Source organism: Rhineura floridana, chromosome 9 (genome assembly GCF_030035675.1).
Source record: "Rhineura floridana isolate rRhiFlo1 chromosome 9, rRhiFlo1.hap2, whole genome shotgun sequence".
In the NCBI taxonomy this organism is placed as follows: Eukaryota; Metazoa; Chordata; class Lepidosauria; order Squamata; family Rhineuridae; genus Rhineura; species Rhineura floridana.
Window position 1 is genome coordinate 90,935,831 of NC_084488.1, and position 144,179 is coordinate 91,080,009.

At 41.7% G+C, this 144,179-nt stretch overlaps 4 protein-coding genes across 15 annotated transcripts in view; 3 read left to right on the top strand and 1 right to left on the bottom strand.

The window, feature by feature from the left end:
* Positions 1 to 3,733: 3,733 nt before the first annotated feature.
* LOC133364544 (complement factor I-like) lies at positions 3,734 to 41,332 on the top strand. Of its 3 annotated transcripts, XM_061585400.1 has the most exons (15): positions 3,734 to 4,083; positions 4,231 to 4,483; positions 6,833 to 6,983; positions 10,256 to 10,425; positions 11,788 to 11,898; positions 15,019 to 15,129; positions 16,470 to 16,499; positions 29,808 to 29,837; positions 31,081 to 31,110; positions 33,575 to 33,610; positions 34,101 to 34,204; positions 34,963 to 35,069; positions 36,380 to 36,663; positions 38,751 to 38,852; positions 40,747 to 41,332. In XM_061585400.1, exons 1-15 carry the CDS (start codon positions 4,021 to 4,023, stop codon positions 40,962 to 40,964), a joined length of 1,800 nt encoding a protein of 599 aa, XP_061441384.1. In that variant the 5' UTR covers positions 3,734 to 4,020; the 3' UTR covers positions 40,965 to 41,332. The 3 variants fall into 3 exon arrangements, with proteins under 3 accessions (XP_061441384.1, XP_061441385.1, XP_061441386.1); XM_061585401.1 differs by lacking the exon at positions 15,019 to 15,129; XM_061585402.1 differs by lacking the exons at positions 15,019 to 15,129; positions 16,470 to 16,499.
* Positions 41,333 to 51,672: 10,340 nt separating this feature from the next.
* LOC133364546 (group XIIA secretory phospholipase A2) lies at positions 51,673 to 82,701 on the top strand. 5 transcript variants are annotated; one of them, XR_009757976.1, is made up of 12 exons: positions 51,673 to 51,918; positions 52,105 to 52,360; positions 54,234 to 54,384; positions 55,727 to 55,896; positions 57,221 to 57,331; positions 59,331 to 59,441; positions 62,960 to 62,989; positions 63,722 to 63,757; positions 64,688 to 64,725; positions 70,284 to 70,338; positions 71,557 to 71,707; positions 75,229 to 75,305. XR_009757976.1 is itself a non-coding variant. In XM_061585403.1 (10 exons), the coding sequence occupies exons 1-10, from the start codon at positions 51,856 to 51,858 to the stop codon at positions 65,086 to 65,088; spliced, it is 1,233 nt and encodes a 410-aa protein (XP_061441387.1). In that variant the 5' UTR covers positions 51,673 to 51,855; the 3' UTR covers positions 65,089 to 65,389. The 5 variants fall into 5 exon arrangements, 4 of the variants coding, with proteins under 4 accessions (XP_061441387.1, XP_061441388.1, XP_061441390.1 ...); XM_061585403.1 differs by lacking the exons at positions 70,284 to 70,338; positions 71,557 to 71,707; positions 75,229 to 75,305 and adding an exon at positions 64,822 to 65,389; XM_061585404.1 differs by lacking the exons at positions 70,284 to 70,338; positions 71,557 to 71,707; positions 75,229 to 75,305 and adding an exon at positions 64,822 to 65,389 and having other exon boundaries at positions 52,109 to 52,360.
* A 6,980-nt stretch (positions 82,702 to 89,681) lies between these two features.
* Positions 89,682 to 107,106, top strand: CASP6 (caspase 6). 3 transcript variants are annotated; one of them, XM_061585412.1, is made up of 8 exons: positions 89,682 to 90,115; positions 92,249 to 92,290; positions 93,434 to 93,476; positions 95,707 to 95,859; positions 97,738 to 97,814; positions 99,506 to 99,681; positions 100,589 to 100,739; positions 106,320 to 107,106. In XM_061585412.1, exons 1-8 carry the CDS (start codon positions 90,073 to 90,075, stop codon positions 106,556 to 106,558), a joined length of 924 nt encoding a protein of 307 aa, XP_061441396.1. In that variant the 5' UTR covers positions 89,682 to 90,072; the 3' UTR covers positions 106,559 to 107,106. The 3 variants fall into 3 exon arrangements, with proteins under 3 accessions (XP_061441396.1, XP_061441397.1, XP_061441398.1); XM_061585413.1 differs by having other exon boundaries at positions 90,060 to 90,115; positions 93,434 to 93,537; XM_061585414.1 differs by lacking the exon at positions 89,682 to 90,115 and adding an exon at positions 90,297 to 90,328 and having other exon boundaries at positions 93,434 to 93,537.
* A 718-nt stretch (positions 107,107 to 107,824) lies between these two features.
* The window catches only part of MCUB (mitochondrial calcium uniporter dominant negative subunit beta), an 88,692-nt gene continuing 52,337 nt past the window's right edge, over positions 107,825 to 144,179 (bottom strand). For all 4 annotated transcript variants that reach the window (XM_061585408.1, XM_061585411.1, XM_061585409.1 and 1 more), the window contains exons 2-8: positions 119,463 to 119,538; positions 118,714 to 118,884; positions 114,027 to 114,131; positions 113,339 to 113,499; positions 112,728 to 112,931; positions 111,564 to 111,680; positions 107,825 to 108,045 (exon numbers count right to left, since the gene is read on the bottom strand). In XM_061585408.1, the coding sequence (XP_061441392.1) occupies positions 107,968 to 108,045; positions 111,564 to 111,680; positions 112,728 to 112,931; positions 113,339 to 113,499; positions 114,027 to 114,131; positions 118,714 to 118,884; positions 119,463 to 119,538 (912 nt within the window). In that variant the 3' untranslated portion in view covers positions 107,825 to 107,967. The remainder of the gene's footprint in view (positions 108,046 to 111,563; positions 111,681 to 112,727; positions 112,932 to 113,338; positions 113,500 to 114,026; positions 114,132 to 118,713; positions 118,885 to 119,462; positions 119,539 to 144,179) is intronic.

Below are 144,179 nucleotides of genomic sequence, written 5' to 3' on the forward strand. Positions count from 1 at the left end.
TCTGCATGTTTACTGAGAAGTACTATTTGTCTGTTTCTAGAGGGATATCCATATTAGTCTGTTACAGCAGCAAACACCCAACAGAAGCCTTATTGTGGTGTTAAGAACATAAGAAGAGCTCTGCTGGATCACAGTGGACAACATGATGCCTCTGGGAAGGCCACAAACAGAACAAGAGCACAATAGTCCTGTCCTGTTCGTGATCAGAGGTATTCAGAAGTATGCCATGTTTACCTTGAACATGAGGGAGAGCAGGGGTGTGCTGCCAACACCCCCACACCCATTATATTATTTTTTAACTACCCTCCACAACTTGGAAAGCAAACATCTGCAGCAGGGATCCCTCTGAACTTATGGAGGCACCCAACACTTTCAAGAAACCTCTATAATTAGGGTTCCAAAACTTGTGGGGATCTTCCACAAGCACCTGCTGCAGACCTTTGCCTTTCAACATTTGGAAAGTGGGGTGGGGCACAGAATGTTACTTGCTGGAGGAGGTGGGCTTTGGCAGTGCATGCTTGCTCTCCGCCATGCGGTTTTCACTGCATGTACAAACTGAATGCTCATATAGGATTTAAGAGTTTTGTGGCATCTGAAAAGATTAACAAATGTATTATGACATTTTCGTGGACTAGTGTCCACTTCAAGAGGTGGATTTAATGGTAACTTCAGATGGCAGGCATATGCACATGGATGTAAAAAATCTAAACAATAGGGTCAAATGGGAAAGAAATGCAACAGCCGCAATTTTTTTATTGCATTGCCATTTTACCCAAGTGTTGATGCCATACTCTAGTGCAACCTTTGCCATCTTGGGCCCCTCCAGATGCTTTGGGCAATAACTCCCCTCAGCCCCAATCAGAGCTGGCTGGGACTAATGAGAGCTATACTGCAAAACATCTGGAAGAGCCCAGGTTGGTGCAGGCCGCTGTAGTGCTTGTAAACTGTTTAACAATTGCTTCTCCATACCAGGTGTGGGAAACATTTGGTCCCCCAGATGTTGCTGAACTACAACTCCCATCAGCCCTAGTATAGCCAGTGGCCAGGAATGATAAGAGTTGTACTTCAGCAATAACTGGAGGGTCATAGGTTCCGTACACCTGCCATAGTGGAAGGAACTGGTGAAGTGGTCAAATCTTTACTATGTTAATGGCTCTAGTAAAACCTGTTAAGCATCTTTATAAATGACTAAAGTGTTGGTCAAGTACAGGTGTGCTACCATAGAAACAACTAGCTAGCAATGCTTCTAGAAGGAGAGGGCAGGCTTTTCCCCCTCACCTGGCTGGAGGTCCTAGAGGTCGATAAAAATAGACCAGGAGCCAGTCTGGTCGGGTTTCCTCTGGAGTTCAGAGATAAGAAGACACAGAGGTTTGACTTGCTCCCTGTGCTGAAGCCAAAGTGGGGTGAGGGAAGCTAGAAACCAAATGAGGGAGCAAGATCTGCTGGAGTGCTCATTCCGTGAACACTTCTATCTTATGCTCACCTATATATATAGTTATATTAACCATGTACCATAAAGACACTACAGTCTCTGGTGACCTTCATTCCAGGGAATCCACACCTGAAGTCCCTCACCACTTGGAGATTGGAGTGCATGTAACAATACATTAACTTCGAAATAAGAGCCACAGAGATCAATGGGCCCTGGTATAGAGAGGATATGCTCAGAATCGGGTTAAAGGAAATTGTTCATTGAATTACATGCTTATGCAGTGTCAGTGAAAGAGAGGAAATGGCCTACATTCATCCAGTGTTTCCTTCAGTATCATACAATAAGTCAAATTATTTTAACAACAGTTCGAAGAATAAGAATGACTGGTGGAGCTGCATTCTTCCTTCTGAAAATAGTTACACATACCTACTTTATTTATTTTGAACTTAACACTCACAAGTTTCAAGACCAGGGTATACGCTGAAATTATCAAGATGGTGTCGAAACATCAATTGACTCTGGATTTGATTCTTGGGAACGTGTTGGACAAAAACAATATAAGAGTTTTTATGAGTCCCCTGCATCATAAACACAAGCAAAATGGGTGGGAGAAAGGAATGATACTAGTAGGGCTAATTTGCTACTTATTTCCTTTCCCAATCATTATTGATAAGAATTACTGAGAAATCAGTTGCTGTGTTCACAAAAAAAGAGAGAACAGTGGGGTGGGGGGGTTATCACACAAAGGCCACAATCCTCTGCACACTGTTTTTAGAGTAAGCCCCATTAAACTCAGCAGTGCTTACTTCTAAGTGGACATGACTAGAATTGAGCTGTTCCTCCCAAATAACTGTATAATGAAATACAGTGTGGTTACATGATGCATGGGTGGGGAGCCTAAGGGCTTCTTAACACAATAATAATAATAAATTTATTTTTGTTGTCTGCCTCTCACCCAGAATGCGGGTCCCAAGGCGGATTAGAGATTTAAAAATACAGAGCATACATAAAACAATAGAGGTTTAAAATACAAAAAACATATATAAATGAATCCATAAAATCCTTTAAAACATCAGTGCAGATCAGGCATTTTCCTGCACAGCTTAATCTGTAGTTTACCCCTCACAGAGCTACTATTCCCAGCACCCTTAACAAGCTACAATTCCGAGGACTCTTGGGGGGAAATAATGTGCTTTAAATGCATGATGTGTATGCATACATGTGACCCTGAAGCAGAGGATAGAAAAAGGAGGTAGAGGAAACCTTCCTAATGCAACACTCAGGAACGTGGGAACCTTTCTCGAATCACCCCGATTTGCCTTGTAATTCAGAGGACACACAGAGCTGATGCACACACACAGAACATTTTTAAAAATTTAGTCAGAACAAGCAAAACCTGTTAGGATTTGAAAGTCACTCCTCACATGCGGTAGAACTAGATTGGGTGAGGAACAGGAAATCAGCTAAATTTCAAAAACATCTGCAAGGCCCCTTTCACATAGTACAGAAACTCAGGTACTGTATGAGGTCAAGCAAAGAGGAAGACCTTACATTGGACAAGAGTTCCCCTGCCCTCTGTTAGGTGCTAGGAGACAGTAACCAGAAGTCAAAGAGGAGGAGGGGCCCCCAAATGATAAAAGTAGGGTGGAAACAACAGAAGGCAACAGCACTCTGGCGGATTCCTTGTCAGAGAAGGAATCAGAGATAGAAACTGTGTCTTAGGAAGCTGGGCATAGTCCTTTAGACAAGGAGGGCATGTGCTATCAAACATTCTGCTACAGAACACTCTGCTATCTGTAAGAGATGTGAAGCCACCAATCTGGAACAAATTTTGCATGTTTATGATTGCTGTTTCAGTTATTTAAACAGTGTAACACAAAGTCAGAGGTAGACCCCAGTAGGAATGGTTGGATGGGTGAGACTGTCCCTAGAGGTTGTAGACAATATTGAGTAATAGACCAAGTGCCTGACTCAGTATAAGGAAGCTACCTGTGTTCCTAAGGAGAAAAAACACACAACCTTTCTTCCATTTTTATTGTTAAATAAAGAGACTTTAGAACTGCACAGTCCCATTATTTGTTGCTTTTTTTAAAAAGTGCTAGATTTACTTGTGTTAATAACCTATTCCTGGAAACTGGCACTCCCAGAGCTAAGCACACAATACCTTTTTATCCATTTGCCAAGGAATTGAGCAACTGACCAAACACAACCTTGAAATCTAAGCCTCCTGTCAGTTAAGTATGCAAATCATTATTTATCCTCTATGACTGTTTTAGAGAAGTGGAGAGAGAAGCTACATAAATCCCTTGAAAGTGTTAAGACGGATATCTGAGAGTTAAGCACACAGAAAGGTACATTCTTTCAGGGCCAGTCTTTCACATGTTTACTTTTTTTCCCCAGTTAAGAGTGAATTCAGGTTGAAGCAGGATCTTGTCAAAGAATTTAGAATAATCGATGCACACAGATGTTCTTGTAGTTATTTCAGAACCATCTTTTTAAATATTTGTTAGTGGTTAAAAATTAAACACAAGCAGAAGGTTGGGGCATGAAAGAAAATCTTCTGAATACACAGAGAAAAACCCTTCACCATGAAATCATTATCAGTGTTAGCATTTATTTCAAGCCTATCACTTTGTGTTTTTCAACAAAAGGTAAGGATTTTTATTTTATTTTTAAATGGTTGGTGGTATAAACACATTTTACCGGTATTTTAAGGTTTGTGTTTGTTTTTTAAATGTATCATGAATCTGAAGTGTTTAAAACAATCTGACTTTTACTGAATACCATTTCATTTCTAGCAAGAGACAAATCTGATAGAAGAATGTGTAAGAAAGAGCTATACCCTGAATTCTTGTGAGAAAGTGTTTTGCCAGCCATGGGAGAGGTGTATGGATGGCTCCTGTTCCTGTAAGCTACCCTACCAGTGCCCCAAAAATGGCACATCCGTTTGTTCTACTGATAAGAGGACTTTAAATTACTGCCAGCTAAAGAGCTTGGAATGTCAACGTAAAAACAGCAGGTTTATGAACAGAGGACGTTGTAACCCTCAAGGTAACAAAATCTTTATGTTTCCTGCTTCTGAGTCAAACGCTGATAGTGAGAAAGGCCAAACTTTAAGGATGGAAAGTAGCTGTGTGCTGACATGGATAGCTGGGTTGTATCCTGTGGTGGCTTGGCCTTAACGTAAAGTGCTTCCACTTGCACAAGTTGGGGCACCTGATTTTCACTGAAGCCCCCTACCAAATTAAGCCCTCCCACCTGCCCAAAAAGCTGCTGCTGAGTGTTGGAGGACCCTTCAGGACACAGAGGGCTACTGTGGGTGAGGGGGGGAGGGATCAGAGAAAATTAAGTGTCCTACTCCCGACTTGCACAAGTAGGACTTTCCAAAGTTTCCACAAAGGCAACGCTACTATTGAATACAGTTGCATGTGAACAATCATCTTAGAAAGCCAATCTTGAGACGTAAGCAAGGAACATCTTCTTTACTAGGTAGTACACGTGAAGGTGGCAAGGGAAAAAGGCTGGATTAAGGCACAGGCTAACTGCACTGCAGCCCTGAGCCCACCATTGCAAAGGGCCCGTGAGCATTCTAGGCCTGCCTTCAAAATGCTGCCCATGTGTCATTCCTACAGCATAGTATTTCATTTCTGCCATGCCTTCTCTGCATTTACTGCTCAACTCGTACACAGAAAAGAGGATAGTGTCTCACTTTCATCACAGAGCCCACTGCTCAGAGATTGGCTGGGTGGCATTCTAGACTTTTTAAAATAAACAGTCACTTGTAAATTTAAAAAAGTCTGTCCTTTTTGTTTATATATATAACAGGCCATTTTCTCATATGCATTTGAAGGGACCCTCCCAACTTTGTGTGTAGTGCCATAGAAATTAATATCTGGAATCCTAGAGAGGAACCAAGACAAAGAATATACCATTTGATGATGTGATAAACCCCCTGTTATGGGTTAATTTATTCATTCATTTAATGACTTTGTACTCTGGCCTTCAGACACACACAAAAGGCTGGAAGAGCAGCTTACAGATACAAACAACAAGACAGTCCCTGCCTCTAGCCTTACAATAAAAAAAGATGCAACACAAAAGGAAATGGGATTGGGAGGGAAAAGGAAATATGTAAAGTCAAGACCTGTTCATAGCTACAAGTTGTCCTAACAACCAGTTGTGTGATACACTTGAGAAACAGGGAGAACCAAAAATTGCTAGTCTCTCAGCTGTGCTATGGAGAGGCCCCATATCCATTCTCTCACTGCTACCACCTGGTGGATCACATGAAGGGGTCTCCCCAAGTATAAGAGGACACAGTACAACAGTGCTGGCCTCACTCCTGATGTTGTGCAACTTCCCTGTTTCCAGCATCCACACAGTCAGTAGGCAGGATATCCTATACAGACATCTATGCTCAATGTGAAAATTGGGAGCAGGTTCTGAGCCAGCAGTGTAGCCCTTTGTACTCAGCCCTTTCTAGTTAACATAGTTTTCTTTGGCAGTGTGTGTGCATGTATGCATGAAAATGTCTTGTTTGTAAGTTGAGTTGGAAATGGATCAGGAGCCCCATGGCAGCCCCCTTGGTCAGGGCTTTGATCTAGGATACACTGCTGCTATGTGACTGCCATAGACAGTGAGTGTTCAACCAAGGGAGGGGAGGGGGTATGCAACATGGAAAAATGCACAGACAATATAAATATGATACATGCCCACAGTGTGCCTAGGAACATCATTACAACCCACCACTCAGGGACCATGATGTCCACATGTGACGCAGATACAGAGGGAGTCAATCCATCCATGCAGGCCCATCTGGAGAAGTGTCTATTGCATTTCCATTCTCCCAACACACACACGACACAGAGACCTAGGCAGCAGCCACAGGCACAGCAACGAGCCTGGTGGCCCCTCAGGTGGTACAGGATCGCATCTTTAATCAGAAAAGTGCATTTTCAGTGATCAAAGCAAGTTTGTAAATCTTTTCAATTGCCCAGTTTGCAATAGCTGCAGGAAAAGTTGTAGGTTACTTTGTTAAATCAATACAAGACCTTACAGTGACTGCTTTCAGGGTTCAATTAAATTGGTTCCACATGCTCTTTGAATAATACCCATTGCTCTAATATGGGTAAACGAACTGTTACCCATAGTTAGTACTGTTAGTATTTTGATACATTTATGGAAACATGGATTGTGTCTGTTAAGCAAGATGATACATTGAAATTAAGGTTAAACTAACTTGGCTAATGATGCAAGAAAATGCTCCAATATTTGTTTCCAGTCTCATTACTCCAGTGGTTTTAGCTCAGTAGGAATATTATACACCAGTAAGTTCAGCCATTGCTGTCTTTTATAAATCCTACAGACATAAATGTTAGCAGATTTTGCTTTGTTTCCTAGACAGTTTTCAAATTTATTTGAAGCATGAAAATGCAACATCAAAAGGAATTATTCAAGTTGAAGTGAATCACTCCCCGAAGACATTTGTATGTGGATCTGTATGGAGTATGAATGAAGCAAACGTGGCCTGCAGACACCTTGGTTTTCCAGAGTAAGTTTCTGGGGTGGAATGGAGAGCCTTTCATATTGATAAAATTACATTTAAAGATAGGTGCCACTAATTCACAAAATTCCAGCATTTTCTAAGATTTCTTTATGATGGATTAGAGCTGGGTGGTGGAATCTAGGCCAATTCCTATCATCCCTGTGTTTTGTCTCAGAAAATGCTCCCAGCTGGGAAGCAGCATTCTTGCCCAAGGAAGGCTTGTGCTGGGCATAGAGCCCAGAACACCAGGTCATGTACTGCTAGCATCAGTTCTAAATCCAGAAAACAAAGTCAAGTTCCTCAATACAAGGTTAGATAATGCCAGTAAGTCCAGATAAGCAAGGTCCAGCCAAACAGGTGTCAAAAAGCAAACAGACAGGGTGGGTAACACATTCTGGATAGTTCTAAGTGGCATATAGGCTACATGTCAGGCAAGACAGGCTTCAATGTTATTTCAATGATCAGCAAACCCAGAGTGAGCCTTAAACTGGACTGCAGCTTCCTTCGAGCAGCTAGTTCCACCCCTGATGAGCAGAGTCTCTACTCTTAAAGTGTCCTGGCTCGTTTTAGGAGCCATTGACTTCCATTGTGGGGGGAGGAGAGGCTATGGTCCTGAGCTGGAGCGCTTGAAGTCTGGAAAAGGTAATGTCACCTCTGGCATCAGTCTTCCTCTGGTGTTGGAACTGCCAATGAAGTAGGGATGTCAAAGATTTCAGAGGGCACATTCTTCTCCCAGCCAAGATAAGCTCCGAATCCATTGCACCTTCCCATGAGGGTGGTGAGTCAAAGCCTCACCATAGGCTGACCATTGGGCATAGTGGTTTGGAGCTGATGGGTGGTGGAGTCCAGCAACATATGGGGGGTCCACAGATTCCTATCTGTGGATTAAAGGGCCAGGACCTCTGCTCAGTCATAGATCACATATTTTGCATGCAAAGTGTCCCAGGTTCAGCCCCTGCAATTTCCAGTCAAAGGATTTGAGGTAGTAGTGCTTGGAAAGATCTTTCCTGAGGCCATGAAGAACTGCTGAACATGAATTTGAGAAGGTCAGTTTATTCACCCATCTAGCTTGCTATCGTCTTTTTTGATTGACTGTGGTTCACCAGCAGTCTCATGCAGAGATTCTTTATCACATAGGAGAGGAAAGTTTGCCTACGCACTATTCTGAAGGCATTTTGGTATCTGAGAAACTGACTGTACAATCCTATGTTATTAAAATATCGGAGTGCCCTGTTAAGAGTGAGATTCCAAGTTGGCAGAGCAGAATAGTTGGTGAGATCTGTTGCATGTACCTTTTACAGCACAGATAGGGAACCTGTTGTTCCTCCAGGTTTTCTTGGACTCCTACTTGGACTCCCTCAGGGATGAGGGATGATGGAAGTTAGAGTCCAACAACATTTGGAGGGCCACAGGTTCCCCAACCCATGTTTTACAAACACATGTTTTACAGGCAGTTGTACATAGACAGTTATGGACCAAACTATACATGATGCTGGCAGAACTGTATCCTTGCATGTAGGTCTCTCATGTGAGAAAGAGGGAATGTGTAGTATGATGGAAAGGGGCAAAATAGCATGTGGGAATGGGTGTTGAACTTTTACCCACCCATCTCTCTCTTTCCCCACTTGGGTATTTCCAAGGGCTTTTTCCAAACCAGACTTACTTTTGTTATTGATGCCCAGAGAGTAAAGCACATAGATTAAAGGGAGCAACCAGTAAAGGAAGTTCCATCCCTCAGTATTGTGCCCCTTTGAATTGCACTCCATACCCCATTTGACACACGAATGGAACAGGCCAGCATTAGACACAGGTACAGAGGCCACTAACACAACACCAAAAAAAGAGGAAGGACATCATCAAAACAAAAGAGGACATATACTTGCATAAAATGTGCATATATAAATATATATAGATACATATTTAGAAATAGCTATGGTAATGTAAAAGAGAAATACATTTTATCATAATGGGGAAAACTGATCAGGCATGCAAGTCCCTGCATCACAGTCTGCTGTCAGGCACTAACTGTTGATTAACTGTTGATGGGCAGCTTCAAGGCCCTTCCTGTTCTCCCTTCTTAGGGTTCTGGACTTGGACCGGACTGCCTTTCAGACAGAGGACGCTTCCAAATAGATGCCTGTCCTTTGTAAAGCAGGACACATGGACACCCTAGGCATAGACTATCCTAGGCACAGGCATGGACTGCCATCATATGTAGCTTACACCATCATGTGTGGGCTTTGGTCCATCGTAATATCATCACACCTATTAATATCTTTTAATCCATATGTTTCACTGTCAGTTGCTGGCTGTAGTTGGGGCTTGTCAGAGGCTTGACTTGGCTGAACCTTATCTCCATCTGTGTGGGAGGCACTTTCCCTCCTCAGCATACCATAAAGATGGAGATAGCCATCTCGTAACTCCTGTCCTTTGCTGGGATCTCATAATTATGTATGTGACAACTCTATTTTATAATATCATGTTTTAATATAACATAACATAATTCTGTTCTACAATGTTTATGTTTTTAACAACCTTATTTGATTTTATTCTATACCATTTTACTGTATTCTACCTTTGTGTATATTGGGATAATTTTTTTTCCCTCCAATAATTTTATGTTCTATGCGTTTTCCTTCCCTTTTCCCTTATGCTGGTCACCAACCATAACAATAAATATATATATATAGATGGAGAGATGTTGGGGAAGGAAGCAGCAGCCACAGAAGCAGCATAGATTGGGAAGGAAAAGATGCTCAGAAAGAGAAGCATTGTCTCAGCTTGGGAGATGCAACAGGAAGCAACATGGCACCCTTTCTGGGTTAAAACCCAGTGGAGAGCCAGAAAAGTAGACTCCTTCCAGGAACAAATATCGAGGGGAGAGGGTAGGGAGATACCACAGTATCCCCAGGGGGAGTTCAAGGATGAGAAGCGTCTCCCAACCCTCCTCTACTAGGAGACAGGGACTCAGGAAGGACTCTGAAAGATGAGGTTTGGGGGCTCTGAGAGTGCTCGCAGGCTGGCTACTCTCATCTGAGGGAGATTGCAGCACAAGGACGCCGCTATACACACCTTTCAAAGCCAATAATGATACAATTTGCATTAACCCTGCACATTCAAGACCTCAAGGAGTGAACTCTAGGATCATAGATAAGGAGCTAAATATTGTTTGGAAGTAAGAGGCAAACAATTGTGAAGTCAGTCGTATATGAAAAACACACCTAGCCCTGGGTCAGTGATAATTTATCTTGTGCTTTTCCCCCCCTTGCACTATACAGAGGGGCTGATCGGACAGAGGTTGTTGACCCAGAAGATGCCTCCCATTTCCTGGAATGCCTTAGGGCAAAATGCAGAGGAATAGAGACTAGCCTAGCTGAATGTACTTTAGAAAGAATGAATAGGAGTAATGAGAAGGTGGCTAAGGTGGTGTGCCACACTGCACATAAAGGTTAGTAAAATGAGTTTTATGCCAAACCTATGTGTAGGGTTAACCCTTTCTGACTTGAGTTAGAGGACAAGTGCGATCTGCAACAAAATGTTGCAGTATGGAATGTTCCTTTCAGAGTGCCAGCCAGCCATGGATCCAGGATACTCCATTTGATCCTTTTTCTCACCACCACTACCCCAATGTTAACTCCCTGCAAAATAGATACCCAGCATTCTGTGGCTTCTGAGCATGCTAAGTTCTCATTGAGTTTTCCCTCTTAGGTTTTTAGCATGGCAATATCTCTCTCTTGCTTACCCATTTTGGTTACATAGCCATCATAACTCTGCACCTGAGTTCATTATTAGTGCATGAACAACAGTCTGATAAAACTGCAGAGGCAGCCCCTCCCCCACCTTCCCTGGGATTGCTTAAGATTTGTGTGCCCTGCAGGAAGGCAGCGTCACACTCCTGTGGTTCCCCCCAGGGGCTAACGTCCAAGTCCCAGAAATATCACCTTCTCACCAAAATACCACTTATTGTAGTGAAGGCTAGTCCATTAGTTTCTGGTGCAGCATAGTCCAAAGAAACCAAGGTCGAACACAGGGAATCCATACAGGTCAAAACATCATCCAGAAGCAAGGTCAAGAAACAGTCCTAAGTCAATATTACGGGGTATTCCACAAGGTACAACACAAGAAGAAGACATAACTAGAGCCGAGCACAAGGCTACACATAACAATTATATTTTATACATCTGTTCTATATTTTATACCACTTATTTGTTTCAGTATATTTAAAATGTAAACCACCTTGGACACCATGGCAGAAGGACATTATATGAATGCAGTCAATCAATATGATACATGGGTTGCCTGTTAATTGCTACAGCATGGGTACTCAATCTACACTGTAGATTCCTTGAGACAATATAGTCAATCTCCACAGTAGATTTCTTTTCTTTGGAGTCTCTTTGACATCATGGTGATGGCAAGTGACTGGCAGCTGAGCAGTCCCAACCACTTGACAAAGAGACCCCCTGGGGGGAGAAGTTGGGGAACTCAGAATTCAGCCCATCAGCCAGATCCTGTTCCCCATTCCCGATCTACAGTTTTAAATCTCTTGCTGCTATTTTTGTGCTTTTTATACTTGTGAATGCTAATTTTATGATGTATCCATTGGTTTGTTTTATTCTGTTTTGGATTTGCTACTGATGGGAAGGAAAAGCAGAAATGCTTTTAATAATTATATCAGACAATTACGCAGAACCCCAAAGCCCCATGCCTTCCTTGTGCACTCATTCCAGAAAATAATCCTATGAATTTAGAGGTAACTTTTTCCACAGTAATATTTCAACAAAATATTGTTTTTCATCCAACCTGACAGAATGTTCCTTGGAACAATTCCGTTGTGTCAATAGAAAATGTATCCCCTCCGATCAAACATGCAATGGAATCAATGAATGTGGAGACTTAAGTGATGAAGTATGTTGCAACGGTATGCTATCTGTAATCTTTCTTTTTTTTACATAGTAACAGTTTTATATAAATGAATGGTTTTTAAAGATGTTTTAAAGTTATACAGAGATCAAGCTAATTTTGTGCTTAAAAACATACTTGGTCTAAACTTTGCTTAAGACACAAAACTTTAGAAGATACAAGTCATCTTTCTTTAAATATATCCGGTATTAGATTTATATACCACCTTTAAATCAAAATTTTCCGAAGCAGTTTACAATAACTAATATAAACTTCACAAATTTGTAAACCGTCCAGAGAGCTTCAGCTATGGGGCAGTATACAAATGCAATAAATAAATAAATAAATAAATAAATAAATAAATAAAAGCTATGGAACAGAAGTAGAAACAGTACAATAAACAGCATCATTAAAATTTACTAATCAGTTAAAATCGTCTTATTGAACTAAAGAGCAATTAGAATTTTATAGCAGTTTTAGTTACCCTAAAGTAGCCCAAAAACTTAACCAATACCCCTGCAACACACACATATTTACTTTGGTGTGACTTTTCACAACATGTGTTCAGTTCTCCTATCATGCTAGAGTTTCTAGTTCAGTTCTCCTACCATGCTAGAGTTTCTTGCACTTCTGTTTGACCAGAGACTATGGCTGTGGGTACATTAGTTGTTTCAAAAGCAGCAAGAATGGTGTTTCTGGCTGCATTTTGAAGCAACTCTGCCCTCTGCTGGACACACCTACCTTCCCCACTGCTGACTTCAGAGCTTTCAGGACTGCCCACAGCAAAGTGTTGGGCCAATCACTGTCTCTTCCTGAGCCTTCTCTGCTATCTTTTTGGCACCTTTTGAAGATTTTCCTCTTTCAACAAGCCTTTTAAGCTGCAACATATCCCAATCTGCATCTGTGTTAGAATTGCTTGTTAATACGTGGTTTGTTAAATAATATATTAACCCTTTTTTAAAGATGTTTTTAAAGCTTTTTTAAAAAACATTTCTCACATTGTTTTGTTTTAATGTATTTTAAGGTCTGTTTTTATGATGTTTTAAAGTTTTTTTTTAGCGTTTCTGTTTGCTGCCCTGGGCTCCTGCAGGGAGGAAGGGCAGGATATAAATCAAATAATAAATAAATAAAATAAAAAAGCCTACAGCAAAGCATTTCCATTGGCTACACCTCAAAGACAAACAGGTTGATCTACCAATCAGTTGTGAAATCTGTCTGAAGCTGAATTAAAGAAAAATCCACTCAAGCCAATCTGACCAGGTTTTAGAGTAAAAGGGGGCAGAGTTCAACTAGTGTTGTGTGCCCCCATTTTCAGAAAAGAGAGATGGAGACACAGTGAAACCAGCACAACAGTAAGTGTGTCTCTACCCTATAATGGGACAGAAACATGAATGCCTACATTATGGACAATGGTGGTGCCTCTATATGGCGGTGGTCTCTGGAAAACTATGGTCTGTACTCAACTTTGGAAAGAGGTATCATTGTATCTATTTTTTTCTGTCCTACCAAGATATCTGATCAAACCAGCCTTGCAGGTATTCAGTGCTAAAAAAAATAAAGTAATCTCAGCAGCATAATCAGAAGTGCTCAGAAAGATATATACATTTTAGTGTGACAATTTGCAAGCACCTATTGGATAGTGCCAAGTAGGAATGCAGGTGCAATTTGATTCAGTTTGCAAATGAAGCCGGATCTATCAAATCTGCACCTTCCGAAACAATATGAGAACCAAAACACTCCTTCAAAATTTGCACTTACCTGAATTTTATGATACAGTTCCCCAACCATACAATGTTTACAAAAATGCATATATTGGGGAAATGTGCATAAAAATGAATATATTAGTGAAAATAACATAATATGCATTATATTAGGATAAATAATTGCAAAAACTGTACATTAGTTAAAACTGCATACAAAAATGTGTTTATTAGGAGAAATTCACACTAAAATGCTGGAGAATTTTCATGTGGATAATTTTTTTTAAAAAAAATGCAAATTGCTGCAGAAATGTGGAGAACTGAATTTCAGATTGGAAAAATAAGAGAGAACCAAAACTGACTGATCTTTCCATCCCTAGTGCCAAATAACATGTTTGGCCTCTCTACCCCCAAAACAGTGTTTTTAAAAAGTACATAAAAGGTAGCAGTAGTCAAAATGGAAAAAGTACAAAATTGCTTCTGTCTCTCTTTCAGTAATGCCCAATTTTTTAAAAACAACACTTCTTTTGTTTTCAAGATTATGGTTGCCACTCCCATCAATGCAGATGCCACTTATTCATGTGCAGATCTTACATGGCTGGGGGCTATATTTAAATGTTCCAATTATATGTCAAGGGCTAACTGCAATGGTATTCCATAGAACTGGCACCTCCCAAGGTTATGGCTATTCCTTGGTAAAAACTCTTGTGTGAACAGGTTATTTAAACATAGGCTGCATATACACCATTCTTCTAAAGCACATCTCCCCCCCTCCCAAAGTATAATGGGAAGTGTTGTTTAATCCTCACAGAGCTACAATTCCCAGCATCCTTACCAAAGTACAGTTCCCGGGATTCTGGGGTGTGTGTGTAAAAATGTGTGTAGTCCCAGTCCCTAACCACATGGGACCCACTCTGTAGTGACTCTATACAGCTGGGAAAAAGCCTGAAGACTCTCTCCAAGGTGTAAAATGCATTAACCCCCAAAGCTGCTTGCAAACCAGTGATGTCAATTTCATCGCTAGGCTGCTAAGTATAGAACTACAGGTAGCAGTATTAATAAATAAAACTCTATGAACAGGGCTTTTTCTCCTGCTACCAGGCTCCTGTACCTCATCCTCTCTTATGTCAAGCTACCAGTACTGGATCAAGTTGCTTAAATCAGAGTTAGTGCCACAGAAATATAAGGGGAAAGTTGTTTTCATTGCTTCCCCTCTCTCCAAAACAAATTGCATGCAACTTTACACAGGGAGAGAGAGGAGCAGAAAAGTTGGCATTTCCAAAAATAATTGAGAATATCTCAAAGTTCCTGGCTACCCTGCATATTTTCAAATAACTGAATTAGAAGTATGATGGGTGTGGCCTAATCTTAGGCCTTATACAACTGTGCTATTGATGAATCTTTTTGCCTTTTTATATTGAATGATCTCTTTCCAACAGCATGCAAGGGGGTAAGCTTCCACTGTAATTCAGATGTGTGTATTCCAAACAGTTACCTCTGTAACAATGAAATGGACTGCCTAACAGGAGAAGACGAGAGTCATCAGATGTGTAAGAGTAGACCTTTTAATTATTTACAGCTAGATTCAGACAACCATTACCCCACTCCGCCTCATGTAATGGGCTTGGACAAGCTTCAAACATTCTAGCTTGTTAAAACTGTAGTGAAGGCTAGTCCGTTAGGACAAATAGGGCCCTGCCCACCAACCTCAGCCTGCCCTCACCCAGGCCCCACCTGTTTGCCTTCTTACAACCCATCCAGGGAGTGGCACTGGCTGTCAGTTTCCTCCTCCTTTGTCTTAGTGTTGCTCAGCACAGAGGAGGAGCACAAAATTAGAATGAGTTGGCTCCATCTGTTGTTGGTTGTGGTTCCACCTACTGTTGGGCTCCTGCCCTCTGCCCTACCACTCCCAATGGAGCACCAGCCACCACTGCAAAATTGTACTGACTCCATCACACAGTGGAGCTCTTTATACAACCTAGATGGCTTCTCATCACAGATCAAGTGAGTGTTCTGGGCATCAAGGGCATCTTGGTCCAGCCAGTTGCCCGTTAATGACGAATTGTCCCCATCCACGGACAAGCAATATTGAAACCTAACCAGAGTGCCTCTGCATAGCTACCGCCAGTGGTGGCTAGTGTCCATTGGGACTGGTGGGGTGGAAGGTCGGGAGACCAGCAGTAGGTGGAGCCACAGCTAATGACAGGAAGAGCTGCCACCTGTGTGGCTGTAAGTAAAATGGCAGAAAGTGGGGGCTGGCTCAGGGCAGACTGAGGTTAGTGGGCAGTGCCCCATTTGCCCTAATAGACTAGTCTCCATTGGCTACAGTACCAAATGGTAGTCTGTAAAGGGATGCTTATTGCAACCTAGTAGTTTACTTGATTTGAAGTTTGGGCTCCAGTTATAGATATAAACTTTGCAGCTGTCATTTTATTCATCTTAGATGTACAGCCTGCCCCACCCAAAGGGTCATCATAGTTAAAAATACTTAGAACAGGTCAGCACAACAAAACCAGCATTCATTTCAATGAATCTTGTGCATGTGATGTATCCCTGGTGGATTTCCAACATTTCAAACCAAAACCTTTCCATTCTCATTATGAAAGCAAAATCAGTTTGCAGTGGAGGCCCTCGTCCCCATTCAATATGATAAGAAATTAACAGCATTTTATTTATCTGTTATCAATATGTAGTTAGAGCTCCCAGCCAAATGTTTCAAGGTTTGTATCTTCTTAGAAAGAATGTACGTTAGAAAACCTTCTCTGGAATAAAAGCATACACGTAAAGTAAGCCAGCCTAGTTCATGCCACAGTGAGTATCAATGTGCTTGTGTATGAACTGTACTTTTTTTCTGAATATTTCATTTTTGAAAGAATGTTTGTTTCAATAGGTGATAAGAGAACAGAGGAAAGTGAAAAAGGTAAAACTGTGTGTTTTGATATTACTTTTATTGCTCTGTTCATTTGGAACTACAGTGCTAGGTCAAGAACCGTTTTCAGCTGAAGGGCTGTGTTCCCTCCTTGGGAGCCTTCTGGGGGCCACATGACAGTTGTGAGTGGGGCCAGAGGCAAAAGTGGACAGATCAATAGATGTGGATCTTACCTTTGTACAGAAGGCTACATTTTCAGCCATAGCCAGAGGTTTCTTCACATACCAGTCTTTCCATCCAGCTGAGCAAAAGACATTTTCACAGCTTCAGCCAGGCAAAATTAATAAAAGAGGGCACAGGACCAGCCTGATGAAGAGTGTGACCCGGAGGAACAGGATGTGGCCTAAGGAGACTCCCAAGGGCCAAAAAGAGAGGCCTGGAGGACCCCATTCAGCCCCCAGGCTTGAGGTTCCCCACCCTTCCCCTCCCCTTAAATATTAGATCACTGATGTCTCGGTTGTCTTTTCAGCACCTACTGAAGACCTTCCTCTTTCAACAAGCCTTTTGAGCAGGCACCTTTATGCCAGTCTGCATCTGTATTGGATTGATTTAGAGATGTTTTTAAGATTTTACTGTTTTATCACTTGTTTGCCAGTTTAAAATAATAATGTAGTCATAGTCCGTTTATATACCACATTTTCCATGAATGCATTTGTGCTCAAAGCAGTTCACAGAAAATACACAGTCTACAATGATAGTACATCAGTGCAATTATTAAAATCATAATCTAATCATAATTTAAAAAATTGTCAACCTCCTTGAGTCCTGCTGCAGGAAGACATCTATGCATGTGTATATCAATATAAAACATAATAGAAGTTATATTATCCCTGCAGCATAGCACTAGCAATTCAACAATTAACAAACTCATTAAAAATGCATCAGAAAGTGAGCATGTATTTGTAGTAGTAGTAGTAGTAGTCTTTATTACGGTCACAAGACCAACCTTAAATAAACACATTTTAATTACATAGAAGAGGATATAAATAAGTAAATTTAAAATTACAGACATCATAATATGAGTCCTATGATCAAACAGCATAAATCTTAAATGTTAAAAACTACATAGGTGTCAATTATATGAGTCGGTTAGAAACAAATTAATCTGATAATTAAAATTAAAATTAATAGTGAAGTTTTAGTTCACTTCAAAAGTCAGATGGAGTTTAAAAGAAATCGGTTCAGTTATTTTTCTTAAAATTTATAACTATCAGACTAAACTTAGCGACTGCTAAAGTTATCTCTGGGTAGTGGTCTGATAATAAATAGTCTATCCAAAAGGATTCCGTTTGATGGATATATGGGTCCAAAATTGGGAGAATTAAATGAGATCTATAAGAATGATAATATCGGCATCGTAATAAGACGTGAGCATTGGTCTCTATCTCCCCCAATCCACATTGACATATACGATCTTTATATGGAACTTTATTGTATCTTCCTTCAAGTACCACTGAGGGTAGAACATTTAGCCTCATCTTAGTGAATGCCTTGCGATATTTAGGAATGATTAGATTAGATATGTACGGCAATGGTCTTAAAAAGCTTAAGTTACAGCGATGGTTTTTTATAAGCATTTGTTGATGTTGCACATCAACATCTCTTAGACGTTGATTAATATTGCACCGGGCAGCATCAAAACCCATGGCTAAAAGTGATGGTAAAGAGAAACCTATTTTTTGGACTTTATTTTGGATCGTGTTAGCCCAGATTGATTTATGATTATCGTATAGGATAGAAGGAGTTAGGCCAGTCGGGTCCAATATTAATTTTAGCCATGTGGTAATTCTATAGAACCAAACTTTGGATTCTATAGACTGAGCACCCAGCTCCAGCCTTAAAACACAATTAGGAACACAGGGGGAAACTGCCATAATCGATCTTAAGAAACCATTCTGGACCGTTTCCAGTTCAGATAGGTTATCATTTTTACCCAACTGCGACCCAAAGGTTAGCTGCGGGATAACTTTAGCATTAAAGATTTTTAACACCGGGAGAATGGACTGTCCACCTTTAGCATAAAAAAAGGTTGTCAATGCTTTCATGGTCTTTTTTGCATTGAGCGCCGCCAATTTAGTGTGTTGTCGATAGCTACCAGATGTTTGGAAAATTATTCCTAGATATTTGAAGGAATTCACTTGTTCTATCTCTTGGCCTTGAATTACCCAGCGATGTTTGGATCTTGATTTATTAAAGATCATTACTTTTGTCTTTTGATAGTTGATATTCAATAGTTCGGAGGAGCAATACAAGGCTAATTTAGAAAGTAACCATTTCAGACCTATCGGGGTTTTTGAAATTAATATTATGTCATCTGCATATAAGAGAATGTTTCTAGATTTACCTGCTAAAATAGGAGAGTGAGAGGATGTAGTAGCCATAGTTGTAACAACATCATTAATATAAATATTAAACAACAGGGGTGCAAGAATGCAGCCCTGTTTTACACCCTTAAATGTCGGAATAGGGTTAGTCAAATGTCCCTTGTTGTTACATCTAACTTGTAAAGAGGTATTTTGATGTAATCCTTGTATTAATATGAGCAGGCGCTTGTCAATCCCTAGATTAATTAGTTTAGACCATAATCTGGCTCTATCAACCGAATCAAAGGCCGCTTTCAGATCTATAAACGCCGTGTATAAAGCACCACCTTTTTTGTTTGCGTATTTTTCGACTAGATGTTGTAATATAAGTGCTTGATCTAGTATGGAACGTTTAGAGCGAAAGCCCGCCTGTTCTGGCGCAAGAATATCGTTTTGTTCCGACCATGAGACCAATTTAGAGTAAAGATGGGCTGTGTATAGTTTACTTATAATATTAAGTAAGCTTATTGGCCTATAGTCAGCCGGATTGGTTTGAGAGCCTTTCTTAAAGAGTGGGATAACAATTGCCTTACCCCAATCTGATGGAATTTTCATTGAGGAGTCAATATAGGTGAAAAGCGCCGCAAGGATGGGGGTCCACCATTTAGCATTAGCTTTGAAGATTTCAGATGGCAAATTATCAGGACCTGGTGCTTTGTTGGATTTTAATCGGGAAATAAGCTCTGAGATTTCTTCAAGTGTTACAGGTGGCCAAGAAGGGACGTCACTTGTCAAAAATTGAATATCGTGAGAAATATTACTATTTGCTTGGTAAATTTTTGAAAAGTAATTTTCCCAGTGAGTTGAGGGAATCACACAATTTATTTTAAAGTTAGACCTAGGCCAGTGACGAGAAATTAGAGACCAAAAAAGATCAGAATTCTGCAATTTGGCAGCATTTAGCAATTGTTGCCAGGTCTCAGTGATTTCTTGGGCTTTTTTCCTCCTTATCAAGTTTTTATATTTCTTTTTGATCTCACAATAAGTTTGCAAATGGGAGATAGATTTGTTCTTAGCATAACTATGGTAGGAGTCCAGTAATTCCTTATGGAGCACTCTACACTCGTGGTCAAACCAGGGTTTTGATTTATGGTAATCCTTATGTGGTTTAACTTTTGTATTTTTATAGATAGCAGTTTGCAGAACGAGTATTAATTTTTGAAGTTGGAAGAACGGATTGTTTTGATAGGTGGGAAAGAGTGGTTGATCTTTAATAGACTGAATTTTGGGAGAGTTTAGGCTATCTATAATTGCCTTTTCTATTCTAGGGACCCATTTAATCCTAGCTTGGTGTATATTTATTTCCTCATTGGCAGAGGTATATTTATCTAAATGTATAAACTCCTTACCACAATTAAGTTGCAGTGATACAGGCGAATGATCGCTTTCCGGGCGATTTGCTATATGATAATTTTCAATCGATTGATATAATTCCTCAGATATGAAGATTAGATCAATCGTTGACGAACCCTGAGCAGCAAAGTAAGTAAGTTCACCTTCTATGTCACCTCTGGTACGACCATTTAACAGGATAAGATTGAGTTTAATAATCAGGTTCATTAAACAGAAACCCGCAAAATTTATTTGTTTATCCTTTGATTGTCTGAGGGGTATATTATGGTCGTTTACTAGTGAAGGGGAAACTAGATGAAATTTAGCAAAGAGGGATGAATCAGATTGTCCTAGTCTGGCGTTAAAGTCGCCAGCTAGGATCACCAGCATTTCTGGGTAGCTTGAAATCAAGTTGGTTATTTGAGATTCTAATGAGTCTATTTGTTTTTTAACTGTTTTTTTATCTCGACATGGAGGGAGATAAACATTGATCATTATTAGCGAAAAGTTTGGCAATTTTAAGATGATAGCTAATGCCAAGTTACATAACTTATGAAGTTTAATAAATTTAAATTTCATTGAAGTCGCAATATAAATGCTGAGTCCTCCTTTTGGGCGACTGCCTTTGTCACTTGCGGTAGCTGGCATATGGTATGCTGAATAGCCTTGCATATAGATCTCTTCCGTAGACCACGTTTCTTGGAGTAAGGTGAAGTCGTAGGTGCATAAAAAGTCTTTTATATATTCGTCGTTCACTTTATTCTTCCACCCAGAAATATTCCACGAAACCATTTTTAATTTGTCTGTTAATGGCTTGTCATTGAGTCAGTTATCAATAGAAGAAAGTTGATTGGGATTCAAGGATATGTCACGTCGTGGAATTGTTTCATGTTCCAGTGAGTCTGGCTTGTTTTGAGACATTATATCAACTGTAGGACTTGAAATTGTATTTTGTTTGGTAGAGGATGTTCTCATTTCTAATACTTGAAATAAGTTTTTTAATCTTGTAAGAATCCCAAGTTGAGCATCTAAGTCCAGTTCATTGTATGAATTTAGAAGTAGCATCTCTTCTGGTAAGAAATTTGATTGCTCATTTGCCTTGTTTACTGATGACAAGTTTGCTTCTGCTGGTAGATGGTAGTGAATAGCATCATTTTCCAGTAGGTTTTGAGAACTCACGAGAACTGGTTCTCTAGATGATCTATGATCCGGCACTTTATTTTCTTCATTAGAGGAGCAAAGAGTTAAAGAAGATTTTAATCCCATTAGTAAGTTTAACGGGGAAGCATGGTTCTCAAAAAGTCTGGTGATCCATATTTCACTATCTCATAGATTGATTCGATTCTTAAGGAGAGTTTGCACTAAATTAGAATCATGAAAGGTTATTATAGTTCTGGCGTTTGTATAATTATAGAATAGATATTCAATATTAACAATTTCATTAGGTAGAATAGTTTTGTACAACTTTTTTTAATCAATTCGCAAAAATGATGTTTACGTTCTTGCAGATTAAGAGCTCCTTTGGGCTTTGGATAATTTATGAAAACCAGTTTATTTCTGTTTAAGATTAAATTTGTGGTATGGCAAAATGAATTCATACTTGTGTGAATGTTTCCCTTTAGTGCAGGTTCTTTATAAGTATCCTGTTGTACAGCTGTTTGATCTAATTAGGAAAGGTATTGAAAATAAAACAGCCGATATCATAATGCCGTTGTATAAATCTATGGTGCGGCCGCATTTGGAATACTGTGTACAGTTCTGGTCGCCTCATCTCAAAAAGGATATTATAGAGTTGGAAAAGGTTCAGAAGAGGGCAACCAGAATGATCAAGGGGATGGAGAGACTCCCTTACGAGGAAAGGTTGCAGCATTTGGGGCTTTTTAGTTTAGAGAAAAGGTGGGTCAGAGGAGACATGATAGAAGTGTATAAAATTATGCATGGCATTGAGAAAGTGGATAGAGAAAAGTTCTTCTCCCTCTCTCATAATACTAGAACTCGTGGACATTCAAAGAAGCTGAATGTTGGAAGATTCAGGACAGACAAAAGGAAGTACTTCTTTACTCAGCGCATAGTTAAACTATGGAATTTGCTCCCACAAGATGCAGTAATGGCCACCAGCTTGGATGGCTTTAAAAGATTAGACAAATTCATGGAGGACAGGGCTATCAATGGCTACTAGCCATGATGGCTGTGCTGTGCCACCCTAGTCAGAGGCAGCATGCTTCTGAAAACCAGTTGCCGGAAGCCTCAGGAGGGGAGAGTGTTCTTGCACCCGGGTCCTGCTTGCGGGCTTCCGCAGGCACCTGGTTGGCCACTGTGAGAACAGGATGCTGGACTAGATGGGCCACTGGCCTGATCCAGCAGGCTCTTCTTATGTTCTTATGTTCTTACTTCTGCAGCAGGAATGTCTAGTTTTGATAAGGAATCTTTAGACAACAGGATGGTATTTCCATTTATGGATAGATTTAACACCTCGGAGGCTTTTGATTTCTTATTTTTCCTTCTTCTCTTTCTCTTTTTCTTCGTTGTTTTCTTGGAATTCTGAGATGGAGGATCAATTAGCTTAAAAAGCTTACCATAGTTCATACGCGATTTGGTTTTGTTTCGAGCATTTTTTATTTTTTTGTTATGAGGATTTTTGCAGAGATCTGGAACCTGGGATCTATCCCTGGATCTTTTGTAATATTTTGTCTACTGCCTGTAGACGTCGTTTGACATGATTGAGATAACATAGCGGGTTTTTCAGAATTCCTTCGGTCTTTATTGTCAAGTTTCATTAAACAGTCTATTAGGATAGTGAGTAATGAAATAGATTCTGTAACAAAATTGGATATCTGAGATAAAGATTGAGTTACAGCCGAAGCGCAGGTTTCATTTAGTGCTGTTGGATTGTGAGGAGGGACCTTTATATATTCCTCACTCTTCAGAGTTCGCAGTCTGGCTGAGGTGTTGGGGCTAGATTGACTTTCATGCTGTAAGTGCTCCGTAGACAAATTAGATTTAATTAACAATTCATCTGAAAGATTGAGATCAGACATCACTTCTTCCTGTGCCCATTTTTCAAGTTGGTCCTTTAAATGAGATGAGTCAGTAGATATCTCGTTATGGGAGGATTCAAGCAAAGGCATAGAGCCATATGAAATCTCATTCAGCAAGTTTACTCAGAGACCCAGGGCCTGCAGGAGGAAGAGACCATCGCCCAAGGGAAGGAGAGGCTGCTGCTCTTGCTGCTGCTGTGCTGCTGCTGCTGCTGCTGCTGCCGTGGGACCACCACCTCCACCACCCTTCCCAGAGGGACTTCTGCCTGGCAGGACCAGGCCCCAGGTACCCAGCCAGCCAGGACTGATTCTTACCACCTGTCCCTCTTTGGAGGGATACATAAGCCGGCTGGCTGAGGTGGCCTGGGAGACCCAGGGCCTGCAGGAGGAAGAGACCATCGCCCAAGGGAAGGAGAGGCTGCTGCTCTTGCTGCTGCTGCTGCTGCTGCTGCTGCTGCTGCTGCTGCTGCTGCTGCTGCTGCCGTGGGACCACCACCTCCACCACCCTTCCCAGAGGGACTTCTGCCTGGCAGGACCAGGCCCCTGGCCTGATCCTGATCGGGGCGTGGACGTTTCTGTTGCTGCCGTTGGGCTGTCCTGGAATGCGAGACTGAAGTGCTGCTGCTGCCTCTTCTGAGGTGTATGCCACCGTTGCTGCTGTCATTATCACCAGGTTGGGGGTCATTGCTGTCCATCGTTCTTGGGCCCCATTACATCAGCTACTACGGATTATCGGCTGCTGAAGCTCCTCGGATGCTGCTGTGTTGTCTGAATGTATGAGTGGGTTGTATGAGTGAGTGTGTGATTGTGTGTATATGCCATGAGTTTTATTATTTATTTTATTTTTATTATGTGCCTGGGCGAGAGGACAGTGTTGTGGGAGGGAGGACCAAAGGCGGCCCCTATTAGTGTAGTGACGGGTAATGGGAGGTATGGCGCTGTGAGTAGGACATGCCAGTTAAGGGGAACTCGCCCCAGACAACTGGTGGCTGTGACGTGTTCCGGTCCTCCTCACACCCACAGGATTGCTGGTAGTTCTATCAGCCAACCCTCGGATCTCCAGTTGCTGCTTTTTAATGCCAGATCGGTAAATAATAAAACCTCCCTCATCCATGACCTAATTGTGGATGAGGTGGCCGATCTGGCATGTATTACCGAGACCTGGGTGAGCGATCTGGGAGGTATTAATCTCTCCCAGTTGTGCCCACCTGGGTATTCGGTTCAGCATCTGGGTAGATCCGAGGGTCGGGGAGGGGGAATCGCTGTGGTCTATAGAAGTTCCATCCCTCTTGTTAGGCACCCTATCCAGATGGCTAATGGTCTAGAGTGTCTGCACATAACGTTGGGTCAGCGAGACAGACTGGGAATTCTGTTGGTGTACTGTCCACCCTGCTGCCCAACAGCCTCCCTAACTGAGCTGACAGAGGTGGTCTCGGATCTATTGTTGCGTTCCCCCAAACTTTTGGTATTGGGGGATCTCAACATTCATGCTGAGGCCGCTTTATCTGGAGCAGCTCAGGACTTCATGACCTCCATGACAGCCATGGGGCTGTCTCAATTTGTTACTGGCCCTACGCATGTGTTGGGGCACACTCTGGACTTGATTTTTGCCACTGGATTAGGGGATGGTGATCTGAGAGTGAGGGATTTTTCATCTATTCCTTTGTCATGGTCAGATCACCGCCTATTAAGGTTTAGACTCACACTGTTTTCTCCCCTCTGCAAGGGTGGAGGACCAATTAAGATGGTCCGTCCCCGGAGACTAATGAATCCTGAGGGTTTTCTGATGGCTCTAGGGAATTTTCCGGCTGATAGAATTGACGGTCCTGTCGAAACCCTGGCCATGCTGTGGAATACGGAAATGGCCCGGGCAGTTGACACGATCGCCCCGGTGCGCCCTCTCCGTTGCAGAGCTCAATTGGCTCCCTGGTTTACTCCGGAGCTAAGAGTGATGAAGCAAGAAAGGAGACGGCTTGAGTGCAAATGGAGGCGAACTCCCGACGGCTGTAATCATGCACTTGTGAAGCTCTCTACCAAACTCTATGTGAAGGCAGTGAGAGCAGCAAAGAAGCAATACTTTGCTGTCTCTATTCAGTCATCCCTTAACCGCCCAGCGGAACTTTATAAAGTTGTCCGGGGACTTTTACACTCTGGTCCCCAGGACGCAATAACACCATCAATTGCCCGCTGTAATGAGTTTGCGCGACACTTTCGTGATAAGATCATGAACATCCGCCGGGACCTTGACTCCATTATTGTAGCAGTTGATCCTAATGAGGTGTCCAGAGCACAGTCTTGTCCTGTTTTATTGGATGAGTTTCAGTTGGTACAGCTCGAGGATGTGGACAAGGTGCTTGGACAGGTGCGGGCGACCACTTCTGCTCTGGATCCTTGCCCCTCATGGCTAATAAAAGCTAGCAGGAATGGAACAGCTGGCTGGGCCAAGGAGGTGATTAATGCCTCTTTACGAGAGGGAGTGGTCCCACCCTGCCTGAAACAGGCGGTGGTGAGACCGCTCCTAAAAAAATCCTCCTTGGACCCTGATAATTTGGACAACTATAGGCCAGTAGCAAATGTCCCATTCCTGGGCAAGGTTCTAGAGCGTGTGGTCGCTCGCCAACTCCAGGCTGTCTTGGATGAAACTGATTATCTAGACCCATTTCAATCGGGCTTTCGGCCGGGGTTTGGTACAGAAACGGCCTTGGTCGCCCTGTATGATGACCTCTGTCGGGAGAAAGACAGAGGGAGTGTAACTCTGTTGGTTCTCCTTGATCTCTCAGCGGCGTTTGATACCATCGACCATGGTATCCTTCTGGAGCGACTTACGGATTTAGGAGTGGGAGGCACTGCTTGGCGGTGGCTCTGCTCCTATCTCGGGAATCGTCTCCAGAAGGTGATGCTGGGGGAACATTACTCGAGTCCCTGGGTACTCCAATATGGGGTCCCGCAGGGTTCAGTTCTGTCCCCCATGCTTTTTAATATCTATATGAAGCCGCTGGGTGAGGTCATCAGGAGTTTTGGAGTGCGTTTCCAGCAATATGCTGATGATACGCAGCTCTACTACTCCTTTTCATCTTTGTCAGGTGAGGCTGTTGATGTACTAGACCGCTGCCTGGCCGCGATAATGGGCTGGATGAGAGCTAATAAACTGAAACTCAATCCTAACAAGACTGAGATGCTGTTGGTGGGAGGACCCTCTGCCCAGATGGTTGACGTTCGACCTGTCCTAGATGGGGTTACACTCCCCCTAAAGGAACAGGTACGTAGTTTGGGGGTCTTATTAGATCCGCTCCTGTCACTTGAGGCTCAGGTAGCCTCGGTGGCATGGAATGCATTCTACCAGCTCCGGCTGGTAGCCCAACTACGACCCTATCTGAGCAAGGAGCATCTTGCCTCAGTTATCCATGCTATGGTAACCTCTAGATTGGACTACTGTAATGCACTCTACGTGGGGCTACCTATGAAGACGGTTCGGAAACTTCAGCTAGTGCAAAATGCTGCGGCCAGAGTTCTCACTGGGACAAAGAAATTTGACCATATAACACCTGTCCTGGCGCAGCTGCACTGGCTACCAATATGTTTCCGGGCCAGATTCAAAGTGTTGGTTCTTACCTATAAAGCCCTAAACGGCATTGGACCGCAATACCTGATGGAGCGCCTCTCTCGCTATGTACCTACCCGTTCACTACGCTCGACGTCGAAGGGCCTTCTCCGGGTCCCAACCCATAAAGGGGCCCGGAGATCAACAACTAGATCTAGGGCCTTCTCGGTGGTGGCCCCCGAACTATGGAATGCCCTCCCAGACGAGATACGCCTGGCGCCTTCTCTGTTATCTTTTCGGCGCCAGGTAAAAACTTACCTTTTCGCCCAGGCTTTTTAAATTTTGTAAATTTTTAAATATTTTAATTTAACATTCTAAACTTAATATGATCTTAATTTATAAATCTCAATGGCAATTTTATTAATGTTTTATAATTGTACTATATATATATATATATTTCCACACTTGCTCATATTTTAATTGTGATTTTATTTGTTGTACACCGCCCTGAGAGCTTTCTGCTATAGGGCGGTCTAGAAATGTAATTAAATAAATAAATAAATAAAATACTCCCAGGGTTTTCTCATCCAGCTGAATAGAGTTATTTAACTCTTCGGCGAGTAAAATTTCCTGAGCCAAGTTTGAGTTTAGTACTTTACCTTCATTGTTTTCCATCAGGTACACATTACTCAGTGTCCAGTCATTTACAGTATTTTCAGAATCAGAAGGATATTTGTGTTCTGACCCCCGCTTTGTTTTCTCTTTTAAGCTGTAAAATTGCATTATTTTTGGTTGTAGTAGTTTTAAGTTTTTAGGAGGAGGTGTGAGAGGCATTTCATGAAAAGAAATACCCAAAGCTTTATAGGTCATCCTCGTTAGAACCATGTTTCAGCTCAGTCTTTTTCAGATCAACCTCTTTAATTAGGCAACTGTATTGACACGTATGTACTGACAACAAAGTTCTAATTATTTTGCAGATTAATTTAATGAGGTTTGAGGGATAATTCTTCTCACTTTGTTCGTTCCGTTCAAGGAGTTTGTTAGTAGGCTTTAATCTTTTAAAGGAGGTTGGTATTCCCTTTATTAAAAGCCAGCAGTACTACGAAAGAGTTTATTTCCAAGGTCTTGTGTTATCAGTCTTTTTCAAGAAGAAGGCCAAGGATTCTAATTTTAAAAGTTTAAACGCTCAAAAAATTTACTTACTCAAGATAAGATGGATACCGGCCAAGCTGAATCTGGCGAGAATTATAATTAGGCAGTAGAGTATGGGTAAACAATATGATTCCACAGAACAGCTCTTTGAGATGTAAAGTCAAATAGGAGCTGGGAAGAAAAGTCGATGTGGGAAAATAATTTAGTAGCAGTATAGTCCTTTTAGATAAGCTTTTAAATAGCAAACAGACAGAGCTCTAAGTAACCGCGTCTTACTCCGTCGCCATCTTCCCCCCTCCTTAATCTTATCTGGGCAGAAGGATTAAGTGAAGCCACTTTTATTCTTTCCTCTTCCACTGCTGTGATCCCAATAAAAATCACCCAGGCCTGCACATCTGCTATTAGCCCTGGGACAGAAGTACCCTTTGGTACCAATTTTTTTTGTTAGGATCATGGGAGAAGGAGTAAGCCTTCACTTTTGAGCCACTCCCTACAATCTCTCCACCTAATCCTGGTGAAAAGATTCCCTATTAACTTGGAAGAGTTCTGTTGGATGGCAATCTCTGTAGTCCATTCATTGATAACCTCAAGGCTGGATTACTGCAATGAGCTCTATGTAGGGCTGCCACTGGCTCTGGATTGGAAGCTTCAGCTGGTGCAAAATGCAGTGGCCAGATTGCTGATGGGCACTTGGCCGACAACATGTGCACTTAAAACATCTGCACTGGCTGCCCATCTACTACCAAGCCAGGTTCAAGGGTACTGTATTAATTTACGAAGCCCTGAACAACTTAGGTCCAGGGTAGTTTAGGGATGGCCTGAATCCTTATAATCCAGCTCGATCACTGAGATCATGTGCAGGAGTGGCTTTGGTCATCCTCCAAGCTGGTGAGACTCATTTAACATTGATATGAAATCAAGCCTTCAGTGTCATCAGCCAAATTCTCTGGAATGCTCTGCCAGCAGAGATTCAGGAGGCACCTTCTGCTGTAATTTTTAAACGCCTGCTGAAAACCTTTCTGTTCCGCCAGGCTTATGCAGGCAGTTAAGAAATGCCTTTTTGCAATAGCTGGCCTCTGTTTTTATTGTATTTTTAATGGTTTTTACTGTACGGGGTTTTTTTAACTTGTAAACCACTTTGATGGTTTTAAATGAAAAAGTGGTATACAAATATATTTATAAATAAATAATATAAATAAACATCTACTAAAAATGTAAAAATGATTGCTGTTCTTCAAGCTGAGTTATCTGCTGGCCAGGGAGGGGAAAAAAGGACTTGGTTTGATCTTATGTCTTTAAAAGCAGATTTTATGTGCAGGTATGAGCACCTAAAGCTCTTTACAACATGAAATCGACATGATCACCTGCTAATTGTTACAAATCAAAGAGCTATTAAAAGTCAGCGACAGAGGTAGCTACCCCTGTCAGCTACCCCGTCATTGAAATAAACATCGGAACCTACCATTTCAGTTCCAGGCAACTGATCTGGGGTATCATAAAAGGGCAGCAAATTATTGGCTATTTATGCATTTTTATTGCCAATGAGAGACACTTGTGGGATTTTCCTGACTCAGTAGCCAAAATAAATGTATCTGTCTTGGATACAAGGACTCTGACCCTGAGCTTGGGTTTGGGGTGTGGGAGTCCCATTTACTGCTCTGCCTCAGGCAGCAAAATGTCTTGGGCCAGCCTGCATGGAAGTTACATCAGCATGGCCAATGGTAGGGGATGGAGTTCAACATCTGCAGGGCTGCAGATCCCCCATCCTTCATGTAAAGCAAGTGAGTCTAGTTCACAGCACGGTGTGCATTGGTGATTTCCTCCCTGAGTATAGCATACTTATCTTATGTATATGTTTGAATGTTTTAAATAGGTGATACAAGAGCTGAAGACAACAAAAGTGGTAATATTTTGTGGTTTGAAATCATTTTATAGCTCTGTTTATTCTACTGTCTTTAAGAGTGATAGATCCATGATTCTCTCTCATTGGTGCACCTGCTCTTTATGGGACAGTACTAGCCCAGAAATTATATTTTCTGTTTGATAGCCCATACTTGGAAACACAGTTACACAGGCCAACACAACAAATGCCCACAGGGAAATACACAAGCAAACTGTTGGAACAAAAATAATGCTGCCCTCTGAGTCAAAAGAGAAAATTGGATTATTCTTGGCTGCAAACTTTATAGTCAGCCAGTCCAAATGTTCCTCTAATCCACTAAGGTACCAGGCATGTTAAAATTGCTCTCTGTAAACAACTTTAGTCCCACAAAAAAAGGAAAATAGCAATTGGCAACTTATAAATTGCAGTCCTGCAAGAACTGACTCCCTGCTCCCTTGCTAATTAATTGTGCATAAACAGTGCTGGCACCAGACTGGGTTCTTGAGTGCTGTAGCCCAACAGCCCCCAAACAGGCAGTGTGGGGCTAATAAGCCTGCCCACATGCCCCACCTACCTCTCATGTCTTGAAAGACATGCACATGTAACACACATCCCTGCCATCAACCAAGATGGCAATGTGGGCATCAGCCCCTTAGGGAAGCCCCTGCCACTATCTTGGGTGATGGTAGGCATCCATGCATAGTGTGCATGGCATTCAAACGACATGAGAGGTAGGTGGGGCAGGCGGACTTATTGAAACCCATGCTGTCTGTATTGGGGGATGCCTGGGAGTTCCCTCTCTGCAGTCTGTGGCAGGGTTGGGTTGCAGGACCCGATGCTGCCACAGATCATGGACTGGGAGCACCACTCTCCCACCCTAAGGAGGGGCTTTTCCAGGGCCCCTCTGGGCTACAGGGGCCCTCGGTCAGGCCCAACCTGTCCACCCTCTAGCACCGGTCCTGTGCATAAACAATTCAATTTAACTTATACAGGGTGATGTGCCCCAAAATATTATTTGGTTCCCCAGGTGAAAAAAAACAAACAGCTGCTTCCTTCTAACTCTTCGTGGAGTGACTTTGCCCCTGCAGGGCTAAACCAGCCCACTCATATATCAATATGACCAGGGCAGCTGGGGGCAGGGATGTTGTTAAGATTCCGCATCCCTGATATAAGGCAGTCCAGTTCATAGCACAGTGTGCAATGGTGATTTTTTTTCTGTGTACACCATACTAATATTATGTTTATGTGTGTATGTTTTAAATAGGCAATAAAAGAGCTGAAGAAAATGAAAGAGGTAATATTTTGTGTTTTGATATTATTGTATAGCTTTGTTTATCATTCTGGGCTCCTGCTGGGAGGAAGGGCGGGATATAAATCAAATAATAAAATAAATAAATAAATAAATTCTGTTTCTAAGTGTGATCACCTCTTTATGGGTCTGTCTCAGAAGTGCCCTGCTTTTTATAGGACAACGCGTAGGGCTCTAAAATGATGCTCTGTATTTGGTAGATAGACTATTATTGCCTGTTTCTTCCAGTCCTGGGCAATAGGAATAAATGGAGCCATCTTCATCCCCTCACTCTGTTACTGATAAATTTTATGAGGGGTTTTTATGCCACACCCCATTATCTCTACCTAAGGCCAGAGCTTGGAAGTAATTAGTTCCAAAAAAACAATTACAGTAGGGCCCCACTTACCGGTGCTCTGCTTCCCGGTGTTCTGCTAATGTGGCGGCTTTCCTCCCCTCTCTTAAAGCCACTTTTGCCGCTTTTGCAGCATTTTTGCATCATTTTCGCGCAACGCACCCCATTAAAGTCAATGGGGTTCCGCTTTACGGCGATTTCCGCTTTACAGTGGGGGTCCGGAACGGAACCCGCCGTATAAGCGGGGCCCTACTGTACCTGTAATTCATTACTTTTTTGAGGAGCAAGTGGGCAATTTCTTTACATTTCTTTACATTTTGATTGTAATAGAATGAGGAGTAATTTTATTACTTTTGAGAAGTAATTGTAATGTTTCCAGCATTACTCTTAGGCATTACTTGGAGGGGGGAGCAGGGCAAGTCTTCCGCTCCTCTGACTCATGGATGAAAATCATGTGCTTCAAACTGGGCTTCTGTGCGGCATCACTCTTCCCTCATGCTCTGTGGGTGGGTAGGAGGCAATGAGGGAGGAGGTGGAGAGCGAGATGGGGTTGGAGTGGAGAAAACAATTGTTAAAAAAATGGACAGTGGTGGAGAAGAATGGAGTGGAGGGAGAAAGGAGCTGGCTACTTTGCTGCATTTGCAGAGTTTTAACTTTTTTGCATCTCAGGGGAAAATGTTTGTTTGGGTGGGTGTCCCTTAGTAGGTGGCAGGGCAGGGTCCGGGAGGTGGTTAAGTGAGAGACATTAAGCTTGCTGGCTGAGAGTGTGTGTGGGGGGGTTGCACTTGGTTTGACATGCAAAGATCTGAGTAGTGGCCTCTGCCTCCCTTCCCAGTGGAGAGACCACCACTGCTATCTTATGGATAAAAAAAAATCTCTCTCTCTCTCTCTCTCTCTCTCTCTCTCTCTCTGTGTGTGTGTGTGTGTGTGTGTGTTCTTAATGTTGTTTTGGGCAACTTAGGTATGCAGCAGCCAGGGCCACCACCTTGTAGGCACTAGGTTTTTTTTAAAGTAACTTAAGTGTAATTATAGTGATTACATTTGAGTAATGGTAAAGTAATCAATTCCTTTCAGAACAATTGTAATGGTTGTTGTTGTTATGTGCCTTCAAGTCGATTTCGACTTATGGTGACCCTATGAATCAGCAACCTCCAGTAGCATCTGTTACAAACCACCCTGTTCAGATCTTGTAAGTTCAGGTCTGTGGCTTCCTTTATGAAATCAGTCCATCTCTTCTTTGGTCTTCCTCTTTTTCTACTCCCTTCTGTTTTCCCCAGCATTATTGTCTTTTCTAGTGAATCATGTCTTCTCATGATGTGTCCAAAGTATGCTAACCTCCGTTTCATCATTTCAGCTTCTAGTGATAGTTCTGGTTTAATTTGTTCTAACATGCAGTTATTTGTCTTTTTCACAGTCCATGGTATGCGCAAAGCTCTCTTCCAACACCACATTTCAAATGAGGTGATTTTTCTCTTATCCACTTTTTTCACTGTCCAACTTTCACATCCATACGTAGAGATCAGGAATACCATGGTCTGAATGATCCTGACTTTAGTGTTCAGTGATACATCTTTGCATTTGAGGACCTTTTCTAGTTCTGTCACAGCTGCCCTCCCCAGTCCTAGCCTTCTTCTGATTCCTTGACAATTGTCTCCATTTTGGTTAATGACTATGCCAAGGTATTGATAATCCTTGACAAGTTTGTAATTTATTCCTTTTTAATAGTAATCTTCCAAGCTCTGCCTAAGGCAATATCTGCCAGTTGCCCCTAGTGGGAAAAGATAACTTACGATGGACAGTAACATCCATTAGAACAGAACTATATTGAACATACCTGTTCATTGTGTTGAATTGCTAGCTGGCCAGAAAATAAAACTGGCCTAGTTTCCTCTTTGTGTCTGTAGCAGATTTCATATGCAGGAATTAGCAGATCAAGCTCTTTACAGCATGAAGACAAACATTATCACTTGCTAATTGTTACAGATGAAAGACCTGTGAAAGGCCCAGCTATAGGGAACAGTCCAAAAATTGGCAAACTATATCGACAAGGGCTGGTCTGAACCTATTTTCAGTTACAAGAATTTAAACTAAATGTAAATTCTTCTTTTATCTCAGAAGGAACAAGAGAAGCTGAGGAGTCAATGGATGAAGGTAAACGTACTTTATTAGGATGAACAGACCAGATTCCACTTGCTTGGACTAATATCAGAAAGACTAAAAGCCTAGTCATGTGTATGTTTACTCTTCTGATCAATGGAACTTATGACATACAATTACTAATCACTCTTGAAAATGCACCCGTATTGGAAGTTGTTCCATGGGGTAAGCTACTTGTGCCAAATGGGTCCTGCTGATTTTCACCATGCTGTTCTATCACTTTGGGGAGGGGGTGTCAATAGAGTCTTGCTGGAAATGCACAGGGAGTGTCTCTCGTGAAGAGTTTGCCATGAAGAGCACATGCCATTAACTGCATAAGGTAATCAGGCCTAACGGAGAATAAAACATTCTATACTCAACAACCCCCTTTTCACCTATACGAACAAAACAAGCAGCTGACCTTGAAACCCCTAGAGTGAGTTCTTTCAACAAATATAAATGAGTTGCAAGTATGACGCTGCTGTCTCTCTCTTTTTTTTTTAAGAAAGAAAAAAGATCAAAGCATTGCTACCCCAACTACACTGTGGCATTGTAAACCACACAGTTACTCGTCGGAAGCGAATCCTAGGCGGAAATACTGCAGGAAAGGTAAAAGGAACACAGGGTGGCTGGCAGAACTGCTGCTATAATGTCAAGCCAATTTTTAGTATTGTGCTTTTCAATAAGTTTTGTAGTCATGTAGAAACTGTGGCAGTGGATCCAACAACCTAGAAATCCATGGTGAAGCATGATGTTTTGAGTACAATATATATAAAAAAGATAGTCAACCCCAGAATTTTCATTTTTTTTAAAAAATTGCACAGCAATATTGTTCTTGTTTCCCCCTCTCAACTCTCCCTCCCTCCAATCATAAAAGAGGGAGCCAGAATGGGGAGCACAGATAAAATTAGTGTAGCACTCCACTGTAGGGGCTATAACGGTTTTTTGGCTGTTGGACAGTTCAGTACATTAATGATGGAGGGAGGAGAATCAGTAACTAGAAGTAGGAGCAAAAAGCAACAGGGTAGACAAAAGAGATACTTACTGATAATAAGAGGAAGAGGCAGCATATCTAAATGTTGAATCTTTCTTTCTCTGAATTTCCCTGAAGAAGCACTAGTAGTGTCTGAAATGTACTGGATAAATAAATATCTCTTTTGTTTACCCTCATTGCTTTTTGACCCTACTTCCAGTTCCTTTGGGGGGCCATGTATATGGGTAGGTAATATTAATAGTAGGACTGCTCTAAAAAGTCATAGCATAGGAAGCTGCTTTATACTGAGTCAGATCCATTTCTCCATCTAGCACAGTACTGTCTACACTTGTCTATGCAGAGCAAAAGTGACTTATGCCATGTGTATTTGCAGGATGAATTTCCTTGGCAAGTGGCCATTAGAGGTGAAAGGGGCTCAGTGAACTGCGGTGGAGTTTATATTGGGGGTTGTTGGATTTTGACAGCTGCACACTGTGTTACGTAAGTGGCTTGGGGAATCTTCAAATGGGAATGGTGGGCAGTCTTGCCTGATAAGAACAAAATGGCCTTTTAGGGCCGTGGAACTCTATGCTCTCATCTACATCATAAACTTCTACCAGTTCTATATCACCTTAATTGACGTTGCTTCCTTCCAAAGAATCCTGGGAATTGTGCGCCTCCACCCTCTTACAGAACTGCAATTTCCAGGGCTCCTTGGAAAGAGGGAATGACTGTTGCACCAGTATAAGTCTGACTTTGCCCTGTGAATCTGTTTCAGCATCTCTACTGTGGGTAACATAGATATTGTGGTAAAATGGGGAAAGACATAAAGAACCATGGAAGCCCCTTGCCTTGTCCAGCTTCTGGGTATAAACTGTAAGCACATAACATAGTTCATGTGGGCCTGTACCACTTCAATATGGACAATGAAGTATTCCTTGTTTTAAAGCATCCACATGTGCAAATCTATTAGCAGATGCAGTCAAGCTTCAACTGGTCTTGTTGTGTCTCAGATGAATATCAGCTTTTCTCATCTAATTAATTTCAGAAAGCCCTGGAACACTGAGCAGGATACTACTGCTAAAAGAGGACATTCAGGCATATAAACCATTTGACTATACTGCGTACACACTAGGGATGGTTGAGAATTTTGATTCAGTTCGCATTTCAAGCTGAATCTATCAAATCCAGACTTTCTGAAACAATATGAGGACCAAAACACAGCCGTCCTTCAAAATGCACACTTGTCTGAATTTTGTGATTCAGTTCACCAACCAGATCATGTTCACAAAAATGCATATTTTAGGGGGAAGTGTGCATAAAAATGATGATAGGGATGAAAAGATCATGAAAAAAATGCACCGTAAGATAAGAAATGGCTTGCAAAAATTTCTACATTAGTTAAAATTGCTTACAAAAATGTATTTGTTAGGAGAAATTTGCACTAAAATACTGATGAATTTTCTTGACTTTTTTTTAAAAAAAATTGCAAATAGCTGCAGAAATGTACAGAATTGAATTTAAGACTGGAAAAATTAGAAACTGACAGAACCGAAATTGACAGATCTTTTCATCCCTAGTACACAACATACGTTTAAAGCATATTATTTCCTGGGAATTCTAGTTTACCCTTCACAGACCTACAATTCCAAGTGCCCTTGACAAACTACAGTTCCCAGGATTCTTTGGAGAAAATAATGTGTTCTAAATGTATGATGTATGTACAGCCTCAATTAATTATCTGGATTTTTTTTATGAGCCAAAGTTTACACTTTTGCTTGCACTTTTTAAAATACTTTTCTTCTATACAGAGAAAGTCGTGTACATATTTATAAGATATGGACTGGAATGCTCGACTCAATAGCTATGGATACTGCAATAGAAACATTTAGTTTAGTTAAGGTGATAGTCCACGAGAAGTATAACTCCCAGACATATGAAAATGACATTGCTTTGCTGGAGATGAAGCCCAAAGACAAAGCTACCAGCCCAACATGTTCCCCACCTGACTCTGTGCCAGTATGTATCCCCTGGTCTCAATACATGTTCAGAGGCAGCCATCAGTGCAAAGTGTCTGGCTGGGGACTCACTGAAGGTAATGAAAATAGACTAATGGATTGTTTGAATTATGATTACATTTTTGGCAGAGCCTTGTCTTCTATCCATTATGGCCTGGTAGTCTGCTAAGTTGCAGAGGGGTTTCCTTCACATATACTGAGTGCTAGCTCAACTCTTATACCTGCTCATTAAAAGCTCTGTCATTTGTGCTCCCTATTGGTCTCAGCTAGTGCTGTGCCAAAAATTCCTCCCATTTTTTTTACCATTCTCTATCAAGTTATCAGAAAAGAAATTGCATTCAAAAATTATCAAAAAGAAAATACTGTAGGTGAAACTCTTATGGTTGGAGTGGAAGGACTTTGTCATGATTACCTTGCTTTTGAGGCGCCTGAGGGGTGCTTGTGAGCATCTTCCCCCCCCCACTGTATAAATCATTTCACCAATGGTCTGTGCTCTGCAGCTTTCCTAGGTGCCTGCACTTTCATTAAAGCTCAGGGGAAGATGTCGCGAGGCAAGTCCTCCCATGGGGCTTTTTTTCAGATCAGGAAGTGCAAGCAGCTAGGGAGGCTGCAGGGAGGCTGGAGAAATGTTCTCTAGAAAGAAAGAAACACACATAGCCCCCTTGGCCCCCTTGCAGCAATAAGGTAAGCTCAAAACCCTTCATCCACAAAAATTCTAAAGCAATTTGAAAGTGCCTCAAGCATTAGTCAAAATAAAAAATGGGAAGCCTCTTTTGCAGGGGAAGAAGCCTGAGAATTGGAAGACAATTTTGGGCACAACACTAGTCACTGCAACTGCTGTTGATAGACAACATAGCTAGCTAAAAGGTGGGAAAGCACTTCAAAAGACAATGCTCAGGCTAAGGGCCTACTTGAAGTACAGTAGTCTCTGCCTTCAGAGGAGGAGGAAGAGGAGGCAGGTTTTTGGGGCAGAATGCACTTGTTTTATCAGCACTTAGCACACCAAGATCCATGGCTTTAAGCAGTCTGTTGCTTCATAGTCCATAAACCCAGGTTCACCACATAGTGTCCTGCCATATTGCTAGTGTTAGGGATGGTGCTCATAGCTGGGCACCTTTCGTTTGAACCTCCATCCTTTCATTCAGGGCACAAGCATGGAGTAGGGGAGGAAGCACACACTTTGCCTGGACGTAGAGATCTAGGGAGGCCTGGACTGAGCTGCAAGCCTATTACAAGAAGGGGGAAAGGATGTAGAGATGTGAAGGCCCAGAAAGACCCCAGGAAATTTTGGAGGGAAATCTGTTTGGGTTTTTTTAAAAAAAATCTGTGTTTTTTTCCCTGGACCTTCACATGTCTAGGAATGAGGGTTGTGGTTGTTTATGGAAACTTAAATGTCTATATGGGTTGTGTCCAGATCTTGTAAGATTTTCTGGAGCCAATCAGAAGCAATATCAGGACAAGGCAAGCAAAAATTCTGAACAGTGAGCTCTGGCATTTCGTATACACAGGAAGAAGGAGCTAGCAAAGTTTGGCAATTGGAGCATGAAGCTAACACCATGACAGTCAGGGATACTGAGACTAGTGATCCAGCTGGGCTGATAAGCTGCACCTTCCTACCATTTTCAAGATGGTGCTGCAGGGCAGCAAAGATCAGAGCAGCCACTCACAGGTCAAAAGAGAGATAAAATAATGTAAGAGTAGACCCACTGAAATTAATGAACCTGAAATTAATGAATAGGTCCACTCTGAGTAGGACTAGCATTAGATCATAGAATCGTAGAGTTGGAAGGGGCCTATAAGGCCATCAAGTCAAACCCCCTACCCAATGCAGGAATACAATCCACTGTTGCTAACTGGTTTATCAATCGAGAGTTGACCAAGCTATTATGACGTATATATTCTGTGGCTTGTCATAGGCCCGTTGACAACAAGTGAAGCTGGGTGGTGCTTCGCTGTTATCATTATATGTAGCTTTGAAAAGTTCAGCTTTTAAAACATAAATTGGTTGTTGCCTGGACTGGAAAAGAGTCTCATCAGATACTAAGAAAATCAGATTAATACAGCAGTACTTGAATTGGGCTGGTTTTCAAGCTGTGAGTCCTGAATTGTTCTGAATTGTGAACAATTAATAAATTGTAATTTTTGTCACTTTTCTCTTCTTTAGGCTTCAAAAAGCAATATGTCCTTAAATGGGGCTACATTTATTTAATGGAAAACTGTTCTGAAATCTACAAGGAGCGTTATTTTGAAGGAATGGAGTGTGCCGGTGAGCATGAACTATATCACTTTTTACACCTATCCTCAATACAAACTCATGAACCAGTATTCTGTAGAAGGATCAACAAATTTCAGGACTTGTGGCTGAAAAATCAAAAGGCTCCCCTTGTGAAAGTGAATAGGTTATTGTAACCATGCAGACTGGATGTTGATTTAGCAAAATGAGCAGATAAATGTCAATCTGTTAGAAAGGCTACTAGCATCTCAGCGGCCTGGTTCGCACATCACACTAAGCCAAACAATAGCTTACTAAATCATGCAAATGTGCTGCCTCCTGGAGAGGAACTCGCAGCTGCTTTGATCCTCCCCAGTCATTTTAGCCCAGCATGGTATGGCAGCTAAGCCAAGGTTTAGCTTAAGCATTGATCGTGGTTAAGCTTTCTCTTCCTTAAGATACAGGTTGTGGTTAGGCTTAACTTAACTTCAATCCTAGGTTCAGAAGACACACTATGCCAAGCTTTGGCTTAGCTGCCACACCACTCTAACCTGAAGGACCATGGAGGAGCAAAGCAGCTCCATCACCTCCCTGGGAGCCAATATTTTTGCTCTAAGCCATGGTTTGGCTTGTATGCAAATGTGACCAATGTCGCAAAGATATTTTAAAAAGCATCCACAATAGTTAAGTCTAGAGAGGCAATGGTCTGGTTGACACATCATGGTAAGCCAAATTATGGCTTACCATGAACGAGCAAGCGTACTGGCCCACACTGCTGAAATCACACCTGCCACACTCTTCCCTTTTCCAACCATAAGGAGACAAACTAGTGCTCATATAAAATAGTGTTTCTGGTTTGTTTCTCTCCAGCCAAACCACAAGAGGAAGTCAAGATTTGTTCTAGCTTACTGAGCTTGGTTTGCTTGGAGAGGAACAAACCACGAGCTCTGGTTGATTCACACATAACGTTAAGCTAAGTGCTCTGGTTTGTTTCCTCTCAGTTTAGGAAAGGGAGCAGTGGACACAATTTTAGCAGCATGTACCAGTACACTTGCTCATTCATGGTAAGAAACAATTGCTTGATTAAGTAATGAGCAGCAAACAAAGTGGTTATCCCAGAAAACACACTGGCAATCTCTTTAGCTAGCATGTTTCCAAACCCTCTTTCTGCTGGGTTGGGAGGGAGGAGTTGGACAGGGCAGAGGATCCCTCTGCCAGCCCTGATGACCTCTGCTGGCTTCCTTTCAGCCACCACTTGACGTAGAGCTCCCCCTTCCACCCACCAAATGGCAGTGAGTGGAAAGCCCAAAAATGGCTTGAGAGAGATTGGTGTGAATCCATTTTTGGATCCATTCCTGCTGGCATCCATTGGAACCCAAGCCACTGCTGCTGTTGTCATGTGATGACAATGGGCTCAGTTTGGGACTGATTGCTGCCCCAGCTCCAGGGTTCCTGTCCTCATTCCACTCTGGCCACCATGCATGGCAGGGCTGTGGAGGCAGCAGTGGTCTCGCTGCTCTAGACAGCCCTACCAGACTAGGGGGAGTTTGGGTTGCTTCCTAATTCCCTAGCATTTATAGATGATATCCAGAATACCACCACTTCACTGAATTATTCTGTCACTCTTTGGCAAGGATCAGCTCAAGACATCAGGTTCTGGATCTGGGAGAGGTTGGCTGATTGCCCCAAGTGAGCAAAAAACAAATGTCTGTGGTACAAACAGATTATTAGGATAAAATTACTTCATAGATTATTGGCCTACATGCACTTTGAGTTTTGTACAAAAAGTGTTCTGCATTGTTTTGACTATATCCAGTATCAAGAATGTTAACAGTGTGGGAATGAAACAGAACCCACAATTACTTTGGCTGGGGAGATGGGAAAACACGAAGTGTTCAGTACCAGAAAAATATGCATTTAACAACTTTTTTTGCTTTTCTCTTTTCAGGTACAGATGATGGCTCTGTAGATTCATGTAAAGGTGACTCAGGAGGACCCTTAGTCTGTTTTGACTCTAATGGTGTGGGATATCTTTGGGGTATTGTGAGCTGGGGTGAAAATTGTGGTGAGAAAGGACACCCTGGGGTTTATACAAAAATAGCCAATTATTTCAACTGGATTGGCCGTCACACTGGAATGAATCTCATTTCGCAATATAACTTGTGATTTTTTCTTGGCAATGGCTAAGTATGTGCATATAGAATTGCAGCTTTATGCCTGCTAAAATCTATGGCAGGGATGGGGAAGGAATTTGTGCCCCTCCAGCTTTTTTGGACTCCAGTTCCCATCAGGTAAGGGACGATGGGAGTTATAGTCCATCAACATCTTGAAAGGCCACAGGTTCCCCATTCCTGATCTCGGGGGGTTAAAAGTGATCAACTCTGTCTGGATTGTGCCCTAGAAGATAATCAATTAAGAGTTGTGAAGTTTTGCATTTAATTACTTTTAAAAGTATGTAGCCTTCTGTAAAACAGTAATTGCATTTTTTTGTACTCATTGTTATCCAAATAAAAGTGATGAATAAACCAAAGAAATTGTTTTGGGGTTTTTTTTACAAGTAGGTTTTGCACTGAGATTTGCTAAGCATATTACACTGTAGACAGCAATGAGCAGAGAATATTCAGGCTATCTACTTTCATTTCAAACCATTGTAGATTCCTCCAAAACTTTAAAATCCGATTAAGGCATTATTTGCCTCATGGATCAAAGAACACATGGAGGGTGTCGTTGTTCTGGACCAGTAGCAGACAGTGTGGTGGTGTGGTGTCATTCACCTGAGCTCCTGTTGGTCATGTCACTGCTTCGTTCCAGGAGGTAGAGCTGGAGGGGCAAGGCGACAGCAGTGAGGTCGGCATGGCGCAAACACATTGGCAAAAGTGCTGGAGTGGCTCTGCCGGTGAGTTTGCACTGATCAAGTGGAGCTGGTGAGGCCATTGGGGTTGGCAGGTGCAACACCATTTACCTTCCATGCATTTTTTGAACTGTGGGAGAAATAATGGCAAAACAGGGCTACGATATCAAATGGCAAATAATTGGTGGCCTCTGTGTCATAGAGTTAGACAACCTATGCATGAGCAGGGCTTTTTTTTGTGAGTACTTGCTGGTAAAGAGTACCATCACCTCTTTTTTTGCTGTCAGTGGCAGCCATTTTGTGCCGGCATCCAGAGCAAGATGTGAGCACCAGCACCTCATATTTTACAAAAAGAGAACACAGTGTATGAGCATCCACAAGTGGCACAGGAGCCAGATATCTATGCCACTCCTAGAAGCTTGGCAATCCTGCAAGCCTCCCTGCACTGTCCCTACTCTAGTTTGGTAGAAAAGACAACTCCAAGATATGGGGAGTGTGCATAAAAATGTGGCTTAGCCTGTCATGCTCTATCTGGTGCCCACAACTGTTCCTGACTGTAGCATCAAAACAAAAGAGTAGAGACAAGACACAAATGTGGGACAATCAGGAGCACTGCAGTGAGGAGTCCATTTGAAAAGCAAGACATGGGGGATAGACTAGCATGAGTACACAAGGGGGAGAAGCAGCAGGGACTAAGGGCTCATCCAAACGACTGTTTAATGTGTGAAAGGATCGCTTTGTGTATTCTTTATTTTTCCGTGGTCCATATGACGTTGGTCATTTTCGCGGATTTTATCTCCCTAAAATCCGCATTTGCAGGGCTTGTCCAAACTAACCCGCATAATCCATGTTTTCCATATTCGGTTTGTCATCTGACAGTCCCCACTTTGCCTGTTTGTTCGCTCTTTCCCGATATAAAAAGTACGCTTTTTTGGTGCCCATACACGCAGCGGGAAGATCCGTACATTCTTTTCACTTTTTCCAAGCTCTGCCTGTAACACCACCCCCTATCAGCCAATTGGTCCACAAAATATGACGTATGCTCCTCTCCCCCTTTGCACTGAAGTACAATAACACACATGCGCTTGAAAGTAAGAGCGCGAAAGTTTGAATTCCCTGATGGTTTGGTAGTAGTGGCTGTAATAAAGTTCCTTGCCGCTCACCACTCTAGAGGAGGGCCGGCCGGGGGGGTGTCTCCAGGTGCCCCTGACCATCCAGGGGGATTGTGGGCAGTGCAAGGGATCAGCTTGTAATTGCTGGGCTAATCCCCCATAACCCCTGGGCTTATTCACTGCAGGGTGTTGTGCAGCTCAGTGGCAGGAATGCTGCCCCCGAGGGAAGCAAACAGCCCCCCCAGCGGGTGGCCGCTCTGGGCTCAGACAGGGAATGCAGGCAAACAGCCCCACGTGCTGCTGTGTCAATCTGCGCTGAAGTGCCCAGCACAGGCTTTGTGGTGTTCCCTCTGATAAAAGAAACATGCAAACCACTTATATGCCAATAATTCCTGTATTTTTGTTTGCTTGTATTTGCGATATTTCGCAAAACTGACTGTATGCTTTTCGGCCTTCATGCATATTAAAGTTTCTGGAGATACAGACGGCTGGCAGTTCCACTTATTTCTCCAGAAAAGCAAGTAACGACGTATCATGTCTAGGAAGGTAGACCACCAGTCTCTATGGTTCCGGGTGGCCGAGATGCTCTAGCAAACCACTTGTATGCTTATGCCAATAATTCCTGCGTTTTTTTTTTGCTTGTTTTGCAATATTTTGCAAAACCAATGGTATGCTTTTCTGCCTTTATGCATATTAAAGTTTCTGGAGATACAAGACACAAGGCTGGTTGCCGCTCTCCCACTTGCCATCAATGGCAGAGGGTAAATGCTGAGCTTTTCTAGAGTGCAGCGCTCAGCAGCGGCTCCCAGCTCCTCCCCATTCTCTCTCTCACTCTCACTCTGCCTGCCTCTGGCTCTCTGTAGGCGGCGGCATTGGCAGCATCAGGGAAAAGCCACTAAGAGAGGCTTCCCAGCAGTTTCCCAACCACTTCAGGCAAAACTTGATGCTCTGTTGCCTTCACATACACCCTTCTTCTCCCTTTCCTTCCCGTGGCCCTTTGCATAGTGCCAGGCTCTCACTTTTCTCCACTGTGTGTGTCTGGATGTGTCTGTCTGTCTCCTAGCGAGGAGGAAAGAGCAAAGCGAACTCCCTGCACCAACCAGCGCACTTGAGTGAGACCAGCCAGGAAAAGGCTTTACAAACAACCACAATTGCAGATCTCACCCGGAGTGGCTGCCCAGTTCACAGACTGGCTAAAAATTGATGGCTGTTGCTGCTTCTGTGCACATTTTTGCATCTGCACAGTAGAAGTTGCAGAGCCCCCCCAACACCACACCATAGCTCTGATTGGTTCAGTTTCCCCGGCTTTCTCCGGACATTCGCACACATGCACAGAAGTGGAAATACATGATTGGCTGGGAACGAAGGAAGGGGTATGGGGAACCGCCCAAGAACCGCCCATGAAACGCCCACAGCTCTAAAGTCTGCGGTATTGCATCTGAGCACCTGAAGGTACAGCGGATGATTCCTGATTTTAAAAAGCAAATCACATTTTTTGCGGTAATGCAAATGCAGATTTAACTGCAAGAAAATGCGGGAAAATGGGTGACATCGTATGGACCACCGAAAATTAATGAACACACAAAGTGATCATATCGCACATTATACAGTCATCTGGATGAGCCCTGCAGTTACAGGGAAAATGCGATTTGCTTTAGGAAAGCGGGAAGCATTCGCATTACCTTTACAGTGCTCGGATGCAATCCTGCAGACTTTACTGGTGTAGGCAGTCCATGGGCGGTCCCTCTTTCATTCCCAGCCAATTGCATCTTTCTATTTCTGTGCATGTGCATGAATGGGGGGGGGAAGCCCGCAAAAATTAAACAGTTTCTCTTCCGCCATCATCACCATGAGGCTGCGGTGATAGTGGAGGCTAGATCCCTGGGGGAAGTGTTGTGTGGCTCCCGCTAAAGTAAGAGGACTTAGGAGAGCACCAATAGGCTAGCCCTGGCAGCACCCTCTGTGCTGGGGAACTCCTTGGCCAGGTGCTGCCCCCACTGCTCCAGAGAGCAGCCTGACCCACAAGGGTAGCGGGAGCCCAACGGGCGCCTGGACAGGGCTGCTTGCTAGCATTCCTCCTAGCTCTGAATGCCAAAAGTCTGCAAAACTTCAAAGAAGGCTTGGGGGGGGAATGATGAGATGCTTGTGAAATCTGGCATTTGCGCTGAATGCTCAGCTCTGCCTCCCTTTCGGCTCCACTCCAGGAGCCTGCCGGAGCATCTCTCTACATTTCCCCCTTCTCTCTTTCCTTCTCCCTTCCCTCCCTCTGCTCGTACTCTCCTCTGTCACCACTGCACTCTCACAGCCCCTCATTTCCCCTTCTTCCTCCCCCTCATTTTCTCCCTCCCTCCCTCCCTCCCTTCCTCTCCTGCTCTTTCTCTCCATCACCACTACCAGGTCACTCAGCCTCCATCCCTCCTCATTCGCCCTCTCCCTTAACCATTCATTCTCTTCCCAAATATAATCCAAACTAATTACTGGGCAGGTGGAAGTCGCTGTGATTCTCCCTCCCCCCCCCCATCCTAAGTGTAAGGCAATTTTGAACAAACAAATTTCTCCTTATGAGTAAAAGTCAACATGGTCTCATCTGGGGAGAGATGGCATTCTTTCTTGTAGGATCCTGTCCCTTCCTTCTCCCCTGCTCATTGCTCGAATGATGACATGGTAAGGAGGGTTTTCATTTCCAAAAGACTGCTCGACATTTTGAACCAATATACAAAATGGAGCCCGATAACTTGGCATTTAGGAGTATTAAGATGTGCATATCTGAAACACTTCTAGCCAATACCAAACTGAGGTTCTATTGAATTATACACCGTACATGTGTAAGTTACTGCCCCAAAAAGCTTACAGAATAATGGTGAGTCTGCACTAGGAAGTTACCACAGGTCAGTGCTGGTGGGAAATGTACTGCCTTCAAGTCGATTTCAACTTATGGCGACCCTATATAATAATAATAATAATATTTAATTTGTTTGTCGCCTATCTGGCAATTAGCCACTCTAGGCGACGTACATTAAAATGAGATAAAATACAACAATACAACAATATTAAATACAACAATACATATAAAAGCACTTATATTAGCAGCATATGATAGATGGTAAAATCATAAAGACCATAAAGATTTACCCTTCCCAAGGACCTCAAAGGCCTGCTGGAAAAGCCACATCTTCAGGGCCTTGCGGAATACCTCTAGGGAAGGAGCATGTCGAAGGTCACATGGGAGGGAGTTCCAGAGAGTGGGGGCCACCACAGAAAAGGCTCTCTCCCTAGTACCCACCAACCTAGCTGTTTTGGTTGGCGGGATTGTGAGAAGGCCTTGAGTGGCTGATCTAGTTGGGCGGCATAATTGGTGGCGGTGGAGGCGCTCTTTCAGGTAAGCTGGGCCGAAACTGTATAGGGTTTTAAAGGTTAATACCAACACCTTGAATCGGGCCCGGAAAATAACCGGCAGCCAGTGTAGATCAAATAATACTGGCGTAATGTGGTCTCGGCGGCGGCTGTTGGTAAGTAAGCGTGCCGCTGCATTCTGTACAAGTTGTAATTTCCGGGTCGTTTTCAAGGGTAACCCCACGTAGAGCGCATTACAGTAGTCCAATTGAGAGGTGACCAGGGCATGCACCACGAGTGGGAGCTGTTGAACAGGGAGGTAGGGTTGCAGCCTACGTATAAGGTGTAATTGATACCAAGCTGCCCGGCTCACAGCCGAAATCTGAGCCTCCATGGACAGCTTGGAATCAAGAACAACCCCGAGGCTGCAGACCTGGTCCTGTAGGGGCAACTTCACTCCATCAAACACCAGGTCAACAACTCCTAACCCTCCCTTGTCTCCCACAAGTAGTACCTCGGGCTTATCAGGGTTCAGCTTCAGCCTGCTCCTGCCCATCCATCCACTCACGGATTCCAGGCACTTGGACATGGTCTCCACAGCCTTCTCCGGTGAAGATTTAAATGAGAGATAGAGCTGAGTGTCATCCGCATATTGGTGACACTGCAGCCCAAATCTCCTGATGATCTCTCCCAGCGGCTTTACATAGATGTTAAATAGCATGGGTGAGAGGATAGAGCCCTGTGGCACACCGCAATTGAGAGGCCAAGGGTCTGAAACCTCATCACCCAATGCTACCTGTTGGCGCCTATCAGAGAGAAAGGAGTGGAACCACTGTAAGACTGTGCCTCCCAATCCCATACTCTCCAGGCGATCTAACAGGATACCGTGGTCTACGGTATCAAAAGCCGCTGAGAGATCCAGGAGGACAAGGAAGGTGAGTTCTCCCCTATCCAATGCACTCCTCATATCATCGACCAGAGCGACCAAGGCTGTTTCAGTTCCATGTCCAGTCCTGAAACCTATGAATAGGGTATTCATGGTAAGCAGTATTCAGAGGGGGTTTACCATTGCCTTCCTCTGAGGCTGAGAGGCAGTGACTGGCTCAAAGTTACCCAGTGAGCTTCATGGCTGTGTGGGGATTCGAACCCTGGTCTCCCAGGTCGTACTCCAGCACACTTGACCTGCATTGTTGTGGATGTGTTTTTTTTTTGTACAATGAAATACACACTTGTTACTAATTCCTTCTTTGGGATCCAAATGTCTTTCCTTAAGGGGAAAACCAATTCCAGAAACAGAGGATGGAACAGCAAGGGCTTGTCTCTCCTGAGGTTGGTGGTCAGGAATGTTGCAGTGGAGCCAGAGGTCCCAGCTGGCGTTCCACATAGCCTGTTGGAGCAGGGGCTCTTCCCTCCCCATGGGTTTTCCTGACTGCAGCCCCTCCAGAAGTAAAGGGATGAAAGGGCCTGAAATGTGGGAGGTCATGAAGGCAGGAGGGACATAATAGTCCCCTACCATCACAAAGCCTACGGATGCCATCTTCTGTGGGTGGGGAAACAATGTGCAAAGTGTCTCAGCCTGGCAATGTAGGCCAACAGCCCTGCCCCATGATATCACTGCTCTGCCTGCAACAAACAGAGATGACCTCATGACAGCCAGCGGGGCAGAGCAAAGATATTAGGAGAAGCTAAGCAAAGATGCTGTAGGGGGTGGCAGAGGGAGAGCAGCCTGTGTACCTTGAGTCATTCCTGACTCAGCTTTCCCATCTGCTTCTCTGCTACAGCTCTTTATGTATGTACAGGGTCAGCACACAGCCAGCAACCAAGGCTGATCCCTTAGGGCAAATGAGGCACTGTCCCACCTGCCTCAGTCTACCCTCAGCCAGCCCTCACCTGCCTGCCTGCTGCAGGAGTTGTGCATGCCTTGTATATGACAGGCACAAGGTTTAGGTCCAAGTAGTGTTGCTTTACATTGGGCCCCTCACAAAATGCTTGATGTTTGGCCTGATCTGCAGGCAAAAGGAGTGAGAGAACTCAACCTGTAAACTTCTTAAGAATTCCCTCCCAGCCTGACCAGCAACAGGAGGCACCAGGGCAAGCACAGCCCCTCTTTGAGTTACCCTCATTTGTTCCTCAGTCAGAAAATGCCAACCTTACCCAGCCCATTCCTTAGAGGTCTGTGCTAGAACCAGGCGCTTCCTAGCAGCAGCCTTTTTCAGCAAGGGTGGGGATCCTTTTTTTTTGCCAAAGGGCCACATTCCCTAGTAGAGAACCTTCTGGGGCCACCAGCCAGTGGCGGGTGAGGCCAGAGCCAAAATTAGATCAAGCAAAAATGGGGTGGGGGGAGAGGGAAAATTGGGGAAACATGTAGCTTTGTATAACAGGCAATATGCCAGCCGCACAAAAGTCAGAGGCCATGGAATCATAGAGTTGGAAGGTGCCAAAAAGGCCAGCAAGTCAAACTCACTGCTCAGTGCAGGTTTCTGCACGCACATACCCTCACCTCTTCCCTTGTATCTAGGCAAACAGGAGTCATTATCCCAGTTCAGGGACATATCCCAGACAGGCAAAGCAATGGAAATGGACTGCCTTCAAGTCGATCCAGACTTATGGTGACCCTACGAATAGGGTTTTCGTGGTAAGCGGTATTCAGAGGGGGTTTACCATTGCCATAAGTGTTTTTTCCACTTCTCCCTAAGTAGCGATTAACTTCAAAATGTATCATGTTTTTCATTTTGTATTGTGTTGCACTCTATTTCCCAACCCAACTGTGGAGATTAGTAACAGAGTGTCATTCTGTACTGCCATAACCACTTTAAACAATGTTGCAACTTACATCTTTTCTTTGGAGTGCACTGAGAAAAATTAGTTTGGAACATTTTGTTATTGTCATGCATTGCTTTACATACCTTTGTTATGACTTCTATCTTGCAGGGAGAGAAACAGTTTACAATGAACAGGCTGAAGCCGTCCCTACAGATGGCTATGTGGGGATTGAAACCCTGGTCTCCCAGGTCATAGTGAAACACTCTAACCACTATGCCACACTTTCTCTCCTGGGAAAGACTACTTAGCAATATTTGTAATACTTGTTCAGAGAAAGCATAGTCTGGAAACCAGACTCTTATAATTTTGGTTATTAAATGTAGATTTATTTTCAACACACTCCTCTCTGAGAATACCTAAAGTCTAGGAAAGTAGCTTGTTGATACCACTCCTCGGACTTTTCACTGAACAAGGGGCCGAGTACTCAGTGAGATATCACTTGAAATGTCAAGTGCTATAATGCTCTTTTGAATCAAATATTTAAAAAGGCTGTGCAAGACCTCCAAAGCATTTTTAACTTCAGCGCAACCCGAATTTGATGGTATGCAATTGAATCCCACTTGAAAATAGCAGCTGCCTGGAAGTACCCACAGTTAAATCTCATAATTCATTTATTTCTGCCACATCTAGCTTCCAGCTGCTTTGTATTTTGAATGTGAACTTACAGTGCAATGCTAACCATGGTGACTCAGAAGTAAGTCCAACTGAATTCAATGGGGTAAGTGAGATTAGGACTGCAGCCTTAAATTCCAATGATTTACGCCTTGGAGCCTGTTTTCTCTTTTACTCTTACCCTTGGACTCCTTTCTTGTGTTATGTCTAGTTTTGTTCCTTGCTAATACATTCTTTGAATGTTGACCTTTGCCAACCTTCTTCTTTGATTTCTGAAACGTCAATCTTTCTATCTCCAAGAGTAAACTGTTTTTCTTTTTTCTATGTCCTTTAATTTTGCTTAAATATTCTTACTAGATTTTGGCTAAAGAATCTTGTTTCCACTAATGGAGACAAGTGACTTTGTGATGCTTTTTCTCTTGTTTACCTTGTCCAGACTGAAGAGTTTCTCATTACAAAAGTATTTAGAACAGACAGACAGACAGACAGACAGACAGACAGACAGACAGACAGACAGACAGACAGACAGACAGACAGACAGACAGACAGACAGACAGACAGACAGATAGATAGATAGATAGATAGATAGATAGATAGATAGATAGATAGATAGATAGATAGATAGATAGATAGATAGATAGATAGATAGATGTTCAGCGATTGGTCCAGAACATTTTTGTTTCAATGCATTTGGCTCATCACTTGTGATTATTCTCAGTGAAATCTCTGTTTTTTTCCTCATCAGTCTCTGTATGTTTCTCATCATCTTTGATTCAGTAATAATGGATTTTGTAAGTATAATTTCGAACAGTAGCCTTTAGGACAGGAAGCTGTCTTACATTGACTCAGACCACTGGTTCACTTCCAAGTATGGTGTGATTGGCAGTGGCTCTCCAGAATTTCAGACTGGAGTCTATCCCAACCTTGCCTGAACATACCAGAAATTGAACATAGGAATTTCTGTATGCAAAGCCTGTGTTCTGCCAGTGAGCTATGGCTCCTTCCCAATAACCTTTGCTATTTGTTTCCCAAGCAGACTTTGTTATTTCAGATGACATGCAGAGTAACCCAAATTTGACCAGGAGAAAGTCAACCCAAGATGCTCCACCACTGAAGCTTTTTGTGATAACCCTCATAGCTATGCCCTTTCTAAAGCTATACAACAAAAGTAACTTTTGACCAATTATTTGACAAGTATGGCTTCAATACCAATAGTCAAGAAATCAGAAGAAGGTTAGTACTGGCGAGGGCAGCTGTGACAGAACTAGAAAAGGTCCTCAAATGCAAAGATGTATCACTGAACACTAAAGTCAGGATCATTCAGACCATAGTATTTCCAATCTCTATGTATGGATGTGAAAGTTGGACAGTGAAAAAAGTGGATAAGAGAAAAATCACCTCATTTGAAATGTGGTGTTGGAGGAGAGCTTTGCACATACCATGGACTGTGAGAAAGACAAATAATTGGTTGTTAGAACAAATTAAACAAGAACTATCATTAGAAGCTAAAATTATGAAACTGAGGTTATCATACTTTGGACACATCATGAGAAGACATGATTCATTAGAAAAGATAATAATGGTGGGAAAAACAGAAGGGAGTAGAAAAAGAGGAAGGCCAAACAAGAGATGGATTGATTCCATAAAGGAAGCCACAGACCTGAACTTACAAGATCTGAACAGGGTGGTTCATGACAGATGCTCTTGGAGGTCGCTGATTTATAGGGTCGCCATAAGTCGCAGTCGACTTGGAGGCACATAACAACAACAAACCAAAAGAGCTCCCCCCCTCTCCCCACCCCTCCCTTCACTTTGCTTTAACTTTCAGCCTGATTAAGACTTCTGGTAAACTCAAAAGTTTGCTTGCCATTTTGTGATATTTTGGTTGGTCATTGAGGGATTTTGGATTTTTTTCAAAATAAAAGTATTTGACCTCAGCCATGCCTGCTAATAAATGTAAACCGCCTCTTCCTCTGCTTAGCTTATTTGGTGGATTTCTCTCTGAGAAAAACCTACATTTTTGACATGTAGAGAATTGGCATGTAGTGCCCCAGAAAGTGGCATAGTCATCCCTGTTGTGAAATAAGTGGGGCAGTGCTTCATCCCTTCCTGTTCCTGCTCCACTACAGCCCTGTGCAGCTCAGATACCCAAACGTATGAGAGCAAGGTAGTTGGGGAGAGTTAAAGAAAGACATTAAATTCCTGTTGGGGTTATTTTTAAATATTTGCAGTTGGTTAAAAATTAAGCACAGACATCCAAAGGCTGGGGGAAATGCAACAGAAATTTTAGAGCAAGAAAATCTTCTAAATACAGACACTCTTCATCATGAAACCGTTATCAGTCCTCATGTTTATTTCATGCCTATCACTTTGTACTTTGGGACAAAAGGTAAGGCTTGAGCTTAAATAAAATTACTGATGGAATTACATTTTATATGTAATATTTAAAGTTTTTTTAATTTACTTATTAAAATATATTTATCATGTGGATGAAGTAAGTGTAAAAAATAAAATGAGTGTAGCATTACTGAATCATTACATTTCTTTGTATCATTACATTACATTTCTTTTCTAGCTAGAGACATATCTGATAGAAGAATGTGTAAGCAAGAATTACACTCTGAATTCTTGTGAGAAAGTGTTTTGCCAGCCATGGCAGAGGTATGTGGATGGCTTCTGTTCCTGTAAGCTACCCTACCAATGCCCAAGAAATGGCACCTCTGTTTGTTCGACTGACAGGAAGACTTTTCAAAATTACTGCCAGCTAAGGAGCTTGGCATGCCAACATGTGCGACACAGATTTATGAACAGAGGAAGATGTAACCCTGAAGGTAAAATAATGTTTTCCTTTTATGTTTACAGTTTGTGTTTCCTTTTCTGCTTCTGAATCAATCAGTGTAGAAGACCAAGCTTTAAAGATGGGAAACAGAGGTATACTGACATTGACAGGACCTGCTAATTATACTTGCAGACTATGAGTAGTATTCAATGATGGTTTGTTTTAACGTAAATACTGGCTGTACCAATGATTCTGGTTGTGTCCACACTAGCCTTTTCTCTGGAACTACCATCCTTTCTTCACTCTTTTTTAAATCACGGAACATTGTTCTCAGCCTGTGACATTCCAGTGTTCTCTGAATAAATTCCCTGTGATTTTTCATAACTTATACATGACAATTCTTGTGATACAACTCAGTTGCAGAATGAGCCTGTCAAGGACCAGCCATCATTAGGCAAAGTAAGGCAGCCACCTCAGATGACAGAAGCCAGGGCAGTTTGGGGATTTTCCATCCTTAGGTTTGTTTGTTTTTAAAAGACTTCTTGTACTTCTCCAAACCTTGGGGTTCCTCTAAACTTCCTGGTGGTGCCATTTCAGCTGCTTAAGGATCCACCTACAGAGAGAATAATATTAAATGGTTCCCTCCATTTTATTTCCATATCCAGCTAACAGTGGGAATGTAAGTCTCTGCAGTGCTATGGGGTGTGGAAATAACCTCTGATAATACTTTCAGTGATCATAAAAGATGATCTTAAAGGCAGGAAGGGACGATCAACTTTTTCCTTCCTAGTGAAAGCTTCTAATACTTCAGTTACTGAGATAACCAGTTTTATTTTTTTAAATCATTTTAAACAATCATTAAACTTATACATTTTTATACATTTTAAAATTTACTAGTTTGCAATAGCTGCAGCAAAAATTGGGTTAATTCTGTTAATTCAAATACAGGATGTTGTTTTTGTGACTACCTACAGATTTAGATTAACTGGTTCCATGTGTTAATTTATTTATTAAAATAAATAGATCATTTAAATACCAATGTCAGTACTTTGTTTCAAGTAACAGATTGTTATGGCTTTCTAACTAAACAAAGCATTGGCATACAACATTAAACTTAAGTTTAGCAATGATTCAAGGAAATGTTTCTTTTCCTCACAATTCTATTTTTCAAGTGATTTTGCCAGCTGGAAAATCATATGCCGGTAAGGTGAGAAATAAGGCATTAAGCATGGGGTAAAGGCACTGCATGAGATATTCCAGGTGCCCTTCCTAAATACTGTACTCACTTTCATTTTTAAAGAAGTAATATTCTAGCCTTTTTAGTAGTGGAGTTAGAAGCATGGAGGAAGGATGCAACCCGATTACTCAAAAAAACCACAACCCACCCTGTTGAGTTCAATGGGACTTACTCGTATACATAAGTGGCTGTTCTGCAATGGTTCACTATCTCCTCATGCTCCCTTACACCAAACATGCCTGGATACGGTGCATGGATGTAGTGCGGAGGTGGAGAACTGTTTCCACCCATGGGCCTCGTTCACTCATAGGGAACCATCCGGGGAGGACACATGGCAATAGGCCAAAGGCAAATGTGGCCTGAGAAATGGGTGGGACCTTTGTATACCAAGCATCCAGCCAGGCAAAAGTCAGAGGTTTCTACCCATATGTCTCTCCATTCTCTATGCAGGCAAGCAAGAGTCATTATTAGTTCAAAGACACATTTGAACGAAAAGCACAGAGAGGGTATAGAACAGGACAGGGGAGGAGTGCGGCCTGGGGAAGGCCAGTCAGAGAGGCCAAAGGGCCACATTTGACCTTCAGGCCTGAGGTTCCCCACCTCTGCGGTCATGGATTTAATCCATGTAACTGTTTTACATAAACTGAATTGACATAGACCTCAGCAGACTTTTGTCTTCTTTTTCTAGCCAGTTTTCACATTTTCTTGGAGTCCGAAAGTGCAACATCAGAAGGAATTGTTCAAGTTGAAGTGAATCACTCCCCAAAGATATCTATATGTGGGAATGGATGGGGTATGAATGAAGCAAATGTGGTCTGCAGACACCTTGGTTTTCCAGAGTAAGAGTCTGGGGTGGAATGGACAGCTGTTTATACTGATAAATGTGATATTTCAAGATGGGTGCCACTAATCAGCAAAATTCCAGAATGTCCTAACTTTTTTTATGTCAGAGGTGGGGAACCTTTGGCCCTCTAGGTGTTGCTGAACTACAGTTCCCATCATCAGCCCCAGCATGAATGACCATTTAGGTACATGTACATTTATGGTATATTAGAGCAGGGATAGCTAACATGGTGCCTTCCGTCTGTTGTTAGATCGCAACTCTCACCAGCCTATGCTGGCTGGGTCTGATGGGAGTTATAGTCTAACAACATGTGGAAGGCACCACATTAGCTACCTCTGGCTTAGAGAATCAGGGCCATAGCTTAGCCATAGAGCAGATGCTTGCATGCACTATATCTCAGATTCAGTGCTTGGAACTTCCAGTTAAAGGATCTCAGGTGAGAGAACTTGGACAGTTCTTTCGTGAACCCATGGATTGCTGCTGAGCATGATTTATACCAAATCAGACTGTTTGCCCATCACTATTGACTCTGCTGTGGGTGGCTGTGGCTCTGCATTAAGGCAAAGGTCTTTTATCACATAAATGAGCCAATACTTTACCTGTTCACTGTTCTAAAGACATTTTGGTGTCAGTGAAGCCAATTATAATAGCACAGGTTTGTATCTACTGTAGCACTAGTTGCCTATAGCAAAGTGTTTCCATTGGCCACACCTGGAGGGGCAATGGGTTGATCTGCCAATCAGTTGCAAAATCTGTGGGAGGCTGGATTTTTTTTTTAAATGCACTCAAGCTGATCCCACCAGATTTTATAGTAACAAGGGGTGGGGATTGACTAGTGTATTGTGCCCCTGTTTTGAGAAAAAGAAGTGGAGCCAGCAGAAAGGTGTGTGTGTCTTTACTGTCGGGTCAGCACAAGGATTTACAATTGCACAATGGGACTTTTCCCCTCTCCTCACCCAATTTCCCCCCCAATCTATTATGGGGGTCCACCCCAACCCTCCAGAACAGACTTGGAGAGGGTATAGGAGGGGAGGGGAGGGGAGGGGAGGAAAGTTCCATTAAAAATAGTTTTACAGCCATGAAGCTTAAAAACACTTAAAAGTCTGCTCAAAATTCCACAAATACATCATATATGGACACAGTCACAGCTATACAATGTTGTCCACAGAATGAAATCACCTACACAAAAGCATTCCTCCGATTGTTCTTTTCTCTCTCTCTGGCTGTCTTGACTCCTGGTCCTGGCGCACATGGTGGGCTGTTTTTTTCTCTTTGCTCATAGGGGAACCTGGAGTCATATATGAATTTCTCTTGTGTTTCTTTCTTGCATTGCACAGAGGGGCTGATCGCACAGAGGTTGTTGACCCAGAAGATGCCTCCCATTCCCTGGAATGTCTTAGGGCAAAATGCAGAGGAATAGAAACCAGCCTAGCTGAATGTACTTTAGAAAGACTGAACAGGAGTAATGAGAAGGTGGCTAAGGTGCTGTGCCACACAGAGCATAAAGGTTGGTAAAATAAATTTTGTGTATGTATGTACACAGTTAATCATTTTCACATGTAAAGCATGTGTGGAGTTCTATACATGTCTACTCAGAAGCCTTACTGAGTTTAATGGGACTTACTCTCAAGTAAGTGCGCATAGGATTATAGTTTAATGGTCTGAAGGCACAGGGTCGGGTCTGGTCAGTGCCTGGATGGGAGACAGTGTGGGAACCATATGTAAGCCATCTTGGGTTTCAATCATGGAAAGAAAGTCGGGGTATAAGTGTAATAAATAAATACCGGTAAAATAAATGTGTAGATGATAAATAGGCTGCCTGTTATTTACTGGTGCTGCATTTTGTCATCAGTCTGTTGTTACTAATTGTTTTAAATCCCTTGCTGTTGTTTTTATGTTTTTTGTGCTTGTGGACTATTGTAATTTTGATGATGTGAAAGAACTTAGAGGAGACTGATTATCCTGTATCCAGTTGAAGCAAGCAGACGTGTTTGTAGCTATATTGGATCCAAAGAGGCGTAAGGGAAACTCAGTCAGCTAAAAGAGCTTTCTTGCAGGCACTTAGGGCTAAATAATGCTTTGACTTGGTTATGAAGCTGTTTTAATAAACACTGGACCCTTTCTTCTCTGTGCTCCAGGAGCAAACACTCCAAAGTTAGAATCATAGAATAGTACAGCTGGAGGGGGCCTATAAGGCCATCGGGTCCAGTCCCTGCTCAATGAAGGAATAAGAAGCTTTTAGATAAGCTGCTGTAATAAAGTTTTTTGTTTTTGAGTAAACAGTCAGTTGTCTGCATATCTGCCTGTCTACTTTATTATTAAGATGAGGGGACTTTGGCAGAAAAGAGGAATGAATGAATTATATTTGCATGGATTTTTGACCCATCCTTCCTTCTGATCCATTCTGTTTTCTATTAATATAAAAGGTAATATATTTTATAAGAAAAGGCTAACATAAGGAAAATAGACCCTGTTTTAATTGTCTAGTCAATACTCTTTATTTATAGAGCCAGCCCACTTGAAATGATTCCTATAAAGCCCTGGGAGTTTGGAAGCTGGGAGTTTGGAAGCTGGGAGTTTGGAAGCTGGGAATTTGGAAGGCTTCCCACCTTCTAGGGAAAGACTATCATCGGGGGGAGGTCTCAGCTTCTGACAATATTATTAATTCTGTTTGTTTTATTGTTTCTTTGATGCTGCCTTGGATTTGTTATTGCTTGGGTTTGTTAATAATTAGACAGAGACAATTGTGCCTTTGGGCCATTGAATTTAAACATGTCCTTTACTACGGTAGAATATTTCACCAAAATATTGTTTCTCATCCAACTTGGCAGAATGTTCTTTGAGAGAATTCCGTTGTGTCAATAGAAAATGCATCCCTTTCTCTAAAACATGCAATGGAATCAATGACTGTGGAGACTTAAGTGATGAAGTATGTTGCAGAGGTATGCTGTTTGTAATTCTTCTTCTTTATATTTATTATTATCAGCTGTGTACACATGAATGGTTCTTGAAGATGGTTTAAAGCTATATGGTTGCCAAACAAATGCTTAAAAACACACTCTGTCTAAACTCCATTTAAGAACAAACATTTGGAAGATACAAGTAATCTTTCTTCAAACTAGTTAGTTAGTTTCATCATTTTAGCTTCTACCCAGAGGCTTGATCACTACTTAACTATTTTTAGCAATCTTCTTTGAACGGATAGCGTCGTTTAGGGATGGGGATCATATGGCCCTCCAAATGATCGTTGAGTCCAACTCCCATCAGCCCCAGCCAGTAGTCAGGGATGATGGAAGATGGAGTCCTGCAACATCTGGAGGGCACAGGCTCCCCACCCCTGAAACTGTGGGTCAGAAAAAATGAATTCTGACACAATGGGTAACATGCCACCTTTAAGAGCTATAGTTTCCAGGTCGAGGGAAGTAATAGTCCCACTATATTCTGCATTGGTCAGGCCTCATCTGGAATACTGCGTTCAGTTCTGGGCGCCTCATTTTAAGAAAGATATAGACAAGTTAAAGCGGGTTCAGAAGAGGGCGACAAGGATGATAGCCGGTATGGAGAACAAGTCTTATGAGGAAAGGTTGAAAGAACTTGGCATGTTCAGTCTGGTGAAGAGAAGGCTGAGGGGTGACATGATTGCACTCTTTAAGTACCTGAAGGGCTGTCACATAGAGGAGAGTACAGATTTGTTCTCTGCTGCCCCAGAGGGTAGGACTAGGTCTAATGGTTTTAAGTTGCAGGAGCGTAGATTCAGATTGGATATTAGAAGGAACTTCTTGACAGTAAGGGTGGTTCGGCAATGGAACCGACTGCCTAGGGAGGTGGTGGGACCCCCTTCACTGGATGTCTTCAAGCAGAGGCTGGACAGCTATCTGCAGGAGATGCTCTAGCTGTGGATTTCCTGCTGTGAGCAGGGGGTTGGACTCGATGGCCTACAAGGCCCCTTCCAACTCTATGATTCTATAAGTCTCTGGAGAGGGTTTTGTAGAGAGACATGATTGTCTTTCTTTTTGTGTTCTGCCATGGTCTCTGATCAAACCAATTCCGCAGATGTTCAGAGCTAGAAAAAGATAAAATAGGTTCAGAAGCATGCTAGCAATGCTGCAAAAGGTTCAATTTAGTGCAACAGTTTGCAGACATCTCCTGGTTTGTCCTAAGCTTGATTACCCCATGCCCGAAACAGTAACTGTGTATACAGTATTAAAAGGTGCTGCTAGTCTGCATAAACTCTCTAAACGAGTGGGCTGGGAGTACAAAGGTACTTCTCTCTCACCAATTCAAAAACATTTTCTTTTTTTGTTTTGCTTTTAAGATTACAGCTGATCAGTGCTGACAGCAAGCTCTATTGAACTTTGACAGGTGACCCTCCCCACCTGTCAAAGTTGGCCTGTGGTGGTGAAGTAGTAGAAATAAGGATCCAGTTCCCCACCACTGTCCTAGGGAATCGATGTACACCACCTCCCAGGAGGATGGTAATTCCATGCAAAACCCTGTGTGAATGGGTTATTTAAACACAGTTCCTAATCTCATGGGAGCCACTCTGTAAGGAACTCTCATACAGTCAGGAAAAAGCTTAAAGGACATCTCTTTCAGGACCAAATGCCACTTGCTATCCCTTTGTGTCAGTTTAATGGCTGCATTGCTCAATATAACACCACAAGTAGCAGTTTTAAGAAGGAAAACTGCATACAATTATCCTGCTCCTGAACAGTGTTCCTCAATTCTATTAAGTGACTGGAATCGGGACTAGTGCCACTGTAAGAGTGAGGGGAAAGTTGTTTCCACTGCTCTGCAAAGTTAATCTGAATACACAAGCAAAGGAGCAGAAAAGTTTTCTGAGTCTTATGTATAATATATTTGCTATATTTTTAGGCCTTACACTACTGTGCTGTTGATGAAACTTTGCCTTGTATATACTGAACGATCTCTTTCCAACAGCATGCAAGGGGATAAGCTTCCACTGTGATTCAGATGTGTGTATTCCAAACAGTTACCTCTGTAACAATGAAATGGACTGCCTAACAGGAGAAGATGAGAGTCGCCAATTGTGTAAGAGTAGAACTTTTCGTTATCTATGGCTAGATTCAGACAACCATTCCTTCCCCCCAACCTAGTGGAATGGGTTTGGACAAACTTCAACAATCTAGCTAGTTAAAACTGTGATGACAGCTGAATCCATCACACAACAGAGTTCTTCACCATTTGACAACTGGGTGTGATGTACAGGCTCTTAGGACAAAGGGTGCCTTGTCCTGTTGTCTCCCGTCAATGGTCAGGCAATACCAAATACCAATACCAAAAGTGGAATGGAGTGCCATATTACTGTCGGTACTCTAGAAGATTACTTGATATGTTTTTTTTTATTTTGGAAACAAGGTCTTCAACTGGCTAAAAAACAGCTCAAGAATATCAGTATGCATTTTATTTATTTATGTATTTATTTATTACATTTATATACTGCCCCATAGCCAAAGCTCTCTGGGCGGTTTACAGCAATTAAAAACATTAAAAACAAATATACAAATTTTAAAACACAAAAAACAATTTAAAACACAATTTAAAAAATTTAAAAACAAAGTAAAAACTTGTAAATGTGCTTGTTTATTGTCATAATAGATAGAGCCATATAAGTAGACACAGACACACACATGTATCAGAATGTATCAGAATGCATTTATTTCAATGGGGCTCATACAGGATATATCCCAGGTGGAAAAAATGGAAATGGACTGCCTTCAAGTTGATCCTATGAATAGGGTTTTCATGGTAAGCGGCATTCAGAGGTGGTTTACCATTGCCTTCCTCTGAAGCTGAGAGGCAGTGACTGGCCCAAGGTCACCCAGTGAGCTTCATGGCTATGTGTGGATTCGAACCCTCGTCTCCCAGGCTGTAATCCCACACCTTAACCACTACACCACACAGGTGGACTGTGCCCTAAATATAATTTAAAACCAGCTTTAGACCCACAGTGAGAGGATGACAATAACTGGCAACTTATAAGTTGCAACCCTGCAATCATAACACAGAAATAACAAGCTATTAAAAATGAGAAGGGCATTTATTTTATCTGTCAATATGTCATTATAACTCTTGACCAAGGGGATTTTTCAAGGATGCTCTGCCATTAGTCCATGGATTGTCTTTACTTTCTGAGAAAGAAGATTTTTTAAAAAAACGTATCCAAAGTGAAAAAAATACAGATAAAGCAGGGTGGGGAAGCTGTGGCCTTCCAGAACTTGTTGGACTCCAATTTCCGTCAGCTCAAGTTCATGTAACCTCATCCTGTGAGAGTCTTACAGGGCTTAGATGGAATTAAGTTGGAACCACAATTGTATAGAACAATACAACAATTGCCCACAAAGAAATAAAAGCACAAGTAAACTGAACAAGTACAATGCAACCAAGTCCCACTGAGTCAAAAGGGAACATCTAATTATTCTTGCTTGCGAACTTTGTGGTCAGCTAGTTCAAATGTTCCTCTAATCCACTAAGGTGCTGGGCACTTCAAAGTTGCTCTCTGCAAACAGCTTTAGTCCCACAGTTAGAGGATGATAGCAACTGGCAACTTATAAATTGCAACTCTGCAATCACAACACAAATATAACAAATAATAATGGTTGTAAAAGAACTGATTCTCTATCCATTGTTGTTATATGCTTTCAAGTCGATTATGACTTATGGCGACTCTATGAATCAGTGACCTCCAATAGTATCTGTTATGAACCACCCTGTTCAGATCTTGTAAATTCAGGTCTGTGGCTTCCTTTATGGAATCAATCCATCTCTTGTTTGGTCTTCCTCTTTTTCTACTCCCTTCTGTTTTTCCCAACATTATTGTCTTTTCTAGTGAATCATGTCTTCTCAGTGTGTCCAAAGTATGGTAACCTCAGTTTCATAATTTTAGCTTCTAATGATAGTTCTTGTTTAATTTGTTCTAACACCCAATTATTTGTCTTTTTCACAGTCCATGGTATGAGCAAAGCTCTCCTCCAACACCACATTTCAAATGAGTTGATTTTTCTCTTATCTGCTCTTTTATTGTTTATTATTAATTTATTATTTGATTTATATCCTGCCCTTCCTCCCAGCAGAAGCCCAAGGCGGCAAACAAAAGAACTAAAAACCTTTTAAAACATCATAAAAATAGACTTTAAAACAAAACAACTTTAAAAACATTTTTTTAAACAGCTTTGAAGACATTTTTTTAAAAAAAGGTTTAAATACATGTTAAAAAGCAATTTCAACACAGAAACAGTCACTGTCCAACTTTCACATCCATACATAGAGATCGGGAATACCATGGTCTAAATGATCCTGACTTTAGTGTTCAGTGATACACCTTAGCATTTGAGGAACTTTTCTAGTTCTCTCATAGCTGCCCTCCCCAGTCCTAGCCTTCTTCCGATTTCTTGACAATTGTCTCTATTTTGGTTAATGACTGTGCCAAGGTATTGATAATCCTTGACAAGTTCAATGTCCTCGTTGTCAACTTTAAAGTTACATAAATCTGTTGTGATTACTTTAGTCTTTTTGACGTCCAGCTGTAGTCCTGCTTTTGTGCTTTCCTCTTTAACTTTCATCAGCATTCGTTTGCAATCATTACTGGTTTCTGCTAGTAGTATGGTATTGTCTGCATATCTTAAATTATTATTTCTCCTTCCAATTTTCACACCTTCTTAATCTTGGTCCAATCCCGCTTTCCGTATCATATGTTCTGCTTATAGATTAAACAAATAGGGTGATAAAATGTACCTGTCTCACACCTTTTCCGACTGGGAACCAATTGGTTTCTCCATATTCTGTCCTTATTCTGTCCTGCCTCTTGTCTAGAGTATAGGTTTTGCATCAGGACAATCAGATGCTGTGGCACCCCCATTTCTTTTAAAGCATTCCATGGTTTTTCATGATCTACATGATCAAAGGCTTTGCTGTAATCCATAAAGCACAGGGTGATTTCCTTCTGAAATTCCTTAGTCCGTTCCATTATCCAATATATGCGGTATGGTTTCTGGTACCTCTTCCCTTTCGAAATCCAGCTCGGACATCTGACACTTCTTGCTCCATATATGGTAAGAGTCTTTGTTGCAGAATGTTCAGCATTACTTTACTTGCATGGGATATTAAGGCAATGGTTTTATAATTCCTGCATTCCCTGGGATCCCCTTTCTTTGGAATTGGAATGTATATTGAAAGCTTCCACTCTGTGGGCCATTGTTTTCTTTTCCATATTTGTTGACAAATCTTGCTAATTAATCATGCATATACATAAATTCAATTTAGCTTACACAAGGTGATGTGTCCCAGAATATAATTTGGCTCCCCAGCTCCTTCATTCCTTGTTCTTTTTGGAGTGGCTTCACCCCTGCAAAGCTAAACCAATCCAATCATGGGGGTTATATCAGCATCAGCAATGGTCAGAGCTGATGGGAGCATTAAATCCAACAACACCTGGAGGGCCACAGATTCTCCATCTTTTGAAGCAAACCAGTTTAGTTCATAGTGTGTATTGGGTTTTGTTTTGTGTGCATCATACTTATTTTATGTATATTTGTGTATTTTTAAAATAGGTAATAAAGGAGCCAAAGAAAACAAAAGAGGTAGTATTTTGTGTTTTGATATTATTTAATAGCTCAATTTATTGGTCTATTTCTAAGTGTGATAGCCTCTTTATGGTTTTCTCTCAGGAGTGCTCTGCTCTTTAGCCCAGAAACAATGCTCTTTATTATCTGTTTCTTCCCCTCCTGCGGAATAGGGATGAATGGAGCCATCTTCATCTCCTCACTCGTACTGATACATTTTACCCATGAATTTTCTGGATCATGCCATAATCTCTACCTAAGGCAATGTATGCCAGTTGATATGGTGAGAAAAGATAACATGGGATGGACAGCAACATTCAAACAGCTTTTCTGAACTTGGTGCCCTCAGATATTTTGGACTTCAATTCCCATCAGTCCCAGCAAGTACATCCATGCTAGCTGGGACTGATGGGAGGTGTAGTCCAAAATATCTGGAATGCACTTGTTTGGTGAAGAGTGCAACTGTACTGATCATCACTTTTCACTGAGTTGAATTGCCAGCTGGCCAGAAAATTAAACTGGCTTAATTTGCTCTTGTGCCCTTAAAAGGAGATTGCATATGTAAGAATTAGCAGATTAAGCTTTTTACCGCATGAAGATAAACATCATCATTTGCTATTTGCTACAAATCAAAGAGCTGTGAAAGGCCCGCTACAGTGATCAGTTCAAAAGTTGGTTGACTATCAGTGTGTTGATCTACATTTTCAGTTACAAGAATTTAAATTAGTTGTAATTTCTTGTTTTACTCAGAAGGAACAGGAGAAGCTGAAGAGTCTATGGATGAAGGTAAGCATACTATATCATGAAATGAATGCAACATTCAAGGAAGGTGGGTCTAATTGGCTCCTAATGTGCTTCACTTGTATAACTGAATGAATGAATTATTTATTTCGGTCATAGACCAGCAAGAGCAATACAAAACAATTCACTTGTAAAATAAATATTTACAAAATACAGCCTCAATTTGCAAAACTGTAATGTTAAAACTAGTTGTCAATAAAAACTAGTGGGATGTTTTAAAATCTTTAAGTAAAACCCTCCTACGAGCAATAGCGGCTGCACAAAATTTCGCCACCATGTCTGTGACCCCGGGGCAACGATCGGCAGGTATTACAGGAGAGAAGGGTGAGCTGGGCTTTGGGAGTAGTGCTGGATTTCCTATAATCCTGGGGGCGAGGGGAAAGGCGACCTGATGTTGGTCGATTGAAGGATTGCCTTGTCAGCTTAGTTCTATGATCTGGTTGAGCTCTCCAGTCAAATCCACATAGACAGCACCAGTTTGCGCTGGCGGGGTGACAAACTTTGTTTTTTTGTTGTCCAGAGTGCTCAGGTGGAGTGATGAAGGTGTAGGGCCCAGTTCCTTGGGACCCAGGAATCTGGATTGTAGCCAGTCAGATCCAGACTGCAAAGGTCTGGTCGGATGGTTCAGCGGATATTCCTTTAGGGGCCTTGAGCACCCTGTCGCAATGTCAATTGGCTTTGTTGTTAGCGGTCCTAGGATAGTAGGGGCCTCCACGCAAAGAGGAATCCCCATATGCCGTTTAGGCTGGCTGGTCGAAAACTCCGATTTCCTAGGTGCTGGTGTCGTTGAAGGGCATGGTGATTTCAAATCTCGCTCCAGATGCTTCCTGGCATTGTCCTCACTCTGGACATCACTGGGAGGATAGGTGGTGGCCATATTACCATTAAGTTGCATTTGTATCATCTCGTATGTAGGCGGATCATCCAAGGACATCCTGGATTGCAGCAACTTGGTAAGTCCATGAAGCCTAAAGATGATATCGTGCTGTTCAGATGCTGAAAGAGAGCTAAAATTCGTAACTAAGGTTTCTTTTTCTTCAACAAAAAAGCTGAATGGTTCTTCCTTATTTCCGAGATCTAGTTCGACTTCTTGGGGCAGGGTTACACACTTTTGCAGAAGAGTCTTGGGGCATAAGTTCTTATCACCCTCAGCTGGACGACTTGTCTTGTTTGACGCCTTTGTGGTGGAGATTATACGTGTCGTATCTGAGGATGGAACCTCCATGGGAAAACTGGAAGCCACTCGCGGTCGATGTACTGAATTGGCGACTGGCAAAAGAGGGTACGGGCAAGCTATATTCTGGAAGTGTCTCTGAACAGTTATTCCATACTTAGAAGTTGTTTGTTCACTTGCAGAAGAGTTGCTGCCTCCGGATTACTGAGCGTAAGCAGCACGTTAGTTTTTACTGAGTTACTATATAGGTGCTCCACTCTTGTAATATCTGAAGCCTGTAGCTGTATCAGGGCCATTGATTGTAAAAAGTCGATGATATATAGTTTCTGCACCCATTGTGAATCTCGGTGATGTATCCTAGGACAACCTAGCAAGGCTGTTTTATCCGAATTATATTTCAAGTTCCAGTGCTTCTCTCTGTTCCTATGGTGGAAGGGTTTTAGTTCTTGCTCTGGACCTGACAGCCCTGTCTGCGGCTCTAAACGAGGAGTTATTGAAGCTGGAATTACGGCGGGCGGAGATAGATTCGCTGATTCTAGAACCGGTGCAATCGGAGTCAGAGGAGATATCTCAGTGACAAGGTTAGACAATGGACGATTTCCTTGTGTGTGCTGAGTGTTGATTTGAAAGCGTCCAGATTTTAACACCACATCCAACAATTTAAAGAGCTTATTGAAATTCATTTTTCTGACTCTGGTAGCCTTAAAATTCTTTATGTTTTTGGGGTTTTTTTGACTGGGAATCTTCTTAACTTTATGGTGCTGTTTAGACCCCGCTGGCACTCTGTCCTTAGTATGCCTAAGGGTAGCACTTATTTAGTGGATTTGCAAAATGGCTGCGGAGCCGTGAAGCCACGAAAAACGGAGCTCCCAGGAAAAATAAATTAATTACTTTCACAAAAGGCAAGCTGGACTTCGAGTAAGTTTATATCGCTTACTAGTAATTAAAGTCTACATAGGAAGTTTTCTATCTACTTAGAAAAGCTGACCTTGTTACTTGTTTAAGCCAATCCAGTTCCCTGGAAACTTGCCAACTTTCTCTTGGCCTGGCAGATAATTGCAAGCTGTAATCTCTCGAAGACTTAGTTGATAATTAAATGTTCAACTGAACAAATGCTTCTTATAAAAGTTTAGTCTACCTTTCTTTTTAAGCACAACAGTCAGTAAAATCTAAGCGAAAGAGATTTTAACTGTTTTTAACTACTGCAAGACGACATTGACGAAATTGACACTGCTAAACCTTCGTTCAAACTCAAAATTTAAAGATACAGTACCAAAAAAAAAAAAGGTCCTTACAAGGAAAAACTATAAGGATCTAGGACTCCAACTGATCTCTGATTATAATCACCCTTCTAAAATGAAACAATTAAAAATAACAAATTACTACCAGCCAAATGAAACGATAAACCATCTGGAAGCCCCCCAGGAGAGTCAGAAGCGTGTGCCTACTCAAAATCAGAAAAGGGTCAAGATCTGAAACAGCAAACGGAAACCAAGAAAAGGCATTTAGGTAGTAGCAGTCCGTGAGGTGGTTCACTAGGCAAAACCATCAGCAGCCACTGGGTGGCAATCAAGGAGGGGGGACAATTCCCACCCTTACCTTTAGATGCTGAGAAGCAGCAGAGTTAAGGGATGCTGCAGCTAGTACCATGCAAGTGCACAGCTGTTGACTGGATATAGCTGCCCCTAGTGAGATCAGCAGCCTTCACCCACACCAAGATTTAACTTATCAAGTCAGCCACTGAACATGTGCATGGTGTCAACTGGCCCCCCTACACACATCTTTTATTCTCCACACACATTCTTACCTAAAGTGTAACTGAGAATTCAACTGCTACATAGCAGCCATTGGCAGTTTTGCCTACCAAACTGCCTCACCAACCACCTCAGACTGAGGAATATATCTGAGGTCAGGGCTTGATGGATAGGGACTGGGGTCAGTTGACAATGCTCAGACAGACTGGTATCTCAACATAAATGGAATCCTCAAACTAGAGCTCCAGACTTGCAGTGGACCCAGGGCGCTGGTCGCCTAGTAAGTAAGGCTGATCACTGGGATGTCTGGCTTAAGAGCCCTCTACCCCGCTGTTGCCCATTATCTTACAGCATGTACACATGCTTGGGACTTTCTGCATAATGTGTTCTATGACTTTCATCAACATCAAGAGTGGTACAAAAGTTTGATTGAAAATGAAACTGGACCCACAGTTCATTGGGGGCGGTGGTAGGAGAAAGCTATAGTGCTCAGTAGCAGAAGAAATGCTCTTTGATTTTCTCCTTTCAGGTATGGATGATGGCTCTGTAGATTCCTGTAAAGGTGACGCAGGAGGGCCCTTAGTTTGCTTTGACTATAATAATGTGGGATATGTTTGGGGTATCGTGAGCAGTGAACATTGTGGTACAAAAGGACGTCCTGGTATTTACACAAAGGTGGTCAATTATTTAAATTGGATTCACCACCATACTCAAATAGCTCTGATTTCATGACACAATGTGTGATACTGAGAATTTAAATACTGCTTTTTTTCTGTCCTGCATTAAAACAAAATAAAGATTGGGTATCCAATTTTCAAGCCAATCTAGCTACATTTGACCATTTTAAAGTCCCCTTGTTTTGATTATTATTTTTTAATTATTGATTTTATTCCCTCCCCTGCGTTTGTCCATGGACACACAAAACGGCTTTCATGATTAAAACAATAAAACTAACATAACAAACAATTATCGTTATGGTTTTAAAAAAAAAATGGTTGAAGAGATCAGCAGATAAAACCTAAATCCAAAACAATAGGTTGAAAAGCCAGGGGCGGCAAATGGTAAAAACTGAAAAACCAAAATCTTGCGGAAAGAAAATATTTTTCAATAAATGTCTAAATATTAAAAGAGAATGGATCTGGTATATCTTAAAGGGGAAAGCATCCACAATCTTGGCACCACCCTAGAAAAGGCCCTGCCACAGGCATTAATCTAATCTCATGTAAGGACAGGACCAAAAGCAGGGCTCAGACACCAAAGACACCTGACGGACAGGTTCATATGGGAGTAGATCTTCCCTAAGGTAATATGGCTCCAAACCATTAGAGCTTTAAAGAATACAACCAGCACTTTAAATTCCATGCAGAAACAAATAAAAGGCAGCCAAATGAAATGGTGTAAGACTGGAATAATATGCTGCGTCTGTTGATTCCAGGTACTAATCTGTCCACTGCATTCTGAATCAATTGACATTTCCAGACTGTCTTTAAAGGCAGCTCACAGACAGCATTGTAGTAACCCAGTCTGGACATAACTGTGGCACAAATAACTGAGGACAAGTGTGAGTTCTCCAGATCAGGCCACAGCTGGCATACCAGATGAAGTTCACAGAAAGCACTCCTTGGAATTGATGCCAACAGGACTTTCACAGAAAGCACTAAACCAGCCTTTCCCAACTAGTGGGCCACCAGGTGTTGTTGGACCACACCTCCTATCAGCCTCAGCCAGCATTGCCAATGGTCAGGAAAGATGGGAATTGTGGTCCAACAACATCTGGTGGCCTACTAGTTGGGAAAGGCTGCACTAAACCAAGTAGCACTCACACACTCACAACCACACCACAAACACAATGTATAACTTCTTCCAGATTGCCATATCTGGCTCAGCATCCCTGTCTTATCTGGATTACGTTTCAGCAGGTCTATTCTCTCCATTTCTAAACTAATGCCAGACACCGATTCATCACTCCTGCGTCTTTGGTGGACAACCTATGCCATGGGCAGCCACATGCAGCATGGGCAACAAGAGTCTGTGCCGCTCCTAGACATGAGCAGGATCAATCCTGCCTCTTTCTCTGTAGGGATGCCTACTTCCCATTTGATACGATTATTATTATTTATTAAACTTCTACCCCACCCTCCTCCAAGCAGGAGTCCAGGGTGGCAAGCAAAGAACAAAACGCTAAAAACATCTTAAAACATCTCAAAACCAAAACATTTTAAAATCTTTGAAATATGAAACAGCTTAAAAACATCTTTTAAAAAATCTTTAAAAACAACTTAACAAGCAATTCCAAAACAGACGCAAACTAGAGCAAGGGTGCCTAGCCCTGTGGGCCTGTGGGCTCCAAGGTTCACATGCCAGCAGTGAGTATGGCAACCCACACTCTTGCATCTATACAGGCACACAAGTCCCAACCCCAGCTGATCCATGCAGATCAGCAAGGGGGAGGTTATCATCCCCTCTCTGCCCATCAAATGACCAGTTGAGTGGTGTATGGCCTGCTTTAGATGGGATCACGCTCCCTCTGAAGGAGCAGGTTCATAGTTTGGTGGTTCTCCTGGATCCGTTGCTGTTGCTTGAGGCACAGGTGGCCTCAGTGGCATGGAGTGCCTTCCATTTGCTTAGGTTACAACCCTATCTGGACAGGGATAACTTGGCTACCGTAATCTATGCTCTGGCAACCTCAAGCATGGACTATTGCAATGTGCTTTAGTTGGGGCTGCCTTTGAAAACAGTTCAGAAGCTTCAGTTAGTGCAGAATGCAGTTGCCTGACTGTTGATGAGTTTGAGGTGAACAGATCATGTAACACTGGTTCTGTTACAACTACACTGGCTATCTGTATGCTTCTGCATCCAATTAAAAGAGCAGGCTTTGATCTATAAAGCTCTTTGCAGCTCAGGACCCCAATATCTTCTGGAATGCCATTCCTGATGTGAACCTTCTCAGATCCTTAAGTCATCTTCTGAGGTCCTTCTCCAGGTTCCCCCTCTGAGACAGGTTTGGAGGATGATAACAAGGGAGAAAGCCTTTAAAGTTGTGGCTTCCCGTTTGTGGAATGCTCTCCCCAGCAAAGTCCACCTGGCGCTTTCATTGACACCTTTTTGGCACCTGGTAAAGCCTTATCTTTTTTTCTTATGCACTTGATAGACTCAGGTGTTTTTGTTATTAGTGCGCTACCAAGTTTCCTGTGGCTGTTATATTTTATTACATTTATATACCACCCCATAGCCAAAGCTTTCTGGGTGGTTTACAAAAATTAAAAACATTGAACATTAAAAATAAATATACAATTTTTAAAAACCATACAAAGTTTAAAACCATGAAGTACAGATAAACCAGGTTATGAGGGTTGTTTTGTTCTGTTTTATTGTATTGTTGCGCACACCCTGATCTCTGAGCAGTGCTTTACTTCCAGGGGTTTCTGTACTTACCCAAGGTTTGGCTTCCTTGGAAAGACGATCAGTGGAAACTGTGGTGCCTTTATGATATATAGTTTATTTACATATATATATACAACCTGAGCAGAAGATTGAGGGTTTCTCAGCATTAAGAGTCCAACAAATCTTGCTTCCACATCAGGTTTCCAGGGAGGCACCCCAAAGCCACAGCTTGGGATTCTGCACACAGACAGCAGGTAAGCCTCTCTGTGTCTTTTCCAACTCCCAACTTCAGTCCAGACTAACTCACTTCCAAGCTACTTCCTTGTGGGGGCATGGATCACTCTCCTGCAAGAGTTCCTATAGCAACAGGACTTCTCTGCACCGTATCCTTTCATATGGTGAAGCCAGAATGATTAACTTATGAAATGAGCTTGTTTGACCAGTGGATCGGGTTTCTGTGCTACAACTCCACCTGAACAAACTGAAAATCACAGGCTGGAAAGCAAACCAGAAGACACCATTCAACCCAGCCCCCCCCCTCCTATAACAGTGTTATGTATTTATATTTATAATGTGTTTTAAGTTGCTTGGAGATCTTCAGATAACAAGCGAGTTGCAACTCTAATAAATAATAATCAAATGAGCAATCTGATGGCTGGGAAGTGGTGAGGATTTCCATCCCCATCGGGGCCTTGGGATTCACTCACCCCAGCGGTCCATTATTTTTTTCTGCTGCCCAAATTGATGGGGACTTCCTCCCCCCCCCCGAAAGAGATAAATATTTGCTTGCGAGTGCGGATCAGGCTACCTAAACTGAGAGCTAGTCACTCCTAAACTACAAGCAAAGCCACACCACCCTCCCATCAAGGCATGCCGCGGAGGGCCTCCCTAACCCAAGTAATGCAGACAACCGCCCTCACCCCTGCAGCTCCCTAGGCTAGGAAGCTTTGGAATCAAGGGAAAGAATGCGTATGTTTCCTTAAATAAGAGCTCCGGAAGAAAGCGGTAAACGCCTGTCCGACAGCCGCCGCTCTGCCTACCTCCTTACGCCACGACCTCTTTCCCTACCTCCAAAGGCCTAGCCACGCCCCTTTCCTTCCCTGCTCCCAAAGCGCCCTGACGTGAGCGGGATTGAGGCGGGGCTTGTTGTAGGAATAGGTAGCGGGGTTTTCGTGCGGAATGGTGGAAGTACCCTGGTCTCCGAGCGACCGCTGTAGGTGTAGGACAGGACAGCTCCCTAGGGCGGCGTGTGCGTAATGGAGGTGCCCGCTGGAAGGGCGGGAGACTAGCGCAGTCCGCGCGTCCCTCTTGCGCCTTCCGAATCTGCTCTGGCCAACGTTCCAGAACCCGCAGAGGCTGTTGTCCTGTGTGCGCGTTCTAGAACCCTGGCCCCTGTGCGTTCGGGGAAGACGATGAGTCGGGCCCTGCTGCCGTTTCTTGTGACCTGCGGCTTGTTGGGTATGCGGCCCCAGCAGGTACAATGCCAGGAGCCTCAGACCCCAGACTGGAGGATGACGCTGAAGACCATCCGGAACGGCGTTCACAAGATTGACACTTACCTGAATGCAGCTTTGGATCTCCTGGGAGGAGAGGACGGTCTCTGTCAGTATAAATGCAGTGATGGTAATACTAATAATATTGTAAAGAATTGGGAGGGGGGGCATATATATTATAATTCCAGCTTGGTACCAAATCTTGACAATGTTTGGTTTGATTCAAATCCAAATTTGGGGAATAGCCTGAAAGCACATGATATGGGTCTGATCAGAGCCCATATAAGGGACCTCCTGGGAACCCTGTATGTACATCTGTTATGTGCCTTCAAGTCGATTACGACTTATGGCGACCCTATGAATCAGTGACCTCCAACACCATCTGTCATGAACCACCCTGTTCAGATCTTGTAAGTTCAGGTCTGTGGCTTTCTTTATGGAATCAATACATCTCTTGTTTGGCCTTCCTCTTTTTCTACTCCCTTCTGTTTTTCCCAGCATTATTGTCTTTTCTAGTGAATCATGTCTTCTCATTATGTGTCAAAGTATGATAACCTCAGTTTCATCATTTTAGCTTCTAGTGATAGTTCTGGTTTAATTTGTTCTAACACCCAATTATTTGTCTTTTTCGCGGTACATGATATGCGCAAAGCTCTCCTCCATCACCACATTTAAAATGAGTTGACTTTTCTTCTTACCTGCTTTTTTCGCTGTCTAAATTTCACATCCATACATAGAGATTGGGAATACCATGGTCTGAATGAACCTGACTTTGGTGTTCAGTGATACATCTTTGCATTTGAGGACCTTTTCTAGTTCTCACACAGCTGCCCTCCCCAGCCCTAGCCTTCTTCTGATTTCTTGACTATTGTCTCCTTTTTGGTTAATGACTGTGCCAAGGTATTGATAATCCTTGACAAGTTCAATGTCCTCGTTGTCAACTTTAAAGTTACATAAATCTTCTGTTGTCATTACTTTAGTCTTCTTGATGTTCAGCTGTAGTCCTGCTTTTGTGCTTTCCTCTTTAACTTTCATCAGCATTCATTTCAAGTCTTTACTAGTTTCTGCTAGTAGTATGGTATGGTCTGCATATCTTAAATTTTTGATATTTCTCTCTCCAATTTTCACACCTCCTTCATCTTGGTCCAATCCTGCTTTCCATATGAAATGTTCTGCATGTAGATTAAAAAATGAATGGAAATGGACTGCCTTCAAGTCGATCCCAATTTATGGCGACCCTACGAATAGGGTTTTCATGGTGAGCGGTATTCAGAGGGGGGTTACCATTGCCTTCCTTCAAACCCTGGTCTCCCAGGTCGTAGTCCAACACTCTAACCACTATGCCACACTGGCTCTAAACAAATAGGGTGATAGAATACACCCTTGTCTCACACCCTTTCCTATTGGGAACCAGTCGGTTTCTCCATATTCTGTCCTTACAGTAGCCTCTTGTCTAGAGTATAGGTTGCGTATCAGGACAATCAGATGCTGTGGCACCCCCATTTCTTTTAAAGCATTCCATAGTTTTTCATGATCTACACAATCAAAGTGCTTTGCTGTAATCTATAAAGCACAGGGTTATTTCCTTCTGAAATTCCTTGGTCCATTCCATTATCCAACGTATATTTGCAATATGATCTCTGGTACCTCTTCCCTTTCTAAATCTAGCTTGGACGTCTGGCATTTCCTGTGCCATATATGGTAAGAGCTTTTGTTGTAGAATCTTGAGTATTACTTTACTTGCATGGGATATTAAGGCAATTGTTCGATAATTGCTGCATTCCCTGGGATCCCCTTTCTTTGGAATTGAGATGCATATTGAACGCTTCCAGTCTGTGGGCCATTGTTTAGTTTTCCATATTTGTTGACCATTTTTTGTCAAAATTTGGACAGATTCATTCTCGGTAGCTTGTAGCAACTCTATTGGTATGCCATCTGTTCCTGGTGGTTTGTTTCTTCCAAGTATTTTAAGAGCAGCTTTCACCTCACATTCTAAAATTTCTGGTTCTTCATTATACGATTCCTCCTTGAATGAATCTGTCACCCTTGCATCTCTTTTATAGAGTTCTTCAATGTACCTCCTCAAGTTCCATAATAGAAGGAAGGTGAGATACCTGTAATCAAAATTCAGATATGAAGGTGTTTGGTGAACTTGATTGAGAAATGCCAATAGTGCAATTCTCTGCATGCCTGCTCAGAAGTAAGTTTTATTGAGTTGAGTGGGACTTACTCCATATAAAGGAGTAAGGAATGCAATCTAAAATAGGATTGGCATCCTTATGGCAATTGAACCATAAAATGTAACATACTTGAAAATATGTCTGTAAGAGATTACAGCCAACCACAGTGACTTTTAAAAATACTGACAATAATGATTAGTACATTGTCATCCTGGCTTCTTTCTGCTTAATTAGCTGGCATCACTATTGTTGTTGCTTGTGTTCATTGTGACCTCAAGGTTCTCTTTGTTTTGGATGCTGGACTACATAGGCTTTTGGTCTGATCCAGCAGACCTATTCTTAAACTGTAGTTAGTGTTATCAGGTGCAGATTAACCTGTAGTCATGCCAAGGGTTGTATTACAGAAGGATTAACCTTTTATAAACACTTCCGTTTAAGCACCACTTTTGTTTAACAGTGGATTAGAATATTGGGAAATTGATGTGTAAAATAATCCAGTCTTTCATCAGCACTGAAAGTGCAAGTTAACCAATTGGAGCCCAGTTTTTAAAAACTTTACTACTTTGATTAGCGTTTTCTCAAAGTTATTTCTGGTCAGAGAGCTGAGAAGATGACTGAGTGGAAATAAATTACTTTAAAATAGTGGGTATCGATTAACAGATATTACGTCATAACTTCATGCTTCATAGTTGCATACCTTTTCCATAAATAGTTAAAATTTAATGATTACAGCAATCCTATAGGATAGAGTTATTATAATTATTAACCTGCCCTTCAACCCAGGGCAGAACCATATGTGAGAGAGAGAGTTTACCTAAGGCTGAAATTGCTATATATGCTTTGGATAAGTCTCATTCAGGTTAAGTCAAAATCTTAATCATTTTAATGCCCATGATGTAGAGCAGAGGTTCCCAAACTGTGGTCCGTGGACTAAAAGTGGTATACCTCTGGGCCCATTTAGGGGGCATGTTGGGGGAAGCAGGATCCTGATGATTCATGGCTTCCTTTGACATGCCCATAAAACAGCCTGTTTCTGGCTATGGTGGAACAGAAACGGTGGGGAACTTTCTGCTGCTGCACCAGGAATTCACTAGCAGCAACCTCCCTCTCCACCCACAGAGAGGAAGATTTATAGCACCCTGTGCCCCCCTCCAAGCCACCCAAGCATAGGATTGCTCCCTTAGAACAGAAGAGTTCCAGGTAAATGGGAGGGGGGGACTCCGTACACCAGCTTGAGCTCCTTGGAGGGATATAAATGTAATAAATGAATAAATATTCCTTAAAATACAGCCTCCAAGCCCACACATTTATATAACTACTTATACTGGATTATTTTGTTGAATGCCATGGAACTGAGATAATATAAATACATCTACACCAGCTGAATATTATTTATGGACTTTTATCTTGAGATATAAGGTGGGAGACAATGAAATGTACTAAGCATTAAATATTTTTTTGTAATTTACAGGATATAAGCCTTTACCCCGCTATGGCTACAAACCTTCACCACCCAATGGTTGTGGTTCTCCTCTTTTTGGAGTTCATGTAAGTACCTTCTTAGCAAGTTCTTCCTCACACTCACTGACTTAATTTATGCTTGGAAGGAAATATGTTAAAATGGCAAGGCATCTGGATTTACCTGTAGTAAATCTATTTCTTTTCTTCATATAAATATAAAAGTTTTAACCTACTATTTACATAAACAGTTATTATTTCCTCTTAGCATCAAAGTGTTGTGAATACAATTTCAAAATCACTTTTGTAAAATTCGGGAAACTAAATCTCTTAGCCTCCCAAGAGGTGTCTTCACAGCCTCAGAACTATAGGTCTGAAAAATTAAAACCTTAATTCTGAAACATTAGCCTGTATAGCAATAGGAATACAGCCAGTGATCATCCAGTGTGGCAAGCAGTCATGTGGTCCTGCCAGGACATCCCCTGAGCCCTATGTCTCATGTGAGCCAAACAATACTGTTAATACTGTTTTCTCACTTGGCTCCTTGCCCTTTAATGCTGATTGGAGCCAATCAGTGGAAAGGGATGAGAAGACCACTGAGAAGACCACACACCTCCCCTTTGTGCTGATTGGCTCCTAAGGAATGTCTGTTGTGAGGGAAGATGAGGGAAAGTGGGCAAGGAGATAGGTAGGACTGAGTTGCATTACAGCATTTTTCTCCCCCAGTACCCAAAGTAAATGTGCCTTGGATTGCAGCCTTACAGCCCATTCCTATGCATGCTTACTCGGAAGTAAGTGCCACTGCATGCAGTGGGGCTTACTACTGGTAAGTGTTTATCTCAATAACAATCAGAGGAAGATAGTCAGAAAACTCTGACAATGCAAATGAAATCCCTCTTTTTTTGGGGGGGGGTAGGAGCTAAACTCTAAAACAGTAACTAGAAATCTTCTCAGATTGGTACCTTACACTCTTGGAGCAATCATTCCTATGATGTTTGGGTCCAACATTTATTCATCAGTTCACAGCTCTTGATTTTCAACAACATTCTTTTAAAAATGAATTAATACCTTCCTAGCCTTTAAAATGTCCTTAAAATAACTGGCAACACAATCTTTTACATGTCTACTCAGCCGTAAGTCCCACTGAGTTCAGGCAGAACCAGGTCCTGCATGGGCAAAGAGAGAGAGGGAAAGAGAGAGAAAGAAAGTGAAAGTGTGTGCGTGGTTTTTTTCCAGCCCAAACCAGGAGTTAGGGAAGGAAAGAAAAAAAATAAGTGTAGCTCAATGTAGCTGGACATTTCTTTTTTTTTGGGGGGGGAAGGGGTTGGAGTTATGTTACTGTAGGTCTTTCACCTGCTGATCTTAGGCTGGCAATGCTATGTTCAGTGCAAAACCAGGCATTGTATTTCAGATGGAGGGAGTCAAAAGTGATCTACGGCAGTTCTGTTCAGATGCTCATTCTGGGATAAATGCAAGATTTTAATAGTTAAAAGTCACACACTGTATTCATTTGTTGTGGTTATTTGTTAATACTTCATAATAACCACAGCATTTTTTTCTTTTTCATTTTTGAGCAAAAAGGATTTGAAATCCCCACTCAGCCATGAAGCTGACTTGATGACTTTGGGCCAGTCACAATCTCTTAGCTTAACCTACCTCACAGGCTTGTTGTGAAGATAGAGGAGGAAGTATAAAATGGCTGCAAAGGGGGACTTAGTGCATGTATCATAGGCATCAAGTTTGCGTCCTTTAACCAAAGTGATGCATCTTTATAAAGGAAGGGATGTGTTTTTTTCTTCACACACACGCACACCCATAGTACACCTCCAGGCTTCAACCAATCTGGCATGGTTATTGTGTGTTTACATGCATAAGTCCCAAATGTATTCAACTGAACTTACTCCCAGGCTGCTGTGCGCAAGGGGTCCTCTCACCTTGAGCCCTTCTCTGCCCTTCCTCACAAAAAAACCTAGGCTATAATCCTGCACCCACTTATCTGAGATTGTTGTTTGTTGTTGTTATATGCCTTCAAGTCGATTACGACTTATGGCAACCCTATGAATCAGTGACCTCCAACACCATCTGTCATGAACCACCATCTACCCACACTTACTGTGTAGTAGTTGTGGTGACCGGCAGGGGTGCTCCCCCTGCCTTTCATTGTCCCAGGAGCCAATTCCCAACCCAGGGCAATGGATCCTGGCAAAATATCCTTCTCTGCCAAGGCTGTGCGTGCTCACAACAACCTTGCAGGGTAGACACTGCCACCACCCTTCTATACTGGTTAGCCACTTCTCCGAGAGACAACTGTCAGGATAGCTGATGGTAAGTTGGAACCTAAATGAGTCACATCAAGCAGGCATGATGGAACCCAGGGAGGAACAACCCTTAGAATTTTCTGCCCATACTTATGGCAAAATCCCACAGCCACAGGCCAGAGACAATTAACTAATCAGGGGCCAAATCGGACATCCTCCCTGAAGCCTGCCAAAGGTCATATCTTCCATGGAGCCAATCCTCTGCTGACAAGAAGGTGTTAAGTCGGGCCTCTGATTACACATCTTCCCTAAAACTTCCCAGACTTTAGATCTTGTTGGTGCTAGGCCTCTCCTGATAAGGTGTTAGGTTGGGCCTCTGATTAAACATCCTCCCTGAAGGTGGGCAGACAACTGCCACTCATGTCCTCATTGCAAAAACCAAATGTTAACCTATGAAGATCCCACACTATCAAAAGAATATCAAAAAGAAACCCCACAATTCCCTGCTCTGCAGCCATCGTAATTGCAGGCTGGCATGACAGTAGTATGTGCAGAAAATTATTTATAAGGAGCACCTGATCTCAGATGGAGATGACAAGAAGTAAGAAACCACTAGCCAACTGCAGGGGAGGAAAAACAGCAACTCTTTAGGACCCCAGGAATTCCTGGTGTCCAAACAACTCACTTATCAATCACAGAGGGTGACAGCTTATTTTTATTGTATAGTCTTAGAAGGGGGTGTGGTATGACTATCATGAAGGGAACATGTAGCGCAAGACCATCAAACTCAAAGAGTTTGGAGACTGCCAAACTCCAGCTAACCGATGCCTTGTAATTTTTCACCAGAAAAATACACCATATCCTATAGAGGAACACACAAGTAGTCAGCCTTTTGGTTAGCTTCTAAAATACTCAACACCAATCTACAAATTTCTTTCGCTGATATTCCTCTACTCCCTCCCCCTCAACTGTTGCCTAGGCCTGAGTGCATATACACATAATTTACAGCTCCCAGTTAGTCATCTAATCTCCCTTCCCATGTAGAATTGCTTCTCCTCCATCATATCATCTCAGATTCTGAAACATCTGCTCCTCCACCATTTCTGCCAGCCTAAACTCTCCTGTCATCCAAAGGCTGCCACCACTGCAGAGCTCTCTCTTTGCAGAAAGTGCTACAGGCTTTTGGAGGGTTTGATAACAGTCCCAAACTATATGACTAAGGACAATAAATCTAGCTTCAGGAAACCACACTCTAAGGTTATTGGCCAATATGGTCAAAACTTCCTCTCTTGACCCCTACATGATTATCGGTTTGTCTCTGAATGTGCAAATTTTAGCCTTTGCTCCTCAAGTAAATCATCTAGAACACCATGTTTAATTTTCCCAGACTGCGAGGAACTGGGGTCCTTTTCCTGGTTTCTTCAAGACAGGTGAAGCCAACCTGTGTCCCTTCAGTTTTCGACTGAAGCTGCTTTCATCCCTGACTGGACATGCTGGCTGGGCCTGATGGGAGTTGGAGTCTAACAACATCTGGAGAGCCACAGGTTCGCCCCCCTGGTTTCAGGCACAACCAAAGCATCAGAAACAAGCTTGCTTTGCTATATAATACCATGGTAAACTAATCTTGCCCTTATAAAGTGAAGTACATTTCTTTTCTCCTATGATTGCTTTAGAGAGACTCCTACAACTTGGTTCCTCTGATAGTTGGAATAGAACCTTTTTTTTTCTGGCTTCCACCATAAATTTCAGGGGGCACTTATTTATATTGCTTTGTACCCAAATTCCCTTTTAAGACTTAATATGTTATATGTGTCAAATATAAACCCATCCCTCTTCTAGCTAGTTCTGTTTTCTCTTTTTGTTGATTTTTTTTAAAAATAGTGGTATGTCTGACAAACTTTCCCATGGAATGCTAACCTAAGAACTTGCTTTTCAGTTTGACATTGGCATTCCATCAATGACCAAATGCTGCAATCAACACGACAGGTGTTATGATACCTGTGGCAACAAAAAACATGATTGTGATGAGCAGTTTCAATATTGCCTTTCTAAGATCTGTAGAGATGTACAGAAGACATTGGGAATACCAGAGAGTGTACAAGGTAAGCTAGTACAGAGTATCACTGCTGTGATTGATATTTACAGAGCTTATAATTGAAACAGTGTTTTGTTAGAAATCTGAACCAAAGGGCACAAATTGATGTAACTTCATTATCTGTTCAGTTTTCTCATGCAATCAGCGCCTATGTGCAGCTAATAAAGAAAACCACATTCTAATAGATAAGAGTATGGGTCTTATCCATCGTTGCACAAGTGGCAGGTTTCATCTGCAGTTGGGAATCCTGCAATGTAAGATTCCTTTATCTAGTGTAGGAGAATTCCCTCCCCCCAGTTCAGTTTGTAAGACAATCTGCAAAGTTTGTCAGGTTCCCCTGACATTATGGAGAGGCTTTTCGGGGGTATAGGGAATCTGGTGTCAATCAAATCATAAACTTACACCAACACAGATACAGGGCCCATTCATATTATCATGTGATTACCTCTGGAGTGTGTAGAGCTGCTGTCAGGCTCACAGTCTGACCTGGGATTCCATATGTGTCAACTGGTGCCTCTACATGGGTTGTACTTCCATGTCCACCCCAATTCCCATGATGGTGGTTGTGCTTCAGATTGCTTGGAGCAATGATGGAGATGAAGTGACACGTATAAGTTCATTGTTTAATTTAATAGATTGAATTACATCTTATGTCTGTAAGTGGAAGAAACTACATATCTGGTGTTGGGTCCAGAGACAAGCCCAGGTAAACCAGGTGCTTTGTTTCTCTATAATGACAGCTGTACAGTAAATTAGTACAATAAATTGATTTTACTTTTTTTCCCTTGCAGCGTGTGAGTCAACAGTTCAACTAGTGTTTGATGCAGTCATACATTTAGGATGCAAGCCATACCTTGATAGTCAAAGAGCTGCATGTATGTGTCGGTATGAAGACAAAATAGACCTTTAAAGAAGCTTTTGACCTGGTTTCAGATTCGTCTGTATTGTGAGAGCACTTTTGTTGTTGCAAAGCTGTTTAAAGCATACAGTTGGAACGTTAAGCTGGTCTACGCTTCTGTAGAAGACACTAATTTTTGTAAGTTTTTATATAGCACTTCTTCCCTTGGTTACGTTTGCATACATCCTTAATCTTTAAGGATTTTTTGCACACATCTTTTAAAGCTAAAATTGGTATTTTGGCAACTGACCCTAGAGTGGGTACATTGTGGATGAGTGCTGCTCTGAACTGATGAAGATGAATACACGTAACTGTTGCATGGAGTAAAAAGTAGGTCAAATTTTGGTCTTACTCGGTATGTCTTTTGCACCTTGTTTGATGGACAAGAAAAAGAAATGCTTTAAAAAATTATGGGTTCTATTTGTAATCTTATGTTGGTGTAACTATGGGATATTTCTTCAAATAGATTCTACATCTATAGTACAATCCTAAGTATGTTTAACGAAGTCCCACTATTCAATGGGGCTTACTCCCTAGTAAGTGCATTTAGATTTTCAACCTTACATGGCAATCTTGTCTACACTTACCTGGGAGTAAACCCTACTGAACACATTGGAGCTTACTTTTGAGCAAACACGCATAGGATTGTCCTTCATGTCTGCTAACAATCATAGTAGAGAGCCAGTGTGGCGTAGTGGTTAGTGTTGGGCGACCAGGGTTCGAATCCCCACACAGCCATGAAGCTCACTGGGTGACCTTGGGCCAGTCACTGCCTCTCAGCCTCAGAGGATGGCAATGGTAAACCACCTCTGAATACTGCTTACCGTGAAAACCTTATTCATAGGGTTGCCATAAGTCAGGATCAGCTTGATGGCAGTCTATTTCATTTTTTTTCAACAATCATAGTATGCCAAAATATTCATCTTAATATTTAAGGATTACCTTAATGTGAGTTCAATATCTCTGTATCCATTTATACAACAGACTTACAAGTGCCTTAAAAGTAAGAATACCAGCTGAGTCACAGAGTAAACCCACTGAAATCAATGAATTTTAATTACTGAAGTACTTTGATATTAACAGGTCTATAGGTATGACTTAGTTGGATAATGCCCTTAAAGTTTGAGATACTATTTAAAATAGTTAACTGGTGAAGTTCAGTTGTTTACATGGTGACATTCTAGGGTTTATCAAGTCCCATCTGTCTAAGCAATAGAACAAACATGTTTTTTCAGTTATCTGAGAACGCTGTGATCTTTTTAATTTACATTTGATTTTTAATTAAATGTTTTAGACACATACATCCTGTGTAGTAAAGGTATCTTAACATGTATTGCAATGCTAGAATTTTATTGGCCTGAAAAAAAGAAATACTTGCTTTTAGTGTACGGAACATTTGACTATCAGACCTCTTTTTATTCTGTGCTGTTTCAAAACTAAATTATAAAATTAATGAATATGTATTTCTGTGTTTTATAGAATTGCTTTGAGAACTACAAGGGCTATTTTCCACTTGATTTTTAATAATTTATTTGCTTGTACTCTTCCATTTAACCCAAATAGAAAAACATGTCTCTAACTCTGTTTTTTAAAATAAGTCATTTATGAGAAATGATGGTCTCAATCCAGCTAAAGTTAATCATAATTGCGCCAATGAAAATAGTTGGTCTGTCTGTCCTATTAATTTTAATAGGTCTTGGTCCCAAGCAACTTTAGTTGGATTGAAACGTATACTTGGGTATCAGGTTTTACAGAACTGTTTTGGTCAAAGATATTCAGAATGTGAATTTTTAATGCTGAGCCATCTTCCAAGTTCTGAACACACAAACGCTAGAAGCTGTTGAATGAAATTACTTGAAAAGTGGTCTACAAATATTTTCTTTTGGGGCCTTTATTGATGAAGTACAAGGGAATTCTTTAATGTGAAAATGTGTAAAATAGAACTGTATTGGTCTAAAGTGGGGACAAATAATTAAAGAGCCAAAGCTGTGTACTTGTCATGTAATTTTGCTATAAATAAAACTAAGTAGCATACTATTACGAGGAAAACTTGCAGGATTCATTTCACAAACATTCATTTTGGCTGTAGGTGAGCCTTACTTAGGCTCATATGATTTCCCTGCCCCACTCTAGTGTGGCTGCAAGGATGCTGGAAACTTTCAGTTCATTATTTGACTAACTGTTGTTTAGCATTGTCCAAACACAGATAAACTATGATTAGTCCTAACACTTGTTGATGACACAATTTCAAACAATGGCTTATGAAGCTGATTTGTTTCAATAAACCATTGTTAAGAGTAGGTTCAGATCTAAAACCATACTGTGGATAATAAAAAATGAAGCAAAAGCTTTGGATCTCATCTGTGCTGTGATTTGGGGGTGGAAGGGGAGCATATAAGCAAGGCTCACCTAGGCTAATTCTCATAACAAACCATTGTTTATCATTGCATCTGAACACTACCTGTGAGTGTTTGCTAAACATATCAGAGCTCCACAGATTAGACAGAGCACTAAGAAGTGAATATGTATTGGGACAGGCAAACAAGTCACTGTTAGAGAAAGCTATATATAGCAGGAAAGCTGAGTCTTTCTCTCATGTTCCTAATAACCTTGAAGTCCAGTCTGATGTGTACTGCCCAGGAAATGTAAGTACTGACACAGGTCAATGTAAAGATATAGCAGGGTTGTGCAGGTTATGTAAGTAGGAAAAGAAATCCAGGTCACAAAAAGGAAAAGGTTCAATTCAGTTTATTAATGACAATATAATGTATTAGGCTACAACTCTACAATTTATTTATTTATTTTTTGATTTATATCCCATCCTTCCTCCCAGCAGGAGCCCAGGGCGGCAAACAGAAGCACTAAAAATACTTTAAAAATCATAAAAACATTTAAAATACATTAAAACACAACATCTTTAAAAACATTTTTTAAAAAGCTTTCAAGACATCTTTAAAAAAAGGTTAAAAACATTGTTTTTTTAAAAAGTGGTTTAAAAACACATTAAAAAGCAATTCCAACACCGATATAGACTGGGAAAAGGTCTCAACTTAAAAGGCTTGTTGAAAGAGGAAGGTCTTCAATAGGTGCCGAAAAGATAACACAGATGGCGCCTGTCTAGAGGTTAGGTGCCACTACACTAAAGGTCCGTTTCCTATGTTGTGTGGAACGGACTTCCTGATAAGATGGTATCTGCAGGAGGCCCTCACCTGCAGAGTGCAGTGATCGACTGGGTATATAAGGGATAAGACTGTCTTTCAAGTATCCTTGACCCAAGCTGTATAGGGCTTTGTACACGAAGACTAGAACCTTGAACTTGGCCCGGTGGCAAATGGGCAGCCAGTGCAATTTTTTTAACAGCGGAGTGACATGTTGGCGTTACCCTGCCCCAGTGAGCAGTCTCGCTGCCGCATTTTGTACCAGCTGCAGCTTCCGGACCAACCTCAAGGGCAGCCCAACATAGAGCACATTACAACAATCGAGCCTAGAGGTTACCAGTGCATGGACAACAGTGATCAGGCTATCCCAGTCCAGAAACGGCCACAGCTGTCTTACCAGCCGAAGCTGGTAAAAGGCACTCCTAGCCACTGAGGTCACCTGGGCCTCTAGTGACAAAGATGGATCCAGGAGCACCCCCAGACTATGGACTTGCTCTTTCAGAGGGAATATGACCCCATCCAAAGCAGGCAACTGACCAATTATCTGAACTTGGGAACCACCAACTCACAGCGCCTCAGTCTTGCTAGGATTCAGATTCAGTTTACTGGCCCTCATCCAGCCCACCACCGAGTACAGGGCTTGCACAGCCCCTCCCGATTCAGATGTTGCAGAGAAATAGAGCTGGGTATTATCAGTGTACTGCTGACACCTCGCCCCAAATCTCCTGATGACCGCTCCCAAGGGCTTCATACAGATGTTAAACAGCATGGGGGACAAGATGGTAACCTGCAGCACCCCACAGCACAACTGCCAGGGGGCTGAAATAATCACCCAATGCTATTCTTTGAAAATGACCTTGGAGATAGGATTGGAACCACTCTAAAACAGTGCCTCCAATACCCATCTTACCAAGTCGGCCCAGAAGGATACCATGGTGAATGGTATCAAAAGCTACTGAGAGATCAAGTAAGAATAACAGGGTCACACTCCCCCTGTCCTTCTCCCGATAAAGCTCATCCATAACAGTGACCAAGGCTGATTCAGTCTCAACCAGGCCTGAACCCAGACTGGAATGGGTCAAGATACAATGCAGTGTATATGGCCACAAGGGCTTTTAGATCCCAACCACAGCAAGTTATATAATTATCTATCAGTGATGACTCACTTAAATGTAACTTGACACCTTCAACCAAAAGGCATGGATAGTCCTCCAATCTTTAGTTGGACTCGAGCTTTGGACCTTTTCTAGTAAATCCAAGGCCAGGCTTTACCAATGGAACAGGCAGATTGCATTGCAGTCTGTGGACCTAAAGGTCCTTCTTCAAGGCCCTGTCTTCAGTTAGCAGCTGGAGCTAATTGTGTTCTTTTTCACTTATTTCCCCCTTTTCTCTTTCCCCTTTTATAACTTGTCTTCTGTTCATGTCAGTCAATATGCCTCGTATTCATAGGAGAAAACAAGACAAATGGCAGCTGCTCCATTGATTAGGCAGGTGAAAGGGTGGTTTTGCAATTTGTAGGGAGGAACTCTGAAGACAAACACTCCATAAGACTGGGTTGTTCTGTGAACTACTTAGTGCTATGAGCTGCTTCAGTTGAAAAGTAAGCCAAATCTTCAGTCAAATAATAGCTTTGTAAGGGGTTTCTTTGGTAGCTGATTGTTCAGAACAAATAAAGCTTTTTTTTCAGTTTAAAATGGGGGTTTCCAGTTCAGCAGAAAGAGCAGCTGCAGTAGCAACTTCAAAGATTCTGCTGCATGTATGATCTAGTTCCACAGACACACATTTAAACCTATTTCTTTATTACTCGTGGTTACATCCCCCACTTTCTGGTCTTTATCTTCACAACAACCCTGTGTAGCAGAGGTTAGACTGTGTTGTGATCACTCAAGTGAACTCCATAATCTGAGCAAGGATTTAAATTAACTTCTCTACTAATGTACTTGGCTGAAGTTCTCACACTTCATATGAGGTTCCTATTTATTTATTTATTAAATTTATTAGTCACCCATCTGGCTGGCTGTCCAGCCACTCTGGGCGACGTACAAAATAAAAACATACATTAAAAATCTCAACAATAATAATAAAACTTAACCCACCCCAAAAGCCTGCCTGAAGAGCATACTAATATTTATTTATTAGTTTTATATCCCGTCCTTCCAGTAAGAGCCCAGGGCGGCTCCTAGTGACACATATATATATCTGATAACAACCAGCCATTCAAATATACAACTACAGTGAAAACAGAAGCAATTCAAATAGCAAATTTCAGTACTGCTTTGGTCTGCCAACAGCATTCCTAGCAACGTCACCCAAAGCTAGGAGTTTATATTATTAGTGTGGCGTAGGTACAAAGTTCAGCAGGAGCAATCTGCAAGACCAGAAACGAAAGCCAGAGGAAAGGAAGAGTAAGCTATACTTTCTCTAGACATTTAATGAAGCCAATGGCAAGTTAGAAATAAAAGACCTTTGATTTAGATAAATTAGAAGGATTGTAAACTTTAATGGATCTAAAATCCAAATCCCAAACTGATGCACCCACATACTCCTGCACATTCATATTGATTTTTCACAGTTGGACAACTGGAAAAGTGCTGGCCACTTGCAGAATGCAGACCTATGTTCCCATTGCATTTTTACAAGTATCAATTCAACAAGCATGGCATACGATTTTGTTTTTGATACTGAAATATTAACTCAATAGCCAAGATTCTTTCTTAATGTTCAGAAAATGTCAGAACTTTTATAAACTTCAGAAGCAATGCAGTAGGTGCATTAGGCATCCTGAACACCTCAACTCTTGTTTCTGAAAAAGCAAGTTTCTTTCTAACCTTTAATGGTGAGAAGAGTGGCTTGAAAGTGTAAAGATAATACTTAGTGAAATATTAGGTGCAAAGGGAGGATGTTTGCAGCTCTGAAGAGAATTTCTAGTGACAGTCAAGTAGTCTTCCACACCCTGCATAGCTCTTGTCTTTTCCCATGATTTGAAGATGCAGAATAAATAATGAAAACTGAAGAAATTATGCAGTAATTTATCTATGGGTCAGAATGAAATCAGGTTACCGTGGTCCAGTAGTTAATTTTTTTAGCACAGGATTGACACAGCTGGGACAATGAGAGAAAAGATCTATGACCGAGGTTTTAACTTTTAGTTTGGAAAAAAAGTGCTTCTTATATAAAAGTGCCACAACCTAATGGTGGAGCATGTGTTTTACATATACAGGGTCCTAAGTTCAGTCTCTGACATCTCTACATAGGGCTGGGAAAGTGTCCTGCCTGAAACTATGGCGAGCCGCTGCCAATCCTGGTAGACTATACTGACAGGACACTGAATATTGGGCTCAAATTACAGGAAGTCAGATTTCTGCTGAACCTCAGGAAAAATGTCCTAACTTGGAGCAGTACAACAATGGAACCAATTAACCTAGGGAGGTGGTGTGCTCTCCAACACTGGAGACATTCAAGAGACAGCTGGACAGCGATCTGTTGGGTATGCCTTAATTTGGACTTATGGCTTTGTAGGCTGCTTCCAACTCTGCTGTTCTATGATTCTATGACCTAGACTGACCAACAATATAACTCAATATAAGGCAACTTCCTATGTTACAAATGAAATTGTAATGTAAAATTGGAAGTTACCATGGAGGGCTCCAGAACTAGTGGGATTAAGTAGGAAATCACCAGCCCTATTAAGAAATGTGCTCAGATAAAGACAGATAACAACTTGTGATCCCTCTGGAAGAGTAAATATTTACTGTATTACAGCACAATCCTATAAATGCCTTCTCAGTCCCATTGAATTCACTGGTTGTTCACAATTGTTGCCCAATTGCTTGCTGAGGAGCTGCATTTGCAAGCAAGTGGGTAAGCAAGCAGTATGCATGTGAATACCATTTGCTAAGAAACACAAATGGAGAGTGCTGTTGCTCTCAGGTCTGGTCTGTGGGCTTCCCAAAGGCATCTACTTGACCACTGTGGGAATGAGATACTGGACTAGGGATAGGGCTTTATGTATGTGTGATTGAGAGAGAAGTGCTTAGGCAGAGAGATGGGGAAAGATGTATGTGTAGTGCTTGTGAGGGGGGATACGTGTGTTCTGTATGTGTGGTCCACATGAGAAAGAGATGGTCTTGGAAAGACAATGTGTGTGTGAGGGAGAGGAAGATGTGTATGACTGGTCTGAGAGAGGAAGGTATGTATATGTTGCATGAGAGAGAGAGGGAGCGAGGAATGAATGTGTGGTCTGTGTGAGAGGGAGAGGTGTGTTTGGCTGTACAGTATATGTGAAGTGTATATATGAGTGAAAGAAATTCATGTGTGCCTTTGGTCTGTATATGTGCAGTGTGTGAGACAGAGGGGGGGGAGTATAGCTACCTTGTATAATTTTCCTGGCACTGAGGAATGCTCCCAGTTGTTATTAGACACCAACAGCACCATTTTGTGTATGTGTTTGGGAGAGAGGGAATCAATAATGTGTAATCTCTAGTCAGGACCAGATGGACATAAGTGACTTCCCATGGTAAGCATGAGATTGTCTGGGGGCAGGGGTCAGCAATGACTGCACTGTCTCTAATTTTGTATTATGCCATGCCCCCACAGCAGCCTTGTCGTGTTATGCCATGCTCCCTATGCCAGTCATTTTGTCTTATGCCACAGCCCCATGGCAACCATTTTATGACTGGCACCCACAGCACTTCCTCAAAATTCAGAATGTGCCGTCTAAAAAGGTTGGCGACCCCTGGTGTGGATAAATGCACCCTCTCTCCTCATTTACAAAACTGGAAAATATACCTCTCCAATTACCAAGTGTTGAGGACACACACCTCCAATATGTCTCGCCTACTTCTGAGCCTTTTTGGAACATCTAGCTGGAGACAAAGTGCTAAGCTAGGCAGATATTTGGTATATTCAGGTTAGCAATTATTGTGTTCCTTGTTGAGGACCATCAAAATAGATTTAATGCTGATGTATGAAGTTGGAACTCTCCTGCTACCACCCTCCAAGGAATAATAATGTAATCTAGACAAATGGCTGCTGCATGTATTTGTGTGTTCTTTCTCGCTCCCTCTCTCACACACACAGAAAGGATTGCTCTTTAGTGAGCAAGTATGAGAGTACTATGCCAGTTGGAGAACAGATAGCAAGTTAACTCCCAAAAAAACTGGATTAAAATCTGAAAGCTGCTAATTCAAATTCAGAAGCAGGTACTCATAGTAAGAAGACAGCTTGGAAGTTATATAGCAGGTTTGGTTATTTGGGTTTTCTTTTAACGAAAAGTAGGGGACACTGGCAAAGTAAGGGTAAGGGTAGGACAGGTATTTTGTTGAGGCATCACTTCAAAAAAACATTTGAGGCAGTTTTTAATGTCTAAATCAGCCTTCTCTAACCAGGTGCCCTCTAGATGTTTTGGACTACAACTCCCATCAGCCCCAGCCATCAATGGCCATGCTGCATGGAGCTGTTGGGAGTAAAACAGATTGTGGAAAACTGGTAGACATGATTTCTGGCTTCTGTCTCCATTTCTGGGTACACCTCCACATTTCCTGACCAGACTATGGGGTGGAGATACTGCACCAGCAAGATACACTCCAAATGCTTGCCAGAAAGTTGTGTTTTCCAGTACTGCAATGGGACCAATTACCTAGGGAGGTGGTGGGCTCATTGGACAACCACCTGTTGCCTGTGCTTTAAGCTGGATTCCTAAATTGCTCAGCGGGTTGGACTTGATGGCCTTATAGACCCCTTCCAAGTTTACTTTTCTATAATTCTATGATTCTCCCAGGAAGAAGTTTGGGACAGATTTTCAGTCTTACTTTCTGCCAAAAAAATTTGCCTGTCCTTGAATACTATGGTGCACTTTGACTGGGTTATTATGTTGCAGGGACAGGGCTAGCCCAACCATTAGGCAGACTGAGGGGTCTGCCTCAGGGGGCTGATTTTGGGTGTCATGAAAGTGCAGCAAATGGTTATTTCTTTATCACTCTATTTTTAATCCCAGGAAGAGGTGCTTGTGGGATTTTCTGAGCCAGGTGCCAAAATTACTGGCCTAGCCAACTGTGCACCTTGAGGGGAAGGGTGCCATTTGTTTCAGGTAGGAAACTGTCTTAGGCAGGGGGATGAGCGCCGACTCTGAAAACAGACAAGCCCTGGAGAGTCCTTTTGCCATCCGAAGTCTATACTCTGAGAGAAACACGGAAGTTCCCTCAGGCTGGCTGTATGGAGAAACGTCCAGGCTAGCAAAGGACTGGCACACGCCCTGCCTCGATAACGGAAAGGGACGCCGAGGACTTTATCTTAGTGTGGAGGATAACGAGGGTTGGGCGGAGGTGTAAGAGGAGGAGAAAAAGAAGAGGAGGGTGGCTGTCTGAAGGAGGAGAGACGCTGACTCCGGCAGAAACGGCACCCAGGGGGGTACCTCCCTTCAGGTCGTCGTGGAGTCCAAAGCCCAGCCATGGCGAGCTCCAAGCGGCAGAGAAACTCCAAGAACGCCTCAGGTAGGCGCCAGAAAGCGAGTACGAGCAGCCTCTTTGCGAATAAGAGAGCACTATGAAGCTGGGAGACAAACCGAGCGGCTGTGTGAGGCAGGAAGCGTGTCCTTTCCTTGCTCGACTTGTCCGTCTGCATTATCGCAGCCCGGCAATTCTTTCACTGGGGTGGGCCGGAGGGTTCAAAGCTAGCGACGGTCTCCCAAGGTCCCCCGTTACCAGGTAGGCTGTGAAAAGAGCGGTTATGAAAAAAGCGAGAAGCCCGGGCGGTAGGTTCTTGGAGGCCGGCTGCCTATCAGTAAGAGACAGGGCGTGGGGAGCTGTTTGAGTCAGGCTCATCCCTAGAAGTTCCTCTGAGCAAATGCAGAACGCTTTTTCCCCCTCCCCGAGGAATCGGTCCACACCCTTCTAGGACGAAGGGGTGGCGTGAGCTTCTGTACTTATCTATCTATAATATAAATTACAGATAAAATTATGGATGCCTCCTTTGTAAGAAATGCTGATGGGTAGTTGTGAGACCAAGGTTCGAATCCCCACACAGCCATGAAGCTCACTGGGCGACCTTGGGCCAGTCACTGCCTCTCAGTCTCAGAGGAAAGCAATGGTAAACCCCCTCTGAATACCGCTTACCATGAAAACCCATAGGGGCGCCATGACTCGGAATCGACTTGAAGGCAGTCCATTTCCATTTTTTGCAGTCGTGTGTATGCATTCACATAAATAAGCCTTTCCGGAAGGGCAGGAAGGGTAACACTTTTTACCCTTGAGAGGAAAAAGGCGGCAAAACTGCCGCCCTTTCCTGCAGGTGCGAGTGTGGACAACTCTTTGTTTCCAAGCCGCCCTTTGCTTTCCTCGCTTCGCGTCTGCGCCTCCTGTCCGAGGCTGCACCTCGGGGTCCCTCTTTGTTCTGTCTCGCCTTCCCGTCCTGCCTCCAGCTCCGCCCACTTGCTCGCTGTCATCACGTGGCCGCGTCGCTAGATTTATCCCTGTACTGTAGCTGCTGGGCCCGTATGTTACCGTTCCCGCAGGGCAGGGCTTTGGGTGCTTTGCTTGACGGAGAGCCGGTTATTCATTGGTGCCGCAAAGCAGGCAGCCCCACGCACAGATCTGATGGCAACTGGACCGAATAGATCCGAAGAGCACTTCTCCAACAAGGCTGCTTGTTTTTTGAACGGGAAACAAAACCTAACGAAGTACATATATTGGAGTCCAAAACTTACTGTATAGACAGCAGGATCTACCACAGGAAGGATGGGGAATCTCTGGCCCTCCGCATATTGGTTTGATTTGCATGTCACTGAAGTAGGAGATTGCTGCTGCTGCTCTCCTCGCCCTGCTGCTGCTGCGCTCCTCACCCTGCTGCTGCTGTGCAGGAGTTAGTTCATGGTTTAGTGTCCTCCGAACCAGGGCTCATGGTTTGTCTTGCTCAAGCCAAAGCATAAGCTGTAACCAAGAGTAGTTCTTTGTTTTACAGCTCATGATTTGTCTGGAGGAGATAAACTATAAGCCTGGGGTTCTGTCAACAAACTAAGCCCAGTCATGGCTTGGCTGATGGCAGCACAGGAGCAGGAGGACTGGGGAAGGAGGGCAGTGTCTATAATATCCTCCTGGGAACCCTTGTGTATGCTGTAAGCCATGGTTTGGCTTAGCATTACATGAAGCAGCCCACTAACTTCCATCAGTCCCAGCTGGCATGGCCAGCATCAAGGATGATGGAAGTTGTAGTCCAACAATATCTGCAGGGATACAGATTCCACATCCTATTCTACAGGCATACAGATAGGGAGCAGCTGCACACAGCATCATGCACACCTGTACCACTATTCACGCATAACAAAACACTTGGAGGAAGAATTAGATTGAAGCAGCTTTTGCCAACTTTCTCCATGAGCTGACTGGGGCTGATGGGAGTTCAAAACAACTTGAGGGCACCAGGATGGTGAAGGATGGATTAAAGAAAGTCTAATTCATTTTAATAAGCAATGATCAAACAGAACCTACAAGACTCAAAACAAATGCAATTATATACAGACATTCAGGAAAGGTGAATTGTTTATTGTAAACAAACTACACTTTTTTTTATAACTGAACTAGAATGTGTGTTTTTAGAGCAACACTAAATATATTAGTTTTCTACCATAGGAGAAATCCATGTGGACAGCAAGAACGTGTTGAATGTCAAAGGTAAGGTATCTGGCTTTTGTCCAAAATATAATTGAAGGTTAAATTTTCTGTGTGAGAAACAAACAGGGGAGCAAGCAGGAGAAGCAAACCCTTATTCTGATTCTTATGGAGGAGTGAAGATTCAGAGATGGATCCGACTTTTAGGCAGGTGGAAACATTCTTGCCATATGCCCAGGGAACAAACTAATCCACATTAAATCTGTAGGAGTAACTGATTGTTCTAATGAAGTTTTCCTGTGCATGCCTTTAGAAGGGATTTAGTCATCCTGTTCTTTCCCTTTTTCAGTGCATGTGTTGTGATCAGTACCCCAATCCACCAGTATGTGCAGCATACATACATACATGTGACTGCATCTAAGGATCTGTGCGTGTCCACCTATGCAATGGATATTTGATTATATGTGAAAGCAGAAGCAGGAGATGCAAGTGTAGAGTTTCAAAAAAAAAGTGGATCTAGGCACACTTTTTGACTAGAGCAAGACTAGTAAGATACATTTTTAAAAGCTGAAATACTGATTTCTATTGTTAACTAGAAACAGCAGGGGTGGAAATCAGGGCTGCATTCATGCATATGTACCATTGATGGCATATAAAATTTTTCCTCTGCTCCCAGGCATTTGATGATACTGAATAGCAGGTGATTAATTTCTGGGATAATCAATTATTGTCTTAGTGCTGATCCTGTTAATTTTTATAGGGTCATATGGTATTAGTGTGATCTAAATAAAGTGGTGTTTTGTTTTGAATTTTGTATGCAGTATGGATAAGTGACTGCTTTTCACTTCGTTTTTATATCTTGTAGATTTTTATATTGTTTAAAGTTGTCTTGGGTCTCTTTGAGAAAGATGTCTGCAATATTTAATAAATAACAATAACAAAATTCAAAATAGGAGTGGGTTTTTTATTGCTAATTATAGATTTTGAAGCAAGAATTGCAGAAGCAACTCCCAACCCCTGATTTACTACAACAAAATCGTAATACAAATCCATATATCCACTTACATTAAATGAAAACATCTTGTGAAAATGTTGAAAGCACATTCTTTAAAAGCTTATTTGAAAAACAGGCTGTTTGTATCTATAGTTGAATGTACCTTTAATTATACCAGGCCAAACATGTTTTGAATTATTTTCAAATTGTAGATGGACAGCAACACCTCACAGAAACAGATGCCATTGATGGAAGGTAAAGATCTTTTTTGTCCAGAATGGCTGTTTGTAGCTGAAAAGAAAGAAGAGAGACAAATGTATGTGTCACAGTTTATGCTTGTTGCTCTAACAACCACACCCCAATGATTTATTGGGTCATTAAAAGTATGACTCTGCTCCAAGGTACTCACAATACAAAGATAAATATTTTAGGAGCAGTCAAGCCTAGTAACTGGGTTTACTGCAGAATTACTGATGGCACTTAGGGCTGCATGTATTTTCTAATCTGAAGCTGTATATATTTTTTGAAAAACAGAACACTCCTGTTTGATTTGCAAAACTACAAATGCATCCCCAGATCCAAAGATCTCACAGGATTGTTAAGCCGCACCTAGGGCCGGTTCAAACATAACTATTTATGCTCAGTGGCAGACCACATGCTTTGGGCAGAAAAGGTCCCAGGTTCAATGCCTAGCATTTCCAGGTTGGGCCCAGAAAGACTTGTGTCTGGAACTCTGGAGAACTACAGTTAGTCACTGTTGATGGACTAATAGTCTGACTTGGTATAAGGCAGCTTCCTACATTCCTATAGTTTATCCAACTAAGAACTTGTGTTTTGTCCGCATATTTCCCTTTCTCCCTTTTATTGTACAAATTACAATTTCTTGTTATATCTCAACCAAGAAATCAATTTAAGCTACAATCCTAGCTTGCAGACCAGGATCAAACGGTGGTTTGACATTCCTGGTTAGCAATCAGGACTATAGCTTAAACCAGCTTCAAGCTTAAACCTGTTATCAAGACATAACAGGAAATTGTGGTTTAACATACCTTGGAAGTATTGGGTTAAGACAAGCAAGTGGAGGGAGCATGCAGATACATGTTCATTCTCCATCCAATAAACCATGGTTTATCAAACCAAAACAGTACATCTGAAATTGGGCCATTAATAAATATGTGTATGACATTGTCATATATGTATGAAACTGACACAGAAGCATGGTATTTTGCTGCTGATTCCATTCTGTGAATCAGTAGTGATAGCACTACTTCTTTTATAGGAACATCTTTTGAGTATATGGAATGCATTTAAGCTTGCCACCTCAAAAGACAGTGATACCTTACTGTTTTGTTTTTTTTACATGAGGTATATGTTTTAGCCCAATTCAGGCAACACAAGTAGGGGCATATTGCTATGTGTGTGCCTGGCTCACCCCCAACATCCTTGCACGTGCCGCCCTGTCTGCTATGTGGAAGGTCTGAAGGGGGCCGGGCTTTAAGCACATTTTTTGAATGTGTTTAGGAGCTGTCTTCTTATCAGTAACCCCTACAATGCAGGGTTCCTGATCACAGGGGAGGTTCTAAGGTCAGGGTGGAAGGGACAGGAACATTGGGGGTATGGCCAATGCATTACCATCCCCCCTCCTACTCCTGTTGTGATTCCTTTGTTCAGGCATAGCCTAGCACCTGAATAAAGCTTTTGTTGCAATGATTTTCTGCACTAAATGCTCATTGAGATTTCAGTTATACAGCTGCAATATTGAATAGAATTCAGGACCAAGTTTTGTAAGGTTTTGTTTTGAAATGAGCTTATGGGAAGCAACAGAATGGCATGAGGGGTATTTTCAATTTAATATTATGGAATGCAAAAAATCCATGTTGACTATAGTATACAGCCACTCTTGTGGTTGTGTAATACATGCTGCTTTCACTTTCCCCTATCTTACATGTCTCATTTCACATTAAGAGAAAGTGCCCAAGTACTGTAGTAACAAAGACTATTGATTGTTACAGTGTTACTGACTGAGATAGCTAGCTCTCAGATAGCGAATATAAGTTTTGCCAGTCGTAGATCTTCACACTGGCACCATTAAGTGGCAACTTGAGCCATCATAAAAGAGGACAACTGTCAAAGAGATCCGAGGAAAAAGTCAAAGCACTTCAGGTCAGCTCCTATATCTTATCCTTTTCATCAGTAATAAACTTTAGAATCATAGGCCATGACCCAAAGTACTATTTCATGTGCCTTCTTTTTCTTTGACCAGCAAGTGAACCAGTTGCATTACATTCTGTTGTTGAAATTGCATTTCAGAAGCACTTTGGCATTAGGACATGCTGTTTTAGGAGCACAAAAATCCAAAGTCCCCCTGGCAATGCAGAACTACAGTTGTTTGGGTCCTGGCTTTTGACTTGCTGAAATGGATTCAGCAGAGTTGTGTGCATATATATGAGAGAGTTTATTAACTGAAAACACATCATTTTTGTAGAAGCATCCAGCTTTTTGATCCAGCAGTGGAGTATAAAATGAACCACAAGAGGAGAGGACTTGCTTTAATCTTCAATCATGAACATTTTTTCTGGCACTTAACGTTACCAGAGAGACGTGGCACCCTTGCTGACAGGGATAACCTGAAACACAGGTGGGGAAATGAGAGCTTCATTCTCTATAATTACTTTTAGCCATGTGTGTGCAGGAGCGGGGAGGGGAGGATGAATCTGGTTCAACCTCATGTCATTTATTAAAACAAGAAAGGATTAAATTATTTAACAACATTTATGTACTGCTTGATTGTAAAAGAACCTCAAATTGGTTTACAAAATAAATAAAATGAAACATTACAATTATTGTGAAAAGACGGTTAAAAACAGGAATCAAAGCTAAATAAAACCAATAATAAGCTAAAACACATGTAACTTCTATATGTCTGGATAGGCTTGCCTAAACAAAAATGTTTTAAGCAGGTGGTAGAAAGAGTAAAGTGAAGACATCTTCCTGATATCAATAAGTAGGGAGTTCCAAAGTGTAGGTGCTGCCAAACAAGATTGATTTCTTATAACTGCAGTATTATGCAGCACCTGCAACAGTGCTGATTTCACAGATTAAAGCAGTCAAGTGGGCATGGGGTAAGGTGATCCCACAAGTAAACAAATCCCAAGTAAGTTTCATAAATATGAAGCTGCTGCTTTATAAAAATGACACATAGTTGGACTTGTCGTGAGAACTAGTGTCATGTAAGGACTAAACAAGCATGAGCTGTGGAGCCTCCAGGTCAGATGTTGCCTCAGTTATGACCCTGCTTGTTCATAATTATGTCTGTTTCCCTTGTTTGTGCAAATATACAGACAATGAAACTGACCTACATTAAGGTGCTGTTGACTGTTCACTGCTGCCCCAGAGGGTAGGACTAGGTCTAATGGTTTTAAGTTGCAGGAGCGTAGATTCAGATTGGACATTAGAAGGAACTTCTTGACAGTAAGGGCAGTTGGGCAATGGAACCGACTGCTTAGGGAGGTGGTGGGATCCCCTTCGCTGGATGTCTTCAAGCAGAGGCTGGACAGCTATCTGCGGGAGATGCTCTAGCTGTGGATTTCCTGCTGTGAGCAGGGGGTTGGACTCGATGGCCTACAAGGCCCCTTCCAACTCTATGATTCTATGATTCTATTCTATGATTCTATGAATCACTGTATGTAAAGCACTTTGAATATGGATTTCAAGCTTTCCGCCTTCAAACAGCCCTTCCCACATTGTCTTGTCTGTCACAAGCCACCTGTACAGATAAGTGTTCCAAGGTATGCCCGCAGTTCACATGGGATGCTGGCCAGGACCATGGACCTTCACTGTGATACCATGTGAACTGAAAGTATACCTTTGAAGACACGTAGCTGCCTTCTGTGGTTGCACGTTGCATGGTGAAATCAGTAATGGGGGTGTGGAGGGAAGGGATGCGTTTTGTCCCAATATTTGCTTTGCGAAAATTTAATTATTTGTTAAATTTATATCCCACCCTTCCTCGCAGGAGACCAGGGCAGCAATCCCTAGAAAGCTTCCAAAAGAACTCTGGTTCCTATAAAATAATCTATTCAATTAGGATCAGGCTTGCAAAAGACACTAGTTGGATCCAAAAGAGCTTCTTTCGACAGAAGAAGTTTTCCATGAGTAGAAGAGGTTGTTCCATTCACCAGAGGAAACCTCTGGATCAAACCCGCTGGTATTAAACAGCTTCCAAGCAGACTACTCAAGATAAAACAGTAATTTCTAGATAGTTTCTCCCAAAAACTGATTTCTTTGCCTGTTCTTTTATTGCTGTTCGGGAGAAAGCATGTTATAAGAAATTGGTTCGTTATTAGTGTCCAGTGTATTTCTAAAGCTGAATGTTTAGATGGGCTTGCATTCTCACTAAAAAATAAAAATTAAAGATTAATAAATAAATAATAATAATAATTAATAAAAGTAGTTAAGACTTGTAGGATGACCTGAACAGGACACTAGAGTGAAATACTGTTCCTGTTTATAATAGCTTGATGGAGCTTGGATTCGAAGTGAAGTGCTTTGATGACCTTAAAGCAGAAGAAGTCTTGCAAAACATTTACAATGGTGGGTGACTTTACAGTATTTACTTTTGTAAATTTAGAAAGTTTTACTGCACTTTAATAGTGAATAATTTCATCTTGAAATCTTTTCCTGAACCCTAACTTGGTAAAAATTCTTACAGTAAACATATTAATAGGAAAGAGAATAATTTTTTGTTAGTCAGGTTTGCTTAGTTTCCTTTTGAGAGTTGAACTGCAAGGAATCCAGACTGACAAGTTGACTGATGAACTACAACAATAGAAAGGATTAAGAGGGGATATGATAGCCATCTTCAAAAATCACATAGAAGGGGAAAAAACACTGTTTTCTGTTGTTATGGAAGGTAGGACCGTAAGTGTTTGGAAGAACTTCTTGGCAGTACAAACCTTTTGATAGCAAAACAGACTTATCACAAGGTGGTGGACTTTCCATTAGATATATCTATGCAGAGGCTGAATGGACATATCAAGGATGCTCTAGTAGCATCAGCAGGGGGTTGGACTAGATGGCCTTTGAGGATACTTCCAACATGAATGAACATTTTTTATATTTAATAAATGAACTCTTCTGCTACTTTGGTTGATATAATCTGGATAGCTCCAGCAGAGATCCCAAGTCTGAAACAAAACTGGTTTTGAATTGGAATTCCAAAATAAACAAAATCTACCAAGTAGGCTTTAGCAAAATTGTTGATAGACATGAGTACAACCTTAACTATGTCCACTTAGAAGTAAATCCTATTGAATTAAATGGGGCTTACTCCCAGGAAAGTGTGGTTAGGATCAGAGCATAAGGTACTAGAATTTGAATGCGACTGCATAATTGAATTAGCAGCTCATATAGAAGCAGTTTAAAATCGTTTCCTATTTAGAGGCACCTGACTCTAAATAGGAACTTATTCCATTCATAGTGCTCACCTGCATTATGAACCAAGCGCGGTCTCTCCCCCCCCCCCAAGCATTTAACTGTCTCAGCTTGTAAGGTGCCTTCTTCTCTTACCTTGAATCCAGGTACAGCTGCAGCCCAGGCACTGTTTTCTTGAGGCACCTGAGTCCCTAGTATGAACAGGGCCACCAAGAGTGGGTTTGCGCCCCGGTCAAAATATTCTTTCGGGTCCCCCAGCAAGGGCGGAACGGCTAAAAATCTTTACACTTTAATCTTTTATATCATTATTTTCTTTGAAATTCACTGATTTCACAATGGATGTCAAAAACAATAAACAAATAATGATACTACCGAGAAAGACAAAAACATATGCAACATAGTCGACTTCCGGGCCCCAGTAATTTGTATGGCTCCCCCCCCCCCCTTCGGCCCTGAGTATGAATGCCAGCTAACATGAAAACTAAAGGTCCCTGGAAGCAGCGTTCACAGTGTAAGGGAGACAGGTCTCCCTTCAGTGAAATATCCTTGTTTCCATCAACAGGCCAGGTTAAGTTGGAATGAGAAGGGAAAGCTGGACAGGATTTAGGGCTTCATGAGAGGGAACTTGGCAGTGAGATCCAGTGATATAATTGAGAGCAAAATAGGATTCACATTTTTGAATCTGACTTGTTCAGTAGGAGCTATTTTCCTTTTGGAGGGAAATAGCTTGGGTTCGTTGAACCAAATTTCAAAATGATCCAAGGAGAGAGCTCATTTGTTATTGCTTTAAAACCATTGATTTAAAGTAACATACTTTATGGAGTTAAATTTGCAACTTTGTTATCTTGCAGTGTCCACAGACCAACATGACGATGCAGACTGCTTTATGTGCATTTTCTTGAGTCATGGAGAAGATGATCATGTCTATGCCTATGATGCTAAAATAAAGATACAAACATTGACCAACATGTTCAGAGGAGACAAATGCCCAAGCCTTGTAGGAAAGCCAAAAATATTTATAATTCAGGTGAGATAGTGGAGCTCCTGAATTATACCATAATATAAAGTTAATATCAGGAAGTAGATTCACCTTCCCCAACCTAATACCCTCCAGGTGCTTTGGACTAGAACTCCCACAAGCACAACTAGGCCACCAGGTTGAGGAAGGCTGAAGCAGACAATTGGGAGGAATCCTTTTGGGTACAGAAATATAAAAACATTGAACCCCAGCCAGAATACAAATTGGAATGACCAAGTTATTAATCCTGCTTTTTGCAGTTCCTGCTCTCAGCCAGGGGTAGGCAGAGCATGTGTTAAGTTATGGAAAGCTCACAGAGCCACCCTTTATTTTCCTGCTTTTCTAAACATTGTCTTACGCATCAATGCATGCATGACATGAAGTAAAAAAAAATTCTAAATGTTATTTCAAATTAGACATCAACAAATTTCCAGTGTTTGCTGCTCTTTCTAACCCCAAACTATGGTCCATGGAGCACCGGTGGTTTGCAAGCTTCATTCAGGTGGTCCATGGCATGCCCACATTAAATAATAATACTGATTTTAATTGTATTTTTATTGCTTCTTTTATTTCGTAAATTGTATTTTATTGTATAAGCCTTTCAATTTCTATGGAATGCAAATTATAATACAATACAGCAAGCAGTAAATTACAATTTAATTTCATATAGCAACTAGCACAGCACATTACAATTGCCGCAACAGGTCAGGAAAAAAATCATTAAGTCATCCACCAAGACCGTTAGCAATTTTCAAGTGGTCCATGGGAAAACAAGACCTACTGTTCTAAGCGAAGTCATTCAATCAAAAGACTCGGCAAGGCATAAACGAATGAAGTAATTAACCATATATTCAGTGTATGTCAATGAAGAGAGCTTTTCCGTCTACTAGGAAGTGTTCTGCTTTTTTCTCCCTAGGCATGCAGAGGCAATAAACATGATGACCCAGTCCTCACTCGTGACACAGTGGATAGCAAAACAGAAATCAATGAAACTCAAGTGGATGCCGCTGCAGTATATACACTGCCTGCTGGTGCAGACTTCCTCATGTGTTACTCAGTCGCAGAAGGTAAAATGCAGTTTTACAACTTATGCTGCTCCTAAATGGGTTCCTTCAAATATAAGCACTATCTTACCTACAAAACAAGGAGACAATTTTCTTAAAGTGCATGCTGTATTTAACATAAAGGAAATGTATGTGAAAAACACCCCTATCGTATGAAGAGCTTGTGGAACTGTGTAGCTTACTGCAATTATGAGAAATATTTATAAAACTTTTTGCCATATTGACCTTAAAGTAGGTGCAGTAGTTAATGGGCCTGTTGCTCATCACACTAAGCCAAGCCAAGGATTAACACAAACAAACTTGCAGGCTCCTGCTGAGATTATGATCACTTTGCTGTGCGCTAAGCCATGGTTTGGCTTAACGTTGCATCCAAACCTGAACTCATGGTTTATCTCCCCAGGCAAATCACAGAACCTTTGCTACATCTTGTGGTTGTTTGGAGTGACTTAAACTATGAGCCCATGTTTGGACTTAACACTAAGCCAAAGCATGGCTTAGTGCACAGCAGCAGGACTTGGGGAGGAGCAGAGCAGCTGTGATTTGCTCATTCACACTTAACCTATGTTTTGGCTTAGCGTTATGTGCAAACTGGGCCATAGTTACATCCATAGCACGTATTTATGGAACTTGCTGGAAGATGTAGTTATGGGTTGGCTTTAAAAGGGGGTTAGTCTTATTCTTCACGAATCAGTGGCTACTTAAAATGAGTTTACTGTGTATCAATGGCAGTACATACCTGAGTATCAGCTGCTGGGGATTATGAGTGGGAGAACTATTGTACTTATGTCCTCTTCTGGGTTTCCCATAAGCATTTGTTTGGGCTCTGTGGGTAAAGAATGCTAGACTACATTCTGATCCAGCAGGGCTCTTATATTCTTAGCCATCGTTCTAGTATCAGATTTCTGGGTAAAAGATAATTGTTGTCTAGTGTTTTACCTTCACAATTCATTTATCAGAGAAGTGAACTATTGAACTGTTGGATGTTGGATCAGGCACAAGCAGATGCCCAGGATGCAGAACAGAATAGCGACAGGCTAGATCCCAGTTGAATCACTCAGCCAGACAAGACATAGGTTTTAAGAGTCACTTTTACTGACATTAGAGGTTTTTAGAATACAGTACAAGCTCTCTCTCTATACAAGCGCTTTTCTCCTTTCTCTTGCCCCCACACCAACTGGCCAGATCTGCCAAGTCTTATAGATAAGGCCAGCTGGTTGCCTTGGATACTTGTCCTTGAGATCTGCACGGACTCTGAGTGCCTTGGCCTTGTAACTCTGCCATGGAAAAAATACTCTCAGGAACCCTTCACTTGCCAACATTCCCCCACCTATTTTTTTCCATAGCCTTCTTGCTTAGCATTTCACACATTATATCACATTTCAACAATACATTTCAGATTATGTTACAGATTCACATTTTCACTTCTTTTCATGTCATTTACATTTACATTTCTTGGTTTTATACTTCTGATACATTTCCTTTTATTTCAGTTTACATCACTTTCATTTGTAAGACAGTTACTCCATTGCTATCTCAGCATTATTGTCATTATATTTCATTACTCTTCATGATTTCCATCATCCCACTTTTTCCAGTCACTGAAGTCTATATGTTTAATGGAATTTATTTTAAATCTAACAGGTGGAATACCTTTGGTTGTTCTCTCTGATCTGCGTGGTTGTATTTCTGCCTTAGTGTCTGTGTCAGACGATTCCTCTGTTTCTCTCTCAGAGCTAGAACTTGATTCACTACTGCTGCCTGTTTCTTCTTGTTTTATTGGTACTGTATCTGCCTGTTCTTGTTCATTACTAACTTCAGTGTTTCCCAACTCCACATATGTTTTCTCTTCCCAATCCTGCTCTATTGCTTGCACGCTTCTGCTTAACACCACAGACCTTTGTTTTGGCATCCAAATTCTGTAATACGTGTTTTCAAATCCCAGCATGTACCCTTTGTCTGCTCTCCTTTGCAGCTTCCCTGTCCTTTTATTTTTGGGAACATGTACCCAGCATTCTGCTCCAAACCTAATCAAATGTTTTAATCTGGGTTTTCTGTCATACAATTTCTGATAAGGAGACATTCCAGTGGCCTTATGGAATATTCTGTTTTGAATGTAAGCTGAATACAGAACACACTCTCCCCAGAAACCTTGTGTTAAAGAGGAGTCACACAGCATTGATCTTATTGAGTCCTGAAGCAACCTGTTCCAGCGTTCAGCTAACCCGTTCTGATGAGGACTATAAGGGGCTGTTAACTCCTGTTTTATTCCTCTTTTATCCAAGTATTCAGTAAAAGAGTGTCCTAAGAACTCTCCTCCTTGATCTGATCTTATTCTCTGTATTTTGACACCAAACTGCACTTCAATTTTTGTAATAAATCTTTTCAGTTTCTCTGCAGCTTCACTTTTAGCTTTTAGTAAATAAACAGTGCAGAATTTTGAAAAATCATCAACTATTGTCAGGAAATATCTTGCACCCCCCTGAGTAGGTTGAAATGGCCCCACTAAGTCCACGTGTATTAATTGATAAGGTGCATTTGTGCTGGGCATGGCTTCTTTGTTCTTTGCAGCCACAACTGCCCTAGTTTGTTTACACACGTGGCAGTCTACATATTTTTCACAGTTTCTCAATGTCACATCATTACTGTTCTCTGTTGTTTTCACCACATTTTCATATCCTATATGGCCTAGTTTTCTGTGCCATAAATGAACACAATTATTATGGGGTTTCTTATTAGCACACATGGGTACATGATTTGTTTGTTTCACGTGTAAGAACAATGAGTTCCTCACTATTCCTTTCATGAATATTTTTTCTCCTCTCATTACATGCACTGAACCCCTTTTGAACATTACTGTGAACCCCATTTCATTGAGTTTCGACACAGCCATAATGTTACATTCGATATCAGGAACAAACAGCACATCTGTCATAATGGTATTGAAACCTGCTAATTTCACTGTACCCCTACTTTTGATCTGTTTCTTAGATCCATCAGCCATTATTACATTATCCTCTACGTCACAAAATGTATGAAACATAGATTTATCTTTGATTATACTATTTGTTGCCCCACTGTCAATTGCCCATAAATCTTTACAGTTATTTCCCTGCTCATTGTTAATACATTGCTTATTCTTACTAGCATAGATCACCTGTACACATGGTTTTCTTCCTCTTTCTCTTCTTCTTGGTTCACAATTCCTTTGAAGATGTTGCCTGGAACCACAAAAATAACACGCCTTTTGTCCATACAGTCTCTCTTGTGCAGCTTTGTTGTTCTGTTTTTCCACGTTGTGTTTAGACTCAGTCTTTTCCTGCTTTGCCATTTCCTGCCTCCTTTGGAATTCTTGTAAAAGTTTGCCTTCTATATAATCCATATTGAGATTTGCATCGTCCATTGCTTCCAAAGAGCTCACCAGACTATCATAACTTGAATCTAGTGAAGCTAATGTGATATACACTTTTTGCGTTTGAGAATGTTCAATTTCACGTTCTGACAACTCAGTAAACAGTCTGTTTATTTCCAACAAATGCTCTGACATGGTTGTATCTCCAGATAAGCGCATCTGATACAATCTTCTGGCAAGATATATTTTAGAACTGGCAGTCTTTTTCACATGAATATTTTTCAAAGTTTCCCAGGTTTCCTTAGCTGTTGTTGCATCACGCACGTGCAGTAATTGAGAATCATCAATAGCAAGAACAATTAACGCCTTTGCCCTCTCATCCAGCCTTCTCCAATCTGCTGGAATAGGCACCCCGGCGGGTGGGTCTTCTGCGATAGCTTTCCACAGGTCTTCTTTCACTAGAAAAGCCTGCATTCTCTGTTTCCAAGTGCCATAATTTTTCCCTGTCAGCCTTTCCAAGGGAATCCCGGCCGATAACGTAACAGACATACTTTTACTTTTCACAGTTCACTGCCTTTGTAATTAGAGCTTCTCACCTCTGTCCTTCAGTCAGTTTTTCCCACGGCTCTCTCACAGCTTTCAGCTCAGCTTTCGGTTTCTCCGTTTCTCTGCTGTTTTACTCGCTGGTCTGCAGTTCTGGCTTTTCTCTGCCGCTTTTCTGCAATCCTCAGCACCAGGTAATCATCAGCACCAGGTAACCATCCTCTGCTACCACTTGTTGGATGTTGGATCGGGCACAAGCAGATGCCCAGGATGCAGAACAGAATAGTGACAGGCTAGATCCCAGTTGAATCACTCAGCCAGACAAGACATAGGTTTTAAGAGTCACTTTTACTGACATTAGAGGTTTTTACAATACAGTACAAGCTCTCTCTCTATACAAGCGCTTTTCTCCTTTCTCTTGCCCCCACACCAACTGGCCAGATCTGCCAAGTCTTATAGATAAGGCCAGCTGGTTGCCTTGGATACTTGTCCTTGAGATCTGCATGGACTCTGAGCGTCTTGGCCTTGTAACTCTGCCATGGAAAAAATACTCTCAGGAACCCTTTACTTGCCAACATGAACCAACTAGTATCAAAAGCATACAGAAAGAATAAAAAGTGGCCAATTTGCATAGGACCACAGTATTGTTAAGCAGATTCGTGGCTGCTTCACAGGTTACATGACTGGCAGAGCAATCCAAATTATAGGGAAGCCAGCATAATTCACTCAGGACTAAATTGTGCTGGTATAACCTACCCCTATTTCAAGCTCCAACTAAGCTGTGGCCTGAGCCTGGCAGAGGGGAAAAAAGCTTGAATAAAGGAGTTTTGACTTACACCACCCTTTTAGCCGGTGTAATTTCTGCTGGGTCGCTAGGTCATATTACTGAACTAAATAGAGCTTGGAATAGGGGTAAGTCTCCCCCACCATGGAATGCCCCTTTTCTGGGACTTACCTTGGCCTTGGCAGAGCCGGCATGGAGGATTTATGCTGGTGTATCTCCAGCTGAGCCAGGACATCTGCTTGTTCCAAACTCCACTCATTCCAGCAGATCTTGAGTTTGGATTGCTCCCTAAACATCGTCCAGTAGTACAATGTGGACCTGAAGTCCTACGTTGTATGATTAGACATACTTTATGTACTTACATGTGTGGGTTTCCCTTGCCTTTCTCAAGTTCTACTTAGACTGAAGCTACAGAAAAATGCCAGGAACACTCTTGGTGTGGCCATTGACTGACCTGCCTGTTCAGATCCAAAAAAAGCTGGGTACATGAGATTAGGTGCAGCTGTTTTGTGTTTTTATTCTTCCCAAGAAGTTCTGTTGCCTTTTGCTGTTCTTTGAGGTTGGACGTAAGGAACATTGCTGCAAGGCGCACTCATTTATAGTGCAAAATATAAAAACAGCTCTTAACCATTCATGTTCCAGGAATGAATCTATCTCAAGACCAAAGTAAGGCTTCAATCCTAGGAATAAGTATTTGAAAAGTTCAGTTGATGACCAAAAAAAAGAGTGCTTTTAGATCAGGAAGTGAGTGTGATTATTTTCAGCTTTCCCAAAGCATGGAATTAGATTTAGGAATCTCCTAGATTATTTTTGACTAGTTAAAAAAATACTGAATGCAAGTTCAAATCCAAGGCTTATGTGCAGACACGATAAAGACAAACATGTTTTCCCCCTCCTTCCCCAATAGGGTTCTATTCTCATCGCGAGACTGTGAATGGTTCTTGGTACATTCAAGATCTGTGTGAGATGATAAGGAAGCATGGTTCTTCCCTGGAGTTCACAGAGCTACTGACGCTGGTTAACAGGAAGGTGTCTCACCGCAAAGTGGATGTGTGCAGAGATATTAATGCTTTAGGAAAAAAGCAGATTCCTTGCTTTGCATCAATGTTGACTAAGAAGTTGCATTTCCACCCAAAATCTCAGTAGCATTATGGTGTAGTAAGAGGAATTCTCAAACCACACACAATCTTGGCATACAGATAATAGATGTAGGTTGCAATCTTGTACCCACTTACCTGGAAGTAATCCTCATTGAACTCTATGGGGTTTACTTCTGAGTAGCTGGTATATGGGGATTATAAAGTGTTCAGTTAGTATGCACTATTTAAGTTTGCCTAAAAAGTCACACCACCACTCACTTTCTTTGAACAGCTAAGACTTTTACAAAAATTACAAAGAAGAAACGACGTCAGACCCATGTGGTCAAATTACAAGAAGGGATTATTTTCTAAGTGATTGTAAATATTGAAAGACAAGTTTCAAAATTTGAAAGAGTTTTAACTTGTCAACATATGGCAAATAGAAAATCAAAATAAAGTTTTGTATTAAAATTTATTTCAAATCCCTATTTCGGGACTTTGATGCACTGCATTCAAAACTGGATTAGAAATCAACATCTAGCTAGCCTCAGGGAGTTTTGGAAAATAAACCACATTTTATGTTACATTTGAGCAATAAATAAGCAGTTAACCAAATTTTTAGCGTATTCACATTTGCATTAAGTTATATTTTGTAGCCTTTTCTATAACTTGAAATTTCATACTTTTTGGGTAGTTCCCCCCCCCAATCTATGCAATAATACTCTTATGGAGATCTCTTCCTCCTCCCCACACTTTAGCTTGGCAAATACCACCTAAAATACTGTCATGGACTCAAGTGTGCAACAATCACTGACTTTGGTGTAACTGGCTGGAGTGAGCACAACAGTTCCAGGCATCCCTTTTGTAGCTAGTAGATATGGCTGGTTTGACCTACCTATGTATGTATTTTTACATAGGTGCTGGGACATGCAGTATGCTGGCTGCATGCCAAGGCTTAGCTTCCTGGCCTGATTGGGAGGGAGTTGTGCCCCATAACTTGCATTTATAAATGACATATTTATAAATTACTGTAGCCTCTGAGATTGTTTGTGCATGTGTAGATTATTGAACTTAGAAGATACTTTTTTTGCAGACCAAACCTTAAATTAGAAAATAAGCTAAAAACAGCAATAAATTTTTTATTTACCTTATGAAAGTTACGTTCAAAAAGAGTGGCTCCAGATTACAATAATTTTTTTAAAATAATTTTGTCTCTTCATTAAGAATGGATTATTACCTGCTTTGTGTATCTTTTTTGTTTGAACAGTATTATGAAATATAAACATGTGGAGAGTCTGAATTTCTTTGTAAAACATGAAAGACATCCCCCCAGTTATCAGAAACAGTTTTAATTATTTATTGCAGATTTCCACACCTGACCGCTTCAAAAACAACAAGACTATGGTTCAAAATAATCATTTTCAAATCTTATGAGGCAAATCAACAAGGCTAATACATTTACAAGGTTATCAAAAATTAATGTTTGCCATTTATTTCTTGGATAGGAAGACGCAATTGTAAGGGGTTCCTCAGCCGTTTCAAGGATTCTTCCACCTATGAAGAAAAAATAAAATCTGGTGAGCTTGCAGTTGTAAATTCCTTTCATCCCTTCAAAACCTTTCTGATGCCAACTGAAAACCATCTGGTTCTCTGTTGGGAGTCAGACTGGAACTAACAAGGCAATGAAGGAGTACCCAACCTTACATTTACACCAATGCAGGGCAATGAACTTGCAAGGAAAATTAGCAGAAATAGCCTTATACCTTCTCTGCAGCTGCCGTCCCCAGAATGTTTTCCACCTCTTCTAACTCAAGATTAGAAATAATTATGGCTGAAGAAAAAACAACCTTGGGGTTAAGGGGAATAAATCAGGAAAAGGGCCCTTCTAAGCAACCCTGTCCTACCAATTCTTCCCCACATGTGGTCCTTTGGCAGACTTGAGTTAGGAAATGTCCTTGCTGGTGTAACATACAGTTCTGCTCTTAGTTTAGTGGTTGTAATATCAATTTACATAGCCTTCTTAAGCCTACAGCAGGGTGAACCCGTAGCCCTCTAGATACTGCTGAACTATAACTCCTATAATTTCTGACTGCGGTCAGCTGGAGTCCATCTGGAGGGTCACAGGTTTTCTACTCCAGGCCTAAGCAGTTGAGTAAATTTACTGTATCCATCTGCCAGCATAAAAGCTACCTCCATTGTCTGCTTCTTAATGAACTCTTTATACATCACAGCAGGTAGTTGCAGGAAACTTTGTGGTTATTTACATGTGGGTTTCTGGAATTTTTAAAAATCTCACAGCATGTACAGTACACGCATTAGGAAGATATGGCAAACTTTAGCATCCAAACACATCAACAAGGTTCCCACAATTAACTGCACAAAAATCCCAGTGAATTCAATAATGTATACATCTTCTCAAAGCAATTGACAACTAGGAACAAGCCATCTTGAAGTAAGGAGTATCGTGTGTGTGACAGACACAGGTATCTCTGGAAGAATGTTAGAAGTAGTCACTTCATCCAGATTCATGGCACTAAGGAGCAACAGGCAACTTAAGCTGCAGAACCTTGGTGTACAAGCAGAGGATTGGTCTCTTAAGCAGGGGTGGGGAACCTTAAGCCCAGAGGCCAAATGTTGCCCTCCAGGTCTCTCTCATCTGGCTGTCAGGACTCTCCCAGGCCACACACCTCACCAGCCCTGCTTTGCACCCTCCTCAAATGTTTTTGCTTGGCTAGAATGTGTCCTTGAACTCTGATAATACCTCTTACTTACCTGGATGGAGGAGAGGAGTGTGTGTAGAAACTAGCCTGCAGTACAAAGGTAAAAGTTATGCCCACTTTTGCCTCTGGCATGTGGTCCCTGGAAAGTTGCCCAGGAGAGAACGTGGTCCCTGGGCTGAAAAAGAATCTCCTGCTCCTGCTTTTAAGGATGACCAGGAGAGCAGCTTCAAGGCAATCTCCAAAGCAACCTTTAAAAAATGGGGGGTTCTTCTTCAAGGATAGTGGAGGAGAAAACAGCTTAATCCTTTAGCATCAGAGCACTGCCCCACAGCTACTGCATTGATCACTCCCCAGGGTGACTACAGAAGTTTCTGTTCTAAATCCAGATGAGAATGGATCAAAGCTGACATTTAGAAAATCCTGGTGCTAAGAAACAACCATGAATATGACACTGATGTATGGTGATAGAATCATCAGGGCACAAGGGTAGATGATGGTAATACCTTCTGGAAGGAAGAATGGGATATAAATTTAATAAATCATCATATCAGCCAGAGCCTTCTTCAGCACTGTGGGACAGATTCCCTCTTTAAAAGGTAGGCACTGACTAGCTCTGAGACCAAATTAAATGTGCCTAATATTGCCACTTTAAGGGGGCAAGATGGGCAGGGATCTAGCATGCAAGTGGTTGGACCCACTTCTTTAAGGAGTTTGTCTATATCTTTGATCTCATTTCAAAAAGTGGAATCCCAACTCAGAAATGATGCAAGGAGATTTTATCTGCAAAAATGTCTTGCATAATGGTAACAGTGAGTGTCAATAGTTTTATCACTTCCCTGCCTTGGCCTTTCACCACCTGGATGAATTCAGCTCAGTGACACTGATCAAGCACAATGGTGGCAGAGAAATGAGACTTCCATGATTCAAATTTACATGGCCACCACAAGCCAATCACTCATTTTACAGGATTGTTGTATGATTCAAATGGAATACATTGATCAAACATTATGCTGCCCAGTCATGTGGTCTGACAATCAGAAGCACTCTGCAAGCTTTGTGTGCTTGCCTCCTCTAGAGTTAAGCATGGCTCAATTAAAAGTTAACTGGGAGACTGAAACCTGGAAGCTGGTTTGGCCATCAGGGAGCATGACTTTCTGACATGGACTTTTATGGACACTCCCTTCTTCAATGCCCATTGGCAAAGTAATATAAATGTAATAAATAAATCCACTTAAAGTATAATAGCATAAGCATTCTTCCACTGAGCAGCCACTGGAAGAATTTACTTAATCCTTCAATTAGCAAGTATTGCATGGGAATGTCTTGCAACACAAAGCCTATACCTCAGCCTACACATCATTATAGATCAACCCCAAAGGATAAGGAGCCTGGTACACCATGACTTGCAACACATTACTAGGGATGCCTTAAATTTGAAAGGTGAGAAGAGGCAGCAACAGGGAGAGAAAGAGCACAGAAAGGTACCCTGGGGACACACCACCAAGGGATAGAGAAGCAATGAGGATAGCAAGGAAGATTATGGACTTTACAACTGTGTTGTCCTATACTGACAGTGAGCTCCTGGTGTGCACATAAGCAAGTGAATGAGCCATCTGGAATGGCACAATTCCCTTCCTGGCTGGTAGACTCAGTGATAGTAATCACTAGCACCAGCTGCAAGTCACAATACTTTGCCAGTGTCATCTCCGCTGCACCCGGTCACTATTGCAATTTCTCGCCAGTTTGGAGAGGGAGGTAGAAGGGGGGCAGTCCTATGATTTGGCCCTCTCTTTTGTAATAGGCACATTCTAAGCTGTCATTGAGGAGTAACAATGGAGTCTGTAATACAAACAGTTCTCTATAGAGTTGGAAGGTTTGAGATGATCTGGACTGGCAAGATCAACTATTCATTTTGTTTTAGTAACTGAAGTAGATGGGTAAGATTCCATTAGTTTCTGCAGACAGCAAGGGAAATAGGGTTTAGTTTGGAGCTGGAGGGTTTTCCATTTCACATCCCCTTGACTCTGATCACAACTGTTACTGCAGATGTAAAGGGAAGCTGTACCCATTTTCTGAAATGTAAGATTACTTATTCTCTTCCTCAACTGTCAAGCAGCTGTGAATGTTCATTTTAGACACACTTTTCAAAAAAGGAAGCCTATATACAGTTAGGGCAGACTGTTTTCTGTGCATTCTGTTCATTTGCAGACTTCAGTGCTGCTCCCTCAAATGCACTTAGAATGTACCAACTGCAAGAGGGGACTAAACTTCAATTTCAAAACATTTTGAAGCCACTTTTATGTTGCTGGATACAATTTAAACATCTTGACTGAAAGTGAGTTATGCAACTACCTCTGCAAGATCATCTTTTAATTTGTTATACTGATCCACATTGAAGTTCTGGGTTTTGGATTTCCGGTGAAAGTAGTGGAGGAATTGTCTATTCCGAGCATCTGGATAAACATAATCCTGAGTAAGAAATTAAAAATAAAATAAAATGAAATACTCTGAAATTTCCAACTGGAAGATCACAGTTGCTAAGTTATATGTTTTACTGCCACTCTAGTAATTATGGAAGATGGGGGAAATATTTTTTAAGAATTCAATTTAGATTTCAAATCCACTTCCCCCTTTAAAAAAACCTGAGTGAAACAAACACACAATGCACCATATGAGAGAGTGAGCATATCTACTAGACTCCTAGTTCCATCAAGTCTGTAAAAAAGAAACATTTCAGAACACTTGAAAAGTGTCAAGATCTCATTGTCATGATTGCTTTTGAGGTGGAAATAATCATCATGATATGCATGTTAGAAATCAGGATGTGATAAAACATTGTTTTATCACATGGGATTAGTCTTACAAGACCTCTTTCACATGAAGATAAAAAGGTAAAGTTGCCTTATGGTGACTCTTTCATAAACCAGTTTTTAAAAATATATTGAGATGATTGTTTCTAAGCCTCAAGACATTAATGCCTTGCCCAAAGTGAGAGCATGACGCAGCTACTCAAAAAGCTCTCAATATAGCATGGATGAGATGCATGGATTTTACACTTAGATGAGTATTCTTTGTTGATTGTTGATATGCAAAGGGGCAGAAGGTGATCCTTCAGGCACGTAGGATCCCAAGCATAGAGGTTTTATAGATCAAATAAATCCCTTGAATAGCATCCATAAAACTATATCAGCTTGTGGAAATTAGTAAAACATGACTGTCTATGCTGGGGTGGAGAATCTTAGGCCCTCCAAAAGCTGCTGGACTGCAGTTCTCATAATTCCAATCCATTGGCATCCTGGCTGGGGCTAATGGGGAGTTGAAATCCAACCAATTCTAGGGCCACAAGTTAGCCCCCCCCCGGTCAATGTACAATCTTGCAATCTAAAGAAAACTTAGGATACTTTAAGAGACTCACAAACACATCCTTGTAGACTTTGATTATGATAAGCACAGAGATTATAATAAATCTTTCAGTTAACAGTACTGCTCCAAATATGTTGATTTACAGACACTCACCTGTTTAGTAAGCACAAAGTAAGCATAGAATGCCATAGTACTTCCATAGGTGATAAAATAAGTGACAGGTTCCATAATATCCCATGAATAGACCCACCAAGTAAGCCATGCCAGGGCTCCACCTTGAGTCGACATTAAGGCTAAGCCAATCCATAGAAGACGAGAAGTCTTAGCATCAACATCTGTTGTAATTCCAGCTTTTAGCTAAGAAGAGAAAGCCTTTGTTACACTGGAAAAGACAGAGTTCAAGCATGTTCCACACCATAGGCTACATTGTACTCTTAAGTGCATTAAGCAAATCAGCTCTTCCAAGAATTTGGAGCCTGCCCGGTCACTTTTAAAAAAACTCCCTGTGTAAAGAGTGGAGAAGTCTCAAATGGTGAACTCAGTCAGCCTGTCCTATGAAGATACTTCAGGGAAGCCATCTAACAGCAAGCACTATGACAGGTCTGAAATTTATTCTTCCTCTTCAGTCTTTTAGACATTCTTGTCTAGGAGGAGAATGCTGGGTTTTGTAGACCAGTTCTAATTTCTTATTGGTAATTGCTCATCTTACTGAGCTTAAAATAGATTTCCACAACATGGAATTTGTTAAGAATTATTTTCCAAACCTGCTCTAGGGGTAGCAATTCTTCTTTCAGAAGTTCCATTTTTTGCATTAATTCTCTCTCTCTCCTTGTCTGATGGTCTTCTAAATGGAGTGCTATAAACAATCTATGGACCATGGACTTGATGTCATCCATCTCTGAAGCATGTTCTGTGCACACTTTATCTGAAAGAAGAATTAAATTAGAATAACCATACCAATACAGCTTTGGGATGCCTGAACTTCCATACCCTCTCAGAAGTATGGAGTTACAATGGACAACAAGCAGGTAGCATCTCCGAGGCTGCAGTGAGCAATGCTACCGATGAGCCTCTTGCTATTTCTCCTTCTTCCACTTAACCTCTAATTCATCTCAGAATTCAATTCAGAAGAATGTAAATTGAGCAGGATTACGCAAGAACAAGAACACTTGCATGCATTTTCAATAGGTATCATTTATTTTAAGGGAAAGAATTTAAGTTAAGTTTTCTTGGCAAAAGGAAGGAATATCATTATGCTCATTTAAAGATAAGGCTGCAATCTTATTCACACTTACCTTGGAGTAAGCCCCAGTGAACTCTGTGGAACTAATTTCTGAGCAGATATAGTGAGAATTAGTTTCTATTTTTTAAAAAGGAATTAACATTACGCACTTAATAATTGGATAGTCATACATCTCCAGAAGATTTCAGAATGGTAATATAATTTTATACCTTTCTGTTGAGGATGTACATTGTATTGTGCATGATTGATTACAAGTTTAAAATCATTCATCAACAGAACTTCCATCAATGTTGAAGAAGAAATCATGCTGCCATCTGTAGGAGAACAGAAATACTTCAATATTAGTAATAAAATGCTACCTCAACTAACATCAAAGTATCACTGCTGTGCTGGCAAGATTTACTACACCATCATTCATTGGAGTATCATTCATTGGAGTAAGGTTGTTGTTACGGCAGCCCCACATCTAGTTGTTTCCTGTTTAGTGTCCAGTGAAACCCATAATGAGACATGACATTAAGCTAATGAAAGCTTTTCTCCCAGGATTAATAAACCAAGTACGTTAGCTTTCTTTTTCTCCCATTCTATTTGGGATGCAATCTGGCACAGGATCATTAAAAAAAAAAGGGGGGGTGAGGAAACATTAAATATTTCTAAGTATGAAATATTCTGCCTGCTGTTTTGTTTTGCTATTATTTATTTATTTATTTATTTATTTCATTTCTAGACCGCCCATAGCTAGTAACTCTCTGGGCGGTGTACAAAGCGGGATTAAAATACAATATATAATAAAATCTGAGACCAACACAGCAACAATAACAAAGCAAGCACATTGCTGAGCTGTTTTAGGCACAATAACACGAGGCAGCAGCTGATTTTTTGTTTTTCTTTGTGTAAAGCAATGGGGTGTGTTTTTTGCTATGCTCTAATGCAGCATAATTACATAAATATATTTCTTTGACTGCTATTCCCACCAGCCTCAACCAGTGCAGCCAATGGTATTAACGTTTATGGTTTGGCTACAAGGCATTCACAAATAAAAAATGCAATAACACAAAAATGCTGACGTAATAAACGTAAATGCAAGTGACATTCTGTACTCTCATATAAACATAATTTATGTTTGGGAAAAGAAAGCAGGTCAGAGCAGCGTCTTGAACAGAAATAATTGTTTGAAAGCACTTCACAGACTATCTTGCACCTGTTGGAACCGTAAATTCACATGCCCTAGAGATTAAAAGATAGCAGAAAGGAAATACACGAGTCTCTCCAACACTTCTTAACCATAACCATCTTCTGCAAGAGAATTTTCCATTTAATGGTGCAGATGTATAAAGTGTAGTTGACAGTTATCTCAGCTTATAAAGGGATGCAGAACAGAAAATGAAATGAAGCTGAAAGTGTGGCAAGAATGATTTCATCACAAGTCTGCTAATATCTTCAGATACAAATTGCTGACAAGGATATTACTGAACTATATTATTGTTTCAACCATTAGTTCAACAAGGTTTTATAATTCCAGCCAATAAAACAAAAATTCTCTCTCACTTGGTTACATCTCCAACAACTTTTTAAAAAAAATTAAATAATTGCAAAAGAACTATCTGTATGGCTATATTCATTATCTCACAAAAATATTAATCATACCTATCAACTTCTGTCAAAACATATAAAGAGACTTTAATTGGTGACCCCATTAGAATGGATACAAATCAATCACAAGCCTCTTGCTACTAACCTGGTCTGAACATAACCCTAAGCAATGGTTTATTTATTTATTTATTTAAAATATTTCTCTCCCACCCTTCTACCCTATAATAGGGCACTCAGGGCAGCTTACAAAAATAAAATCAAACATGTACATAATAAAATTGTAAATAGTAAAATCACAACAATATTAAAGTAAATTAAAATACATAAAATACAATTAAAATGCATAAAATACAATTAAAATACAATACACACACATATATACATATATAGGGATTGGTACTAAAGGGACTACAAAGGTAAAATTTAACGTAGAAGGCATAAAAACAGTGTCAGGCTCTACCTTTAGTCCCTCCCAAAGGCTCTCTGGAACAAGATCATTTTCAGAAGTCTCTGGAAAACCATCAGGGAGAGAGCAGAGCAGACTTCTTGAGGTAGGGTATTCCAAAGCTTTGGGGCAACAGCTGAAAAAGCTCTCTCCCACATGCCTGTCAATCTAACATCTTTCACTCCAGGCACGCAGAGGAGACCAGAGGCAGATGATCTTAAATCCCAGGCAGGTATATGGGCGTAAGCTGTCCCTCAGGTACATTGGTCCAAGGCTGTTTAGGGCTTTAAAGGTCAGAACCAGCACTCTGAATTGGGCCTGGAAACAAACTGGGAGCTAGTGGAGTTGATAAAGCACAGGGGTAATATGCTCCCTGCGCCGTGCTCCAGTTAACATTCTGGCCGCTGCATTTTGAACCAACTGTAATTTCCAAACTGTTTTCAAAGGCAACCCCACATATAGTGCGTTACAGTAATCAAGCCTTGATGTCACCAATGCATGTGTCACTGTGGCCAAGTCAACTGCCTCCAGGAACGGACACAGCTGGTAGACCAGTTTGCGTTGGCCAAAAGCACTCCTGGCTACTGCAGCCACCTGATATTCAAGCAGCAGGGCAGGATCCAGGAGGATTCCTAAACTGCAGACCTACTCCTTCAAGGGTAGTGCAACCCCATCCAGAACAGGTTGCAACCCCATCCCTCATGCAGTTTTTCCCTTGACCAGCAGTACTTCCGTCTTGTCTAAATTAAGTTTCAGTTTGTTAGCCCACATCCAGCCCTTCACAGCCTCCAGGCACCACTTTAGGATAAGTACTCCCTCTCTGCAATTGGGTGGTAGGGAGAGAGTGTCATCAGTACATTGATGACATTGTACTCCAAATCTCCTGATGACCTCTCCCAGCGGTTTCATATAAATGTTAAAGAGCACTGGAGACAGAATGGAACCTTGCGGTACCCCACAGGCCAACGGCCAGGGGGTCAAGCAGTCGTCTCCCAGCACCACTTTCTGGGTCCTTGGAGCCACTGTAAAACAGTGCCTCCCAATCCCATCCCAGCTAGACAGTCCAGAAGGATACTATGGTCGATCATATCGAAGGCCGCCGAGAGGTCCAGCAGCACCAACTTCCCTGTCTGATGTCCGGCATAGGTCATCAAGCAGGATGACCAAGGCAGTCTCTGTCCCATGGCCAGGCCTGAAGCCTCATTGAAAAGGGTCTAGATCAGGGGTGGCCACTCTGTGGCTCTCCAGATGCTGCTGAACTACAGCTCCCATCACTCTCAGCCAACAGAGCTCATGGTCAGGGATGATGGGAGCTGTAGTCCAGCAGCATCTGGAGAGCCACGGAGTAGCCACCCCTGGTCTAGATAGTCTGATTCATCCAGGAAAACTTGGAGCTGAGCAGCCACTACCCTCTCAATCACCTTGCCCAGAAAGGGGGGATTAGAGACTGGGCGGAGGTTGTTAGGATGCGCAGGGTCTAACGAAGCCAAAGGGTAGGGGGTTTCTTTGAATGTCTGAACCCAGCCCAAAAAACTAACCATGGTTCATTTTCTGGCAAGAAAACCCACAACCTGAAGCCATGGTTTGCTCTTGGCTTACAAACGGTGGCTTCTTTTAACTGGTATTATTTGGTATTATTTCCAAACCCAACAGCCTCACTTAACCATGATTTATTTGGCCATCTTACCCCAAATGCTCCTTGAACTAGAGACATGAAGCAAGAAGAGCTGGAAAATAAACCAACCTTTAGGGAAACAAGTCATGGCTTTTTGGTATGATCGCGAAACAATTAATAATTTGTTGAACAAATCACGGCTAAGCACTGTCTGCTAACATACCAATTGAGACCTGATGTTCTAGAAGTAAGTGCACTATGCATGATTCTTTCCTAGTTCAGAGACAGCAACCTGCAGTTCTTAAGAATACTTTGTGGGGTGCACAGATCTTTGGTCCAATTTATGTATTTTTAAAAAATCTTTCTACTCTTCCCTTTTGCAGAGATTAATTTTGAAAATGTGATGGAATACTATAAATAAAATTTCCACCTGCAGGGAATTAAACATTTTAAGTTAAAGAAAGCATCACTTCTTATGCAAGGAAACAGGTCTATCCAATTTTCATTGGCAGTGCCAGCTCCAGGTTCCAGTGAGCTTTCAGCCAAGCTTTCTCCCAGTGCCCCTCACTCAGTGCTCCCACCTCTTTCTTGCTCTGGCCCAGACAGAGTTGGCAATGGCAGCTAGTGAGTGGGAAAAAGCAAATGAACTGCAAGAGAAAGAAGCAACAGTGGAAAGACACATCCTCTGTTGGGATGTAGGCCTTGGCTAGTGCCCAACAATGACAATGCCTGATGCCAGCCCTCCTTTATTGCTAGACCAAGAGTGATCAGACTTCAGGCTTCTTTGATCCATTTTGTTTCTTATTAGAATTCCAAGGTCTGCCAAACAGAACCAGGTGCAAATTAAACAACAGGGTGCCTCTGAGCATATTTTGAACCTAAGGATTTATTTTCAGTTCAAGAACTGAACTAAGCTCACATCCTTCCTTTCACAAGGAAGCCCACTTCTGATTAGCTTTCTTCATTTCAGCAGCAGTAGATGAAAAAAGGCATTTCATTGTTGCTATGGAATGTCAGAAACCTTTGCCAATCTACTAGAAATCAGCCACAGAGATCTGCCAATAGATCTGAGTTTACTTTCTGCCCACCTTTGTGATAGACATCACACTGAAAGGGGAAAAAAACAAAAATTAATAGCATTAGCAAAATCTCCCACCCCCACCCTTAAAATCAAACTTTGCTATGCATGTAAGGAGGTGGAGTTGAACTACCTTTACTTTCAAGGTGATAGCAGTGTTAGTACCTGCTGTGAAGACTTCTACCTTTTCAATTGCATTATCCTCTCTCTGTATGTCCTGCAAGAAGGCACCCACAGTCGTTAGCATCGGCTTGACAGTAAACTGGCAACGTTCTTTTCTCGAGGGTAATGTAAGGGTTATCACAGGTAGCCCATGTTTATAATGTACAGTTACTTCTGCAGGGAAAAAAGCATGTAAACTGATTTTATAAATCAAATAATTGTTTTTATATTAGGACAACGGTGTACGTTAAAACACATATTGGGAAAACAGAAAGGCATGACACAACTTCCAATAATGTATGTCTAAACTACAGGCTATGGAGAGCTGAAAGTGGTTGAAAGAAAGATACTCTCTGCAGATCAGAAGACCCAGGCCATATAGAGTTTGAGGAGGCATGTGCTACTGAGTTTTCTTTCCATCAGAATTCGTGCTTCTGGTTGGGGTACCAAGAGACCCAGGATTTATAGAACAAGTATTTGTCTTTCTACACATGTGCGGAGGCCTCCCAGAGTTGTACACCCATGAGTTCAAAACACGTGAGCAACTAATAAAATATGAAAAGGGTAGTATTTTATTATTCCTGGGGTGGGGGGAGAAATACTAAGAAGTCAAAAGCATCAGAGCAGAACTTGAGATATAGGCTTCCAATTGTCAAGAACAAAAATGGAGTATTCTTGGATATGCATGCACTCAGAAACTGTGAGCTACAGATTCACTTGATATGAAAATAGTTACTAATAGGAAAGCTTACCATCAGGTGGCACTAGTGTACTATAAAGGGCTCTTCTGTGGTGTCTTAAATTTCCAGTTTGTCTCAGACAAAGCATCTGTAAAGAAGATGGATTAGATGTCAAAAGTTTTCAGCTGAATACATTGAAGGTAAGGGCTGCTTCTCATACCTTTGTTTCCTTTCCACTGGGAGAAGGCAACCAGATATATACTGAATATCTCCATTTTAGATCCAAGTCTGCCAAGATTCTCTATACAATATATTGCCTAGGCAAGGATTTAATCACAATGTCCTCAGCAGCAATCCTACAAACCCCAAAAGATCAAGAGCTCTTGAAACACTTTTATCCATTAGGTTGTAAAGATTCCTGAAAAATAATCTAAAAGAAGTAGGAACAGTTCCCTGACTGCAATGTGCTAAAATATCAGGTTAAGTTATTAGCATGGACAAAATGGTAAAGAGTGGATTTAGATTTAGAAATAAGAAAAATTATATTGATAACAAACATCAAAATATTCAAAAGCAATGTGCAAGACCATGGTGTAACAAGGGGTAGCTGAGGCAAACTAAGGTCATAATTTGAGATAAACTTGCACAGGATAAGTGTAAACAAGCTATGAATTGTAAATTGTTTAGATGCTTGTTTTTAACAATCAAGTGTTATGTACGTTTTAAAATCAAATTCAGCATCTTTTTCTTATGAAAAGCCGGTTTGGTGATGACTCATTTTGAGTGTTAGATAGAGGCAGGTAGATAGTGGGTGCCTTAACCCATTCCCCACCACTTTTTCTATTCCAAATCCTCCCAACCTCTTTTTCTTATCATGGTGTTTCAAACATAGACAAATAAATTGCACTTTGTTGCTGAACTTGTTGGGACTGCACAAGTATAAAACCAAAAATCATATGTCTAAGTACACTATGTCCACTGGATCACCTCTATGTATATGCTTGCTGACACTCTCAAAGAATTCTAACAGGACAGGAGTTTACCTTGCAGAAGCCATGCTGGCTCTACTTCAGCAGGCCTTGTTCTTGTATATGCTTAATTAATTTGTCGCCTAGAAAATCTCTCATCACCACTATTTGTCTCAGTTGCTCAGACTCCCTTCCTGCAAATGTTAGTTCAGGTTCAGGCATCTGCCCTATACTGTGAAGACAGATGCAAAAAAATCATGTTGCTTCTCTGTAATCTCCTTATCCTGCTTTAGTACACTTTTGACTTCCTTATCATCCAAGGGTCCAATCGCCTCCTTAGACAGTCTCCTGCTTTGAATGTGTTTAAATAAAGTTTTGTTGTTGCTTTTTATGTTCTTAGAAACATGCTCCTCAAATTCTTTTTTGGCATTCCTTAATGTCTTCTTGCATTTCTTTTGCCAGAGTGTGTTCTTTTTTATTTTCCTCATTTGAACACAACTTCCATTTTTTGAAGGGAGGCTTCTTGTCTCCAACAGCTTCTTTGACTCTGCTTGTTAACCATGCTGGCATCCTTGTGGCCCTGGTGGTACCTTTCCTGATCTATGGTATACACTCCAACTGAGCTTCTATTACTGTGTCTTAAACAACTCCTAAGCATTTTGGAGTGATTTGACCCTTTGGACTTTGTCTCTCAAGTATCTTTTTACCAATCGCCTCATTTTTGGGAACTTTCCTCTTTTGAAGTAAAATGTGGCCATGTTGGATTTTCTTGGCAATTGGTCATTTACATGTATGCTTAATTTAATTGCACTATGGTCACTGTTTCCGATTAGTTCGACAACACCTCTCACAGCAGGTCCTGTGTGCCACTTAAGACTAAGTTTAGGGTCACTGTCCCTCTGGTCGGTTCCATGACCAACTGTTCTAGGGCACAGTCATTGAGGGTATCTAGAAATTTTGCTTCTTTGTCATGACTGGAACACACATGTAGCCAGTCGATGTCAGGGTAGTTGAAGTCACCCATTACTACAACATTTTCTAGTTTGGATGCTTTCTTTGATTTCTCATCCCAAGATCTCCCTGAGCATTTTGATTGGGGGGGATGATAGAACTTCCCCATTACTAAGTTACTCTTCGGGTGCAGTATCACCACCCACAATGATTCTGCGGAGGAGTCTGCCTTTTGGGAGGTTTCTAGCTTGCTGGATTCAATGCCCTTTTTATGTATAGGGGGACACCCCCTCCAATATGTCCTTCCAATATACTTTATATCTAGGGATAATCATATCCCATTGGTTTTCTCCATTCCACTAGGTTTCCAATATGCTCACCATATCTATGCTTTTCTCTAAGACCAAGCACTCCAGTTCTCCCATTTTGGTTTGGAGGCTTCCAAAATTAGTATACAGACACTTGTATACAGTCTCTCTCTTCAAGTGTCTTTGGTACTTCTGGTTTGGTCTGCGGTAATTTTGTAATGGATAGCCTTATCCTCCATGAATTTGTCTAATCCTCTTTTAAAGTTGGTGGCCATCACTGCCTCTTATGGGAGCGAATTCCATAGTAACTATGCATTGTGTGAAGAAGTGCTTTATTTTGTCTGTCCAGAATTTGCCAACATTCATCTTCGTTGGACGTCCATGAGTTCTAGTGTTATGAGGGAGGAAGAAAAATGTCTCTATTGTCTCTGTGCCATGCAAAATTGTATAAACTTCTATCTTGCAATATCTTACTTGTCTTTTCTCTAAACTAAAAAGCTCCAAATGCTGCAACCTTTCCTTACAGCGGAGTCACTCCATCCCCTTGATCATCTTGGTTGCCTCTCTCTGAACCTTTTCCAGCTCTACAATATCCTGTTTCAGGTGAGGCGACCAGAACTGTACACAGTATTCCAAATGCAGTCACACCACAGATTTATATAACACCATTATGACATTGGCAATTTTATTTTCAATACCATTCTGAATGATCCCTAGTGTGGAATTTGCCATTTTCACAGCTGCCGCAAACAGGGTCAACATTTTTGTAAAGCTATCCACTATGACCTCAAGGTCCAGTTCCTGGTCAGTCACTGCCAGTTCAGACCCCGTGGTCTTCCTGACATTTGTGAACGAGTTAACACTTTCTCTGAATCCAGTCAAGCTGTAGTCTCCTACAATCCCTACTCTTCTAAAGAAAAATATATCGGCAATTGCACAAGATTTTTTCTTTAAAGAAAACCTGACAAGTCAATCTGAAGTCCACCCCTGAAGCTTTTTGTACTGATCAGGAAGAAATTTGCAGGTATGTGCTTGCTCTACTTTCTGGTACATACTTGATACAAAGATGTCAAGTGAGTGTACTGTGAGCCTGATAGCTCTTAAATCTTGTTGCATGTGTGAATTTCCAGGGGTATATCTACACTATTAATATATCTCAGTTTTATAGTAGTCAATTGTCATGGCTTCTCTCAAGGAATCTTGGGAGTTTAAGTTCAGCAAGGATCCTGTGAGTTTTGTTGGAGATCCCTATTTTCCCACCTACCCATAGAACAGTCTCTACTAAACTAGTTTAATATCCATCAAAGATCAGCAAATCAGTTGTGAAGACATGTCCTCAAATGTGGGACTACACAAGGCTCAAAGGAGAATCAGAGTAAACCCTCAAACAGCCAAAGCAATTACACATGTGAATGCTATCACAGCAGAGGTGCTTAAAATAACAAAAAGCTAATGACAAAGGTAACACACCAGAATGAATCTGTCAAAGATGTCAAGCCAAGAGAGGTTAAGAATTCTATGTCATTGTTCAGAAATACCTCTAACAACTTTGCTTATTTTTTTAACCTAATAATTACTCTAACCTCTTGAAAGTGAACAACTGATCTCCAAAATGATTTTTCCCCAAAGCAAGGCAAACAGAATAGACTGTTATTCTTTTTCCTGAGAAATTATCAAAACCAAGCAAAGTACCCTTTATACCTGCCTATTTTAAACAGTGGCCCACTATTTCTGTTTTTAGTCAATATTCAATTATCTGTAATTTTGGTTACGATACCCTGCTGCCAAATTCTAACAGAGTTTTATTTCATTGACTACAAATCTTTTAGCGTAAACTACTGAGTAATAACTTCTCCTCCTCCAAGTAATCAATTTAATAAACTCATTTGCTTTAGAAATTGCCCGAACTATCAAGAGAGTTTGCAAGGACCACCCCTATTATGTGCTTGTAAAATTACTTATCCATGTTAACATACAAAGCACATTTACTTGTTCATCCTCTCAGATTAGATTTACAACTGACAACCCAAAAGAACTGTGAAGTAATAAAAAGGTTGCTGTAGGATCTAGAAATAGAGTCCAAGTAAGTAACACTCAGCTGAACAATCAAGCGCTGCAACTGTTTTTCATGCCAACTGCTTGGTTAAAGGAAAATGCTTTTTGGCATACAGGAGCCTGGCAGAATAACTGAGGGTAGGAAAGATCAATGAACTGTGCCAGCGCTTATTTAACATAAATCAATCTGCCAAGACCATATCATATTTTAATCTACACTAACTCTTAATGTTTACCATACAATGCATACTACTATAGTAGATTACGAAAAGGTGAAGACCGAATCAGCCATCATTCTCCTTTAAAAAATCTTAGTCATGTTTTCTGGTGGTCATGGTGCTTGGATAGCAGGATCATCAGTAAGGTCTTGCCTTTCTTCAGTAAATATGATACCAATGTTTGTAGCCTAAACCTAATAAGACAGACATGGTTGCATGTCAGGCTGTGATCAACATAGGTAATCAATTAGCAGTTGTTGCCATCAACTCTGAAACTGCTTCCTGATCCCTGAAAAAGTGATCCATCTACGTCAGAGGTCCTGAACAGACATTCTAGAAGAAGGTAGTTCTGTATATTAAAGTTTTGCATTCTACAAGATGCAATTCAGCTGTCTATTCTGAAGGGTCATTGAAGATATTTAAATACACACATAGGCCAACACATGCATTGCACATAAACAGTAGTGGTCCAAGACAGAGGATGGGGGATACCCAAACCTATCTTCTCATTCAAGTTTGATTTTCTGCATGTAGTTCCCAAACAGGAAATTCTGTATCTCATATCCCATCCCCTGCCCAGTTTTGATGTGTGTGGAGAGGGTGTTCCACATTTAGGGTGCCACCACTGCGAGAACTCATTTTCATGCTACTAGTGCTATGGCAGGCTGGAACATGATTCTGACAGGGAGGAAGGTGCATGAGAGACATTCTTGTGTACCACCCACCACTAGCTGTGGCTCTTAGGAGCAAAAAGGCTATCCATCTCTACCTGATATTATTATATTATATGATTAATTTTTATTTTATGGTTGTTGTTTTCTATTTTCTTGTAAACTGCTTTGATGTTTTTAAATGAAAAAGTGGTATACAAATATATTTATAAAAATAAATAAATGAGGACTCCAAGGAAGCAACAGTATGTTATTTGTGGGCACACTAATTGTGTTCTACAAAAAAGAGCAAAGCCTTCCACATCTTTCAGTGTACTGTATCCAGCAATGGCGCATTAAGTAATGACATGAAAATGAGTTCGCTCAGCGGTGGCACCCTAAATGCAGAACATCCTCCCCTTGGAAGTCTGGCTGGTGTTAGCCTTTCTGTGTCAGTTCAAAACATATTTCACCAGGCTTTAAAGATTTTATAGAACAGTCCACAGCAATGGATTTTAATTAATTTGAGTACTGGTTATAACTGTTCCTCTTGTGTATTATTATAATATGTATTTATTGTTTTTACACTTTTGTAACCCACTCTGGGGTCAGGAATGACAGAGGGTGGAATCCAACTAATGTACCCCATCAGTGCAAGGATTTCCACTTGCACAGTGGAACATCTCCTCTCTTTTCCCCCCTGCAACCCACACCTTCCCCAAACCTGCTCCAAAAAGTTGGTGAACCCAGAAAACAGTTTTAGGGGCACATGGGGATGAGGAGAGGAGGGAGACTCTGCTGCACAAATGGAAATCCTTGCACTGACTGAACAATTTCCTTAGCGCTACTTTGGATCCAACCCAGAATAAAAAATTTCCTGAAAAAAATCTGTGAAACAAGTAAGAGGGAATACAATGATCCCCACCCCCTTGACATAAAAGTCTGGCTCAGTCACATATTCATTTATTAATACAACCACACAATTTCCTTTGCTGTGCACAAATTATGGCAACAGTTGCAATACTTTTTAGTTCCTTTGAGGTTTATAGCTTTGTAAATGGAAACATGATCATGTTTCTAGACCTCAGACTTATGGACGAAGTCACAGGAAATGTTTCTAAGTTTATTTATAGTACATCTTTTTTTTAAACCTATTATTTAGTTGTGCACCAAACATAAAAAGCTTATGCAAAATATTAAATTAGGATAATTTCAGAATTTAAATAGTTTCCAAAGGGGTGAGCATGTTAAGTCTGTCGCACAAAAAAAACCCAAAGAGTCTTGTGGCACCAAAGACTAGTAAATTTATCATGGCACAAGCTTTCATGGACTCTTATTACATGCATGTAGCATATATACACACAGTGGGAGGTTTTTTTGGGGGGAGGAGGTATTTGGAAACAATTAGCTCAGATGACAATGAAATGCCTAAAGTACAGGTGGTGCTAGTAACACTAGCCACCCACAAAAGTTGCAGATAACATATATATCCTGGCATTGATAAGTTAATTAACACATGTAGTGTAATAATCCACACATACACACACACTTTTGACCCAGTTCAAGCTACAGGTACCATTTGAGTTCTTAACAAATTGTGATTCAGCAGGTTCAGGTTGCAGTTTCCCTTTGAAGTTTGGCCACTTTAAAGGATGGCCGCTTTAAAGGACACTTACAGAATTTCCTGGGAGGTTGAAGTGTTCCTCCACTTTTTAAAATTACAATTTATGATGTCAGATTTGTGTCTATTTATTCTTTTGCTTGTTTGTTTAAATGCTAGCATTTCTTGTTTAAAAACCTGACTAAAAAACTCCCAGCAACCTGCAATCTGAATTGCATATTGAACTGCTGCTCGGATAAATTAGTGTTGGGAGCCAAGCTTTCTGCAAGTGAAGGAAATCAGAATTAATTTTATACACATTAAAAATGCTACTCCAGGCAGGAGTGACATGATTCAAGGGCTGAAGACTGATTTGGAATGAGCTGCTACCAATTGCAAAAAAAGAAAAAGAACATTTTTGGCTGGAAGGAGATCAGCTTTATTAACTGCATCCACCGAGATGGACGAAAATATAGCCTTGGGTTGCCTATACAAAATTCCAGCTTGTCTCAGAAAATATAAATTCTGTAGTACAGATTTATGAGCAATACAAGTGAAATTGTTGCAATTCAGAAGTCAAGCATGCAAGACACGATTTATAGGCTTATAATTCAAAGCCTCTATGGAAGATAACCCTACTTCAGGAGGATGAGTAACAGTCTATCCATTTAATTTTAGAACCATTTAAACTTTGTATTTGTGTGACACCACAAGATTAAAATTTTAATTGTTACATCCTGCTTTTTAAAAAAACAAAAAACAAAAAAAACTTCTCTGCAGTTCTTGGTACTGATGTACATCACCAGGGAATGTGACTTTTTAAACATTATAATTCTAGAATTGAAAGAATGGACTTCTTTAAAAATAACTCAAAGACAAATTAAAAGTAAATAGTGACTTCTCTATTTGAAAGTAAACTGCTTTCAGTTTAATCTCATTCAAGAATAGCACACAGTAAACCATTTTTTAAAAAAATGCACCATTTCCTCCTTTTCCTGTCTCCAAGATTAAAATATTATTTTCTCTCAATCTGCGGAACAGTATTTCATAAGTTCGTTAGTTCCTCTTTCTTCTATCATTGGTCTTTGCAAGGGAGGGAGGAAAAACTACAGTGTACCCTGTATTTATATTTATAACAATGACTCTGAATTTATATTTATAAACACAATCCAGAAGATGCTGTTTCATGTCTTCACAGTAAGACTAAGATGATTTTTCATTTACAAATCACACAATGGAGGCAGTGAGGAAAGGACTCAGAGTAGTATTTCAAGATGAAAATTACAGTGAGTGCTTTGGAAAAAATGTTTAGCCTTTCCATTGGAGTTATTCATTTTATTGCTATACCTTTCACATTTTCCTTGTTTCTAGAAGCACGTAGGATACAGCCTCCTCTCTCCCACCACCAATGATTAGCAGAAGATAATATTTACCTAAATCCCAGAGTGCTCCTCAAGTGTTTTCCCAGAATTCCTAGCAAGCACACATTTACTTTACTCCAGAATTTAGCAACCTAAATCTTACCACATAACAACAAAAACCTAGCCTATTGTTTTCCCCTACATTACAATAATGTCTCTGTCCATGGAAAAATAAAGCAGGCCTTGCTAGAGGGAGATAAGCAAACAGCCCTACAGGTCAAAATGCAATGCCACTGCACAATGTCTATCAATAATTCAGCAATATAACTTCAACTAGCTATACCTGCAGGCAACAAAAGCATTAGAAGGGTAACAGCTATTGAAAGTCTTATGCTGAAATACAAACTATTACAGTTTCACTTGCAAGCCCTCTACAAACTCACTATCTAGCTCAGAAAAACAGAAGAAAAGCTGTGTGGATGGTTAAAATTGGGAAATTTTAGTTTTTGATATCATCAAATAGTTCAAACGATTTAAGGCCTAATTCACCATGCAGCCAAATAAATATGGGCTTAGATACAAAGATTCCACTAAACAAGTGAAGCCCTTCCTGTTGCTCACAAGATTTTTGGATCTAAGCCACTTTTTAATGTATTGCCTTTTTTAAAAGTCTGCAGGTTTAAGCAAGATGCCTGTGCAACTGATATCGAGCCAACTTTTCATTTCTTAGAAACAAGGGAGTGATGGGGGAAGGGTGGGTGGCCAATATATACCGAGGCTGGGCGGCAGAAGCTGGTGGAAAGCTAGGGACAGGTCAAGTCAGGTAAGAGGAACTAGGGATAGATGCATAATATCTATCCCTCGTTCTGGACCTGTCCAGAGCTGACAGATAACTGGGGGATGCCTAGCTCCACACTCTGACCTTAGGTTGCTGTTGTGTAATGCCAGGTCTGTTGCTCAAAAGACATCCCTCATCCATGACATGATATTGGATGAGAGCGCAGACCTGGCATGTATTACGGAAACTTGGCTGGATGAGGCTGCTGCTCCTATCTTGGCGGCCATGTGCCCAGCTGGGTTCTCGTATACACAGCAGCCAAGGGTCGGGAGTCGGGGAGGGGGAGTGGTGGTTATTTACCGAAGCTTCTTGATTCTTGCTAGACCCCCTCTCAGTAAGACCAGGATGGCCGAGTGCATGTACTGGAGGTTGGGACCAAAGGGCAGTCTAGGGATTCTGCTCGTGTACCGTCCCCCCCGCTGCACGACGGACTCACTGGCCGAGGTGCTGGGGGTGGTCTCAGATGTGCGAGTGCAGTCCCCAAACCTTTTGGTATTGGGGGACTTCAATCTGCATTCCGAGACCATCCTCGCTGGAGCACCTCGGGACTTTATGGAAACCATGGCTTCCTGGGAGCTGCACCATATTCCAATGGGGCCTACCCATGTAGCCGGTCATGCACTCAACCTAGTATTCGCCTCGGGAGAGGAGGGGAGTGATCTGAAAATTGGGGATATGTCCATCACCCCTTTGTCATGGTCAGATCACTATCTGGTGAGGATGGATATTTCGACGCCACAAACCCTCCGTGGGGGTGGAGGACCCATTAAGATGGTCCGCCCCAGGCGTTTGATGGATCCTAATGGATTCCTGAATGCGCTTGGGGACTCATTGGAGCAGGCACACAACCATTCGGCTGAGACCCTGGTGGAGAGGAGGAATACCGCGATCACTAGGACATTAGACCGGGTGGCTCCGAAACGCCCTCTCCCCCTGAATAGAGTTCAGACGGCACTGTGGTTTACCCCACAGTTGCGAACTCTGAGGCGGGAGGTGAGACGGCTAGAGCGCCGGTGGCGGAAGTCTCGCTCTAATGTCGATCGAACACAGGTTAGAGTAGCTGCGGCAACCTACCATGTGGCAATAAGGGCAGCAAAAAAAGATTTTTATGCTGCCTCTATTGCATCCGCAGAGTGTTGTCCCAGGAGACTGTTCCAAGTGGTCCGGAGCCTGGTTGGTCCAGTTGCTCCAGAACCGATGGAACATAATAAGGTCTCCTGTGACGAATTTGCAAAACACTTTGCGGAGAAAATCGATCGTATTAAGAGTGCTATTCCGTACGCTGCTGATACAGTGAGTGAGCCAGAGGTGACCAGTAGTGCTCCGGTGATGTGGGACCGGTTCCAGCTTCTTCCCTCTGATGAAGTGGACAAGGTGCTTTCAACTCTAAAGCCAACCACCTGCTTACTCGACCCTTGCCCATCGTGGCTCCTTATGAACTGTAAAGATAGACTGGGTGAGGGGATCAGGATGGTGATTAACACATCGCTTGAAGAGGGAATAATGCCATCAGTGCTTAAGGAGGCAATAATAAAACCTATTTTAAAGAAACCCTCGTTGGACCCTCATGATCTGAACAACTTCCGCCCAGTCTCAAACCTACCATTCTTGGGCAAGACGATCGAGCGGGTGGTGGCGAAACAGTCGCAAGCACACTTGGAGGAAGCAGATTATCTAGATCCTTTTCAATCGGGTTTCAGGCCTGGGCATGGGACTGAAACAGCCTTGGTCGCCTTGGTAGATGATATGAGGAGGGCATGGGATAGGAACGAAGGTACCTTCCCTGTCCTCCTTCATCTCTCAGCGGCTTTTGATACCGTTGACCATGTTATAATTTTGGACCACCTGAAGGGGTTGGGCATAGGAGGCACTGTATTACAGTGGTTCCGGTCCTTCCTCTCTGGTAGGTACCAAAGAGTAGCACTGGAGGAGGAGGTTTCAGATCCTTGGCCTCTCACTTGTGGGGTGCCACAGGGTTCTATCCTCTCCCTGATGCTATACAACATCTATGTAAAGCCGCTGGGAGCAATCATCAGGAGATTTGGGCTGCAGTGTCATCAATATGCAGATGACACGCAGCTCTATCTCTCATTTAAATCTTCACCGAGGTTGGCTGTAGAAACCATGTCCAAGTGCCTGGACTCGGTGAGTGACTGGATGGGAAGGAACAAACTGAAGCTGAATCCTGACAAAACTGAGGTACTGTTTGTGGGAGACAAAGGAAGGCTGGGGGATGTGGACCTGATGTTCCATGGGGTACGACTGCCCCTGAAGGACCAGGTCCGCAGCCTGGGGGTCATTCCTGACTCCCAGCTGTCCATGGAGGCTCAAGTCTCGGCTGTGAGCAGAGCAGCGCTGTATCAACTGCATCTGATACGGAGGCTGCGCCCCTACCTTCCCAACCATCTGCTCCCACCGGTAGTACATGCCCTGGTCACCTCTCGCCTAGACTACTGTAATGTGCTCTACGTGGGGTTACCCTTGAAAATGGTCCAGAAATTGCAACTAGTACAGAATGCGGCGGCTCGTATGATTAAAGGTAGCCGGCGACAAGATCATATTACTCCAGTCTTGAAAGAGTTACATTGGTTACCGGTTGTTTATCGGGCCCAATTCAAGGTGTTGGTTTTGACCTTTAAAACCCTATATGGTTTGGGCCCAGTTTATCTGAAGGAGCGCCTCCAGCATCGTCAGGGATGCCGCTCGACAAGATCAGCCTCACAAGACCTTCTCTCGATCCCACCGGTTAAATCAGCTAGGCTGGTGAGGACCAGAGAGAGGGCTTTCTCAATAGTGGCCCCCACCCTATGGAATTCCCTCCCAAATGATCTCCTACATGCCCCCTCTATGATGAGCTTCCGCCGGACTTTAAAGACCTGGCTCTTCAGGCAGGCTTTTGGGATGGGTTGAAACTTTTACTGTATGTTTTAATAATTTTAATGCTTAATGTATGCCTAATGTTTAATGTATTATTCTGTTTTGTATGTCGCCCAGAGTGGCTGGGTAACCAGCCAGATGGGCGACTAATAAATCCAAGAATAAATAAATAAAGATCCTGGTGCATAAATGAAACTCTTATCAGAAAAGTTCCCCTCCAGCACATCTATAAAAAACTAGACAAACACTGCTATACAGGCAAGAAAAAGCAAGGAAGAACTACAGTCAAACACTTCAAGAACACTGCCGCATTTCCTGGATGAAAGCCTTTCATTTTATGGTATTATATATTTTGTTTTTATGCTATTAACTTTGAAACAGTGGTCCTTTCTATATACAGGTGGGCCCAGCTCATACGGCAGGTTCTGTTCTGGACCCCCGCTGTAAAGCAGAAATCGCCGTAAAGCGGAACCCCATATAAAACCCATACTAGTTATCTATAAATGTTTATTAGAATGTTGTAATTTGGATGTTCAGGATCTTAAGAGATGAATAGAATAGAAAGTTATCCATTCACCTCATTCAACAGAAAGTTGCTGCAGCAGCTATATGTAGTGTTTCTTTAGATTTAAAATTGAGATTGATTCAACAAAAATTGGTATTTTGGATATAATGGCTCTACAGTGCCTCTTTGAGGCATATGATGTGGGCATAGCCTGTAGAATCTTCTTTCTGGTCAGAAATTATTGTTCATATTAACTTTGTACTGGAGAAACACTTGATATTTTCACATATTCATGCAATCTTAAATTATGCCCCTGCAATGTGGGGACTAACAGACGGAAAACAAAAGTGGATTCTGCAACCCCTAATGTTGGTTAAGACACTGCAAGGCTGGAAAGACAAACACCATCTGCTACTGCTCTGAAGATCTCACTGCCCTCTCTACTTTTGAACACATGACTTATAATTGTCAAACTCATTTAGATACCTATTTTGACATATGGACTTCTATATAAAGAAGGTATTTATTGTGTCCATATTCCTCAGAGCAATCAGATATCAAGAGGAGTGCCCATCATACCAACTGGCACCAAAAGGAGATTCACATTAAACTTGCAAATGATGTGCACAAATATACATTAATACTGTGATTAAGACTGGTTTCTTTTAGCTGCCATTTGCATCAACAGCTGCGACTTTTCCTTGGGCATTCATAACCTACAAAAATGGAAATGGACTGCCTTCAAGTTGATCCTGACTTACGGCTACCCTATGAATAGGGTTTTCATGGTAAGTGGTATTCAGAGGGGGTTTACCATTGCCTCCCTCTGAGGCTAGTTCTCCCCAGCTGGCTAGGACCTGTTCAGCTTGCCACAGCTGCACAAGCCAGCCCCTTCCTTGTCCACAATTTCCAGCTGGGGGGCAATCGGGCTCCTTGAGACTATGCAGCTTGCCCACGGCTGCACAGGTGGCAGGGTACATAACCCCTGAGCCATTCACTGGTGGGGGATCATTAGCTGGCCCTTTACACCCAGGAGACACGAGCAGGGATTTGAACGCACAGACTCTGGACTCCCAACCAAGCTCTCCTCCCCACTGTGCTATACCAGCTGTTCCATAACCTACAAAGCAACCCTAAGCAGTACCAAGGAATATCACAGTTTAAGTCAGAACCAGTTGAAAGGGCAATAAATGCTCATGCATCTACAATGATGCCATATGATCCAAAATTGGATCATTTATTATACAGCCACAAGAGTACATTATATAGCCAGTGTGGATTTTTCACATTCTGCAATGTTAAATTGAAAATACCCCCTTCCCATTCTGATGCTTCCTATAAGCTCATTTGAAAACAAAACCTTACAAAACTTGTAGTCCTGAACTCAGAAACGCCTGCTTAACAACTCCCTAAGTTTTCATGGCGATATACAAAACAGTCAGAGAACTGAGAGTTCAAAGCCTAAAAAGAGAGGGGGAAAACCCAGATTCCTTTTGGACTTTTTTCTGTCAGAGTTCTCATAGTATGTTGAAATTCATTAAAAATCAGCCATGTTCACAGAGTACCTGTAATCCTGATAAAGATGTTGTCCCATACTCTGACCTTCTTCTTCTACAGTTTAAAAGTTTAAAAAAATGCCTGGCTGATTTTTATTTAATTTAAGAATTTTTGGCTTGAACTCAATTATAATGTCGGGTATGCTCAGTAAGAACCAACTGTCCGTGTTCTAAAAGCCAGACTCACAGCTGTTGGGCTTGCCTAATCAGGGGGCCACACCCACACCAGACTTTGATTTCACTTGAGACACTCATGGCTTCCCCTACAGAATCCTGGGAAGTGTAGTTTGTGAAGGGTGCTGAGAGGAGACTCCTCTTCCCGTGAGAGAGCTCCAGTGGCCAGAGTGGTTTAACAGTCAGCCACTCTGACTGAAGCTCTGTGAGGGGAACAGGGCATCTCCTAGCAACTCTCAGCACCCTTCACTAACTAAACTTCCCAGGATTCTTTGGAAGAGGCCATGACTGCCTAAAGTGAAATAACAGTCTGGTGTGAATGTGGCCAGGAACAACTTTGGTTTAAATTTGGGTGGGAGGCTACATGTGCCTGCTGAAGAATAAAATGATGGGGGAAACACTGAAAAAAAAATGATACTGTTCACAATGTTTTTCTTTGGGAAAGGAAAGGAATGGGGCTTCCCCTCTGCCCAGTGCCCACCCACCCAATCTCTTCCCCCTCTCTCCTCATGGTCAGTTTTGCCTAACTTAAGCATGATTGCACAGGAGTAAACCACTGAACTCAATAAGCATGCATATGATCAAAGCTCCCCTCCCCCTCCTCCACCTCATGGTCAGTTTTACCTATCCTAACCATACTGCATAGGAGTAAATCCCATTGAACTCAGTAAGCATGCAAATGATCAGACCTGCCTTTCCCCTCCTTCCCCTCCCCTCTTCCTTCTTCCTCCTTCCCTGCCCACTCCAGCTCTCCCTCCCTCCCCACCAGTCAGTTTTACCTATCCTAAGTATGATTGCAAATCCCACTGAACGCAATATACACAAACCTGCCCTTCTCCTGTCCTCCCCCTTCTGCCTGCTCCCATCCCCCTTCTCCCCTCTGCCTTCCCTCCTCCGCCTCCTCCCCGGATTCCCTGTGGTCAGTTTCACCTATCCTAAGCATGACTACAGGGGAGTAATTCCCACTGAACTCAATAAGCATGTAAATGATCAATGCACTCTCAGCTAACTTGCACAGGATCCCATTACATACCTCCTGGATTAAAAAGCAGGGAAATTCACTAATAGGCAAAAAACCTTGCGGTTTAAGAATGTACCCATAGCCAACAGTTATTTCTATCAAACTTTAAAAATTAGGGAAATTGGGCAGCTAGGATAAATAATGAGGGAAATAAAATTTTCTAGATTAGATTCTCTGTAGAAACAATGGTAACACAGGAAAGCAGCAAAGTAAGAAGAACACCAACAAACATACAAAAAATGTAATTCTCCATCTTTGGAGATGCAGTCTTGATTGCAGGTGTTGCCACCACTTACCATGTGCTCAGAGGCACGTTACCAAATTCTCCCAAGCTACACAGGAAGTGGATTGGACTGTGAAAGACCAACTCAAATTGTGTTTGCTTTTTGACCAATTTGTAGGGCAGTCCAATATCTCAGAGAGGAGGTCAGGTCTCCTGCTCCCCTGGTGCATTCACTATAGCTGCCCAATTTCCCTGCTTTTTAAAGTTTAATAGAAATATTTGTTGGCTATAGGTACGTTCTCAAACCACAAGTTTTTTTTGCCTATTAGTGAATTTATTTCATAGAATGATAGAAGAGTAGAGTTGGACAGGGTCTATAAGGCCATTGAGTCCAACCCCCTGCTCAGTGCAGGAACCCAATATAAATCACACCTGATAGGTGGCTGTCCAGCTGCCTCCTGACTGCCTCCAGTGTTGGAGAGCCCACCACCTCCCTAGGTAATTGGTCCCAGTGTCGTACCACTCTAAGATGTTCAGCCAAAATCTGGTTTCCTGCAACTTGAGCCCGTTATTCTGTGTCTTGAGAGATCCTGGACCTCCTCTGTTGCACAAACTTTCAAGTACTTACAGAGTGCTATCATATTTATTTACTTAACAAAACGTATAAACAGCTTGATTTTAGAATGCCTCTAAGTGGTTTACAAAGGGATTAACCATTTATTTTCTCCTAGATACTCTTGACAATTAGAAGGACATTAGCAGTGGTATTTTTGGGGTAGATATTAAGTTATAAATGTCATAATTAGTAGTTCCAATCAAGGCCCATGCATACACTGCCAAACTCTGGCCTATGCATCAACCTTCACTGGATACATTTCCCTGGTTCTATTTGCTGAGGAGCAACCTTGTGAAATGAAGAGGACACCATGAACAAACTACCAACTTGGGACCGCAACTGAAACGAATAATTGGTTTATTAAAGATATAAAGTTCACAAGAAGTAGATTTTGTAATGAAAAATCATGATAAGATAAAATAACCACAACTAAGAGTTACATTGGTAATGTTAACATAACCCTAATGGTTAGCAAAAGCAATATGGACATGAAATAATGCTTTTCAAATAATTAATGACTGAAGATGAAATGAACCAGAAATGAACCAAAACTAGCATAATGATAAGGTGAATTAGCAACATTAGGAAGACAATTGAAATAAGGACTACTGCGAGTATGTTGTAACGATTAGGAGAACCAAACATGGACTAATTAACTAATTTACTTTTCTATCTTCATTTTTTGTAAATTTTAAAGTTCCGTAGTTCCCATTTCATCAATGATTTTCTACTGGCACCTTTGACAGAGTTTGAAAAACACATTTGTATTATTCTTTCACTTCATCATTGTCTTGGCTATACAGTAGCTTTGTACCAACCTCTTATCAGAAGCTCTTCTCTGGAAGTAGAAAATGCAATGTTTAGAAAATTGCAATCAGCCTTCAGTCAAAAATAACACACACAGCATGAAATGGTCCTCCTTAATTCGTCATGACTTCACTCTGGCTGCTCTGTTCTGTATATTCACTTCTAACCTGACTGCCATATGTAAATGTATAAGGTCCAGCAATGCCCTGATTAACAGTAGTCAGAATATGCAGGCCTCACCTGACAACGTTAAGATTAAATGGTTCTCTTAGGTACTGCATAGTGGTTACCATCTCTATCCCAAAGGGATTTGGATGGCATTCATCCATCTAGTGTATGAACTGAAGGGAAATGGGATCCCCCAGCGATAAAACTGCAAAACACAACTGCAGGTAAAATGGAATTTTTGCCCACCCAAGAAAAGGTGTTTGCACTTGTATTATTAGCCTGTGAATCTAGATTGACACAGCCACTATGAAATGGTGGCTATGACAGCACCATTGCTGAGGCCTCAAATGCCCTCTCCTTGAGGCATCCCATTTTTGAGAAGTGAAATGCCATCTTGACAAATTAAAGGTTGTGCGCTACAAAAGTAGTACTCAGGCAGGGAGAATTCACACCAATCCTTTAAATTAAAGTGAAAAGAACGAACAAGAAGCAAACAACACTCAGCAAACCATGTTGATTTCTGACTGAATGTATCCATCTACAATGCAGAATATAGTGAGTACAGGACCAGCTTGAGGAGGGGGACCTACATGGATGCAGCAGCACAGTAATAGCAGCATACACACAATGGCAAAAGGAGTAAACATTTTGCCGCTGTCCACTTTATTAGCCTCTCATTTAGCATGCAAGAACCGATCTAGAGCATCAGTAAACCACACATCTGAATTGGAAACTCAATGTGTTTGTTTTCCTTCCCAAAATCCTTTGAATAAATTAAAAATGAGCAAAAAGAATTCCAAGGGACAGATAAACTCCCCACATGGGTATCAAGGACATAAAGAAGCAGCTTGCATAATTGAAGATCTCCGCTTAGGCAAAACATTAAAATTCCCAAAGTGACACTAACTGACAAATGAGTAAATGCTCCCTTCAATTTTGTTGGAAATAAACAGGAGCACCTTACTGATATGCCTAAGTGAAAGTGTATATGACAAGCATGGCTAAGCAAATAATAAAGCAAAAGGGTCTTTTTTAAAAACAAAATCTAGGATACAGATGAGAGGATTACTGCATTGATCTGCAAAAGAGATTTATAACCTATTAAAATGTCCAAGAAAGTAGTATACTGCAATACTGTTTCCAACAGTGCTTCACTATTTCATCATTATTAAAGGAGGTTTTAACACTCTCATATACAAAGTGCCAAGAATTCCACAATCACCATTACCATAACAGGTAGATTTAAAAACTTCATTTGATTTTAAATAAACAGAGCCTCAAAGATCTGTATACCAAGTGTTATCTTACTTATACAAGAATGGAGAAAATGGAAATGGACTGCCTTCAAGAAAATCTCGACTTATGGCGACCCTATGAATAGGGTTTTCATGGTAAGCGGTATTCACAGGTGGTTTACCACTGCCTTCCTCTGGGGCTGAGAGGCAGTGACTGGTCCAAGGTCACCCAGTGAGCTTCATGGCTGTGTGGGGATTCGAACCCTGGTCTCCCAGGTCATAGTCCAACACTCTAACCACTACACCACACTGTTTTTACAGCAATAACATACTGTATCTGCAATGATACTGCTGTTTTGTTCATGGTTTGCTGTTATCTGGTATGAATCTCATAAGAACATAAGAACATAAGAAGAGCCTGCTGGATCAGGCCAGTGGCCCATCTAGTCCAGCATCCTGTTCTCACAGTGGCCAACCAGGTGCCTGGGGGAAGCCCGCAAGCAGGACCCGAGTGCAAGAACACTCTCCCCTCCTGAGGCTTCCGGCAACTGGTTTTCAGAAGCATGCTGCCTCTGACTAGGGTGGCACAGCACAGCCATCATGGCTAGTAGCCATTGATAGCCCTGTCCTCCATGAATTTGTCTAATCTTCTTTTAAAGCCATCCAAGCTGGTGGCCATTACTGCATCTTGTGGGAGCAAATTCCATAGTTTAACTATGCGCTGAGTAAAGAAGTACTTCCCTTTGTCTGTCCTGAATCTTCCAACATTCAGCTTCTTTGAATGTCCACGAGTTCTAGTATTATGAGAGAGGGAGAAGAACTTTTCTCTATCCACTTTCTCAATGCCATGCATAATTTTATCCACTTCTATCATGTCTCCTCTGACCCGCCTTTTCTCTAAACTAAAAAGCCCCAAATGCTGCAACCTTTCCTCGTAAGGGAGTCGCTCCATCCCCTTGATCATTCTGGTTGCCCTCTTCTCAACCTTTTCCAACTCTATAATATCCTTTTTGAGATGAGGCGACCAGAACTGTATACAGTATTCCAAATGCGGCCGCACCATAGATTTATACAACGGAATTATGATATCGGCTGTTTTATTTTCAATACCTTTCCTAATTATCGCTAGCATGGAATTTGCCTTTTTCACAGCTGCCGCACACTGGGTCGACATTTTCATCGTGCTGTCCACTACAACCCCGAGGTCTCTCTCCTGGTCGGTCACCGCCAGTTCAGACCCCATGAGCGTATATGTGAAATTAAGATTTTTTGCTCCAATATGCATAATTTTACACTTGTTTATATTGAATTGCATTTGCCATTTTTCCGCCCATTCACTCAGTGTGGAGAGGTCTTTTTGGAGCTCTTCGCAATCCCTTTTTGTTTTAACAACCCTGAACAATTTAGTGTCATCAGCAAACTTGGCCACTTCACTGCTCACTCCTAATTCTAGGTCATTAATGAACAAGTTGAAAAGTACAGGTCCCAATACCGATCCTTGAGGGACTCCACTTTCTACAGCCCTCCATTGGGAGAACTGTCCGTTGATTCCTACTCTCTGCTTTCTGCTTCTTAACCAATTCCTTATCCACAAGAGGACCTCTTCTCTTATTCCATGACTGCTAAGCTTCCTCAGAAGCCTTTGGTGAGGTACCTTGTCAAACGCTTTTTGAAAGTCTAAGTACACTATGTCCACTGGATCACCTCTATCTATATCCTTGTTGACACTCTCAAAGAATTCTAATAGGTTACTGAGACAGGACTTTCCCTTGCAGAAGCCATGCTGGCTCTGCTTCAGCAAGGCTTCTTCTTCTATGTGCTTAGTTAATCTAGCTTTAATTATACTTTCTACCAGTTTTCCAGGGACAGAAGTTAAGCTAACTGGCCTGTAATTTCCGGGATCCCCTCTGGATCCCTTTTTGAAGATTGGCGTTACATTTGCCACTTTCCAGTCCTCAGGCATGGAGGAGGACCCAAGGGACAAGTTATATATTTTAGTTAACAGATCAGCAATTTCACATTTGAGTTCTTTGAGAACTCTCGGGTGGATGCCATCCGGGCCCGGTGATTTGTCAGTTTTTATATTGTCCATTAAGCTTAGAACTTCCTCTCTCGTTACCACTATTTGTCTCAGTTCCTCAGAATCCCTTCCTGCAAATCTTAGTTCAGGTTCAGGGATCTGCCCTGTATCTTCCACTGTGAAGACAGATGCAAAGAATTCATTTAGCTTCTCTGCAATCTCCTGATCGTTCTTTAGTACACCTTTGACTCCCTTATCATCCAAGGGTCCAATTGTCTCCCTAGATGGTCTCCTGCTTTGAATGTATTTATAGAATTTTTTGTCGTTGGTTTTTATGTTCTTAGCAATGTGCTCCTCAAATTCTTTTTTAGCATCCCTTATTGTCTTCTTGCATTTCTTTTGCCAGAGTTTGTGTTCTTTTTTATTTTCTTCATTTGGACAAGACTTCCATTTTCTGAAGGAAGACTTTTTGCCTCTAAGAGCTTCCTTGACTTTGCTCGTTAACCATGCTGGCATCTTCTTGGCCCTGGTGGTACCTTTTCTGGTCTGCGGTATGCACTCCAGTTGAGCTTCTAATCTAGTGTTTTTAAACAACTTCCAAGCATTTTCGAGTGATGTGACCCTCTGGACTTTGTTTTTCAGCTTTCTTTTTACCAGTCCCCTCATTTTTGTGACTGGACTGGACTGTAATCTCTGGACTAAAACATAGAATTATGCTCACTAATGTGTTAACCTTGTGCAATTTTGCAATTTATCATTTATGAAATGAAATCACCTAACCCTTGCTGCCTTCTCTTTTGAAGTACAGCCTTTGCACCTACTCGTAGATTACAAGAATTCGTATACTGCATGGTTTACTAAAGCCACCAATGACAAAAAATATATAAAAACATCAGTTCCACCAGTGAGATAGTTTCACTGCTTAGTCTTTTAAGTTTCCCGTGGACACACAAGAACATACAGGATTTAGAAAACCAACAATTTCTCTCAGAAGCCTCCAGCTTCTCTTAAATACTTTATTGTATTAAAAAATAGAATATAATGGTTTTCATACAATGTATAAAGATTCATTGGGTCGCCAGAAGTCGTAATCAATTTGAAGGCATATAACAAAAAATAAACATTTTATTGTAAAAGTAAAAAAAAATTGAGTTGAGATTGGACAATCTGCAATCCCAATTGAAGAATATGCAACAGGTTCATCTGTGCAATACAGATTTTAAAAATCTGAGCAAAATATTCCATGGCGTATATATTTGGCAACAGGTTGAGGAGGTTGAATATTCTTTCTCTGTCCTAATTGGAAGTGTGCAACAAGCTTCATTTACTACCTCACCTGAAATAGCAGCGCTGTGCCCTATAGTCTGCTGCTTCTCTAGAGTTGTCAGTGATGCCACAGGACTAAATAAAGCCACAGAATCGCAGAATCATAGAATTGGAAGGGGCCTATAAAGCCATCAAGTCTAACACTCTGCTCAATGCAGGAATCAAAATTAAAGCATACCTGACAGATGCCTGTCCAGCTGCCTCTTGAATACCTCCATCGTTGGAGAGCCCAACACTTTCCTAGGCAATTGGTTCTACTGTTAAACCGCTTTAACAGTTAGGAGGCTTTTCCTGATGTTTAGTCAAAATCTGACTTCCTGCAACTTGAGCCCATTATTCTGTGTACTGCACTCTGGGACATTCGAGAATAGATCCTGGCCCTCCTCTACAAGACAACCTTTCAAGTAGTTGAAGAGTGCTATCATATCTCCCCTCAGTCTTCTCCAGGCTAAACATGCCCAGGTCTTTCAGTCTCTCCTCAGAGGGCTTTGTTTCTAGTCTCCTGATCATCCATGTTGCCCTCCTCTGAACCTATTCCAGTTTGTCTGCATCCTTCTTAAAGTGCAGTGTCCAAAGCTGGACATAGCACTCAAGATAAGACCTAACCAGTGCTGAATAGAGGGGAACCAATACTTAATGGGATTTGGAAACTATACTTCTGTTAATGCAGCCTAAAACAGCATTTGCCTTTTTTTGCAGCCAGATTACACAGTTGGCTCATTTTCAGCTTGTGATCAACAACAATTCCAAGATCCTTCTTGCACGCAGTATTGCTGAGCCAAGAATCCCCCATCTTATAACTGTGCACGTGGTTTCTTTTTCCGAGGTGTAGAATTTTGCACTTATCAATTCCATTCTGTTGTTTCATCCCAATGCTCCAGCCTATCAAAATCATGTTGAATTTTGTTTCTGTCCTCCAAGGTATGAGCTATCCCTCCCAACTTTGTATCATTTGCAAATCTGATAAGCATTCCCTGCACCTCCTTATCCAAGACATTAATAAAAATATTGAAGAGCACTGGGCATCTCTTGCCAACCTCAGCTCATTCTCAGCTTTCCTGATGCCATCGCTGCAATTCTGTGCTACCTGTCTATATTCTTCCTTTGTCACCTGACCTTTCCTCCACTTCCTATGTGTGTCCTTTTCTGTTTTCAGGTAATCTCTAAGCTTCTTGTGAAGCCACACTGGCTTCTTCTGCTGTCTTCCCCCTTTTTTCCTTGTTGGAATTGTTTGCCATTGCACCTTTAGAATTTCCTTTTTTAGAAACTCCCATCCATCTTGGACTCCTTTTCTCATTAGGGTCGCTTGCCATGGAACCTCACGTATCACTGTTCTGAGTTTATTAAAATTGGCTTTCCTGGAGAATGGCTACTCTCAGCTTTTGCTTCCGTTAAAATCAAGAACTCAAGTATAACATGGTCTCTTTCCTTCTGAATTCCTGTAACTGCCAGAGTCAAGGATAGCCGACCTTCTAGTTCCTTCCTCCACTTTCTGTAGGATAAAGTTATCCCCAACACAAGTCAAGAATTTCTTGGACAAGCCATGCTTGGCAGAATTTGTCTCCCAAAAGCTATTGGGGTAATTGAAGTGTCCCATTACTACTACATCATGCCTCCTCAAAACATTGGCAATTTGCTTTATCAAAGTTTCATCCTCATCTTTTCCTTGATTGGGTGGTGGGTTCCTTTTATTCCTTGCCCCATTTATTTTAATCCAGATAGTCTGAGTGGAGCTACCAATCTCATTCTCCTGTATTTCTGTGCAAGGATACATATTTTTAACATATAGCATGACTCTGCCCCCCTTTCTATTTCCTTTCTGAACAAGTTATATCCTTCCATTGATGTATTCCAGTCATGGGAGTCATCCCAACAAGTTTCAGTTATACCTATCAAGTTGTATTTACCTTCCTTTATTAAGAGTTCAAGTTCGTCCTGTTTGTTTCCCATACTCTGGGCATTAGTATACAGATATCGAAAACCATGCGATTTATAGCCTGGCTTCCCTCCTACATTTTTGTGAAGACTATTATGAGGCCCCATTACAGTCGTTCTCTCAGTTCCTGTGCATAAGCCTTTGTCAATCATTATCTCCAAGTTTAAGTCTCCCTCCCCCTTAGGATTCAGTTTAAAGCTTCCCAGCAGTCCACCTTCCAGGAAGTGTGTCCCTCCTAAACTCTTGTCAACCCATCTCCACAGCAGCAGGAAGGGCTGTGCTGTGCTGGGTTTATGTGTGTGTGTGGAGGGGCAATAGCTGTCACTTCTCAGCAGTCCATCACTTCCCAGCAGTCCATCTTCCACGAAGTGTAGCCCATGGTCCAAAACTCTCACATCGGCACCATATTTGTAGCCAGTCATTCACCCTCAGTACTTTTCTTTCCCTTCTTTTCCTTTCTACTCCTTTTCTAAGTACTGGAAGGATGGATGAGAAGACTATCTGGGCCCCAAAGTCCTTGAGTTTCCTTCCCAGAGCTTCAAAGTCTTGCTATTTAGCCTATGTAGTACTATCCAACATAATCTAGGATTGTGGGAAGCCTCACTTATTTTGCCTGAATTACAAGGGGGCAGAGGGCACCCATTCCTCCTGTTTTTATCTTATCCATTTGTTTTTACATTTTATATGTCATCCTTCCATTAAAAGTCCCAGAGCGGCATGCAAAAGTAATACAATTTTTAAAGACAGCATAAGCAGCAACAAAGCAATTTTTTAGAAGGGTATAGGAGTATTATTTGGCTAATGTTTGGAGGCAGGGAATCAGTGGCTGCAACTTCTGGATTTCATTAAAGGCCCCCTACTTTCCCCTCCACTTTCTCTCATGCAGCAATCCAATCCAAAACTGCCAACAACAAAGCTCAAGTTAAAACAGTTCTGTCTTACTTTCCTGCTCTAGCAATCAAAATATCACCATATTTTATGAACCACACATTCAAAGCTAAATATACCCATTATGGCAGCAAAAACTACAACGGTATATATGGAGATAACTGCCATGCTTCTTGAAGTCCATTCAATAAAGCTTTTAATTTAAAGAGAGGAAAAAAGCTAGCAAAATATAATCAATACAGCAACTAAGCAGAAAGATAAGAATGGGAACGCAATTTAGCAAGTGGCCACTGTGGCTTTAAGGAACCAGTAGCCAGAACACCCGAAGCGGGGTGACAGCTGTTGCCCCTCCACACACCCACATAAACCCAGCAAAGCACAGCCCTTCCTGCTGCTGTGGAGATGAGTTGACAAGAGCTTAGGAGCGATGCACTTAAAATATTTAGTCCAGTGACAAACAGAAAGCTGCCTTGTATCAGGTTAGACTA

Excerpts from the sequence above, each read along its gene's own strand:
- LOC133364544 (XM_061585400.1), top strand. The coding sequence starts at position 4,021 with ATGAAATCATTATCAGTGTTAGCATTTATTTCAAGCCTATCACTTTGT. Across the intron at positions 10,426-11,787 it reads GTGCCACACTGCACATAAAG|AATGTTCCTTGGAACAATTC; the intron begins GTTAGTAAAATG and ends CCAACCTGACAG. Across the intron at positions 36,664-38,750 it reads TGGCTGGGGACTCACTGAAG|GCTTCAAAAAGCAATATGTC; the intron begins GTAATGAAAATA and ends TCTCTTCTTTAG.
- LOC133364546 (XM_061585403.1), top strand. The coding sequence starts at position 51,856 with ATGAAACCGTTATCAGTCCTCATGTTTATTTCATGCCTATCACTTTGT. Across the intron at positions 52,361-54,233 it reads AGGAAGATGTAACCCTGAAG|CCAGTTTTCACATTTTCTTG; the intron begins GTAAAATAATGT and ends TTCTTTTTCTAG. Across the intron at positions 59,442-62,959 it reads AGATGAGAGTCGCCAATTGT|GTAATAAAGGAGCCAAAGAA; the intron begins GTAAGAGTAGAA and ends TTTTTAAAATAG.
- CASP6 (XM_061585412.1), top strand. The coding sequence starts at position 90,073 with ATGGCGAGCTCCAAGCGGCAGAGAAACTCCAAGAACGCCTCAG. Across the intron at positions 90,116-92,248 it reads AAACTCCAAGAACGCCTCAG|GAGAAATCCATGTGGACAGC; the intron begins GTAGGCGCCAGA and ends TTTCTACCATAG. Across the intron at positions 100,740-106,319 it reads GTGTTACTCAGTCGCAGAAG|GGTTCTATTCTCATCGCGAG; the intron begins GTAAAATGCAGT and ends CTTCCCCAATAG.